Below are 125449 nucleotides of genomic sequence, written 5' to 3'. Positions count from 1 at the left end.
ATAGATTACATAGTAAATCATTAGGAGTGTGTGTCTGTCTGGTAAGTTGAACTCCTGAGAAAGACTGCCTAGTTTAATGTTAAAAAAACGAAATCTGCAACAAGATATATATAACACGTGGCGTTGTTTTGAAGCAAACAGGGTGAGTCTAATTTCCTTTTTTTTGTTCTTTCATTGACGCTGCCTGATATTAATGTGTGTGTTTCTTAAGCCGGAAATATATTAATGCGCTTTTAAGCCGGTATTTATATATATATATATATATTTTGTGTGTACTTAAGCTATATACGCCGAACAATCCAACGGAATCTATTGTTCTGGCTCCAGAATAAGTTGGATGGTATCTGCTTAATTCTGGTAATAGTGTGTTTGTTGAACAGTCTGATGGAATCTATTGTTCTAAGCTCCCAAATAAGTTGGATGTTATCTGCTTAATTGTGGTGATAAAAGTCTGTGGAAGTCCGAAGTATATTCTTTAAGCATTGCGTATTACGACAGGAATTATGGCATTTTTACGTTACAATAGACGATAGTCTTTTAATAGTTTTTGACTTGTTTCCCATTTTGTCCCATAATAGCGTGTGAGTAACTTCGTACGACCATAACCAAATAGTTTTTATGGTATCTGCTATTTTGATTGTTATTATTAACTTGTTTTAATTGTTTGGCATTGTTGGATTGTGTTTTGCTGTTATACGCTAGAATTTACCACACATGTGGTTTCTTTGTTACGGTTCATAAGATCAGCACCTCATGATTTAATCTCATCTGTGAGAGTCCATTAGGCGCGTTCACACCGCAGTACTTTTCCCACAAAGGTTCATGAGAACTCTCTAGTTCTCATAAACTAAGTACAGATCGCGTTCACACCGGAATAAGTCCCTGAGGGAGGATTAGGCAAATGAAGCCGCTGTCGTCACTTCTTCTTCTTCTGCTTTGGGTTTACTGCCAGACCGCAAACAACTTCACGGCGTATACTGCCACCCGAAGTCCCCGGCCGGAAGTCCCCGGAGTTGGGGAAGGCTTCGGTAGAAGCTGCTGGGACTCCCAGCTACTGAAGCCTTCCGAGTAAATCGCCAGAACGCCGACACCTCCTCAACTCCACCGCTCCCATGTTTTATTTTGTGTTGCCATAAGTTAGTCTCTGCGTTTGTGCGCTGGGCTAATGCTAATAATGCTAATGCGAGGATAATAAAATGGCGGCTTCACAAAACTTTTTGGGAGTTTTACGGGGCTTGGTTTGCATTCCGCCCAGCCAATCAGACATAGGAAGCTTTTTCTCCCACGGAAGTACCTGCTCTCTAGCAGGGACTGAAAAGGGGGTAAAAAGGTTCTGATGAACTCATTTTAGTTCCGGCTCTTTTTGGTGTGAACGCGACATTTCGGAACCATATCGGAACTAAAGTGGGAAAAGTACTGCGGTGTGAACGCGGCTATAGTGTTCTTTAAAAGCTCTTTGTTCTTCAGGTCAGAGGTCAAATGAATCAGTATCCATCTTGTTTTGACCCCATGACGAACGAAAACATGTCAGTCGCCATTTTGTGAAAGGCAAATCAAGAGAGGTTTCTCAATACTCAAATTTCCCCTCCTCGACTCCTATCCTCGACTCCTCTCCTCGAGACTTGGTGCCGCCTACAGGAGGTGCGAGCGGAGGACTGAGGAGAGAGGAGTGGAAGCAGCAGGCAGTTAGAGAAATGAGAACTCCTCTCCTCTGAGCGGTCATTTTAAAGAGACGTCCATTAATGATGACAGGAGGCACAGCAGCACTCTGATAGACAGATGTGTTCATGACGACTTATATATATTTACTTTTAATGCATTGACAGTGCGGTATAATGAGACAATAACGGGCTACAGATGCGGACATATACACACACACATATATTTATATAAATATATACAATTTCAGAATCAAACAAGTATGAGAGCACTCATAATAACGTAACACAATCAGAGACTGGATATATTCCCCCCCCCCCCCATCTCTTTGGTTGCTGAAATGGGGAATTGAAATTACGGGCCAAAAGTTGTACAAGTATTAAAAGTAAGCATAGGACACCAAACCAACTGAGACCCGTCTGTCCTCCGCATCTACGCACTGTACAACAACACACACCTACACACTGTACCAGCACACACACCTACTGCTCCTAAAAGCATAATCAGGCTACAGCCGTTGTGTATTTTATTATGTGAAGCACTAAATGGTCTTAGAAAAATATCGACTCTGTTTGTAGATATCTACTAAACTACAGCATACAAATACAGAAATTAATGTAGGCCTGTTATACTGAGTGATATATATTTCACACACTGCTCTGCTTTCTGCACGGACCTCACAGCTGTTCTCACTGTAAACATTGCGTTGCGATGAAAGCAGACAGTTACTAAAATAATATCCAAGGGATGCATGCAGAGCTGTCATTGGCTGAAATAAGTCTGGCCGTGCGTCACGCCTCCACCGTTCCCGGAAATGCATCCGTGGAGGATGCATCAGTGTCTCCTCGGTTAGAGCTCCTCCAGAGAGCTTCCTCGATGCTCGATGCTCGGTCCTCGAAGTGCATTTAGAAAAATGAGATGTCCTTCAAAATGGCGCGCTGAAATTCATTTCCGGTTCACTACCGGAGGACCGAGGAGTCGAGGAGGGGAAATTTGAGTATTGAGAAACCTCTATGGATTCCTTTGTTCTTTGTCATCCATTTAGTTTGACCCCACAAGGTGAAGTCATTCTTTCTGACCACCATCTTGTGAAAGAAAAATCATTGTTCTTTTGTCACATTTTTCATTAGAAAAAAGTTAATTTTGCTAAATCGGTTTATCTATAAATATTGTAGTTGGAGTTTTGTGTATGTTAAGAAGGATTATTGTATTCTTTACTGTGCAGTGTGTTGTCAGATATTGGATCTTAAGCTTTCCAAACTGATTGTTGAAATATTTGTGCTTGCAAATGGGTTTTGGCGTGTTTATGCTTTATTGTTTCCAATTGCTCAAGGGTGTTTAGACGGTTTAATTACTAGGAAAGTTGGATTTAATTATTGTATTTTTCATCCCATTTGAACGTCATTTTTAAGAAACAGAAGCTTATGTTTTTGCTAAATAAGTCAGTTTTACTACAGCTACCTCTGGTGGATAAAAGTGGAAATTACAACAGCGCACTCAGAATTACAATTATATGCTGAAGTTTAATTTCAAGTGTTATAATTAACACACACTTCACCACACACAGATAGAGATTATATGTGGTTTCTAATTTAAAAAAAGGAAACCTTACATAATAGTCTTTCGACCTAGACTGTAGAGTACACAAACACATAGTTTTTTATTTGAAGTATTGAAGTTAATGCATTTTATTACATTTGCATAATTTCATAAACTTGTGTATAACTCTGTACACAGTATATTTGGATTTCCACCATATTCCTATTTTCATATGTTTAAGTCAACACCATACTGTTGAATTTTTATTTTAAAATTTCTGATTTTAAAATTTGCATAATTTTAATTTAGATTTCCAATTTCTGTTTTTTACATTTTAAATATTTAAAAAAATGAAATAAATTACCAGATTTTCTTTGATTTAATGTATTGTAATTAATACATTCTAAAACCTAGAACATTTACATTTTAAATTCATATTTTAAAGTAGCGTACAAAGATATTATTTCACAGACTCTAAAATTACATTTAATTCATTGCTGTTTGAATCTGATGTATTACATTTAAAGTGTGCATTCTAAAAGTTAATAGCACCCACATAACGCTTTTTATATACTTTGGAGGACATGTTTAAGTATTATACATAGGATATTTTTTATAAAGACTACAAAGGTACTATTCAGTGGATTAGTTATTCATCTTTCATAACTTAATAATTCCATCCAAGTATTTAAGAAATATGTCGCCAAAAGAAACCACGTTAAGAACATTCTCAGGGCCAGGCTCAACTGCAGAGATTAAGGAGAGGTTAAACATAATATCAGATGCTGAAACAGAACCCAGAGAAAGGAAGAAGGCCAGGAAACAAATCGAGAAAGCCATACCATACCATAGGAGAAGTATTGGAGTAGACGTGTCAAAGAATTGGAGTATGAGGTAAGAATCTTATCTGGTGAAGTCAACCAGCTGAAGGACGAACTTAACAGAAGAATGGAAGAACTCAGCAGAAGAATGGAAGAAGAACTCAAGAGACGAAGAGAAGAAAGGCGAAGAGAGGAAGAAGCATACAAATTAATTACCGAAGAAAGACGAAGAGAAGAAGAAGCATACAAACATTACAGAAGACAGACGACGAGAAAAAGAAAGACTAAGGAAAGAATGGGAAGAAAAAAGATTAAGAAGGAAACAAGATGAAAAACAATCCCGAACACATCACTCTTCCGAAAAAACAGATTCCACAGAAGAACAAGACATCATGGAAAAGTAAAATGCTACCATTGATAGCAGCTGGAAGAGAAGGATCGATATACCAACCAGGGAATCACAGGGACATGGAATCACTAGTGGCAAAGCCACCCCCACTCTCCGGGGGTGGTCAAAAGTGGGTAAATGACCTGGAGAAGTACACTGCTCAAGACCGCCTATTCTTGGGAGAACTAAGGGCACTGATTGAACGTGTAGAACAGGGAACACCAACTACATTTGTCCAAGGGCCCACATTTATCCAATAGACACTATCGCGGGCCAGCAATTTTTATATAGCCCAAAATTTTGAAGTTGTTGACCGGGGAGGGATTACATTTAGTAAATGTAATCAGTTACTGAATACTGATTATATGCTCTGAAAGTAATCAGAATACAGTTACGTGTCTTAACGTATTCAGATTACTTTTAGAATACTTTTGGCATACTTTCTTTTTCCATAATAGATGGGTATGTTTTGGTGAACAGGAGACACTTATTTTACTGTTTTAATGGGTTATCAAGAACTCAAACACAACATCTTGGTGTCATTCTGGAGAGCTCCCTCTCATCTGCACCCCACATACAAAACATCACCCGTACTGCATTCTTTGTACTGTTTTAAAACCTTTCCTTAGAATATTTTATGAATTGTAAGGTGTCTTTGGGTGCTTTGAAAGGCGCCCCTAAATAGAATGAATTATCATTATTATTTATTATCTTAAACGATGTAATAACTTTTAAAACTGTTTCCAGTCACTTGCCCCATGCATTCAGCAGCAGCAGGCCATTCACTTTGATTTGATCCCGTTATGAAATGTCATCATTTCGACAATAAATAAATGCTACATAAACATTATCTTACACATTTTATATAACCATCTCCGTTTCTAACTTTCAATATATTTTAAAAGAGATCTCTCTCTCTCTCTCTCATCTGCGTGCGGGGGCGGGGCCTGACAGACACGCTGCATCTCTCTCTCGCTCACAGACATGCTGCAGCGCTGTGCAGTGTGTGCACACAGTTCTGCCGGTAATGAATATTACATTTTGTGAGGAAACTTTTCCACCAATAATTCCAATAAGTATTCCAAAATGTATTCGCTTCAGGTTTATGAAAGTAACTGTAATCAGATTACTCGTTTTTCAAATGTAACGCCAGCTGAATACAGTTAGCCTACTTGATTTTTGTATTCTGATTACGTAACGCCGTTACATGTATTACGTTACATGTATTCCGTTACAACCTACAACCCAACCGTGCTTCTAGGCTACTGTCCCGGAGCTCCAGCCTCTCTGTTGGACTCTGTCGCAGCGGGGCTGCTGCTGTGGTGCAGACTTTTCACAACGAAGGATCACTTCTTCTTCAAGGCAGGGAAGGTTTCGCAGTAGTTAGTCTACTGTCCCGCAGCTGCTGTCTCTCTGTTGGACTCCGGTACTGCACCTTACTCACGAGACGTTGTAAAAAATGGGTGGGGGGCGAATGCACTAACCACTCCGCCAACGCCACAGTCACCCCCGTCGTGCGGGCCGGATGAGAATGTCTGGTGGGCCGGATGTGGCCCGCGGGCCGCCAGTTGGTGGTCGCTGGTGTAGAAGGAAGACCAGAGGCCAGACAGATAGATGCCCAGTCCCAATGAGTGACGAACCAGATGACACTCCATTGAACCATTATAGGCCAAAGTAATGGGCGGCCATCCGTCTCACCTACCCGACAAAACCCAGTTTGACTGCCCTCCCCAGCCTGAAGAAAGGAATGGAGGAATGGATGCATGCCTTCTTGAAACGATGTGAAGAAGTATGGATGAACAGCACAGGAGAACGTAATGGTTTTTCTCTAGCTGTTACAATGTTGTGGAGGCATGCAGTCACCAAAGCCCTGCCGACATATGTGCAGGATAGCCTGGAAGACGAAGTGGGATTAGATACCAAACCCACTGAAGAATGGAGAGGATATCTCATGCACCATGATAACGAAAACAAGAAAACTAATATAAAAGAAGGAAAAGCAGTGGAAGCACTAAAACTAAGACTTTTGAAGAAACAGGTAGCTGAGAAAGATACCGAAGCTAAAAAAACAAGAAATCGACAAAGAAGATGGCAGCTAAAATAGAGATGGCCAGAAGGCAGGGCAGACACCTCCAACAGTTCAAACTCAGGTAGTGCCAGAGATTCAGATGCAGAATCAACAAAGAGGTGGAGGAGGTTTCCGAGGAAGACAAAGTGGCAGAGGAAGAGGACATTTCCAAGGGAGTTATCGATCAACAGGAAAAGGTTTCCAAGATGATGGATGCTTCATATGTGGTCAGTTTTCACATTGGTTCAGAGATTGTCCGCAACACAGGATGCTACAAGTACCAGAATATTGTCCCACACAGCAACAAGGACCAAACAACGGCCCTCCACACAGTTACCCCAGGGGATTTCCATGACTACAACAGAGGCAGGGGGTCTCAGGGATGTCAAAGAGGAACAGGATTTCCAAACATGAATCAAATGCCACTGACAGCCTGTTATCATCCATACCAATGAGGAAGCCCAGAAGGGTATTTTGAAATCCAGCTATATTGAGCCCTATATGTCACCACAGGAGGGAGAAGTTGAAGGTTATTAAAACAATTGTGAGTAGCATTGCATTTAAATATAAATCATCCACAGATTAGTAGAAGAAGAGAGGGGGGGGGGGGGGGGGCTGCTAGTGGAGTATGATGCCCTCTTTATCGCGAAGGTCAACGGGGGGGGGGGGGGTAGTTGAGTGCATTGTGACCACAGAGCGTGTGAACGTTGTGATCAGCTGTTATAGCGCAGTGCTGCTGTACAGACCGACGTTAACAGCAGCCCTGTCTGTGCACACGGAAACCGACTCTGTCGTCCGGTGATTTAACCGCCTTCTGGAAAACCTTCACAAGTACGTTGGTACGCAAATGCGCTTTGTGACACAAGTGACGGTACGCATTTCAGATTGTTGCCGCGCATGCGTACCTGCGTACCACTTATGTGCACCCCTGTTTATAGAGCCATGATGAGAAGACTTCTGGACAAACTTGAAGAACTGCCGCCAAAACTGAATATGTGACGTGGATCATAAATATATCAACAATTAAACAACATCTTGCATTTCTTTTCACAAAATACGTCTCCTAAAGGTGTGCAGCTGCTACCGTGAGGAAATATCAGCCTGAAATTACAATGGGCTTTAATGCAGGAATGTTGAATGTTTTTTGTCACTTCATGCCCTCAAGAGGCATTTTGTTTAATTATTTTTTTGCTTAATTATTTGTCATTTTTCAAGCTACAAGATTTTTTCCTACGTTTGTCATGAAAAATTATGTCTCAGGAATGTATTGTTTGGGAATTATGGCAGTAATTAGTAGTAGCAATGCGCTCAAAACCTTTCAGACGAGACACCAGAAGAGACTCCTGTTCGGACAGGTGATTGGGTGAGGGTGAAAGTTCACAAAAGACAATGGGCTGATGCCCGGTGGTCGGAACCGTGAGAGGTTGTAACGAACTTCACACGCGCTCCGGTTTAAAGGTAAAGAAAAAAGGAGCAAATTGACACCACCTCACACATTGTCACCCTTCACTGGTAACTTCCAGAAATGTCTGGGAAGTTAGGACTGATTTGGCAGAGCTGGAACAAAACAATAAATAGAAATAAGATCAAGAGACATTGAGATAGAAACAGCTCAAAAGACGAATTGTCTTTAGATTTGTATAGATTGTACACTAAAGTGAAAACCTATTTTTTGTTTTAAACCTGAAAAAGAGCCCGACGTTTTTTTTCTATTTTTGTATACGTTATTTTTCTACTCATCATTTTAAATTCTGTAACTGACACATCACGGATAAAATAGAGATTATGTCAAGAACAAAGCCAAAGCAATTGTGGGGTCCCCGGGATAAGAGTCAGAATAGCATTGTTGATTGTGTTCATTACATTTGGCACCTTTCTGGTTGGATGGGGAGTACAATATCATGAAAGACATGGTTCCATTCGTTCACTCATAGAAAATGCCCACATCACTAACAAAACACCAGCTGTGTTTCAGAGACTTTCACTTCTCCCCAGAGACAAAAGATCAGCTGAGCAACAAGATGAGGAGTTAGAAATACTCGTTCCCAAAGGTGAAGCGGTTATAATCAAGATGATTCAACCCCCCATATATGCAGATCTTGTACCAAATGATGAGATGGGTTTAAGTGACGGGAATTTACAAATTAGGGGAATCTCCAAATACACTGGATCCATGTTTTAGTCTCTACCAGAAACACCCCCTGTTAAATCTATGGACAACCGACTGGTGACCACAATTATTGAAAAATGATTGCAGTAGAAACAGGGTACTAACCCACGAGGACAACTGTGTATGTACAAACTTTATGAACGAAATTCCCCAACAGATTGTGGCGACATTGCACAGGTGTATCCAGTCACAAAAGTTACTATTGTTCTAAGACATGATTACACAAATGATTTGTTTGCAACTTAGTTTTATTTTTGAAGTTTATTTTATTTTGCTGGACTCAGTTTTTTTCTCTTTTAAACTCATAGTTTTGCTTTATTCTGAGAAAGTGTTGCTTTATCTTTATGATACAAAACTAATTCCATAGAGATGCAGATCGGGTAGTGACTGTCACTACTCTGAACTAGAGAGATGAGTTATTGTTATTACAACATGACTTCACTATTATTTAACAACTGCTTTTATTGGGTCAAGTACATTGTCAGAATAAGGGAGAAATGGATTTAACTTCTGTTAGACAGCTATCATACATACACTGTAAAAAAAAAAAACGTTGTTTTTACGGTAAAAACCTGGCATCTTTGTTGCCAGAATAATGATGTAAAAAATATGGTAAACTGTAAACAACTTTACAGAACAACGTGTATATTTTACAGTTTAAAACAGTTGTAATTTACATTTTAAATCTGTAATTTCAACAGTCCTTTTCTGCTGAATTAGCATGATCACGTTGCTATTAAACTGATTATTTCAGTAAGATTTACATGCAGCTGTTGTCTATTGTACATTGAATCCCATTAAATTTAACAGAAAAATACCAAACAAATAACACTGTTTAACTGTAAAAGCATCAGTGTAATGCTGTAATTTAACTGAATTTTCCTGCAAATTGTAATCAAAAGTTGTGTATAATTTAGTGTATTTTGCCGTAGTAATGACGAGTTTTACGGTGAAAGCAACCTCTAACTACTGCAATTTTAATTTTCTGTAAAATGTATTTATTACAATTAAAATGCAGCAAAAACTGTTTTATGAATAACAATCTCAAATATATAGTATAAAAGCGCCTGTAAGGATTATTGCTCAGTGGAAAAAAAATGTTTTTCCTATACATTAGTCAGATTGAAAGATTTCATTTAAACTACACTGCCTTCGTATATATATGTTTGACTATTACCAGAAATGTGAAGAATGTAATCCAGGGTACACAGATTAAGCATTTAAAATTAAAAATGCAAAGCTAGATAAACCTCAAGAGCCACTGTATTAAAAATTGAAAAAATTCCAACAAGAACTTGCCTTTCCAAGAATTTATTATATATATACAGGACTGTCTCAGAAAATTAGAATATTGTGATAAAGTTCTTTATTTTCTGTAATGCAATTAAAAAAACAAAAATGTCATACATTCTGGATTCATTACAAATCAACTGAAATATTGCAAGCCTTTTATTATTTTAATATTGCTGATTATGGCATACAGCTTAAGAAAACTCAAAAATCCTATCTCAAAAAATTAGAATAGTTCCTCAGACCAAGTAAAAAAAAAAGATTTATAACAGCAAAACATAATCAAACATTTGAAAATGTCCATTAATGCACTCAGTACTTGGTTGGGAATCCTTTTGCACGGATTACTGCATCAATGCGGCGTGGCATGGAGGCAATCAGCCTGTGGCATTGCTGAGGTGTTATGGATGCCCAGGATGCTTCAATAGCGGCCTTTAGCTCATTAGCATTGTTGGGTCTGGTGTCTTTCAGCTTCTTCTTCACAATACCCCACATATTCTCTATGGGGTTCAGGTCAGGGGAATTTGCAGGCCAATCGAGGACAGTAATGCCATGGTCAGTACACCAGTTACTGGTGGTTTTGGCACTGTGGGCAGGTGCCAGATCATGCTGGAAAATGAATTCCTCATCTCCATAGAGCTTTTCAGCAGACGGAAGCATGTAGTGCTCTAAAATCTCTTGGTACACAGCTGCATTTACTCTGGGCTTGATGAAACACAGTGGACCAACACCAGCAGCTGACATGGCTCCCCAAACCATCGCTGACTGTGGGAACTTCACACTGGATTTCAAGCAACTTGGATTTTGCTCCTCTCCAGCCTTTCTCCAGACTCTGGCGCCTTGACTTCCAAATGAAATACAAAACTTGCTTTCGTCTGAAAAGAGGACTTTGGACCACTGTGCAACTGTCCAGTGCTTCTTTTCCTTAGCCCAAGTCAGACGCCTCTTCCGTTGTCTTGAGTTCAGAAGTGGCTTGACCATGGGAATACGGCTATTGTAGCCCATTTCCCGGACACGTCTGTGAACAGTGACTTTTGATACCTGGACTCCAGCTTCAGTCCACTGTCTTTGAAGCTCCCCCAAATTCTGGAAGCGACTCTTCTTCACAATGCTGTTAAGGCTGCGGTCATCTCTCTTGGCTGTGCAGCGTTTCCTGCCACATTTCCCCCTTCCAACAGACTTTTTGTGGATGTGCTTTGAAACTGCACTCTGTGAACAGCTTGCTCTTTGAGAAATTTCTTTTTGTGTCTTACCCTCCTGATGGAGGGTGTCAATGACGGTCCTCTGGACAGCAGTCAGATCAGCAGTCTTCCCCATACTTGTGATTTAGTTTACTGAACCAAGCTGAGTGTTTTTCAAGGCTCAGGAAACCCTTGCAGGTGTTTCGAATTAATTAGACGATTCAAGTGATTCGTTGAACACCCTACTAGTATACTTTTTCATGATATTCTAATATTTAGAGATAGGATATTTGAGTTTTCTTAAGCTGTATGCCATAATCAGCAATATTAAAATAATAAAAGGCTTGCAATATTTCAGTTGATTTGTAATGAATCCAGAATGTATGACATTTTTGTTTTGTTTTTTAATTGCATTACAGAAAATAAAGAACTTTATCACAATATTCTAATTTTCTGAGACAGTCCTGTATATATATATATATATATATATATATATATATATATATATATATATATATATATATATATATATATATATATATATATATATATATATATATATATATATATATATATATATATATATAATAGCAGTGATCAAAAACATCTGTCATTTCTCAACATACATATTGGTAAAACATACAAACTAAGGCTGCACAATAAACAAACTTCAAGCTGAACAAAGTTGAGAGGTTACTTACAAATGATTTATGGGAAATAATGTTTATAAAACAAAAAACAAAACAAAACCACCCACTGGAGTGTAACACGTCAACATTTTTACACTCAACAGTGATGTCCTGAGCTTTTACATCCACATAAACCAACCGAAGATTGTTTAAGCAGCTTCACTTTGTAACAGCAAACCCCAAGAGTGGCTACAATGACCTTAAAATAATAGTTTGACATTTTGAGAGTTACATATTGCATTTGTTTAAATTAATTAAAAGAACAATTTAATTAGAAAAAAGGCACTTCAAATTTTAACTACGATTTAAACAATCAAACAAACTGTAACTTGGGCACATCGCCACATGCCATTGATCTTACTGTCCATATTCAGACATCACGCCACTCATGGTCCGAAAGTTCCTGTATCAAGGTGAGGACTCTCGGGTTCACCTGAAGACGGGATGCGCGTGTCTTCTCCACTTTGGTGCCCTTCTCTGGGTTGATGGAGAAAAAACACCTTAAAATAGAAAAACAAACAAACAGAATTAATAATGAAATAGCTTGCCTAACAACAAAAAAATTCACATCAATCTTATTATTTTGAAGCCAAAATGACAATTATCTTAACCCCCAATTCACTGAAGCAGCTGCTTTAGATTTGTTGCATGTCGATGTTGAAGCAATAATAGCTCCCAAACATCATGGACAGGGCAGAAACCAAGGAGGGGATGTTGTCCTGTACTATGTTTCGATCCACACTCAGCATGTATCGCTTTGAAGAATAGCATGATCGTCCTAAAAAAGAAGAAAAACACAATTCAAACTAAATTAAAACAAGACTTGTCTTCCTGAAACATTTCACAAAACAATTTTAGCACATATGTTATTACATTTTAAGGTCTGTTAAATTGCTCTCACCATCAATACAAACATGTATGTATGTGTATTTGCAGGTTAAGGGGATAAAGGGGATAGTTTAGGGGATAGTTCATATTGTTTGAAGGGGGGTTGTAGGAGCTACAGTTTGGAGAAACAGAGAGGAGAACCAGCAGACAGCTAAGCAATGCACTGCTGTGGACATAGTTAAGCCACCAAAAAAACTAAAACAATATTACTCTTAGTGTATGCTATATTAAAGAATATTTTCAAAGCTCTACCTTGCTGTCAGACAGCTATACAGTCTGTTTCTGATAGGGACTGAAGCAGCAGGGTACATTTGTGACAATATTCTAAATATAGCGTACATGTAAACTGAATTTTTAGGTGGCTAAAATACGTTTCGCTGCTGCACCCATCCACAGCTTTACATACGTACCCGTACTCCTGCCTGTTCCTCCAAAGACATGCAAGTAATACACTGACTATGGATAAGTATCCATACGCATCCAAACTAGCCCTTTACGAGCTTACAGTAACAAAAAACATTGTGCAACATAAACGTCTCAAATTAGACAGAAAAGAGAGAAAGAAGTGGCAGAAAGAACAGAAAAAAGTAGTGAACGTTTTTACTTACCACACACAACAATGGTGGGAGTCAACTGAACTTGGTCCATCTGTACTTCCCCTGCCAGGCATGTGTCCTCCACATAACAGAACATCGTGTCTTCCTTCTCATCAAAGTAGGACAGTAGAAGCAGCACCATGTCTTTGACGTCTTCAGAACAACCACTTAGCTCTCCTCTCATCACTTTGAACTTGGTTAAAGCCTGTAGCAACCTTTTGCTCTTGTACACAGCAACCGTATTCATGTAGTTCAGGAGTCGTTTCCCCTTCAGATCCAAATTCCGTGTGAAAGTTTCTTGAAGCTCACTTCCTGTGAGTTCCTTGAAGTGGACTGCCATGCCAAGGTCGTCGAACCAAAACGGCCACTCTTGCAGGAGGAATTTTATATTTGTCCCCTGGTTGACTTGTTTACGCTGCGTGTAGAACGTTGACTTCATTAGAAGTTTGACCTCCTCTGGATTTACATCAGTTTGCTTAGACATCACCCTCAGTTTTTCCTTTTTCTCCTGCTGGCTCTCTTCGGTCTCTCCAAGGGGCAGGAATTTTAAATCCCATTTAATGCACCCATAAGTGTCCTGGATTGCTGCTCTCTGTTCTGGAGGGACTTCATCTGTGTCTGACTCGTCGGTGCCATTCTTTCGTTTTCTTATTTTTGGGGTCGTGGATCGCTTCACATTCTCTATCCTATTTTGCAATTGCTTGACCAGAGAGTGATACCCTGGCCCGATCACGTCTCCCTCTATTATGTCTTGAAGAGACGTAGGATACTTTGCCACTATCTTTTTTGTAACTTCAATAGTGTGTCTTTTACTTAAGCAAGTACTTTTTTGCTTCATTTCACACACCAGAATCCGTACCATCTCTCTTCTCATTTGTGGACTAGGTCGTTTTCCTCTGTCCAGTGTCTGCATCAGTTCCTCTGGGAACTTATCCCACGGTATCACAAAGCTATCCATCCAGTCTATATCAGGCCTTTTGCAGCTGTCGGAAGAGGTTGAGGATGAACTTCTGGGTGAATAGGACATCAAGGATGCAGAAGGTCCTGGCGAGCCACCAACAGATGAGCTGCTGGATTCAGGAGTCTGGCCTGCAAAACACACACATATTAACAAAAAGAGTTATGAGGAACACAGTTTTAATGTTTCTATATTTCTGATGTATATTTTATGCAGGCCACTTTGGGCACTGGTTGCATCCTGTACTAAAATAGTCACAAGTATACATACATCTCAGCTTCCAAGCAGCAAGGACTTTTCTGGCTTGAATTGGCCTCAAAGCTGACAGCAAATCTGCTTCCTTAACAAACTGGAAATCCTCATAGGTCTCCACCCCAAGGGATTGTAAAGTCTCTTCCAGAATATCTTTTTTCATCTCTGGAAGGTCAGGCAAGACCTCAGTGATGGCACTGCATATAAATGTTTGCTCCATGTCTGTCATCTCTGGAATCATGGAAGAACGACACTTTTCGGTTTTCAAAATTACAAATGAAAGACAAAGATAATTAGACATTTAGTCAAGTAATACTGTACATACATTATATACAGATAAGAGGAACCTCTAATTTGAGTATAGGGTGTGATTGAGGATGTATACTTTTTATTTCTGTACATTGCAGAACAAAAACTGCTGTCACTTTAATATTTTTCAAATAGTATTTTATCATTTTCCCTAAGCATACATGTGCATTGTTAGAATGGTTTCAACACCACAGTAGCCAATATCGTGTTTATTTTGACAACACACTGTGTTTCAGCGGGATGACTTGGTGCCCGTTAACAATGTATGATGGTAACGGATAAAAATCTACCAAGTCGTTAATGTTAACACATTGCAACCTTGCATTCTGTTTTGTCACAGAGTACAGGTGGTATTCAGAATGATAGTCAGTTTTATGTATATCCATCACAAAATACACAGCTGAATCATTTTTGAATTAAAATAATGAGCAGTTCTCCGAACTCCATGGACTCGTCATTTTTGGACACAAGGAAAAGCCCTTTTTTATATGATGTACCTTTATACTGTATGTCTGTGGAAACACTAGTATTGTTTTCTGAAAAGCCAAACTCTCTCACTGCATGTTTGATTGAATCACTGTAAAGACTGGAGTAAAAATTACAACTGTCTTTGACTTGCAGAAGTTGACTGCATCCTGGCCCAGCTGAAAGATATGCTTGAAACATCTGATGTCTTTCGGATAAAGTTAGGCAGATGTTTTTAAAGTTTTTCAAATGCCTGGCACATCTCTTGAAGTAGCTGTGTTTACTTTCAAAACGCATTGTCCATACTCTAATCAAGGGGCCAAATTTCAAGATGAGTGCCGGATAGTGTCTCATGAAATGGTGCTTTGGTTTTAGTGGACTCTCAGGAAAGAAACACTTCCTTGTTTCCAAATATTCTTGGATTGTAATGTCAAGATAGGCTACCTGTGACAACGAAATCTTTTGTGCACAAATCAGATCAACAATATCTTTAAGCTGGAGAGTCAACTGCCACACATCATCTTCTGGATTTTGCACTTTGTCTCCAATTAATACAGGCAGCAATCTTAACAAATTCCAGTTCTGAATGGCTTGACCTGAGAGCTTGAATACGTCAGAGTTGACAGCACAGGGCTTAGTGAGAGCATCAGATCCTTTGTACTTGAACTGTTTTATGTGCCGGTTCAAAAGTGAATATGTAAACCATTTCTTTTTCTTAATAAAATACTTTAAGTACAGTGCAACATCGTAGGATAAGACACCCTCAAATATGTCATGGCCTAAACAAGGTGGGAGACCTGGCTTGCAAACATGAAAAGATGTCAGAGCATTGAAGACAGAGTTTGCCTTTATGCCTTTGATGTGTGAACTGTCTTCAACTTGTAGATCAGCAACAGCAGAATCGTAACCTTCGGGTGTGCGCTGTGGCCCACATACATTTGGATCATCACTCTTAAACTCACTTTGTGTGATTTCACAGTACCTGCAAAAGTACTTTGAACGACTAAAGTTTTCAGTGAACCCACCAATACTGTGTGAACCCAAGTTATCACCCGCAATGCAGTACAGAGCCCCTTTGACCATGTCTCCAACTGTTGTAACTATTCCATTTTCCTCCAAATCTTTTAAATCCACTAACATCTCTGAGAACACCTTAGCAAATCCAAATTGTTTTAGGTCATTCTCTCCACACAATAAAACCAGGGACATGTGATCAGTATTAGAGCGCACATGAGCAGGTAGATTTGCCACAGAAAGATAGACTGCAACAACTTTGTGTTTTTTCCTAGCAGAGCCAAGGGGGTTGACAATTTCAAAAGCATCCTGGTACAGAATTAGCTTCAGGCATCCTGGATTTTCAATGAAGAACTGGTTGGACTTAAAGTTGTGTCCATCACTTATGTCACCAAAAACATCTGAGTCTGTTTCACATGACTGCTGTGACATTGAATTCTTCCAAAATACTGATTCTAATAAGCCACTTACTGTTTGTTTCAGAGGTATGTAGTAAGCAAACCTTTGTGTCATATTTTCATCATTTCCTAATGTTACTTTTTTAGGCTCTATGTATTTGAACATCTTTTTGAATGTCTGAGCTCTTGAATATGTTGTTCTCAGTGGTCCCTGGTGACAGACTGAGAACAGATCGGAATCCTTCACACAATCACAGATTTTAGCAATAGCATCATCAGTTAGAGACATGTCATCTTTTAAAAGTGAACGTAGTTTACTTAAAATGTAATCCTGTCCCAACTCATGCACATTTTGCATCTCTTCGACAATGGTCTGTATTGTTGAAGCTGGAAGAAGGAGCTGCCCTTGCAATTTTAAGTAGAATAAGCATACATTCCTAAGATAGGTCTCATTGAAATGCTGTGTCAAATCAGTGCTTTCATTTGTTGTTGCATCATTTGGGCTCTGGGAAGCATCTTCATGTGCAGAACACGGAGAAATGGCTTCCCTGTACATGTCACTTATGCTATCAACAGAACATGCTCTGTGTTTTCTGGACATATGAGCAGTAAATGACGATTTCACAGTGAAAGTATTTGTACAACCAGTTACTGGACATAACACAGGTCGTCCCTCCACTATAGAGCTCCTGCGGTCACGTGACTTTTGGTTATCAGCCACCATTTTGGCAGTAAACATGACGACCGGCGCCAGCGTTTTCCTACCGTGCGAGTATACATCTCATTTTAATTCAAGTGAAATTCGGCTTTATAGTACAAAATTAGAAAGATTAAATATAAGCGACCCATATAATGCACCCGGTGTGCTTTTCAAGAGCATAACCTCCTGCTCTGAAGACGATGTACCCGACTTGCGCTACGCGGACATCCACAGCTATCTTGTAAGCTTTCCATCAGTGTACTCAGGAGACTCCCTCAGAGCTTACAAAAGCTTGGAGGCTTACAAATGGTGTCAGTCCGGCTTCGTAAACAACATTCAACTGTGGAGTCTTACATCCAAAAACTTCGGCATCATCACTGCAAGGGTAAGTATTAAATTATTCCAGTTTGATAGGCAGTGTCACGTTAGCATTGTTTGTTTATTAGCTTGTCTAGCTACGGCAGTGTCACGTTAGCATGTTTGTTTATTAGCTTGGATAGCTACTGCAGTGCGTCTGAAACTAGTTTGTATTTTTGCTTTTTGAAAACTTTTTGTAGCATTGTACTGTATTCCTTCACCCACCTGATATGAAGTGATCACTGCATAAGCGAAAGCAAACGGCCGGGGGGTCCCATCTTTCAGTCTTGTTCAGACGGCTCCTGGCTCTTTTAATCGCTGCGATCCACTTTTCCCTCCTCTCCGCGTCTTTTGGAATGCGATAATAAGATACACCTTTCTTCTTCCCACGCCTATTTGTGCAACCTGGTGCACAGCAGTTATCCACCATCCTCGACAGTCTGCCAGTGCCTGCCAATGAATTTACTGACGCGATTACTGCCAAAATGGCTGCCCCCTTCGTTTCTCGTCACGTGACCAGCATATGTGACATCATCCGCAGGAGCTCTATATGATCTTTTAAGTGGGATATAAGTTCTTTCACTGTTTGAAATTGGCGCGCACATAACGAAATTGCACATTTCCAATCTGTAACAATGGCTCTAGCAGTGGCTGCAGGCACATTGTGAATCCGATAAAAGTGAGCTTTAAAAGATGCGTAAGTACAAAATGTTCGCTTGCAGTTCGTGCCAACACATTTGAAAAAACACTGGGGTTCGTTCCTATGCACTCTAGAATGCAGCACATAACGCTTCAAAGTCTGTAGCGTTTTGCTGCAAAAACGGCAGGTAATCATTTTATGGGGTTCCTATGCAATGCAGAACATAACCCCTCAACGGTTAGCTTACCAGTGCTACAGATGTGATCCTCCGCTCATGTGCACACAGCTCCACGTGGTCCGTGGCAGGCAGACTTGAGGCCGACTTGGCCGCGTAACCGTTAACCTGCAAATACGGCAGGTAATCATTTTTAGCACGCTAACACGACTGCCCGTTAACTTTGAACCCGCTCAGATGTAGCTTCGAACCCCCCGCTTCACAACAGTATGAATTGAACGAAAATAAAGAGTTCAGCTTTTAGCATGATACTTCAATAACGTTACCAGACTATTTAAATTAACTCCCAGTCAGTAGACGTTATAACTACTATGACTGCAAAATGCAATAAATCACAAACAGAAATTGTCCTGACAACACACCGTGTTATAATTGAAGTTTGAAGAAAATAAACGGTTAGCTTACCAGTGCTACAGATGTGATCCTCCGCTCATGAGCACCTGCACATAGCTCCGTGGTCCGTGGCAGACAGACTTGGCCGCGCACTGAGCCGTTAACCTACAAAAAGTGGCTGCTCCCGCGATAATTAAATAGTCCAATGAAATAACAGAAACAAACTCTACTGCTCAGTAGGCGTGTCTCAGTTCAGCGGCCGTTTCATTCGGAGGCTGCGTTCGTTGACCGCTTGCGTCACTTCCGCCGAGAGGCTGTCCCAATTTAAAAAAAATACAAGACTCAAAAAGTAGATTTACCGCTGTGTGGACGGGCCGTTAGTGGCGCGTTCGATTACTGTTTGGGCTGTCTGCCGTGGGCTGCATTCCACTCCAAATAGCCGGGCGGCCCGAGAATCCAAACGCCAGCTGTTTTATGGATTCTCATTTAATTTCCAAAAATGTCTCAGTACTGGGTTATTTCCAATTTCAAAATAAACATATGTATTAAAAAAATAGAAATAAGAAGTAAGTATATTATAGTATATTCAAGAATGAAAAAATATTAAAAAACATGATTTTAACACTGTCATGTTGTCATTTTAACTGTATTGTATTGTTTTATGTATTACAGTTTTTCTGTGTTCAAACCACAGTAATCTGTAAATTATACAATGAAATATAATTATTTTTAACATATTCTTAATGTGAATTTAACAGTTTTGTTTGGTTCAGTACTTTACGAAATATTACTGTCAATTAAACACTGCTTCATTGTTTCTCTATTTACAGTTTTTTGATGTCGTGATTTTACAGCTTTTCCCTGTTAATTTCACGGACTTTTTTTACAGTGTAGGCCTACTGAAGAAATATTGACTGTGAATGTATGCAATATGTATGGAATTCATAATTTATATCTTATTACATTAACTGTGAATGTCCTTCATTTTATTTCAAATAAAATAACAAAATATTTTTGTATAGATATTTAAGACGTTTATGCCTCGCTTATGCACGATGCAAATCGGACAGCCGTCTAGACGTCAAAGGTCCTATTAGAGTAGCCGTATGGAGTTGTCCAATATGGCGGACCATCTCGCACGTGCGCACTGCAGATAGGGCAGGGATGCAGATCGGGTAATTATACATCCATGCATTAACCGCGCACTGAAGTCATGAATGAATTTGTAGCTCCGCTTACTATTATTTTTACACTAAGGTGTAATCTTACTTTAGGGCAGGCACATATACTGAATAACAGTTAACTGCAGGGACGTGCACAGGTACGGGCTAATGTTGCCCGGGCAACGGCCCGTTTGGCATTTTTGGCTGACCTGCCCCTCTGGAGAGAGCGAGAGTTTGTTTTTCTTTTTTCTGTTGTGGCCGAATCAACATGATAAGCCCACAATTAGTATTGTAACGTCTCGCTGCGGGAAACACGCTTTGTCAGCGCTGTCATCTGCCGGTGCGTTAAGACCACCTCAGTGTCGGATTTTGGATACTTGATTTTGAGTTGTCTCATGGCAGTTAGGGTATAAGCGACAAACCAGGGGACTTTACTTCCTCTTGATACCGTCGGTTATTTACAAAAAAACACCTAAATATAGCCTACTTGCTTGTTATTGTGCTTCCGTCTTTCTGTGTCTTTTCATCTGTAAACTCCCTCAACGGAGCCGCTCGCTCTCTTTTCTTGATTGCCCTCTCACGGGTGAACAGTTCAACGTCCCGCTTCATTGTAGGATTTCTGCCATGTCTCTTCCACTTTAGTTTGACCATCTCTGTTACTAAGTTATGGAATACTAAATAAATAAGTAATTAGATACCTTACCGTTACTGCGCTCATAAAGAATGATAAGAATACAAATAATGTGAATTGAACTGGTTTAATTAATTAGTGAGTTTATTTAAGGTAATTAGTTGTAGGCCCTATTTTATCAGTATGTCCTGCACAGCAGTTACAATGGCCAAACTACATTAGAACATAATTTTTCCCCATGTTGTCTTTAATAGTTACTAACATTAGATATTTTAATGAGATATGGACCGCAAAACATTTTTAAAATCAAGTCACCGAATGCAAGTAGTCGCCTTAGCTTATTTTGTTATGAGATGAATTACTGTTCAATTTAGTTGATGTAAAAATCGTTTGGTTTATTTTACATTAAAAAAGAGTTACAATTTTCAAAAGGTCTTATGTTTTTTTTTCGGGGGGAGGCCCTTTTTCCAGTTTAGAGCAATAACCCCTCCAAATGTCTGTGCACGTCCCTGGTTAACTGGTGTTGTAATGCTCGAACATTATGGTAGGTCTGTGTTCAGTTGTTTTTACCTCTGAACAGTCATCACGCTAACTGTTAGCATCACAACAACAGGTATGGCTAAACATACAGTGCTGTCATCGGGGGCGAAGTTGTGGAGATCTCTGGCCTTTGCAAAGTCAGAGCTGCGTCTGGATCTTACTCTTGCATGCGGACAATCTTTCCGGTAAGTTTTGTCTAGCTCAGATGTAGTCTGTCAGCATCATGATTAACATGAGACTTGCTGGACAGACCTAATACAGTTGAAATCCTCGTGTGTATCTTTGTATTAACTCATTTCTACCCACAGGTGGAGAGAAACTGCAGAAGGCCACTGGACAGGAGTGATAGGAGGAAGGGTTTGGACTCTGACTCAGACAGATGACACTCTTTGGTACCACATTTACCAAAGCCTAGACAGGCAAGAGGAGACAAGTGGCAGGAAGAAGGGAGCTGGTGTTTCTCTTCAGCTGGAAAACAAGTCAGACAACAGATTCAAAGAAGCTGTGAAGAAGGAGGAAGAGGAGCCAGTGGCTGTGACTCCAGTGCATCCAGTGGTTGTGATTCCAGTGCATCAGGACACCAAGGAGGATGAAGAGATGCTGAGGGATTATTTCCAGCTCAATGTGAAGCCGGGGGACCTTTACAAGGAATGGGGAGCAGCAGACCACCACTTTAAGCACATTGCAGGCATCTTCACAGGTTATACTATTATTACACAGAAGGCCTTTACAGAGACAGTATTTGTTTAGTAAAAAAAATAATGTAATAATACAGTTTTGTAAAGCATTCTTAATTCAAGAGATGCAGCACAGCATGTACTACACAAAGAAAAAAAGATATAGAACAAACAAAAAAACTTGGCTAGATTGCAATAATGAATGGAAAGTAATATGGAAATAAAAACACTTGATAATTTTAACACAAATGTAAATAATATTAAAATCAGTACCCGTATTTCGAGCCAAGTTCACCTATAAATATCGAGAAAGCATCACAAGGTCTCTCTTCTCTTCTACTCAGGTCTTTTCTTTTCTCTATCAAGACAAAGACAAAATAAATTATCTTAACACCCATTGTTTTTCTCTCCCCAGGTATAAGGATGCTGCGTCAGGACCCAACAGAATGCCTGTTTTCCTTCATGTGCTCCTCAATCAACCACACCTCTCGTATCCAGGGCATGGAGGAGAGGCTGTGTCAGTCTCTGGGCGCACCGCTGTGCCAACTGGATCAAACCTCTTACCATAACTTTCCTTCCCTGTCTGCGCTCGCAGGTACTCTATTATTATATTTCCCTACAGTCCTATGCCCCTGTGTGATATGATATTCATATAATTTGTCCCTTCAATTTTGTTATATTATTTTTGGTTCAATGGTAGAACATCCAAAGAGGAGGTTTGATTTTTATTCTTGCATTGCCACAATATTTTCAACTTCAGTAATGTTGCAGAATAGACAAACATGTCCTCACAAACAGCATCAATGCAACCCCCACATTTAACATGTTTTTCACTACCAAACAGCCTCTGTTGCATGCATGAAGATGAATAAGATGTACTAAGGTTGATTACTGGGTGGTATATAAATTAGACGCTATGCCAAATGTGTTACTATATTGTTTGTGTTTATTTCTTCCTACTAATGCCTCTATATTCCATGCAGCATTGTCTACATATTGTCACCATACTTGTGTTGTTTTCTGTAATTGGCAGACACCTGCGTAGAGGCACGGCTCAGGGATCTTGGTTTTGGGTACAGGGCTCGGTTCCTTCAGCAGAGCGCTAAGCAGATTTTAGACACTCATGGGATCCAGTGGCTTGAAGGTTTGCGCAGTGCCCCATATCTGCAGGCCCGTGATGCTTTGTGCACCCTTCCTGGTGTCTGCACCAAGGTAGAGTAGCGTACTGCAATACAAATAATCCTTTAGTTCATAGTTTTTGTTATTTCGATACAATTAAGTCAACGTTTCTCCTTCAGGTGGCAGACTGTGTTTGTCTGATGTCCCTGGATAAGGCAGAGGCCGTGCCCATAGATACTCACGTGTGGCAGATTGCTAAACGTGACTACAACAATGGATCTGGCAACGGACAGACAGGTAAACTTCATAGAGCTATTGGTACAGTAAAATAATCATGCACTTCATTAGAACTATATTTGTAGTGTCACACCCATTATTTTATTTATTTTTGCAATTGTATTGTCATTACACAGTACAGGTACTATGTAATGACATGGTTTCTCTGCATTTGACCCATCCTAGTGTTAGGAGCAGAAAAATTATCATCATAGTAATTGTTATTTTTGATTGAAAACACTGTTTAAATGTAATATTTTTGCACAGGGGATTTTTTCAGAAAACTGTGGGGTCCTTATGCTGGTTGGGCACATTCGGTGAGTGTCTCTGTGAATTTCTGTCTTGTATCTTTTCATCCGTTTGATATATCCACTAAGTATTTTATTTGTTTTAGGTGTTGTTCTGCGGTGACCTCAAAAAGTTCAGAAATCTGAAAGAAATGCTACATATGAAGCGGCCGAAGAAAGAGAAACTGACGGTAGCAGGCAAGAAAATAAAAATTAAGAAGGAAAAAATTGATACTGTGAAGTACATAAAAGCTAAGGCAGGTCATCACAAGAAGGCAAAGAAGTCTGCCTAGAATCACACTTGGCGATCAGGTAAACAAGCTTCATACAGCAGGGGGGTATACTACGAAGCAGGATTTTCGCTTAGCCGGCTAACTTCAGGGAAAACTCGGGGTTTCCGGTCCTACGAAGCTGGTTCTCTTTTTAGCGAGCTAGACCTCCATGGTAACTTATGCTGTGCGGCTAACCTGCCCGGAGCAGGTTAGGTTGCAGGCTAAGAGCTCAACTCAGTGAAAGCACTGCCTGCTGACCGATCAGAGCTCAGTGTGCGGAGTTTAAAGCGATCAAGTCATATTACAGGAGAAAGGAAATACAGAAAAGCTGCCGTTGCAGGAAAGACGGCCGGCAAAAATCACCGACTGTGTGAACGTGAAGATTAATAGAATATCACCTCCCATCTTCAGAGCAATCTGACTATTATAACATTAGCGTTAAGAAAGCTTACTTACATATCTGCCACAACATAAGTAACCGGATCAGAGTAACATTACAGTACAGTCCGCGGCATATCACATCATCATAATGTATCATATATTTCCTTATCTGAGTCAGCTGAGCCGTATCTGGCCGTGCAACACTCACAGTGTCACATACTGTATGCAGAAGTATTATTTTAAGCAACACATTAAGTTGACGAAAACCTCGAGTCAAATGTAATTAAAGTCAGATCGTGTCTTAGACGGGGCAGTGATATCATAAACCTGTTAATGTACGCATTCAAACACTTGTTCTTTTCACAGCTGTATTCACCTTGCAGGTGCAGCTATGTGGCTTTTATCCTGGATAAAGTGTTTAAGTCATGGATGTTTAAAGTTTAACTTCTTCATATTTTACTAATATTAAAGTTCACTTTTCATTCAGGAAGTATGACGTTGCACTGTCAGTACGCTTCTCCATGTTTGTGATTGGTCGAATGCTCCAAATACCACCCCTTTCATGTGAACGCGCACCTTACTAAATGGGACACGGCTGGCTTGAGCGATCCACTTGATAACCCACGTAGTAGTACCGTTTAGCGAGAGCGCGTATGTTTTGGATTAGGCCAACCGGCTAACTCAAACATATCCAGGTTAGGTTGAACCAGCTTCGTAGTACAGGCCTCTGGACTCACATCAGATCATCATTAAAAAAAACGATCAGAATGAAATTGACAGACACTTTATATTCATGGTTCATGGTTGTTTACTGCCACCTTTTTTGTCTTCTTTCGTATGCTTTCACTACTACAGTACAATACAGCACGCAGGTGTTTCTATTTTTTAATAAAGAGAATGTAATATCTGCTATTTTTTTGGTGTTTGTATTTTGAGAGAAAAAGGCCTGATTAGCATTTGACCTATCATGCAAAATGCACGTCTTTTATATATGAATATGTGTCCCCGGTGTTCCAGGGAACTCACCAAGTGTCAGAAAACACAACCCTCTCTATTTTCCTCCGTACCCAAATCTCTTAAAAAGGGGCTGCAACGGATCTGATACAGACTGATCCAGATTTGAACACTTCTATGACGTCACAGAAGTGGTGCTACGGCTATTGGGCCAACTCCACCAATCAGGAGGAGACAGCCACGGACATTGCCGTTCGAAAGCGCTGGAGGCGCTGTAGTACATATGCCAGGCTTGTAGATGGTGCTGTTCTCACAGAATCAGCACATGAAAAGACAGTGTTAAATTGAGCAAAATGAGGAATGGCTAAAATGCGTGATCTGTTTGGTATTTTGACAAATAAAAAGTATAAATATGCCTTTATATAGGTATGGTCCTACACTATATTATTCAAATATAGCATGATAGGTCCACTTTAAGGCCACTGAAGTCACCACTCTCATGGTGGCTTACTAAATGTTTCCAGAAGAGGCCACTAGGTGTCAGGATTTATTTGAATGTGTTTTTCTGCAAGATACTATCACTTAGTGGCCAATGCCACCCTTTTTTTTACATGTACATCTATGTGAGCACAACACATTTCACCATGACCCTGGGTGAATTCTTTTTGCCAAGCCCTCCGGTTCCTATTACACTCCGCACCAACACGTCACGGCATCTGTATGCGTGTCTGAAAAGGTCATTGGACACCAAAATGGAGTATTGTGTTTCTTCGTGGCATTTCTGTGCCTTTCCGTCACATCATAAAAAAGGTTCTTGGCTGGATGCTCAAAGTGCCATGGTGTCTGAATGTTTATCTATAGGCATAAGTTGGCTGTGTCAGCTGGTCTTTTAATAGCAGGGATTGCACTTATCTTCCGTCACTACTTGGGGCTTGTGTGATTGTCTCTGAAGATTAACATGTCTTTAGGGGTGTTGATCCATTAATGTCCCTTTTATGGCAGTGACTGAGCAATATTATGTTTGTTTAAAATATATTAAGAGAAGTCATTGTAAAATGTGCCAACAGCGTAGATGCCAAACCTGTTTCCTGCCTTAATTTGAAAGGCAAATATTGTCTGACTGATCTAGCCTTAGTAAGCAGGTGCACCATGCATGTAGTAGTTGCTGCATGTGTGTGTCTGAATGTGCATGGCCTACATCTGTAGACCACGTTTATTTGTGGAAGTTTGTGCAGCCGTGCATGTTAATGAATCTGTGAGTCAGCTTTCATCTCCACTCTCAGTTGAGTCGGACAGAAGCTGGGGCCGGCTCCAGGGCAGAGTCACTGTGAAGAAGAAGAAGAGCAGAGTAAAAATAGAGCGGAGACAACAGGAATATTATTTTTATAAGAAGATCGGGAGAGGTGAAAGTGTGCTGGAGGTGAAGACATGAATTTAAAAGAAAAAGCCATCGTGCGCACAAGTGGACACGCAAAGACTCAAACAACACAACAGTGGCACGCGCATTATGTAAGCACCGGGTCTCAGCTTGTGTCATGCCCTGGGCAATTATTCAGTTGAGAGGACATCTCCCATCAAGTCTACTTAATCTAAGAGGGCTTATTGACTCCCTGCAGGCACCAGGGGGCGCCAGCTCTAGAGCTCTATCAAAATGGAAATGTCTCGTGTCTATTTGCAGATGTGTAGCAGCAAGATGGAATTTGTTTATCTCCCAGTGACAATATGTGACAGGTGGTCTTGTGGTAGTTAAGAGATGTTGTCAAGGTTGTTTGTGTGTATGAGTCAAAATCAAGTGCTCTTGAAGTGGGTAACATTCCCTGATAAAACCTGATTGTTATTAACCCATCAGTCAAATTCACAAGTACATTTTATGGTAAGATAGTTTTACATTGCAGTAGAATGTACAGTGTCCTATTAAATTGGCCCCTTGGGGTTTATATATACACAGTTATTTAAAAGTATGTAATATATATATATATAGGAATGTATAACATTTCAACATCGTACATCTCTGATTTAATTGTTTTCACAGTGTTATCATATTATTTTAAAGTTCACCATATCCGTCCATGGGATATATTTTTGAAAAATGTTATTATATAATTATTTTTATAATTAAAAAATAATTTGATCCTGTTTTTACTATCCAGGCTCTGTGTAGGTTTGAACCCAAAAATGTTCTCTTTGCACACCCACACTCTGCCTACGACTCAACATGATGGATGGTGTTAATCCTGAATGGTAACAGATGATTTATATTACAGTATCTGATACAATACCTAAGATGGATAAAACTTAAAGAGAGTTCTGTTGATTCACCTTAGATGTGGTGAAACCTAATGCAACTGGAGGCAGCCTTGAGGGGAGACGGAGGGACGGGGTGAGGCAGTCCCCACATGGAAGTCTGTCTTTGGGGCCCAGAGTTGGGGAGATTATTCTTCGGTGTCTAGACAACCATAGGGCGAGGGGAAAGTCATGGGGAGAGAGAGGCTGGAAGTACAGAGCTGGGGGAGGTATTTTATCTTAGGCTATTCTGCGTCATACATGTGGATGGACATTAGCATTTGAAGGTCTTGGCTGTTCTCAATGAAAAAAGCTCACTTTGTTCTACCATCTGATAGGATCCCCTTTTGACTGGCTGTGATTAAGGTGCAATGCCTGATAGAGTTGGAGGAAGAAACGCTTCCGTCTGCTCTGGAGTTACATTTCAGAGCCCTTACTAGGATCAATTGAAATGACTAAGTGGAATGTATTCACCACATTCCTGGACAAAGATGGTATAGAAACCCTATCCATAATATGGGTTTGGAATACCATGAGTACCATTTGTAGATTTGGTGTATATCAGTGTCGGTGCTTCTAACTTCTTCCTTTTTAAGAAATTGTTAATTTAGCAAACTTTAAATACTGCTCCCCTTGCACTTTATTTAAAGCCTGAGAAAATTCCCCATAAATCAAGAGCTGTTAGTCAAAGGCAATATGTGTAAGATGAGCTGTTTTGACTTTATACAAGTTGGACATTCCCTTAAAAATGCAGCTATTTGGCCTTGTTTTATCTTAGATATAAGGACAATTATTCAATTCAAAAAGAGAAAACAGATTAATAGTTACAGTAAAAATCTGATTGAGTTTTACCCTTCAGGTCCACGGCTGGGAAAGCTTCTCTGTGTCATAATGTTCAATGACCTATACTATATAATTATAAAAACTGGGACAGGAGGCATTTTTTAAAATAAGTGAAGCAACATGGGACCACCAAAGATCAAATATCTCACTTATCCTCCCCTTGGTTTACACTATAGAAAGAGGGCACCTGTGAAAGTAAACTCATCAGGGTCTTTTTAATGTAGTTGGAGGATATTAGCTTAACCAGATCCCCTCTGGTACACCGGATTACAGTAATGTTATTAACGTAACTGGATAATTATCATTTTCTATGATAAACACTGCACTCAGGAGGTAAGTAGCAGATAGAGGTACACGTTCAAACACACACAGACACACAAAGGCTACATAATGATCATAATCTAAATTGCATTACATTTCTTTCAAAAAACTTGATACAAACATCCATTCCCCTTTATGTTCTTTATAAATATAAGTAGCATGTTACACAAATGATCCAAATATGTTGAACCCTAAGCCCCTGCCTATGGAATATGAGTCATTATCCATGTGCCATAATGTCAACTTGAAGTGTCCTCGCTCTTCGTGTCCCATCTCTTCAGTATCTCCCTCTGGCTCAGTAGTAACGTAATGGCATTAGCACAATCCTCTGAGCTGCACAGGTTATTTTAGGATTGTACTGTGCAGACAATCTAATGAGAGTGACAAGAGAAAAACAATGATACAGAGAGATGGTTGCTGTTGATATGAGAGTAATGTATCGGCCTATAACTGCAGTTTCAACAGCATGTTCAAAAACCTAGAGTGTTGTGTTTGTGTACGACAGAGAGACAATCAGACCAGGGATAAAGGAGAGGCAGGCATAGAGCCAAGGTGCCATGTGGCATGAGAAAACAGTTTGAGTTTGGCCCGGGTTTGCTTACTCCCCCTCCGCAAACGCAGGCTGGAGGGCAGGAGAGGCGAGGGAGTTAGAGTTTCCTGCACAGCTCTGTTCCCAGCTCATTGTCCTTGCTGCTGCACGACTGCCAGAAACGTCAGGTTTCTACTCACCTGTCTTCTTCACATGACACTTTTTCACATCAATGGGAGACTTTTACCATCATTTGAGAAATGGAAACCTAGATAGTATATGTTTTTGATTCCCAATATCACAGATGTGCCTCTGGGTGCATTACAATCTGATTTGGAGAGGGAACATTTTCAAAAACAACATCTTTAAATGGTCCGTCTCACATGATATGTGGAACAGTTGTTCTGTGTGCAGAAGAGACATCATAAAAACGCATTATGCTTAGAGAATCAATATGCCAAAATGATGCACAGATTGTGCAATGAGGATGTCAAGCTTTCAGGCTTCTGCAACAGAGCATGAGCCAAACAAACTCCTATCCACAATATAACCTGGAAAAAAGAACCAAAACTGAAGCACATCATGTGATATGAGAAGGAAATAAACACAGGAGGAGAGAGACGTGATGAGATAGTGGATAGTTGCATTGCATGATATGTGTGATGATGTCAGTATCGTCATATTTCCACTGGGCACTGTCTGAGCAGGCTGCTTTCTAAAAAGGCAGATAAAGGGTGCTTAATGTGAAACTGCGTGCTGGGCTTTAGTTGCATAACAGACCATATGTTGATGGCATAGCATGGTTTATAGGCAAGCCATCGTGTTTATCTGCTTGTAAGTAAAAAACATGAGAGGGAGGGAACGATGTGGAGAGAGATGGTAGCAGGCGGAGGGGGCGTTTATCTTCTCACTAGCTCATGGCCAGAGAGCGCAGTGGCACTGGGCTGCTGAACCTCTCTGTTTTTCGTTAGAGCACCGTCTTTACTATTTCCAGTTCCACCCTGCGGCTATTACGCGCTGAACCTGGACTAACGTTACATGTTTCCTTTTGGCCTACTCGGTATGTATTAGTCCTCATATCCTGCCGCAGAGGACGCCATCGTGTGATGACCCGCACAGACCTGCAGGTAAGCTGTGCTTGTGTGGGTAACATGGAATTTATAACAGCGGTGGAGAGGCTCCTATGCGGCGGTGCTTTGCGCAGTGACCCACGAGTGACGTCTCTACCTGAGCCATGGTACCCGTCTGTTCGGGTTTACAGCGACTAATGTAACACTTCACATTTCACCTGTTCCGTGGTATTGCTTAGATTGTGTGCTTTGTTACTAGAAAGAGCGTTTTATAGCTTCCCTCCTGTCTGTATAAGCTACTGTTGTGGCTTCGTGCTGTTGGGAGGGTAACGTGCGCAGTAACGCCGTTACTGCTCTTCGTGACCAGCAGCGAATAACGTCATCCTATCCTATGATTGTAAAACTAACCCTCTATCTAAGTGAATATGTATTAAATACAGACACATGTAGAACTCTATATGTTAGCTTACTTCTACCAACGTTACCTTTCGACTAAACTTAATTATTAACTTAAATGAATTAAGATACAACACTCGTTACGTTAACTTGGTAGGCTAGTTAACTACGGATAGCTCACTTAAAAATCACTTGTATCCGGGTGTAATGTAGCCAATAGGATATATAATGGAAAAGGCTATGACTGCGCATTTGACGCTGAAATTGAACATTTTATTCAGTTCCATGGGGATTATAGTAATATATTTAAAATGCCTAGTTTGCGTGACACATGATGCACATCGGCCATGCGATTAAACCAGTCCCCTAAGGCGTTTCATTAACCTGCATGTCAAAACTGAATGCAAATATCCCAGGAAATGGAAAAGGCGTGTCCCTCCCGAAAGTGGGGAAAACTTTGGTGAAATGGCAACAAGTGGGGCTCTATTTCGGCTGGCAGGTGCGCAGCTTTGTGTGTGTGTGTGTGTGTGTGTGTGTGTGTGTGTGTGTGTGTGTGTGTGTGTGTGTGTGTGTGTGTGTGTGTGTGTGTGTGTGTGTGTGTGTGTGTGTGTGTGTGTGTGTGTGTGTGTGTGTGTGTGCGCGCACTGGTCCTATTTAACAGGGGTAGTTCAACACACCTCAACATGAAGGTAGGGCTAGAAGATCTGGATTCACCTGTTCCTCATCAGGGGTTGAACCCAATGGTTGAACCTGACTCATTGAGAGCTGCTCCAAAGTGTTTCTGGATGTAATGCAGAGTCCTGCCATAAGATCCCAATTTAAAAGAAGAACAGCATACCCTAAATCACTGACAGGAGAAAAAAGGCCCTATCTAATGTAAAGCAGCTCAAGAGAGATTTATTGGCTGCTTTGATAGTGTGTTCCCAGGGAAGATGGCTTTTGAAAGGTTAAAAGGGTGTAACAGTACACAGGATGATCCAGAACTGCATTATGGTATTACGTAGCCTATAAATGTCCTACTTTTGAAGACTTATCCTGTTAAAAAAGTGATAATTCATTCATATGTTGGGCAAGATACTATTTAACTGGCAGTATAGTAAGAAAAAATACCTCCTAATTTTAACAGCAGACATAACACACTTCCAAGAACAGACAGTCCAGTACTCCCAGAGAAGTGGAAAATAAACCATAAATCAAGACAAAGGTGAAGGACTAAACCACTGAGCACTAGACCTGATCTGTCCCTAAGCTCTTTTATGGCACCAGATCTTTTTGGCTGGGTATACCAGGTATTCATAATTACATTTTTATGAAGTTGTAAATATGCACCAAGGACTTGTGGATTTATGTACAATAACATCATTTATTGTTTATATAAATATCATCCACTACCTAACAGTATACATTATTGATTGTTGTTATAGAGTTGTACATTTGCAACAAGGACATTGATGTACGAGATACTAATTTGTTTTTATATACAATCCACCACTTAACACAGCAGTGGTTTTATTGCATCCAGCTGTGATGAAGTGAGAGTCTCTGGTTGAAGTGGACCTGTGGTTTACTCCCCCAATCTGGTTATGCCTGTAATCTCTTTCCTGAAAGTGTTTTGTGGCTCAACACGGTTTAGCAGGTGTTTCATTCAGTCACCAGACCTTTATATCTGTCAGGGTGTGTTTCTTGGAATGTGTGAGGACTAATTTGAAGTTCTGAAAACACTTATTCATATACTATATGTGTAGACATGTTTGAGAAGGTACACTCTATTTACATGGTCATGGTCCTATCATATGCCAGTATTTGTAGCCTGTGTTTTACCCCCTTGAGTGCATCGGGCTGTGTCTGTCAAGACCTGTGTGTGTGTGTGTGTGGAGTCCCAGTGCCGTTAAAGTGCCTCACCCTTAAAGGCTGACCTTCAGCCTTTGATCTGTGGCTTGCATGAAAGCGGAACATCAGTCAAAGATGTTGCGGGGCTCAGCACTTTTAAGCTGGACATCCTCTTCGACTGGGGATCAAAAGCATCCTCGATTGGTTCTGGAGCCTCCTCTCTTCCGTAAGCATGACCCCGCTGTGTGGTCCGATACTCCAATGGAGTTTTGACACCCCCCGAGGCAGTGAAGCGCCACGAGAGAGGAACCTATAACAGTCGTTGGTTTGTGCTAAGAGCTAAATGGACAGCTTTAGTGTAAGGCAGATGTCTTGAAGTTGGATGACCGCCTGGAAAACTTCCTGCTGAATCTATAATGCATGTCGAGAGCTCGTATATCTCCTCATATATAAATCAACTTCATTTAAAGTAGTATTAATATATTTTAATGTATTAGCCGTATTTAAAATAAGCAAGAAAATATGTTGGGAGCAGTCCATATGTTTTTTCAAGGTGTGGAATTTTGTAACGGTCAATCCTGCGACCTCCCCCACTACCAGCATACCACCATAACCGCACATACTCCCTCACCCATTTCCCCTCACTGTTTTTCTCTCTCTATCTCACGTACACACAAATTCACATACATACACTGCTTTTACAGTCTCACCTCTCTCTACGTAGCACAGTACAAACAAGTTACACATCTGTATGGCAAGTAATACTTAACTGCTCTGTCAGACTGAGAAGCCGTTGCTGTGCAGAGGTCCACAGTGACGAACAGCTCTACTGGTTTAGTCCAGTCTCCTTTTTCTTTCTGTCCAATTTTACTATGAAGAAACCCCGATGCAGCAACCCTCTGACCCTGTAATCTGAATCTAAATATCAAATTATTGGTCTTATTGTTGTTGAGAGACTTGTATCTTTTCTTATTTTCCTCTGCACTTCTCATTTTCTTCCCCATCGTCATCGCAAGCTTTCCTTCTTAGCTGAGGGCCTCTCAAATCATACCTGACTTTGATTGTTAAATCCTGCTCATCAGAGAGCAACCTTGACATTGGATACCATGAGCCAACTCAGGTATTGGACACTCTGACACACAGCAGCATGTTTCCTCACATATACTGATGGAGACCATGGCTGCTAGCATCGATGGCAATGATGGTCAGTAGGTAGACTTCCTCGGTCCAGACTGAAATATCTCAAGAATTACTGAATCGATTGTCATTAAATGCAGGACAGACATCTGTTGTTCCTGAAGCATGAATCGTACTGACTCTTGTCATCGCCTGAACATTTGTGGCAGTTTTTTTTTAGTGAAGTGTCTCATCAACTGTAAGAAGTCGTTTCTTTTCATGAGATTTCATGTTAATTTCCATGTAAATCTGTAACAAGTCTGTTGACCACTCGACCTTCTATGTAGTGCCATCATCAGGTATACTTATATTTTGTCCAATGCTTTTGTTTTTCGATGATAAACCTGAAAAACTAAAAACGTTCTCAGCCTCCGCTGTACTTTTTTGTCTGCTGCTAAGTATCAAATGTTCAAAGCCTAGCACTCTAAACTAATATTGTGAACATGGTAAACACTCCCTGCTAAATGTAAGTGTTAGCAATTTCATTGTGGGCATGTAACCAAGCCAATGTTAGCATTTAGCTCAAAGCCCTGCTGTGCCTATCCTCACAGGGCTGCTGGCATGCCTGGGTAGACCTGAGTTTCTCTAGAGGAGGAAAAAACATGTTTTTCTACAAAACCCTACAAAAGTTATAATATAAGTAATAATAAGTAAACATGATTCAAAATATCACCAGACATTCAAATGCTATCTTTCAGCAAATGACAGTTTTCCATACTATGTGCTTTTAGACATGTGCATATTAGACCAGTCATTTTTTGAATGGACACAGATCTTTCTGTATACAAGCAGACTTCTGTTTGCTCATGGAAATATTCACTCACATGGCTGAAAATATTGCACTCCCCGGATGTCTAAAATCTGGCATACAGAAGAGAGAGAGAGAGAGAGAGAAAAACATTTGCAAGAAAGATTCTCCAAAAACCTTGCTCCCTCTGCCTGGTTTCTTTGTAATGTACATTAGCTGGACGTAACACCAGCATAGAAATGACATCAGTACCGCAACAATTAGTAACAGCTGCTCTTGTACTGACTCATGTAATGATATAACCAGCAGGTCTAAACTGAATTTATAATCATCTTCAGGTTGATTCTGGCTTCTGTAGTATTGGATATTTTGCATGGGCATTTCCTGTTCTGGACAAAGAACATATTGTGTTAGAGAGAGTGACGACATCTGCACAACATGTGCATCCCAGTAAAAATGTAATACAGAGTGAGTTGTCCCTCTGCCCCGAGGAGTTGAAAATGATAAAATTATCCCATCTCCTCCCGGATAGACACAGAGGAACATGCTGTTGTATTTTGAGAGTGTGCGTATGTATTTTACTCCCTGTGCCTTGTGGGATCTGCTACGATGTACTGAAAGCATTCAGACTTATATTCAAAACCAGCTGATTAAACTAATCTTGTCTTTGTAGTGTTGGGTAGGAATTAGATACAACAACAAATAATGGTGAGATGTTCCTGGCCTGTAATTCAGTCTGCTTAGAGAAGCTGCCAATCAGCCTGAATGTAATCCTTTTGTATTACTTCCAATGGAAACTTGTAGTCAAACCGTCTAAATCCAGTCAAGAAAAACATTTTTGCTGCTGTGTGTGGGTTTATGGAGATAAGATTAATCCTGAGAGTCATGAATCTCTACCACCTCCCTTCAAACACATACACATAAAATGACACATGCTGGATTATGTTTTATCAATATGTTTACTACAAGGCATTTCTCAATAGACAGCTTGTTAATCCCTGGCTGCCGTAGACTACGCACCTGCCAGTTAACCTCAGAGGAAAGGTGAAGCAGGCTTAGATTCTCCGCATGCCTTCCTGGACATACTGCCATATCTTCGTTTAGACCAAAACAACCCTGTTAAACCGGCAACATAGTTTTCCTCGTGACTCCTATTTTTCCTCAAACATTTAGCTTCTGTCAGTTTATATAAACTAGCTTTCTCCAGATGTACAGCCCTCACCACTTCTCTGAGTCTTGATTTTCTCAGAGAGTCCCTTAACTCTCATCTCTGTAACCTCCTCTGTCGGCTAAATTACCAATCCTCCATCTTCTCGGCCCCTTCCATTCCTGTCTTTCCCCTATCCTTTCTGTGAGCGCACTCATTTTTCTAATCTCCTTATCTTACATCCACCTTATCTGCCTATCTTCCGGGCCCTCTTTCAACTCTTACACAGGAGCATGATGTAGAGCTGTGTGGAAACAACTCCAGTTAAATGGGGGGACAAGAAGAAAAGAAAGAAAAAGGAAAAACGGTGATTAATCAGCGGTTGAATTGGCCCGCAGCCGACTAGACTGAGCATAGAAGAGGCGGTTTAGACAGGAAGGAAAATAAACAGTGAGGCTACTGTGAGTGGGTGGAGATTGAGATATACTACCACTTATATTACTGTACTCAGGACCAGTTTTTCTATTACACCTAGTAAATAAATAAAAATAAAACAATGATTGCAAGCTAAAACAAAGCTGAGATTGTGTTGCAATCATCTCACATACCTACAATATGCTCTGTGACTTCCTGCTTGGTACACACATACACACACACAAACACCTACTTAAACACGTTTTTTTTCCATACACTCACACATATTACTCACATCTTACAAGAGTATGAAATGCACATGCCCACCGTGTGCGCAGCTGCAGTCATTTCCCACTACACACTGCAGCTGTGAATAGACCCTAGGTGAGTCATACGCAGCAGCAGAATACATTCTTCCATAGGCACTGATTTCTATCTTCTGTACCTTTCCTACTAATGTTTCAGATGGAGTCTCAGTAGTTTCCTTACTGCTCCCATGGTAAACTCCCACTGTGAGTCATAGACAGATACTGGTGTGAACAAGGGAGGTTTATGTAAGACAGAGGGCCAAATAGTAAAAGAAAAGGGGAGTTTTTTTTGATAAGAGGTGCATGTTGAGGCAATGCGCCTGGCAGCTGTTTATCTAGATGACTCGTTGGATTGTGTAATCCTCAAGGGCCTCGGGGGTCTCTCCGTGTCGCTGGGTCCTCTGAGCTTCACCACAGTCGCTGCTACAGCTGTCAACTCCTGGCATCTATGACTCAAACAGAACTGAAAAACTCCAATACTGAACACTTGGGAGGAGAAGGAAACTGATAATCATCCAAAGAACATTTCATGGCGGAGATAGTGCGGAAAAAAGTGAATGTGTCCATCTGCGCCTGAACGAAACCATCTGTGACTCCTTTTAGTTTCTTCTTTTTCTTGGCTTGTTCATTCTGATGGTGCACTGTGTTATATAAGTTTAAAGGTGACTCTTGCCTGTGTTTGTGTGTGACCGTCTGGATATGGGCCATGAAACCATACACCTTACCACGCCCTATAGGTCCGCCGGCGTCATGAAGCTAAAACCTTGTGGGAGTTTTGCTGACCTGCCCTCTACAACAAGCACTCCTCAGATTACACAAGTTAAGATACCAACAGTGTGTGTATGAGCAGTTTGTTTTATCTAATGTGTTTCCTCTGTCAACAGCATCACAGTGTAAGGATGGTGTGACACTCAGACAGACGGAACAGTCACCGCTCTCCACTCACAGGCAGACCATGGCTCCCAAGTGTCTCCTTTTCCTGGCCTTCCTCCTCTCCTCCCTCCATCCTTCAGTTGCCCAGACCATCATTGGCTCCTCTTCTTCATTCTCTGCTCCGGACCTGCCTAATAACTCCTCACCTCACCCTACAAAGCAGACTGCTGGATTCTGGCCTTCTTTTCCTCCCAGAGGGCGCACTGATGTGCCTATCAGAGCTACAGTCCAGGATAGACAGAAAAATACTAATGCAATGCAACAGGGGCGAACAAGCCGTCCGATCCCACAGTTCACTCCTCCATTAGTATCTGCTTTATCCACGCAGAACCTCAGCAGTGGGCTAATTTTAACTCAACCCACTGCCTCCAGGCCCAGAACTGATACAGCTGGTTTAGCATTGAACGGGGCTTTTGTAAAGGAAGATACTACTACAAAAGGCTCAATTCCACCTTTGCCAACTTTCCCCTCTGCTGCTTTCACTGAGTCTACAGGTGATAAGCCAGTGACATCAGGACATTCAGAGGAGGGGTCACCCAAAGAGACGGAGGATGAGGATTTACACGGGCTGGGATCAGGTCATATTCCAACGGTAACGCCTGTGAAGGAGGAATCATCTGTTCCTCAGGCAACGGTTGAGGATGAAATGGCGCAGTATCAGCCACAGGCACAGACGGCAAACGCTTTTGATGTAGAAACACCACCAGAGGGAAGTCAGGCTATGAACCCTTACCTGCCTGTGCTTACAACAGCCGGTAAAATCTCTACAACGCCACAGACTGAGACAAGAGCCACCCCCTCCCCTGTGGTTACCCAGGCAACTGTAGTATTAACAGGTGAGATATCAAATATATATATTGCTGTTGAGGTACAATTATTTACACCTTACCACAATTGTGTCTTATCCACCCTTTTGTAGGTAAACTGACAGAGAACACTCCTTCCACTGTGAGAGCTACTCCAAAGCAGGCTGCTGTGACACTGCCCCAACCCACAACTACCACCACTGGCTCTAAACAGTCACGGGCTGAAGAACAACAAACCACAACACAGCAAGTAACAACCACATCTACAAAAAGTGTGCTTACTACAACACAGGAGGCAGTGAGAAAACTCACCAAAACAACACCTCAACCCAACGAAATGGAACATCTGGGAAGAAGTACATCTAGCCCAACTATACAGTCTTCAAGTACAGGTAAGATATTTATATATATTTTACTACTATACTTCCCTCCTTTATCCTTGATGATTTAAAATGGAATTATTTATGCAGCTGGAACTTTTTTACTGGAAGACCCTGGAAAAGGCTTCAAAGGAGGGAACATTCAGAGGCACTTTTCCATGGAAAGTGGGGTGGTAGTTGTGTGGGATAGACACAGCGAGGGAAGAAAGTATGAGTAGGAGGTGAGAGGGAGGGTAGAGGAGGGGGGCAGTCATGCAAAGAGATAGACAGGGGGAAAGTAAGGATCTGAGAAAGAGGCAGTTGGGAATACAGATGAGAGTAGATGGGGTGGTTGAAAGTGTGATGGAAGAAAGGCATAGCAATTCAGGGAGTGGGGATGGAAATGAAAACCAGATGCACAGAGAAAGGGATGAAGTGAGTGGGGTTTAAAACAGAGATGGAAAATAAAAAAAGTATGACACACGGAGGGCATAAGCCAGTCTCTTAGATACCATAAAAACAGCGTAATAATGACTTTTAAACAACTCTTCACATAGATCATTTAAATGATGAATATCCTGCATCCATGGCAATACCCGTTTGTATTGAATGCAAATATCTGTCCACATTTATATCAGGGTCACAAACATATAGCTGGGTGTCTATGGAGAATAATATATTTGTATTTCAACATGTGGACATTTAAAGCAGCGTAAGCAGTGTGTTGAAGAAAAGAAAAACTCAAGGGTAGCAGTAAGTGTATCCAGCTGTGAAATGTGATCAGCACATCTGGAATGTGTCTGGATCTTTCTCCTGTAAGAGGAAAAACAAAACGGGGTTTGAGGGAAGGAAGTAAAACCTACCTTTTTATATAAATAAAGAAGTGTGTCTGTGATCTGTATGCAGTGCTCGCCTATGTGAAAGTGAAACGTGTGTGTGTGTGTGTGTGTGTGATTGGAGGGATGGAGCTAGGGGGAGAGCCAGGAAGTGAAACACATGTTGGAGTGAGTCATTATTCAGTGTGTCAGCTTTATGGGTGCCATCTACACGGAGAGGACGTGCTTAACGTCCTCCAAGCGGCTGACTGCTTAAGTCATTTGCCACACATCATCGTGTTCCACCATCCATCAAGTTTTAAGGTTAAATATTACTTTAGACATAATTCCCGATAGATACCCTTTAGCTACGACTGTTTCTTAGGTCTGCATCATCAACGTTATAGTCATTATCTTATATGTCCTTGCTGTCTTCCTGTAATGTAGTAGTTGTTTTATTTCCATTATATTAATTTAGTGTTCTATAGGTTTTTGTAATATGTAAATGGTCTGCAAAAGCTACAATCCCAAAGTTCCCTGCAGAGGGAGTTTCTCTCCCACACACTCCCTGCCTGAAACACATCCATTGGACTCCTTTGTTTACTTCTATAACATGGTGACATCACAATGTAACAACACCCTTATATTAAATAGTGCTCCAAAACATTGTATGTGATAGGCAGAGGGGCGGGGCATCTCTAAGCCATTGACCAATCACAACAGAGCCGTCCAGCTAACCATTAGAGCAGACTGGGCTCTGGTTTCAGACAGAGGGTGAAAAGAGGTGCTGCAGCACAGGCAGTATGAGAAAGACCTTTTTAAACATTACAAACACAAAATATGTCACAGTAGAGGCACAAAGTAGAAATATGTTAAATTAATAAAAATAAAACTTTAAAGTATTGCAGTATACAATATTGCACTGTTATTATCCACATGAGTTTGTGTCGGTCAATATGTTTTTTTTGCTTTTTTTTATCTTTACATATGAGTATTTCACAAAGGGCTCAGTGATGAATGATGATTATAATGCTGTGGGTGTTTCCAGAGTTTTACAGGAGGATTAGGTGGAGTGCCTTGAACAAACAGAAGTATGCGTGTGCATGCACAAAATGAAAGAGAGACATGAAGACATAATCAGACGTCAAGGTGTTTGACGTAGTCATGCATTGAGAAAGAATTCTTTAGGAGAGTTTCCGTGACTGCTTTGTGGCACTGATGTGTCTTTTGTTGTTGCGTAATGTAGATCCTCCTCGTTAATTATATAATCTCATCCAATTTAACCACACAATTACTTTTCACTAATCCTGAGGAGTTTAGCTCAACATAATGTATTATAAATTCAATGTGGTGGCATAGTGTACAAATCATACTGAGATTTAAGACAGCTTCTACAGGATCTTCCCCAGCTAATTTTATTTGTTCAATACCCTAATGTAAATGACATAAGACTGTATTTGTTAACAGTGTTCTTATATTTCATGCTACTAATATTTGATGTTAGTCCTCAATTGTTTTTATTACCTGTGAAGTTTTATGTGACATATTTATCTATCATTTAATCCTTCTCCATCAATTCTGCTCACAGAAAGAGGCACTGTTTTTGGTTTAGGTCTGCTATTTCAAAGCCATGTTTTTGGATACAATGATACAGCTGATGAGTAACTTTACAAAGATCTGATACCTAAAACAAAAATGAAAAGGAAGAAATTTACATTTTAAAAGATTTCTTAAATAAAAATGATTGAGTGTGCAGGTCTGATACTGGGCTTATTTTATTAGACTGTGTCTTCATACTTATAAATAGATCTGGGACAATGTGTCTGTGCAAACCCATTAAGTTACATTGAGAACTGCAAGATGGTCCTATCTCATGACTTGTGATGGTGAGCTACACCCCTCTAGTGGTTCTGAATAGTACTTTATGTACTGTTATACTATTGCACTGCTTTTCAGATAAATGGCATTTTAAAAGGTTTTCTTGAAAATCCAACCTCTCTTTCTCTTTTTGTAGGGACCTCCACTGGTGTCATGCGAACAAGACTAAGCCCCACATTTCAGGCTGATGTTGTTAAGAGGAACCGCTCCGTTCTCCTTGGACATCCAGCTCCACACACTACCTCTAACCCAGCCCCGTCCCCCAGCCAGAGCCCCTCCTCTAACGGCACACTTCTCTACTGGGGTGATCTGAGCCGGACGCTGGCATTCGCCTGGGAGCTGCATGTCTACGGCTCCGTGAGCCTCTTCCTCCTCCTGTTTGCTGGAGCGGCTCTCGGCCTCACCCTGTCCCCCGGCGCAAACTGTCCTCATCGGGGGGCTCTTGCACTGGCCAATGCACTTTTGTTTCTCGCTGGAGGCCTCAGGGCGGCTCTCTTTCTGATGGACCCCTATGGCACCAGGAAGTTCCTGCCTCGCCCCGCGGTTACTGCCCTCTACAACCTGCCTCTCCACCTGCTGGTGTGGGCACAGGCTGCCCTGGCACTGCTGGCTTTGAGGGTAGCAGGAGTGAGTGTGTTACCTTCCTCTTTGGAGCGTCCCCCTCTGGTGGCAGTGCTGGCTGTGTTGCAGTGCACCCTGCTGCTGGCCGCTGATCTGCTGTCCCCAGCCCTGTCCCCTGTGGTGCCCGTCACCCTGCAGGTCATGGCCCTGTGCTGGGGCCTAGCTCTCTGTCTGGGCTTCCTATGCTATGTGTTTCCCCGTTTACGCTGCCCTACCATACCCCACCATGGAGTTCCTGAAGAGGCCAGGAGGAAGGCTTGGACAGGAAGCAGGAGGACAGGGGTGATCCTGGGGAGGGTGCTGGCAGTGTGTGCAGTCCTGGGGGCCCTGTGCTGTGGGCTACATGTCCATGCCACCTTATGGCTCTATGGACTGCTAGGGGACTGGACGCGCTTCAACTGGGGTTGGTGGCTGGTGCACTTCTGGGCCCGGCTCCTTGAGCTGGCCTGGGGATTCTCCCTCCTCCTCCTGGGCTCCTGGGTGTTCTGGAGGCCGCAAGGTTGTCATGGAAGAGAGGAGGGGGGACCGGATGGCAGGGCAGCAGGAGACTTGCCATCCCCTGGCCAATCTACAGGCTCCTCTCAAAGACACACCTGCTGGTCCAAGATAGTCCAGAGCCTGAGGGGGAAGCCCTGTAAAAAGTCTGACAGTAATGGGGTGGGAGGAGGAGGAAGTGGAGGTGGAGGAGGAGGAGGGGGACCAGGGGAGGTGCCTAACAACTGGGCTGGTCAGGAGCGTCCTGGAGCTGACATCAGCAAGAATCTGATCAGGAACCAGAACCACGAGCAGGCCACGGCCCAGCCACGCTGCGTCAAAGACAGCAACAGGGGACGCAACAATAGGGGCCACTCTGCTGAGCGGGTCCTCTCTGACGGCTCCACAGGTTCCCTGCTCAGACTTCAGGCACTGGGCCGGCCCCCTCAGCGCTCTGTGAGCGGCAGTCTGGATCTGGAGGGGGACACTACACTGTCTCTTTACGAGTTCGACCTGCGGCCCCCATCACCTATTGACCTGACCCGCAGCATTGACGAGGCGCTGCACAGGGAGTACCTGCTCGGAGGAGGAAGCTTGTTTCACCCTTTTGCCCAAGCCTCACAGTGCCCCTCCCCGGGGTCAGGGGTCAGTCAGGGTCCCTGGCTCCGCAGGAACAGTGATCCTCAGATGCTTTCTGATAGCAGCGAGGCAACAGAGTCTTCGATGCCACTAGGGGGCAGCGTGCTCAGCAGTGTCCCCAGCAGGCAGGTGACTGCTCCCCCCACGCCCTCCCACCAGGGTAACAGGTGGCCTGGGAACGCGATGGGAAGCGTCCCTTCATCAGTGTCCTGCCCTGTGTCACTTCGTCCCTCCAGAACGTCAACAGGAGATCTGGGGGAGGACGGAGTGGACGACACGCGTCCGTTCATCACCCCAGACTCAGAGAGGGTGCGGGGGAGGGCTGGGAGGCCGGCGGGGTCGCGGAGTTACCTGGAGGTCAGCCGACATGACGACTCTGCCAGTGTCAGCAGTGAAATCATTGATCTATGAACCAAACTTTGGACATGAGGACCAATTACCACACATTAAACACCCATTTAACAAAAACTTTTCCTGATCAAGACTTCATACAAATTGGGAACATTTGATCATTGCCTAAGAATGAATCATTTTTAGAAAAGGGAAACTATTCAAAAGTGTCTCTTGGTGATGACCTTAAAGGATATCACCTAGTCGCCTTTTATCTTGTTAAAGGATTTAACATCTGTGTTTGGGAAAAAATATATGTTATACCTTTACTCTGGGAGTAAAATTGGAAATATAGCACAGACAAACGTCACGGCACACTCATCTTTCTTTCTCTCTCACACTCACACGCACGCACACATACACACACACAACCACACAAAAACATATCTCCTTTATTTTTATGTTATTCCCTCGGACACGCCTGCAAAGCACTGGTGTCGTCTCAAGTAAACCGAGAACAGACGCGCATTACAACAATTCCGTGATAGGATTTTTGCAGATCCCTACACGTAATGCGTGTGAAACGCGTAGTAAATGTATTCTTCCCATGTCCGGGAACAGCACTGAGAGGTTCAATACATTTCAAGAGTAGGAAACAAAGGCTCCAAGCATCTATAAGTCCCATTCCTATTGTTTTCGTGAAAAAATGTCTGCATATCAACAATTATGGATTTCATTGCCCTCATAGTTTATTTGCGGTCTCCCTTATTTGAAGTTGCTTTGTAATGTAAAGATGTGCCATACATAACCTTGGATGGTTCTGTGTTATTTTTATGGATCTATAAACCCATTATTTGGGTTAACTCTCACGAGCGTCTTGCCAGTATCATAGTGACTCAGCAACAGATCACTAAGCTCCTAATGTGCTGCTGTGTTCATCCAGTCTTCCTTCAATGCTTTTAAGCTGGTTACATTAAGAGGTACGTAGTTAAACATGACAACAAACATGCAGATGCATGCTTGTTTGTGAAACTGTTGCTGAAGCTTTTAGCTGTAGCTCAACTGCACAATGAACATCAAGCATTGACCTGTGAGGTTAATGCATTTTATCTTGTCATTTTGCTGTAGGACCAAGCTTTTGCCAACAGTAGTTATTTACAATGAAAGCCTCTGACTGCATTTTTACGGGATTTGAAGAAAAATATTAAACATAATCACAATCCTACCAATTTTAATTAAATTATTCAGACTGGTTGATATGTTAAAGAAGCAGTGTGTAGGAGTTATGGGGGATCTATTGGCAAACATATAATGAGCCTTTCATACCTACAAAAGGAGTGGATCCTCTTCCGTGGAGTCCGCCATGTTGCAGAGCTATGTTTCTGCCAAAAATAAACAAATACAGGCTATAGAGAAGGATTTAGCTTTTCTATGTTACCCAAAGACCATTATAGGTGCTTATACACACAAAGTAACAGTGAGCAGAGGGGTATTCCTTTGGTTTGCTATATGCCACGGGACCCTACACACTGCTCCTAAACGCCACACAGCTTTGCAGGGCTGCACCACATGAGTCTGGCTTGGCATGAATCTCAGATCTCGTATAATAGACCTGACTCAATAACAGAGCACTTAACTGTAAGCCTGAGCACTAGACTAAAGTATTTTACTACTCGAGAAAAGATATCTTTCAAATATATCATGTATAAGCAACAATGTAAATATTGTTATTTTTGATGTCATGAATAAAGGTGTATTTGAAACATAGTTGTAGTTGCTACTGTGAAAGACAATCTAAAGTGGTATTGCTTATGTGTCCAAGCTGTGCAGACAGTTATGCTATTGCAACATCAGATTTCGACCTGTTCGGTTAATACTTACCTTCAGAGGTCGTGTTCATGACTTTCTGAGTTTTGCTCAGATTATATTGACGCTGGTCTTGCTAAATGAATAACGGATGGCCGAGATCTGCAGGATTTTTAATTGTTCTATTTCTGTTGAATTACGACGTTACAGAAAAAAGGAAAAACAGAGAGCACTTCAAATGGAACCATATTTAATGATTTACCTCAAACCTGTTTGGTGATCTTTAATATAGCCCCTTGGTTTCATCCTCAGTCTTGTATTTGAAAAGTTTTGTTCCAACATGAGATATGACGTATTTTGTTTTTAAAATGAGCCTCACAAAATCATTATGTGAATGTTTTCTTGGGTTACTGTCATGAATATTGAAACATTTCAAGAAGTGACATTTTTCCAAAGTGGATAAGTGTCATTTTGGAATAAAACTTAAATCATGCCTCTGTTTCTGATGAATCCTATTCCATAACTTGTTTTTCCGGTTACCTCAGGGTGACTTTCAGTACCTCCCAGTGATACTTGACTTGTTTAGTATTTACATTACAATGGCCTTGTGTTTTTTGTCTACATTCCAATGAACCCATAAGATCAGTAGTATCAGTACTCGCTGTTACCGCTCTATGAACAGGGCGGTACCTCCAGCAGTGTTGTTTCCTCACCAAAGCAGTACGTGCCATAGAAAATACATTCAATGTGCCCCCTCCAGTCTGTGGTCACAGTGCAGAAGTAAAGTGTTAGATTCATGTTTACTTTGCTAATTGAACTCTTGTTCTTGTATTTCTTGCTGCATTTCATGTCTGCATTCAAATAAAAACGAGTAAACATGTTGTTATTGCTGTTTATTTTGTATGAACTTCAGATATTGCATAATGGTAACAACGAGAGGATTCACAAACGTTCTAAATGGATCAAATACATACTGCACACGTTAATGTCCAACATTAATCAGGCTTTCTCCTCTTTTTGCTGTAATCAGTAACAATTATAAGAAAACCTTTCTCACACAACATATTCAACAATACCCTTGTTTATAAAATGCAGTAAAATGGAAAATAATCACAGTTCAGGACATTTTAAACAGCCAGGCCTGTCTCTAAACAAGGTGGGTATGAAGGCTTAGCCGTCTACATGTTTGGTCCCTTATCCATTGCACACCAATTCCCCCTAGAAGTAGCCTTATAAACAGGCCAATTCTACAATATTATATGTTCAGCAAATAGGTGCATAAAACTGCTGTTGTTAACATAAAAACGTCTTCTGTGGTGCTTAAAACAAGCAGAACAATTTATCAAATGTTAGCCTTCCATATCCCCATCCACACTTGCTGCCTCTGCATCTTAACGAAACTGCAGTGTAGGATTCTTCAGTTTCTGCTTGTAGTCCTCATCAAACTTTTCATTCTGGGACACAGTGAAGAGGTTCTTCCAGTCACCAACTTTCCCTAGAGAAACAGAATCGTTCATGTGCTTGGTAAATAAAATTGGTGTTAAATTAGCAAATTTTGTGGCAAACAGTAGACTTTTTAACAAGGAGCTTCTTTCCCAAAAAACTTTTCCCACTGTACCTTTTCTCATGAAAGGAGAAACGGTTTGATCCATATGGTGGATTGTGGAAAAGTTGGACATCTTGTTCGTTTTCATATTGTCAAATTTCACTCTGGTAAGGACATTTTCCTTCTCCTCAGCTGAAAGAGATATATGAAGTGCTTTATAAATTAAAGCCATTATTATTATTATTATTATTATAACCCAAGGAAGGAACAGAGTTGGTCCATCTCTCGTCCCGTGTCCTGCAGAAAATGAAAGAATATCAGCCTTGACACATAAATATGCATTGTAATAATTTTTTGGACCAACAACCAGTCTAAAAACTGCTATCATTTTCCGAAACATCTCGATGCATATTGCATAACAGAAAACTTTTTAACCCACACCATGATCTTTTCCTTAAACCAATAAAGCAGTTTGGTTTAAATTCACGCTACGTGTTTAAAACTGCGACAATTTCACGACATGTATGTATTCACAGTACATTGTCTTACTTGTTCAAGAACATTTTAAAGATGAACAGTTCTGTTGAAAATGTCCCAAATACAACCCACTGCAGCTCACCTCAGACAGATCTTCGTAGAACATGTAGTGAAGTTTCGAATAACTCTGTTTCTTCTCCCACCAGCCGCTCACATGGTCATACCAGGAGCCGTACGATACTAGAGCCACATAATAACAAATGGTAAATGGACTGCATTTAGTATTTGTTCTAGTCTTAGTGACCACAATTTTTCACACAAGTTTGCTGTCACACTGGTTGCAGAGGCTATAAGGTACCACTTGCTCATTAAGATTGATAAACATTGATGGATTGGTAGACGGCCACTCAACAAGCTGCATGAGAAATGACATGATATTAAGCCTCCTTAACACTAAAGCTAGTTTAAACTCACCCTTTCCCTCCTCGAAATTCTGTAGAAATGTGCTCCAATCAGCTGGTTCTGGCATGCAATGATTCATGCGGCAAAAATGGTAATACGAAACAGCAGTGTCCTTTGCATTGCGAGCCACATAGACTATCTACAGAAAGAAATGTTTTTTAAATTATAATCTATCATGATCATATTTAAATGTGCTTGGTAACTCATATGTTCTGCAGGCTACATACTGTTTGTGTAAAGCTCTTACCGTGCTGTTCTGCTCCCAGAAGGACTTGGGTAGAAACTGGACTGGCAGGTGAGTTTTAATCAGACGAGGAGTAGTTGTGAAGCTGGTCTAACAAGCCTGTGCCTTTCTGTACATATTCTGCTCCGGGCCAAAAGCAGACACAAAAAGTTAGCAAACATCTGGGAAACATTGACACTTTCATCACCTCCTCAGCATGTATGCAAACAAAACTGATCTGAGGTGATATAGTTATAGGACTTTGTACATTATACTGTGTTAAACAAAAAAAAATGTCACCTGCTGTGATAAAATGTGCAAAACCTGATGTAGGGGAAGTTCTGCTGATCTCCGGAAACGGCACTCTCTCATGAAGAGGGATTGACGTCAGGCGCTCTGGACATGTCTTCCCAAAAAACAGTAGGTCCATGATGTAACAGACCCATGTTGTTCCTGAGATTAAAACACATCGACAACACATCTGCTCAGCGGCCTAAACATAGAAAACCCATCAATCCAGAGCATTCATCAACATAAAATGTATTCATAGTGTAGCTTTGATAGAAACCAACCTGATTTAGGATAACTAACTATAACAATATCATCTGGTCTCGCTTTGAAGTTCTGTACCTCCTCCCAGCTTTCAGTGAATTGTTTGATCATGGAGACTCCGTGGAAGTCAAACAGTGTTGGCCGATCCATCTGAGAATAATTCATTTTGATTTGAAAAAGCCAGTATGACCTTTTCAATAGCATCCATGCTTTCAGGATTGATATACATACTGAAACACTTACATCCAGTCTAGATAATAAAGTACCAAATTGGAACTAGTATTTCCAATAACAATGAGCAGCCAGTGCAATGCCATTTATCATAAGATAAGTAATATAAATGCTCCTTTACAGGGCTCAACATTAAACAAACAATGCACCTATAATACATATTCATAAGATATAAGACTAAAACGGTTACAACTTAAAGTGACATAAAGGAATTGAAGAATAAAGTTTTTTTTGGGTGTAAGGGGCTGAGAGGCAGGGTAGTGGGGGGCATCTACATTCCCAACAGGTGGCTCCACCCTCTTCCAATAAGCTGTATTGGGAGCAGGTGTGGAGACCTCACACCTGATGCTAATCACTCCCTCAAGGGAGACAAAGCACACAGAGTTGCTCAGTTGGAAGGAAGGTGGGGTTTAAAAGAAGGGAGGAAAATGTCATTTCTCGGATGAGAATAGGTCACACAGGTCTCAATCATACATTAAGGGTAATAGGAAAGCATCCAACCGGAAAGTGTACACACTGTAGCCAGCCAGAAACGGTTGAACATGTTTTGCTGCATCGCAGGAAATATAGTATTCAGAGAAATGTGCTTTTCCAAACACTGAAGAAAGCAAAATACATTGACTTTTCGCTATCAGGGCTGTTAGGGAAAACATCAGGCAATATATATTGTGAGCTTATTACGTTTTTTAGAGAAATTGATCAATTTAAAATAATCTAGAGTTTTGGTTTTATTTATTTTGTTGTTTTTTGTTTGTTTTATTTTGTTTATTGTTTTCTGCATAGTCTCTTGTCCATACTCCAGTCCAGTTGGTGGCGGGAATGCACCTAAAATTTGGTTTGCCAACCGCCAATAAACACTAAAGAAGAAGAAGAAGAAGAAGAAGAAGAAGAAGAAGAAGAAGAAGAAGAAGAAGAAGAAGAGTTGCTCAGTTGTTGCACATGGAGGGAGCAGGAGGCTCCCAGTGTAAGGAAACGTTTTTTGTAAGCTGGTAAGTCGGTTAGCGGCCCGGCTACGTTAGCCTTTGTTTAATGGAAGGTATTTTTGGATTTGAACACTGCCTCTGTCGTGATTGCTGCACTACCACTTTCCTCTTTATCTGCCCAGTCCTGTTACACTGGAGGAGAATGCGGGCATAAGGACTCTAGTGGTGGTGTTGCAGTCAAAAAGTTGCATTTTTAAGATGGAGGATGTACTAAGAGAGTTGGTGCACATTTCTGCTGAGCAGCAGACTCTGCAACGGGAGATGATACAGGAGCAGCGGAAACAGAATGCGCTTCTCCATGTGGAGGTCCAAAAAAGCCTAACAGCAGCCTCTCCTATCCAGAGGGGAGCAACCGTGCAGCCTAACCCAGGTCGATTCATCCCCAAAATGAGAGTGATGAGATAGAGGCCTACTTAACAGCCTTTGAGCGCACAGCTGAAAGAGAGGGCTGGCCAAGGGACTCCTGGGCTGATCTGGTTGGACCGTTCCTCCTGGGCCCGGCACAGCAAGCTTACTTCAACCTCCCTCCTGACCAAGCAAAGGATCACGTTGTCTTGAAGAGGGAAATCCTGGTGAGGTATGGCTACAGCTTAGCAACAAGAGCCCAGCGGTTCCATGACTGGAAATACAAGCCAGAGCTGTCAGCCCAGATGTATGACCTAGCCCGGGTAACCAGAGCCTGGCTGACATGCAACCCTGAAAAGTTAAGTGTTTTAGAGAGGATAATGATGGACAAATACATTCGGTCTCTGCCGTATGAGATCAAGAAAATGACAAGCCAGCAGAATCCAGCCAGTCTGGATGAGTTGGTTAACCTAGTGGAGAGCCACGTGGCCACAGCGGACCTGCTTAAGTCCACACGAACAGACACCGAGTGGGGCCGGAAAGTCAGTGGGGAAGCATCAAGGACTAGACGGGCACGAGAACCGCCACGGGAACCAGAAGAGGTAAGGCGACGACAGTCCTACCTGCCAGAGGGCCAACCGCGTTGCTACCAGTGTGGGGAGACAGGCCACATTTCCTGGGACTGCCCAGGGAAGGATGAGCTAATGCCGACCGCCCACTCATCTGGTGCAAGGCCCTGCCACCTTCTTGACTCTTGCTGGGTACAGGAAAGCTCCCTGGCTCAAATGATACCAGTCAAAGTAAATGGAAAAGATGCAGAGGCGCTAGTGGACTCGGGAAGTGTGGTGTCCCTCATTCAGCCCCACCTCCTCGACCATTTGCCATCCGAAGAGACTGCCTGTGTCCATGGGGACACTAAATTATACCCCACATGCTTCATCCACCTTACCATGGTAAAAGGCTCTGTAAGCTGAAAGTGGGGGTGGTTCCTTCCCTACCAGTCCCAGTCTTGGTGGGGCGAGACTGCCCACTATACAAGACGGGCGGCCATTGAGCAAGAAGTGCAGAAAATGCTGGCTATGGGGGTGATTAAAGAATCTCACAGTGAGTGGACCAGCCCTGTCGTTCTGGTTCCTAAGCCAGACGAAACCAACAGGTTCTTTAATGATTTCAGAAAATTGAATGAAATCTCCAAGTTTGATGCGTATCCTATGCCCAGGATAGATGAGCCGATTGATCGGCTTGGGGAAGCCAGGTATATCAGCACTCTGGACTTGACGAAAGGGTATTAGCAGGTCCCACTTGAAGCAGCCTAAAGAGAGAAGACAGCCTTCGCCACCCCCACAGGGCTGTACCAGTACACTGTGCTTCCCTTCGGGCTTCATGGAGCACCAGCCACGTTCCAGAGACTGATGGACAAGGTCCTGAGGCCACATCGTGAGTATGCAGCTGCATATTTAGATGACGTTGTTACCCACAGTGACTCATGGGATAGCCATCTCATAAGGCTTGTAGCAGTGCTGGAATCTCTCCGCAGGGCGGGCTTGAGAGCCAATCCAAGAAAATGCAACCTTGGACTGGAAGAAGCTGAATACCTGGGCTTCACCATTGGGCGCGGCAACGTTAGACCACAAGGAAGAAAGGGAGGTTCAGGCGATCCAGGATTGGCCACGGCCATCAACAAAGAAACAGGTGAAAACATTCTTGGGTCTGACGGGTACTATTGCGGTTTCATCCCAAACTTCTCCACAGTAGCCTCTCCCATTAGGCATAGGAGCAGTACTATCCCAGGAGGTCCACGGTGAGGAACATCGCGTCATGTACAACAGCCGGAAGCTGAACACAAGGGAACAAGGGTATGCTACTGTGAAGAAAGAAGGCCTAGCAATAAAATGGGCGCTTGAGCGCCTCCGGTATTACCTCTTGGGACGTCACTTCACTCTGGTAACTGATCCTGCCCCACTGATCTGGATGGCAAATAAAAAAGACACAAACGCTAAAGTAGGAAGGTGGTTTGTCTCACTACAGGAGTTTAACTTTTCTATCGTACACAGAGCCGGAGCCAAGCATGGGAATGCAGATGCCCTGTCCCGTAGAGATGCCCTGTGGACCAAGGTCGCCTCTCTTAGGCCAGAACTGAAGGGGGGGGGGGGTGTAAGGGGCTGAGAGGCAGGGTAGTGGGAGGCACCTACATTCCCAACAGGTTGCTCCACCCTCTTCCAATTAGCAGTATTGGGAGCAGGTGTGGAGACCTCACACCTGGTGCTAATCACTCCCTCAAGGGAGACAAAGCATACAGAGTTGCTCAGTTGTGTGTGGCACATGGAGGGAGCAGGAGGCTCCAAGTGTAAGGAAACGTTTTTGTAAGCTGATAAGTCGTTTAGCGGCCCGGCTACGTTAGCCTTTGTTTAATGGAAGGTATTTTTGGAGTTTGATAGCAATAAAGCCTTTTTTGGATTTGAACACTGCCTCTGTCGTGATTGCTGCACCCATCACTTTCCTCTTTATCTGCCCAGTCCTGTTACACTGGTTATTGTATTTAATTGTAAGCAGAAAGAAACGCAGTGGTAAAAGAAGATATTCTATTTAAGTAAAACTAGTGCAATCATACTGTTAAAAGTGAGAAATTGAAAATGTTATATGGTAAAAGTACAACAGTCTTAGCATCAAAATGTACTTAAACTACAAAAGGCAGAAGCGTTCATTATGCAGAATGAAAAAATATACAATAATGTACATTATATAATTGAATCATAGTTGGCGAAGAATTAACGTGTAAGCCTCACTTTCAGTAAAGAAGTGGCTTATTTCAGTTGATTTATGGGTTGCTTAATTAACATTAGTCAAATAAAGAAAAAGCGTAGTACTTACAGGAACAGCGATTGAGTAAATGTAGATGCCACTAAAAAAAAAAAAACATGGACTGCAGAAATGCGCATTTGTGACTTACAGCATTGTTTTTTTCCTCACTCTTGTCAAATAAATCTCTAGATTGCTGGTGAAATTTCTATCATTTTAATCGAATAATATAATGAACCCAGTCACAAACAACAATGACATTGCTGGTAAAATACTGATAATCGCTGATAATCATTACTCAAACTAAAATTAAAACCCTTTTTTCCGAGTTCTCCATTTTAAAAGAGTGTAGGCTACTCACCCTGCTGAGAATGTGTCAATAACGAATTGTTAGGTATGCAATAATCACCTGGGAAGATGTATATCACACCACACCCACCTCCTTCCGCAGTGTGAGGCCCCAAGCAATTTGCATGATCTGGTCACACCGGTATTAAAGGTCCCATTTAATGGCCATTTCCACTGATCATAATTCCATTGTTGAGGTCTACTAGAATAGATTTATATTGTGAAATTTTCCAAAATCACTTTGGTTTCTCATACAGCATCTCTGTAAACTACGTGTATTCACTGAATTTCACTCTCTGCCTTTAACGGCTCGTTGTAGCTCCAATAGCTCCAGCGAAACACAGCCAAACTCACCCTGAGCACACACAAAGTCACAGCCGAAGTAAAAACAATAAGTGTGGCTTGATATTGAGTAAGAAAAAGGTTGATAAACGCTGTGAGAATGGGTCTGCAGAGAGAATTTCGCCGCGATCCCAACTATCAGCCTGCAGCCAGGAGGAGAGATCAGCAGAGCTGCATGCACTGAGTGTGTGTGTGAGGAAGTCCGTGGATTGGTCAATTTGGACCAACCAGCGGGAGCTAAACGTAACGGCTCCACGGACGTAACGTAACGGCTCTACGGATTGGTCCAGTTCGTTCCGGATACGGTTGACATCATGCGTACCCGGAAAAATCAAATGGACAGTGACGTATCTCCAACGAGGCGTTTTGGGGAGGTATTTTCTGTGTTAGAGTTTTACTCGCTACAGGGTGTACTTTGAGGGTTTTGACTCTGCAGACCGTTTACATGCATAAAAACCTTCATAACACACAAGGGGACGGGTAATAACCAGAAAAGCATGACATGGGACCTTTAATGTATTGTGTTTTTATCACTTCTTCATTCGTTTAATGCTTTGTCAAGCACTTTGTGACAATGGATCATACAGGCTACTACAGTGGACAGCTTTTCAAAAGGTGTTTTCTTGTATATGCATGGGTTTTGATGGCACGGTTGCACCATAAGCCACTACATAGGACCCTATTGCCTCACGCCATACACTGCTACTCAGTGGAAAGTCAGTGTAAGTGCATGATACATTTCTCAAAACCAAGATGGACGACAGAAAGCCAGATGGCCCCAGAGCCCTATAATAGAATATAGAATAGAAATAGAATTGCTATCTACGGCGCTGGATGGACCAAATCACTCGTCGATATCTTGCCAATCCTTTTATGGAAAGCGCCCCCTACAGGTATTACAATGTTGGTGATATCAAGTAACTAAGGAATCATATCATTCATAAATTGTCAAAGTATTGATTTTGTGTTTGCAGGAAATTCTGATTAATCACCTGTCCACTAAAGTGGACGTCATGCATCACTGGCTATATTTAGACAATCAGTACTGTTACTGCTACTGTTGTTCTTGAAAATACTTCATTTGCAATATCTTTTTGGGCCATAAATCAATATACTTATGTTATTATAATGTAATTTTAAGTTTGTCTTTAATTCAACGCATACTGTGTATCACTTCATTTCAATTACTCATTCTTACTCTTAAAATCCATTATTAACTGGAGATAGCTGCTTGTCATGCGTTCAACTTGAAAATAAGGGACCATGTTGTATTGTCAATGCACGTCACATAAATGTTCAAATAATAACAAAATAAATCTAGAATTATCTGAAGAAAACTGTCACATTTAACAATCACAATTTTCATAATCAATGTATAATAAATGTCAATCAGTCAAACAGCAGCCGTTGGAGCACAATGACTAAACAAAAACAACAAGATCAGAATATTATTTGTCGTATCATTGATCATTTTCAGTTATTCAACGTCTCGGAAGAAGACGAAAACTAAATGAACCACATGAATGAGCTGCTGTTTCATTACAAATATACACATATCTTATACAAAGCAATACAGTTATCCCACTTCTGTAGAAAGGACAGATGGCCGATGAGAACAATAACTTCCATACTAGGTTGAGTATTACTTTCTTTAACATGTGCAATAATATTGTATGTGAGGCTAAACCTGGATATTTGTAAAGCCTCATGTATAGTAATCATTGATTCTACGGTTCTACTATACGAGTAGATATATTTTGATTGTCTCACAGAGAAGACACATGTCCATTCAGTCATTGATCCCCAAAAATACACAGCCCGTCCAGTTCTGTTCAAACTTTAGTGCGGAACTGAAGTGTTGCATCCTTCATCTTTTTCTTGTAGTCTTCATCAAATTGTTCACTCTGGGCCACAGTGAAATGGTTCTTCCAGTCACCAACTTTCCCTGCAGAACCACGGAGAATAAATCAGGTGTTTTAGCTCAAAGTGGAAATGTGTGATTAGCTTTTTCTCATCTCATACGTGTTGGTATTTATTCATCAATTCACCTTTTCTCATGAAAGGAGAAATCTTGAAATCCATAACTGGGTTCGTAGAATAGTTTGCCATGTCGTCCTTTTTCATATTGTCAAACTGCACCCCCCCTTTAACCTTCATCTTGTCCTCTGCAGAAGGAGACAAACCAAGAAAGCTGCAGAGTTTGTCTATTTCCCGTCCAGTATCCTGTAAACACAGTGGTCAGTTCACCGTCTCATTGTTATGCTCGAGAAGAAAGGTAGCCTGAATAGCAACACCTAATAACTACATTACCTCAATCATGTCTTCATAGAACATGTAATGGATTTTTGGATAACTCTCTTTCTTTTTCCACCAGTCGTTCACATGGTCGTACCACGATCCAAACACCACTGATCCCACAGAAGGGCACATACAAATATGTCAGTATTTTTCAGTAGAAATCTTTGCATTTGATCCAAGCCTATTATTATTATTGTATTTCATACATACTCTTTCCCTCCATGAATCTCTGGAAGAAGTTGCTCCAATCTCCAGGCTCTGGCTGAGCTAGGTTCATGCAGTCAAAGTGAAAATAAGACACCATGTTGTCTTTGGCATTGCGGGCAACGTAGACCATCTGAAGAATCATGAAAAATGTAAAGATCATAAGACCGATAATAGATGAGGCATAATATAGTTTTAGATGTCTGTTGTTGTTCTACTGCTTCTCTTTGTTGCAAAAAAATACACAAACTACTAACCCTGCAGTTTTGTTCCCAAAAGGATTTAGGCACAAACTGGACCGGAAAGTGAGTTTTGATGAGTCGAGGAGATGTGGGGAGGTTGTCTGCCTGATCTTTTCCTGTATGAAGAAAGATGAAGTGAACCCAGCCCTGATGCTGTAAACTTCTGTTAAGTAATGAATGGTTACTCGATTGCTACAGTGAGGTACATTCTGTGTCTTGTGACACTAACAAAAAGCATTTGAACCTTGCACATACAATGTTAATGTTTAAAAAGTCAAAAAAGGAGTTCAAGAACACAGAAAATATAACTTTTCTTCTGAATCTCTTAGGGCTGGTAAATAAAGCATTGGCTTTTTATAATTTTCATGTGTGGCGTCAGCCTATAGTCAGTGAAGGGATGTTGAGTTGTTTGCAAGCTGCAATTTCCCCGCTAAATTTCACTAAATGGAATATAACTTTAAATAAGAGTTTTTTATGTTTGTGATGCATGTATGTGAACAACTGATCATCTGTTGAACCTGAATGATGAGGCGGGAAGAAAGCCTCCAAGAAAGGCACCCTGTCATAGATTGGGACGGATGTCTGGCGCTCTTGCTGACCAAAATACAGCAGGTCCAGAATGTAGGAGGCCCAGGTCGTTCCTGACATACACACAGAGAGACAGAGTAAACTAAACAATCTCCACTCATTACCTTTATACACACATGTTATGAGGCCTTTAATCTGGCTGTTGACCTGCTTTGGGGTATGTTGCAATAAGTATATCATCGGGCCTGGCCTGAAAGTTTTGGATGTTCTCCCAGTTGTCTGTGAAGAAGTGGGACATTGGAACTCCATGGAAATCAAACAGTTCAGGTCGAGGGGATTCCTCCATGTGTAAAAAAAGAAAGAAAAATAATCAAAACATACAATTAATTTGGTCATTTTTATAATAGTAATTAAACAGTAGAGAAATAAATAGAGAAACGTACAATTACAAAAGTGTGCTGACAGATTCTGATAGAAATGCTGCTGATTACTCTGCTGCATATCTGACATTGTTTTCTTCTACTTACTTTTCTCTTTCTGACTTTGCTTCCTCTCTCTTCTCGTTACATTACACTTCCTCGATTGTTATTGGAGCCTTTGTCCCGGATCTGAAATCGCTTTGCAGCCCTTCCGTCCAGTTTTTCTCAATCACTTTTGATAATTTCTTGAAACAGTCTTAACATTTCCTATTTCACAAGTGGCATTTTCTCAATTGCTTGAACTTTAAAACATTACCACTAAAAGGTGCTCACGCAAAATATGTGATGCTTTAAAAACTAGTTTTTGAAAATAAAAAAACCCCACCAGTGCGGTTGAACCATGGGTTGAAAACAGAAAGTCGTGCTAAAAAGTGAATGAATCCATGAAACCTTTGCATGCATTTGTCATTCTTCCCACCATTACATGTCAATCGAGAAAATGAACCTTACTTAAAAGTAAACCACAATATAGCTCTTAGAAAAATTACTTGAGATGAATTTCAAGAAATACCTTGACCTGATGAAATGACATGGTGAATGCTGCTCGTTACTCCGCTCTATATCTTAAACTTTTCTCTTCTCCTGCTGAAGCCTTTCCCTTTTTGCATTCCTGTCTCTTCTCACACTACACAGCATTACATTGGAGGCAGAGTCCCAGATATGATTTGGTCTTCTGGCCACTCCCCTTTCCCCTAAAAAGATAAAAGTCAACCTTTTAAATCCTTTACGGATTGTACTTCCACACCCTGATTAATGGACTTGTTTAACAATGCAACATGAATATACTGTATTTCAAATAAAGCAATGTTTATTGTGTTTACAATTTGTTTAGTTCTTTCCTTAAAAATACAAATAAAGAACCGATAAAAATACCGTTAAAGTACTGGATCGATAAGCAGTGTTGGGGCCAAGTAGCACGGTTAAAATCTTAACCATACCCATTTCTAGGTAAAATACTGTAAAACAAAATCTGGATTAATCAGGCTGTAACGCAAGGTACAAAAGTGAAAGACTTTGAGAGCATTAAGAAATAGTGCAGTGGAAACACATTATAAAAAGGCAATTAAAAAGCAAAAATAATAATATTAACATAACATATTGTGATGGAAATTATGGTACTAAAGCTTAATACAGTGTAATAATGAAATGTAAACTGCTGTATTCTGCAAATGTCATGTCAACGGTTTGACTGATTAGGTCAAATCCCTGGAGTGACCTTTGAATGTGTGTGAGTGATCAACAGAGGTTTTTGAAAGGGGGTTTTATGACACTACAGGAGGGATGAGGGGACGGAAGTTAGGATAAGGTGTTATCTGTATCCCTTTTGCTCTGTATTGAGTGAAGGTTTTGCATACTGTGCCAGAGGGGGTATCAGCTGGCCTCCCTGAATGTTGTTGTAATGTAAATCTGCTTTGATGTCCTCCTATAAAGAGAGCCTGTTTCACTCTGAACAGTACGTGCTCTTTGGAGGAGACGTCATACTTGCAAGTATAAAAGATCCTTATTGCTTTTAATACGAATATTGTGTTGCTGCACGTTTGTTACCTTACTCATCATTCTCTCTAGACCACAGCTGATTTTAAAGCTGCTACGACAATATGAATAAAAGTTACAGTGTAGTACAACATTAACATGATTCAGATGTTTTTTCTTTGTTTGTTTTTTGCTATTTTCTTTTACTTCGTTTTTTCAGAACGATAAAACATACATACATGCCAACACAGCCTGCTAAATGTATCACATATCAAGATATCAAAGTACCACAGTACAAGAACAGAAAAGACGGACAAAGGGAACATCACAGAGGTAGAGCATCATCCATGGTAGACACGATATACATGATACGCGGTATGCAGACCATCCAGCACATACTGAAATACAACACATTATACATATCACATACGTAGTACATCACATTGTAACTTTATTTTCATGTTTTCAATTATTTGAAATGGGGGAGTTCTCCAGCACTTCAAGTCACCGCCACAAAGGCCATATTTTCATTTAGATATCTATTCTATCCATCATATTATAACATAATCTTTCATAGGAGGAGACTTTGGCTATTTCCTCCATCCATTCCTTAAAGGATATATCCCCTTTAGTTTTCCAATGTCGCAACACTATCCTACATCCAGTAATAAGTGCTATTCTGATCTGCACCATGAGATCTGCGGGCATTCAAACCACTTTCCTTTGGTACCATACCTATGCAAATCATTGGTCCCTGTACCAGAGAGGAAGCCATTACTGTATCAATGAAGGTAATAATCTTCGACCATTAGATATCTATTATGGGGCATGAATACAACATGTGCAGTAGAGTGCCACATGTAGTATCACATCTCCAACACAAGTCGGAGCCTCTGAGTCCTAGCCTTGCCATTTTATTTGGGGTCCAATATGTTCTATTGATGATTTTATAATTAATCAGACGTTTCTGTATTTCCCTTGAAACTTTAAACCATGACCCAATAATTTCCCCCCATGTTTCACCAGTTTTCTCTTCCCCTATGTCCTTCTCTCAGCATCTCTTAAGGCCTACACATTTGGGTGGATGAGACTCCCTCAGAAGGTTATAAAAACATGACGTTTTAGTTTTTAATTAAGTGCCAGTCTCTTTCTTGCTTGTCCTGTATCTCTGTTTTTTATTATTTATTTAACATCTCGAAAGAAGACGAAAACTGAATGAACCACAAGAATGAGCTGTTGTTTAATTACAAATATACAAATATCTTATACAAAACAATACAGTTATCCCAATTCTGCACAAAGCACAGCTGGACGATGAGAACAATAACTTCCATACTAGGTTGAATATGACTTTCTTTAACATGTGCTATAGTACTGTTTTTTTTTTAAATGTTCTTTTATGGTAGGGCTTTGGGATTAATAATGATAAATGTGAGGCTCTTTATCATGCAATAATAATCCTGGAAATGTGTAAAGCCTCATGTATAATAATCATTGATTCTACGGTTCTACTATAAGAGTACATATATTTTGATTGTCTCACGGAGAAGACACATGTCCATTCAGTCATTGATCCCCAAAAATACACAGCCCGTCCAGTTCTGTTCAAACTTTAGTGCGGAACTGAAGTGTTGCATCCTTCATCTTTTTCTTGTAGTCTTCATCAAATTGTTCACTCTGGGCCACAGTGAAATGGTTCTTCCAGTCACCAACTTTCCCTGCAGAACCACGGAGAATAAATCAGGTGTTTTAGCTCAAAGTGGAGATGTGTGATTAGTTTTTTCTCATCACATACGTGTCGGTATTTATTCATCAATTCACCTTTTCTCATGAAAGGAGAAATCTTGAAATCCATAACTGGGTTCGTAGAATAGTTTGCCATGTCGTCCTTTTTCATATTGTCAAACTGCACCCCCCCTGTAACCTTCATCTTGTCCTCTGCAGAAGGAGACAAACCAAGAAAGCTGCAGAGTTGGTCTATTTCCCGTCCAGTATCCTGTAAACACAGTGGTCAGTTCACCGTCTCATTGTTATGCTCGAGAAGAAAGGTAGCCTGAATAGCAACACCTAATAACTACATTTACCTCAATCATGTCTTCATAGAACATGTAATGGATTTTTGGATAACTCTCTTTCTTTTTCCACCAGTCGTTCACATGGTCGTACCACGATCCAAACACCACTGATCCCACAGAAGGGCACATACAAATATGTCAGTATTTTTCAGTAGAAATCTTTGCATTTGATCCAAGCCTATTATTATTATTGTATTTCATACATACTCTTTCCCTCCATGAATCTCTGGAAGAAGTTGCTCCAATCTCCAGGCTCTGGCTGAGCTAGGTTCATGCGGTCAAAGTGAAAATAAGACACCATGTTGTCCTTGGCATTGCGGGCAACGTAGACCATCTGAAGAATCATGAAAAACGTAAAGATCATAAGACCAACAATAGTAGAGACATAATATACTTTTACATTTCTGTTGTTGTTTGTTCTACTGCTGCTTCTCTTTGTTACCATTTAGCCTTTACATTAAATATGAGTCACTTTCCTCTCAATTTCAGCCTTTTGTGATCATGCACACATGATTCGATGCAAAAAATACACAAACTGACCCTGCAGTTTTGTTCCCAAAAGGATTTAGGCACAAACTGGACTGGAAAGTGAGTTTTGATGAGTCGAGGAGATGTGGGGAGGTTGTCTGCGCGATCTTTTCCTATATGAAGAAAGACAAAGTAAACCCAGCCCTGATGCATGTAAACTTCGTTAAATCACGGTTACTCGATTGCTACAGTGAGGTCAACCTTGTACACACAATGATAACGTTTAAAAAGTCAACAAAGGAACAAAGGATGTCAAAAATACACAACATGTAACCTTACTTTTTAATCTCTTAGAGCTGTTCTATATATTGCTGAACTTCATAATCTTCATGTTGGGCGTTGGCCTATAGTCAGTGAAGGGATGTTGAGTTGTTTGCGAGCTGCAATTTCCCCGCTAAATTTCACTAAATGGAATATAACTTTAAATAAGAGTTTTTTATGTTTGTGATGCATGTATGTGAACAACTGATCATCTGTTGAACCTGAATGATGAGGCGGGAAGAAAGCCTCCAAGAAAGGCACCCTGTCATAGATTGGGACGGATGTCTGGCGCTCTTGCTGACCAAAATACAGCAGGTCCAGAATGTAGGAGGCCCAGGTGGTTCCTGACATACACACAGAGAGACAGAGTAAACTAAACAATCTCCACTCATTACCTTTATACACACATGTTATGAGGCCTTTAATCTAGCTGTTCAAGCACTGACCTGCTTTGGGGTATGTTGCAATAAGTATATCATCGGGCCTGGCCTGAAAGTTTTGGATGTTCTCCCAGTTGTCTGTGAAAAAGTTGACCATTGGAACTCCATGGAAATCAAACAGTTCTGGTCGGGGGGATTCCTCCATGTGTGAAAAAAGAAAGAAAAATAATCAAAATATACAATTAATTTGGTCATTTTTATAATAGTAATTAAACAGTAGAGAAGGAAATAGAGAAACGTAAAATTACAAAAGTGTGCTGACAGATTCTGATATAAATGCTGCTGATTACTCTGCTGCATATCTGAGGTTTTTTTCTTCTACTTCTTTTTTCCATTCTGACTTTGCTTCCTCTCTCTTCTCGTTACATAACTTTCTCAACTGTTATTGGAGCCTTCTCCCGGATATGAAATCGCTTTGCAGCCCTTCTGTCCAGTTTTTCTCTATCACTTTTGATAATTTCTTGAAAAAGTCTTAACATTTCACAAGTGGCATTTTCTCAATTGCTTGAACTTTAAAACATTACTACTAAAAGGTAGTTACTCACGCAAAATATGTGATTCTTTAAAACCTAGTTTTTGAAAATAAAAAAAACCCACAAGTGCGGTTGAACCATGGGTTGAAAACAGAAAGTCGTGCTAAAAAGTGAATGAATCCATGAAACCTTTGCATGCATTTGTCATTCTTCCCACCATTTATGTCAATCGAGAAAATGAACCTTACTTAAAAGTAAACCACAATATAGCTCTTAGAAAAATTACTTGAGATGAATTTGAAGAAAAACCTTGACCTGATGAAATGACATGGTGAATGCTGCTGGTTACTCCGCTCTATATCTTAAACTTTTCTCTTCTCCTGCTGAAGCCTTTCCTTCTTTATATTCCTGTCTCTTCTCACACTACACAGCATAGATCTGATATGGTCTTCTAGCCACTCCCCTTTCCCCGAGATCAGCGGTTGGCAACCCGCGGCCCACGGGCCGCATGCGGCCCTTTAAGCCCTCTGCTCTGGCTCCCTTGAGCTTAGACAAAAATAAGAAGGAAATAAAATAAAAGTATTTGTAGGACTATTTATATTTTGTTCCATGGTTGACATTTTTTCGTATCTTGTATTTTGAGGTGATACTGTGACACATAAATAAAAAACAAAACGGTTTTAATTAGGTCAACAAAAATATGCGTCACATCCTGCTACGGTCCCGCGCCAGCGCCTTTTCCTGTGGGTGAATAACCTGACCCACGGCTCGATGAGCGAACTATGGATAAATCAAAGAAAAGTACCGGAAGAACACAGGATTTAATTCTGTGTGAACAGAGTTATATGCTTTCACAGCAAACGATGCTGGTTTACTGGTATGTTTAATATATAGAGAGAAGTTGTCAACGGTGCTGCAGCCTTTACGTATCGAGGAACAACAAGGGGGAGGAAGACAGCTGACAATCTTCAGACAATAAATACATACACAAATTAATCTCTGGAAGCCGTAGCGCTGTAAAAAGCACGACCAATCATTTTAGCCGGCCCGGCTAAAATAACTGGATGGCCTACCTGCCTGTCAGCCTTCCATCTGATGCGCGTTCGTGTGTGTTGGAGGAGGGGCTCTGTAAGGAAGTCTGAAGGAAGAGGCATTTTTTTCCGGTTGTGTATTTTCAAATTCTAGCGCACTCGAGCTGGTTTCTCCATTCTTACCTACCCTACCGTTAACTCTATTTAGGGTGCAGCTATATGTTTTTATTTATTTCAAAGTGGGCACATTTTAATTATATATTTTTTTCCTTCAAATGTGCAGAGGACTCCCCAAGTGCTGTGTTTAATTTATTTTAAAGTAGGCCTGTGTAGTATTTTTAATTCTCCTTTATAGGAGTTCTTTGTTTCTTATTAGAGGTTAACAGTTTTATATAACCTAATAAATAGCCTAATAAATGCAAAAAAACTGTAGTTTTTGTCTGATATAACAATAAATACAACTTTATTAGCTATCAAGCTATGAAATATGTTTTGCGGCTCCAGACAAAAAAAATTTGGGAAAAAGGAGCAAAATAGCTCTTTTGTTCAAAAAGGTTGCAGACCCCTGCCCGAGATAAAAGTCAACCTTTTAAATCCTTTACGGATTTTACTTCCACACCCTGATTAATGGACTTGTTTAACAATGCAACATGAATATACTGTATATCAAATAAAGCAATGTTTATTGTGTTTACAATTTGTTTAGTTCTTTCCTTAAAAATACAAAAAAAGAACCGATAAAAATACCATTAAAGTACTGGATCGATAAGCAGTGTTGGGGCCAAGTAGCACGGTTAAAATCTTAACCATGCCCATAGGTAAAATACTGTAAAACAAAATCTGGATAAATCAGGCTGCAAGGCAAGGTACAAAAGTGAAAGATTTTGAGAGCATTAAGAAATACTGCAGTGGAAACACATTATAAAAAGGCAATTAAAAAGCAAAAATAATCATATTAACATAACATATTGTGATGGAAATTATGGTACTAAAGCTTAATACAGTGTAAACCTAATGAAATGTAAACTGCTGTATTCTGCAAATGTCATGTCAACGGTTTGACTGATTAGGTCAAATCCCTGGAGTGACCTTTGAATGTGTGTGAGTGATCAACAGATGTTTTTGCAAGGGGGTTTTATGACACTACAGGAGGGATGAGGGGAAGGAAGTTAGGATAAGGTGTTATCTGTATCCCTTTTGCTCTGTATTGAGTGAAGGTTTTGCATACTGTGCCAGAGGGGGTATCAGCTGGCCTCCCTGAATGTTGTTGTAATGTAAATCTGCTTTGATGTCCTCCTATAAAGAGAGCCTGTTTCACTCTGAACAGTACGTGCTCTTTGGAGGAGACGTCATACTTGCAAATATAAAAGATCCTTATTGCTTTTAATACGAATATTGTGTTGCTGCACGTTTGTTACCTTACTGATTATTCTCTCTAGACCACAGCTGATTTTAAAGCTGCTACGACAATATGAATAAAAGTTACAGTGTAGTACAACATTAACATGATTCAGATGTTTTTTCTTTGTTTGTTTTTTGCTATTTTCTTTTTCTTTTACTTCGTTTTTTCAGAACGATAAAACATACATACATGCCAACACAGCCTGCTAAATGTATCACATATCAATATATCAAAGTACCACAGTACAAGAACAGAAAAGACGGACAAAGGGAACCTCACAGAGGTAGAGCATCATCCATGGTAGACACGATATACATGATACGCGGTATGCAGACCATCCTGCTCATACTGAAATACAACACATTATACATATCAAATACGTAGTACATCACATTGTAACTTTATTTTCATGTTTTCAATTATTTGAAATGGGGGAGTTCTCCAGCACTTCAAGTCACCGCCACAAAAGCCATATTTTCATTTAGATATCTATTCTATCCATCATATTATAACATAATCTTTCATAGGAGGAGATTTTGGCTATTTCCTCCATCCATTCCTTAAAGGATATATCCCCTTTAGTTTTCCAATGTCGCAACACTATCCTACATCCAGTAATAAGTGCTATTCTGATCTGCACCATGAGATCTGCGGGCATTCAAACCACTTTCCTTTGGTACCATACCTATGCAAATCATTGGTCCCTGTACCAGAGAGGAAGCCATTACTGTATCAATGAAGGTAATAATCTTCGACCATAAGATATCTATTATGGGGCATGAATACAACATGTGCAGTAGAGTGCCACATGTAGTATCACATCTCCAACACAAGTCGGAGCCTCTGAGTCCTAGCCTTGCCATTTTATTTGGGGTCCAATATGTTCTATTGATGATTTTATAATTAATCAGACGTGTGTTTATTTCCCTTGAAACTTTAAACCATGACCCAATAATTTCCCCCTATGTTTCACCAGTTTTCTCTTCCCCTATGTCCTTCTCTCAGCATCTCTTAAAGAGCCTGTGACACGATTTCCCTCCATCATCCAAACCCATCAATTTGAGTAAATATTGTCCCCTTGAAAACCGTTACTGAACTGATTTTGGATATTTGTACTTTGATAACCATTAATCTGCCCTTAAATGTTGACCATTTCCTGGATCTTCTTGGGGATTCTTCAAGTCCCGCCAAATTATGGGTGACGTCATTGCGGGCACAGTGCTCCAGCTGCACCCTTCAGGATCCCAGCATCTGCATGTAAACGCACGATGGCGCACACAGCAGCAAGCTCAGACAGCGATGACAGTTTAATTTTGAACGTGTCTGAGAGCTCATATGAGGCTGAAGGATCGGTTTATTTTGTATCTGTTAGAAGTTTAGGAATTAGGTGCGTCAATATGGGCGGTCATACGTTCATGTAGCCAGTGGTGGACAGGGACTAAAAACCTGCCCGGGACTCTCGATCGGCCCACTTCGGTACAACTAGTAATTTGTCAACGGGGGGAGTGGGGGATGTGCTAGTGACTTATCCGACCGGCCCACTTCGGTACCGGCCCATCGGGATTCCTCCCGATGTCCAGTCCGCCACTGCACCCAGCCCAGCCCACGTAAACTGTCAACGGGGGGAGCCTCGCTGCGGGGAAACGGTGGACCTAGTGTCCCGATCGGAGTGGGAATAATAATAATAATAATAATAATAATAATAATAATAATAATCCGTGCATTTTATCCATTAATTTCCCAACATTGTGGTAAAAAAAAAACACAAGTTTAATCCATGTTGGTGTACTACTACAACCAGTGGTGTAGTGGGGATGTTTTTACTGGGTGGACGGGGTGGTGGGTGGACGGGAGACACTATGGACGCGCTCGTGAACTGTCAACGGGGGGGGGGGGGCTTGGGGACCTCTGTGTCTCCTGTCAGCGCAACTTACATGATGCCGTTTAGACAATATAATAATAAAGGGCGGTGCCGGCTGTCAGCGAACCGATCCGGCCTTTCTGCGCGACTATCACTCAAATGCGGGACATAGTCTCAATGTGTGGGACGCGGGACAAATAATAAAAATGCTGTGTGTGCAGTCCCGCACAGTGCGGGACACCTGGTCACCCTACACACACAGTTCTGCCCCTCACACACACACGCTTCAAATCAAGTTGCATAAATGCTTGAGCTACGTTTTTATTATAATTACTGTGAAATCTGCCTATTATGTTTTCGTCATTATTACAACAAACACACACTTGCAACTGATAACACTGGCAATGATTTTAGATGTATTAGACTATTAAAAAAAGAAATCATGCTTCAAATAAGTGGGGGTACGGCGTACCCCCGCGTCCAACGCCCACTACACCACTGACTGCAACTACAAAAAGCTAAGGTTTGTTTTCTCATCAGGAAATGCAGACCGGCTCAAACAAAAGATTTTTAAATCATCATCCTCACGATCATTTAATGTATCATATGTTAACCGAATTGACATGAAAGCACTAATAAATGTAGTTTCATACACTTGAGTTTACAAAAATAATCGATTTGTTTTTATATCACATCCGACGGGAGGAAATTCAGCAGCTCTCACTACCGATTTTTAATCCTAATTTAATCATCATCTTCACCACGAGCATTTATGTTTATGTTCGCCGAATTGACATGAAAGCACTGACAAATATGAATATACTGTAGTCAACTTCATTAAAACCTTATTAACGTGCCTAAACTCAGTCATTCACAATTTCTACGCATGACAACACACTTTGTCCGTGTTTGGCTCTCTCGCCGCACAGTGAAGCGTTCCCGCATTGACGTCACTTCCGGCTTCTCCCAAAACCTCAAAATGAGTCGAAGGAATTTTCCCGCGATGTTCGAAATTATTGATATTTATCGGAACGGTATCGCCTTTTCTTTTTTAAACTGACGGTTCGAGATTACTAGTAGCCCACTATTTCATTGCACAACAGTTGTTGGGTTTGTGTCACAGGCTCTTTAAGGCCTACACATTTGGGTGGATGAGACTCCCTCAGAAGGTTATAAAAGCATAACGTTTTAGTTTTTAATTAAGTGCCAGTCTCTTTCTTGCTTGTCCTGTATCTCTGTTTTTTATTATTTATTTAACGTCTCGGAAGAAGACGAAAACTGAATGAACCACATGAATGAGCTGTTGTTTAATTACAAATATACAAATATCTTATACAAAACAATACAGTTATCCCAATTATGCACAAAGCACAGCTGGACGATGAGAACAATAAATTCCATACTAGGTTGAATATGACTTTCTTTAACATGTGCTATAGTATTGTTTTTTTTTTTAAATGTTCTTTTATGGTAGTTCTGTTAAGGCTTTGGGATTAATAATGATAAATGTGAGGCTCTTTATCATGCAATAATAATCCTGGAAATGTGTAAAGCCTCATGTATAATAAACATAGATTGTACGGTTCTACTATAAGAGTACATATATTTTGATTGTCTTACGGAGAAGACACATGTCCATTCAGTCATTGATCCCCAAAAATACACAGCCCGTCCAGTTCTGTTCAAACTTTAGTGCGGAACTGAAGTGTTGCATCCTTCATCTTTTTCTTGTAGTCTTCATCAAATTGTTCACTCTGGGCCACAGTGAAATGGTTCTTCCAGTCACCAACTTTCCCTGCAGAACCACGGAGAATAAATCAGATGTTTTAGCTCAAAGTGGAGATGTGATTAGCTTTTTCTCATCACATACTTGTCGGTATTTATTCATCAATTCACCTTTTCTCATGAAAGGAGAAATCTTGAAATCCATAACTGGGTTCGTAGAATAGTTTGCCATGTCGTCCTTTTTCATATTGTCAAACTGCACCCCCCCTGTAACCTTCATCTTGTCCTCTGCAGAAGGAGACAAACCAAGAAAGCTGCAGAGTTTGTCTATTTCCCGTCCAGTATCCTGTAAACACAGTGGTCAGTTCATCGTCTCATTGTTATGCTCGAGAAGAAAGGTAGCCTGAATAGCAACACCTAATAACTACATTACCTCAATCATGTCTTCATAGAACATGTAATGGATTTTTGGATAACTCTCTTTCTTTTTCCACCAGTCGTTCACATGGTCGTACCACGATCCAAACACCACTGATCCCACAGAAGGGCACATACAAATATGTCAGTATTTTTCAGTAGTAATCTTTGCATTTGATCCAAGCCTATTATTATTATTGTATTTCATACATACTCTTTCCCTCCATGAATCTCTGGAAGAAGTTGCTCCAATCTCCAGGCTCTGGCTGAGCTAGGTTCATGCGGTCAAAGTGAAAATAAGACACCATGTTGTCTTTGGCATTGCGGGCAACGTAGACCATCTGAAGAATCATGAAAAATGTAAAGATCATAAGACCGATAATAGATGAGGCATAATATAGTTTTAGATGTCTGTTGTTGTTCTACTGCTTCTCTTTGTTGCAAAAAAAATACACAAACTACTGACCCTGCAGTTTTGTTCCCAAAAGGATTTAGGCACAAACTGGACCGGAAGGTGAGTTTTGATGAGTCGAGGAGATGTGGGGAGGTTGTCCGCCAGATCTTTTCCTGTATGAAGAAAGATGAAGTGAACCCAGCCCTGATGCTGTAAACTTCTGTTAAGTAATTAATGGTTACTCGATTGCTACAGTGAGGTACATTCTGTGTCTTGTGACTAACAAAAAGCATTTGAACCTTGCACATACAATGATAATGTTTAAAAAGTCAACAAAGGAGTTCAAGAACACACACACAATATGTTACGGTGGGTGAAGCAAGCAGGACCCAAATGCAGATTACACTGATATTGCCTCTATTTCAAGGATAAAATAACAACTTGGACAAAACAGAACACTCACCGGTGAACTCAGGCACAAACAAAAGACGAACAGACACTGAACACAGGAAGAGACAAGACTAACTACAGGGAGGGGTAATCACAAGACGAGAAACAGCCGGGCAGGGGAGGAGAAATACATGGGCCACAGGTGAACACAATCAGACAACTAGACACACCAGGGAAACTAACGACAAGAGGAAAAACACAGGGAAAAGGACCAGACAATATACCAAGAGGAAAACATGACAGGGAGAACAGCAAAACACCCAAAACAAGACATACAAAATGTGACATAACACAATAATCATAACAGAACCCCCCCCCTCAAGGGACGGATTCCAGACGTCCCTAAAAAAAAAAGACCCACAAAAGTCCAAAACCTCAAGCAGGGTGGGTGGAGGGGGTCCGGAGGAAGGACGCATCACTAGGCCACCGGGGTGGGTGGAGGGGGTCAGGAGGACGGGATTTTGGGCTGACAGACCAGGAGCACAGCGGAGGACCCGGAAGGGATCTCGGGCGGACGGCCCGGGGGCAAGGCAGAAACCGATAAGGGGGACTCGTGCGGACGGCCCGGGGGCAAGGCAGAGTCCAAGGTAGGGGACTCGGGCGGACGGCCCGAGGGCAAGGCAGAGTCCAAGGTGGGGGTCTCGGGCGGACAGCCCGGGGGCAAGGCAGAGTCCATGGTGGGGCGAAGGCCACAGCAGGCGAACTCAGGGGGCCGAGCATGAGGGCGAAGGCAGCGGCAGGAAGAGTCAGGGGGCCGGGCCCGAGGGCGAAGACCAGACAGCTCCGGAGGCCGGGCAGGACCCGGTGTCGGCCGAACAGGAACCGGAGCCGGTGGGACAGGCTTCGGCAGGATCCTCCACGGAAGAGGACCAGGAGTTGGCAGGACCCCCAGCGAGACAGGTGATGGTGGGGCCTCCAACGGAACAGGACAAGGGGTTGGCAGGACCCCCGGCAGAAGAGTAGTCGGCCGGACCCCCAACGGGACAGGACATAGGATTGGCAGGTCCCCCGGCAGGAGAGTAGTCGGCGGGACCTCCAACGGGACTGGACATGGAGCTGGCAGGACCCCCAGCGGAACCTCCAATGGAACAGGACATAGGATTGGCAGGACCCTCGGCAGAAGAGTAGTCGACGGGACCCCCAACAGGACATGGAGTTGGCAGGACCCCCGGCAGGAGAGTAGTCGGCGGGACCCCCAACAGGACAGGATATAGGGTTGGCAGGACCCCCGGCAGGAGAGTAGTCGGCGGGACCCTCAACTGGACAGGACATAGGGTTGGCAGGACCCCCGGCAGAAGAGTAGTCGGCGGGACCCCCAACGTGACAGGACATGGGATTGGCAGGACCCCCGGCAGGAGAGTAGTCGGCCGGACCCCCAACGGGACAGGACATAGGATTGACAGGACCCCCGGCAGGAGAGTAGTCGGCGGGACTTCCAACGGGACTGGACATGGAGCTGGCAGGACCCCCAGCGGAACCTCCAATGGAACAGGACATAGGATTGGCAGGACCCTCGGCAGGAGAGTAGTCGGTGGGACCCCCAACTGGACAGGACATAGGGTTGGCAGGACCCCCGGCAGGAGAGTAGTTGGCGGGACCCCCAACGGGAGAGGACACAGGATTGGCAGGACCTCCAACGGCACGGGACATAGGGTTGGCAGGACCCCCGGCAGAAGAGTAGTCGGCGGGGCCTCCAATGGCAAAGGACACAGAGTTGGCAGGACCCCTGGCAGAAGAGCAGTCGGCGAGACCCCCAACGGGACAGGACATAGGGTTGGCAGGACCCCCGGCAGAAGGGTAGTCGGCGGGACCCCCAACGGGACAGGACATGGAGTTGGCAGGACCCCCAGCGGAACCTCCAACGGCACTTCAGTAGGGACTTGAGTTGGGACTTGAGTAGGAACTCCAGGTAGGGACTGGAGAGGGGACTGGAGAGGGGACTGGAGAGGGCTTGAGAGAGGACTCGAGAGAGGACTCGAGAGGTGACTTGAGAGGGGACTCGAGAGGGGACTCGAGAGGGAACTCGAGAGGGAACTCGAGAGGTGACTCGAGAGGAAACTCGAGAGGGAACTCGAGAGGGAACTCGAGAGGGAACTCGAGAGGGAACTCGAGAAGAAACTGGAGAGGGGACTCGAGCTGTGACTAGAGAAGGGACTAGGGGAGGGACTAAGGGAGGGACTTGAGTAGGGACAAGAGAAGGGACTTGAGATGGGACTAGAGTTGGTACTTGAGAAGTTACTAGAGAAGTGACTAGAGGTGGGACTGGAGAAGGGACTAGAGAAGGGACTAGAAACGGGGCTAGGGAAGTGACCTGAGGAGGAACTAGGGAAGTGACCTGAGGAGGGACTAGAGGAGGGACTTGGGAACGGACTAGAGGAGGGACTAGAGAGGTGACTCGAGAAGAGACTAGAGAGGGGACCAGAGAAGGGACTAGAGAAGGGACTTGAGTTAGGACTCGAGAAGAGAAGGGACCAGAAATGGGACTAGAGATGGGACTATGGCAGCTGGGGCCAGAGCTGGGTCTGGAACCATGGCCGCTGGGGCCGGAACTGGGGCCGGGACCATGGCTGCCGGGGCCAGAACTAGGTCTGGAACCATGGCTGCTGGGGCCAGAACTGGGGCCGGAACCATGGCTGCTGGGGCCGGAACCATGGCTGCTGGGGCCGGAACCATGGCTGCTGGGGCCGGAACCATGGCTGCTGGGGCCGGAACCGGGGCCGGAACCATGGCCGCTTGGGCCAGAACTGGTTCTGGAACCATGGTTGCTGGGGCCAGAACTTGGGCCGGAAACATGGCTCTTGGGGCTCGGGCTGCTTGCCTGGCCTTGCGACTTCTTCTTTTAGGAGCCGTTTGGAGGCTTCGTGGACCTCCAAAAGCCAGACGAGTTCCAGAGAACGGCTCCTGGACAGGAGCAGGAGCTGGGGCAGAAGCAAGGGTTGACTCCAAACGGACCACACCGATGCATGTGGTGTCATAAAGGGAATTTGGAGGCAGAGAGCTAGCATGCCTGAGGCTAGCAGGCAGGGGATAACACACCGAGAGGAACTCCAAAATCCAGCCAGGTAAGAATCTCACCAAGCCTGGTTTCTCCATAGTTATCTGGTGCGCCTTTGCCAGAGCAGCCTCTCGCTGCTGAACCCCGGACGCTCCCATCCATCGATCAGAGCAGGTAGCCAAAGAAAAGGTAAAATCCAACAATTCCTGCTCAAAAGGATCTGCTGGGCCCATATTTGGTTGGTTCGAACTGTTACGGTGGGTGAAGCAAGCAGGACCCAAATGTAGATTACACTGATATTGCCTTTATTTCAAGGATAAAATAATAACTTGGACAAAACAGAACACTCACCGGTGAACTCAGTCACAAACAAAAGACGAACCAACACTTAACACAGGAAGAGACAAGACTAAATACAGGGGGAGGTAATCACAAGACGAGAAACAGCCGGGCAGGGGAGGAGAAACACAAGGGCCAGAGGTGAACACAATCAGACAATTAGACACACCAGGGAAACTAACGACAGGAGGAAAAACACAGGGAAAAGGACCAGACAATATACGAAGAGGAAAACATGAGAGGGAGAACAGCAAAACACCCAAAACAAGACATACAAAACGTGACATAACACAATAATCGTAACAAAATATAACTTTTCTTCTGAATCTCTTAGGGCTGGTCGATAAAGCATTGGCTTTTTATAATCTTCATGTGTGGCGTCAGCCTATAGTCAGTGAAGGGATGTTGAGTTTTTTGCAAGCTGCAATTTCACCGCTAAATGCCACTAAATACAATACAACTTTAAATTAGAGTTTTTTATGTTCGTTAATAATGTTAAGTATATTTGATTGTCTGTTGAACCTGAAAGATGAGGCGGGAAGAATATCTCCAAGAAAGGCACCCTGTCATAGATTGGGACGGATGTCTGGCGCTCTTGCTGACCAAAATACAGCAGGTCCAGAATGTAGGAGGCCCAGGTGGTTCCTGACATACACACAGAGAGACAGAGTAAACTAAACAATCTCCACTCATTATCTTTATACACACATGTTATGAGGCCTTTAATCTAGCTGTTCAAGCACTGACCTGCTTTGGGGTATGTTGCAATAAGTATATCATCGGGCCTGGCCTGAAAGTTTTGGATGTTCTCCCAGTTGTCTGTGAAAAAGTTGATCATTGGAACTCCATGGAAATCAAACAGTTCTGGTCGGGGGGGTGCCTCCATGTGTAAAAAAGAAATACAAATAATCAAAACATACAGTTCATTTGGTCATTTTTATAATAGTAATTAAACAGTAGAGAAAGAAATAGAGAAATGTAAAATTACAAAAGTGTGCTGACAGATTCTGATATAAATGCTGCTGGTTACTCTGCTGCATATCTGACATTTTTTTCTTCTACTTATTTTTTTTCCTTCTTACTTTGCTTCCTCTCTCTTCTCGTTACATAACTTTCTCAACTGTTATTGGAACCTTTGTCCCGGATATGAAATCGGCTTGCAGCCCCTCCACCCAGTTTTTCTCAATCACTTTTGATCATTTTTTTAAACAGTCTTAACATTTCCTATATTATGAGTGGCATTTTCTCAATTGCTTGGACTTTAAAACATTACTACTAAAAAGGTAGTTACTCACGCAAAATATGTGAGGCTTTAAAACCTAGTTTTTGAAAAGAAAAACCCCACCAGTGCTGTTAAACACAGAAATTCGTGTTAAAAAGTGAATGAATGCGTGAAACCTTTGCATGCATTTGTCATTCTTCCCACCATTACATGTCAAACAAGAAAATGAACCTTATTTAAATGTAAAACCACAATATAGCTCTTAGAAAAATGACTTTAGATGAATTTGAAGAAATACCTTGTACTGATCTAATGACATGGTGAATGCTGCTGGTTACTCCGCTATATATCTGAAACGTTTCTGTTCTCCTGCTGAAGCCTTTCCCTTTTTGCATTCCTGTCTCTTCTCACACTACACAGCATTACATTGGAGGCAGAGTCCCAGATATGATTTGGTCTTCTGGCCACTCCCCTTTCCCCTATATAAAAGCCAACGTTTTAAATCCTTCAAGGATTTTACTTCCACGCCCTGATTCAGGGGTGTGTTTAAACTCTCAAACACAAATACAAGGTTTCCCATTCAAAGCACAACAAAGACTGTCAATGTTGGAAATATAAACACATTACCAGGGGGGTCAAAGTGTTTAACATTCCCCCTGCCTTGCCCCTCAATAAGTTCCCACCTATAGGTCCATGACTCTTAATGTTTTTACCATGTGTCAAATGTTTTATTTTTTTCCAAAAGCGTTGGGCTTGAAACTACTTCATCTACATTTAAAACATTTCAGCCCCTTGGGAATTGTTGTGTTTATGGGTTCAACTCAAAACATATGGCATTCCTTTGACAAGAACAATAGACTTTCTTTCTTTTAGTCACATTCTTCTTACATCGCATATAGCGCTGTCTGGCAAATGAAAAACACATATCCTAGAGAGAATGGATGTCTTATGCACCGAATCACAACAAACAAGAAGTTGAGGAAGTGTTTGAGGGGAAGGAAGGAAACGGTTGCACTGCTTTTGCCATTAAATTAATATTTTTTTTTTGCGGATAAGCACATTATGTTTTGAATTCAAATACATCATTTACAATTTTCAGTTGAATGCAGAATTCCCTTTCTCATGTTTGAAAAGGGATAGAAAAAGTGAAATGTGACCAACAGTGGATAAGTTGGCCCAATAGTCAAGTTTGTACATGTTTTGACATACAGTAATGCTGCCCTGAAGCTGCAGTGGTTATCAGGGTTTGCCATTTTAAATCTTCTCACTGTATTGACTTAAACTGCATTGCAGAACACCCAGCACTGCAGGCTATAGCCCACTTACTATAATGCATCATAAAAGGTGGAGAAAGTCTCCTGAAAAAGCTTGTAAGTTGACCTTTAGTTGCTATTGAGTTGTCAACTACTATTTCCCTATTTAAAAACAGACTCCCTATCAAAGAAATATGAATGCAAAAAAGTTGTGTATGCGTAGCATTTCTGGCATTTCAACAAATTAAAAACGATATATATAATATATGTTAAAGGTAAATAGAAAGACTAAACCATTTAAAAGACAAGAGAGAAAAAAACGAAATAAGCCTTTACCTATTCCTGGTGGGAAACACATATTAAGTTCAGTCTTTGCTTTAAAGTTTTTTTACATGATTGTTTCTCTCTTTTATTTCTGACTTGTTTTGATTTTTCTCTGTCTTGATTTTCAGCATTTATTGGCAGCCTACTCCTATTCTTCATTACTTTTGTTCTAGAAAGCTCCCCACCATAATTGGTTGAACTACAACTTTCCTGTTTTGATTATATTCTGTAAGAAAATTGCTGAATAAAAAAATACTAAACAATGTTTAGCAGGACGTGACGTAATCAGAAGTGAGGTCACAGGAACTGAAAAACATATACAACAAAGATGGCGGCCACCAGTGAGGTAGTGGTGAATCCAGCACACGTGGACAAAACGAAGAAGGTAACTGCGAATAAGTTGTTTGTGACATAGTTAAACTTTGAATAACGTCATCTGAGAAAGACCTTGACGTTTTAAAACAAAACTAACACACTCAATGTAGTGATAGTTTTTCTAACACTACGCAATTAATGCAAGCAGCGTGTGTGTGAGTTTGCGGGTTTTTTCGTGAGGCGAGATTACCCTTTTTTATATTTTCACAGATAAATAAACCCACATCGGAACCATGTATACTGGACTTGCATTCGGATAGTTCGTTATAAATGTTCTGAAAAAAGCGTGCACAATACGTGTACACTTTGAGGTTAATTTGCACAGGAGAACATAGGACTGTTCACACTTTTTGGGTGTAATGCTACAAGTGCTGCAGTTTGGACCTGCGACACGCTTAATATTAGTAATAATGAAGAATAATAATAAGGCAAGTGCTGCTTCCGCTTTGCAGAAGCTTGGCATAGTTCCTGCACTAGTTGTCCCGAACATATTGTAAGCATATATGTACATGTCAGAATCAGAAATCCTTTATTAGTCCCACAGCGGGGAAATGTACAGTATTACAGCAAAAAGTGGCATAGCACGAGAAAAAGGCATGCATTTATAAAGATACGCTAACTTATTAAACATAGAGAAGAAAACAACACATTATTAAAAATAGAGCTATTTAGTACACATCAATGGCTTAAAACGAGGAGCAGCAACTTAAAATAGTTGGTGACTTCGATATAATTATGTGTTGAGACATTATTAAAAAAAATGTTGGGACCTTTATAACAATAAAGGTGATCATTGCACAGTATTGAAAGAAAAGTGACTATATTGCACATTGCAGGTTTAAAGCACTAGTCAATATCGTGTGGTGGTCTACAAAGGGAGACATGAACTGTAGACAGTAAGCATGTATATTTTGCGGGGGCACCTAAAACCGTAGCAGTATCTGAAAAAGGGTCCCTACCTCTTCTAACAAAGTGACTCCAATGTACACTAAACTCTCTGTCTTGTTGTTAACATCGCTTTTGCAAACCTGTTTCCGCTTTGCTCCTCTTAAACAGCCCCCTGCTCGATACTGGGATGAGCCGCAGGAGGGGAAGGATGAAAACAAAGTTGGAAAAGATGGAGAACAGACTGGAGAGACTCTGCCACAGAAACACGTCGAGAAAGCAAAGAAAAGAAAGAACGATGAGGATCGAGGAGATGCAAAGAAGTTCATCTCAGGGGTAAGTCAATACAAGTAATAATAAAGCTTTTTGTATATATCACATTTGCTACAGGAGATGCAGTTAAAAGTGATATTCAAAAAAAGGAAGAAACAAAGTGCAAATACTATTTGACAAAGCAATGCCGTTAAATGATAAATACATTTGACGTTTTAGTTAAAAGGCAAGCTAGCAGAGATCGATGGATTGTTTTGGAAGATCTCCTGATATAAACACAAATAATTGTCGTGTCACTCCGAGAAGTGGGAAATATATCCACGGATTATCACAGGAATGTACATTCTGAATCGTAAATTAAAATACAAACTATTCATCCCTAGAGAAATTGTTTATCAGCAGTTGCAATACAAAGTCGGGGGGGGAGGGAGGGGAAGCAGGTTTAAAAAGAAAAAAGTTGTAATTTGAAAATACATACGATGTGCATAATGTTGGGTCAGTTCAAAGGGATTGCTTATAGATGTGTATTTACAGTAGCACATATATACTAAAGGTAAGTTGGAATTTGTTTACTTATTTTTTAATAACAGGGCAAAACAACATGCTTAAATATATATTTCCAATATAGCATATCATTGATCTGAATGAAAGTAGAAGTACTTTTGTAACTGGGGTCTATTTCTGATTCTATATCAATATATCTCCCAGCTCTAAAAGACGTTCCCTTCATTTGTATGCTTTTTCCTACTCTCTCAGAAACCTGACCCTTTCCCTGGGCCTGCACACATTTCTAAAGACAGGATGCAGAAGTTCAAGAGGAGAGATAAAACTAAGAAGGTAAGGTAATCTTTTTGACACGTTGGTAAATAAAAGGAGTTATCCGTTGCTACTAGCTATTCAAGGATCCTCTATTGTTCTCGCTCTAGATTCCCCGGCAGCATTACAAGCTGAAAGACATGATGGCTCGCTCTGATGAAGTTTCGGAAATGGCCCAGAAGCAAGCTGCTCGGATTGACCTCCTACTCCCAGAGGATGCTGGGTAATTTCCTCTAAATGTTGACTGGCTGCTCTGGCTTCAGTATATAATGTGACAGAGATGCAATTTGATAAATGTCACTTCAAGCCTTTGTTTAAAATCATGATTGTGACATTTTCCTTTCAATCTCAGGTTTCTAGAAGGAGATGAAGATGAGGACACGTGCACAATCTCTCAGGAAGATATTTCAGATGCTGTTGATATAACCTCTGCGTCAAAGGTGGGACATTAACTGGACACTCCTGACATTTAAGTGATGGGGCCTTTTGTGATAACACAAGCAGCCTCTCTATACCTTGTTCAGGCCACATGTTACTGTTTTTATTTTATCTTTTTAAATATAGCTATTTTTTAACTGATCTTACTGGGATACAATAAGCTGCAAATAGTAAAGGTCATCCCCAACTTATTGTATTAATATGGATAATGTGTTAGGCATTACAACCCTTGTTAACTTCAGCACTATTTCATTAACAAGAATAAAATAAACAAAAAATACTGTATGTTCAGGAGGTTACAAGATTGTGTTAATTATTTGTATATTTAGTTTCAAAAACAATTTAATGAAGATATGTGCAGGTTAGATGTTGTTCCCCTGGATGAGACCTTCCATTGATTTGTGTTTCCTCTCTCACTTTTTTCTCAGTATTTTGATCTGAAACTGTCTCAGTTTGGACCATATCGACTGGATTACAGCAGGACTGGACGGTCAGTATCTCACTCTCTATGCCTGTTCAAACCATGTTTAAAGTGTCTGTCTAAGGGCTGCTGCGAATGAGGCGAGTCCGTCAGCTCAGCAATAGGAGAAGATAAACTCCAAATGTTTTTCTATCTAAACCCACATTATCTGATTTTTTGCCTCTTTGGATTAGAAGCCATTAACTGAACATATGTTCAACTAATAATGCATATTTGCTCATTTTGTGTCCATCTGACGAATATTTGCTCTCATTATTAGTTCTGTTTTGTAAATATCTGGCTCCCTACCTGCTAACTGCTCGGCTGTGTTTACCTGATAGTGTTAACATTGTCTGACATGCTGGGCAGGAAATGTACAGTGAGTTTCTCAGAGCTTTTTCACTGAAAACAACTACCAGTTTTGCCTAAAAACTCCTTATGAGAGTGTTGAGACTCGACCAAGACAATCCTGATTCGGTTTGTAAAACTAAAATGATAAAAATACATCTATTTAAAAAAATGTTTTGGCGGGAGATTACTTGTACCCATACTGAGTTTGTTGTATTCTGCATAAACTGTAAAGCCGCTTCATGCAAACCTGTGACTTGGGCTATATAAACGCAATGAAATATTTAAAAACATTCTGTAGAGCTGAGGAAACTGCAGACTTGAACTTTCTGTAGCTTTATCATTCAAGGCGAGTCCTTCCAATTTATAACGAAATATTGATTGAATGTTTGTGCATTTTGTTCACAGTGTGTTTTCTTTGTTTCAGACATCTGCTGCTCGGTGGAAGGAGAGGCCATATTGCTTGTATAGACTGGCAGACCAAACGGCTAATGTGTGAGATAAACGTGATGGAGTCCATCAATGATGTAAAGTAAGTCATACGCCTCACATTGTGCTGAGCTACACAGCGCACTTTGTACAACGCAATAATAGTTGACTTAACTGTAAAACATCTTTCCTCTAAACACAAACATTTCTGCTTTTATCAAGGTGGCTCCACAGTGAGGCCATGTATGCGGTGGCTCAGAAGAAGTGGCTCTATATCTACGACTCCAATGGCATCGAGCTCCACTGCATCCGCAAATTTAACGACGTCCTTCGAATGCAGTTCCTCCCATACCACTTTTTGCTAGCAACAGTGGTGAGTTGATTCAACCTGTTCGTCCAGGTCATTTACACAAGCTATTGCATTTTACTTTGGAAGTATTACCACAATTACAAAAGCTTGCCAACCTGTTTGTCATGTATCATCGTTCAATAGATTTTTTATATTTCTTCTTTATTCAACCAGGTTAAATACTCAATAAGACTCAAATCTATTTTTCAAGAGAGACCTGGCCATGAAGACAAGTTATCAGACGCTATAAAAGAGTTCAATCAATATCAAGTAGTTTCCAAACTATGTAGAGCAGGCGTTTTTACACTTTGAGGCCCCCTATCGATAAGCAGTCGGATTGTTTAAGCCATCTATTGGTTAAATTTGACCAAATCGTTAACAGTATGACATCTTGTACTCGATTACTTTGATAATGAAAGAAAACATAGCAAAATAATAATGATTCGTAGACAAATTTCTTATGATTTCTATGCAGTTTTGTGGATGTTTCTTTGGAAATAATTGTATCGCTGCGAAGTTTAGACACTAGGTGTTTTAAAGTTCCTTACTGAGCTAAGTGTGTTTATAAGCAGGGTATATTACAATAAGTTACTCGGTATCCACCGGCCCCTTTCATCTGTTTTTTTGCCTCACATATCTCTCTCAAACATTTGTGTAAAGTAAAATATGAAATGTAAAAGCAATCCCCTACTTGTAACCCTAACCCTAATTCACTCAAATCAATCTGCTCTCACAAACCTTCCTGTTCTCGCCCTCAGAGTGCCACAAGCTTCCTGCAGTACCTGGATGTGTCTGTTGGAAAGGAAGTGGCAGCCATCAACACCAAGACTGGCCGGCTGGACGTGATGTGCCAGAACCCTCAAAATGCCATCGTCCACCTCGGCCACTCCAACGGCACAGTCACCCTGTGGTCGCCCAATCAGAAAGAAGCTCTCGTCAAGATGCTCTGTCACCAGGGGGCCGTGCGCTCTGTGGCTGTAGACAAGACGGGCACGTGAGTCTAAACATGACACTTTAATGTCAAATATGGATTTTCTTTAGAGGAAGATTTGGATAAGTGATTATATTTTGTAGAGGTTGTTCGCAGTCAATTGCAGTAGAAACATCATCATGAAAGGTTTTGGGGGTTGTTGGAGAAGCGTAATGCCCAGCCTCCACTCAACCATCGCCCTGTTTAAATCCATGTGCATCCCCACTAGGGCTGTCCCGAATACCATTTTTCAGGCTCTGGGGGGGGGGGCGTAGTAATCAGCAGCGAACCACTTCAACACGTGTATTTCGGTGTATTCACGGCATTCATTTTGTTATTCTACAGTATTGTTGTTTTATAGTTATTTGTTAATGTAACCCAATTTGTGTTCTTTGAAATTGAAAAGGATATCGCATTGTGTTTGTTACTTTCGTTGCAGTTGTATATGTCTTAAGTGTAACTTGGCTTGGCTTCCTATTTATGGACATGCTTTTATTTTTGAAGGAGAGTTAGCGTAGTTGACAGGAAGTTGTTGTTGCATTGGAAACAACGTGACGGAGATTAAGGGAGAAAAGTAATATCTACATATAAAGACGGAGAAAGTAAACGATAACGTGTATGGGGGAAAAAAACAAAAAACGAATTTCCGAATAACGAAATTGAAACGCGAATAGTACTCCAACGAACGAATATTCGGATATTCGGGCACAGCCCTAATCCCCACATCATAAATATGCTCTGTATTTCATTTCGAGCCCGTTAAATGTTTCAACTTCCATCTTTTGAAAATGTAAAATGTCTTTGTTATCATTGACAATATATTTTTCGTTTTTTTCAACCCACCACCTGGAGACACACTTATTTTTAAGGATTCAGTTTTATACTTGGCTTTGCATCGTGCCACAATCAATATTTTTATGATGTAGCTTGCGTTTTCACCCACTAACCATAATTACAGTGATCTAAACAGACACCAGTTTGCAGGTAAATTAATGCATCTTTCAGATTCTGAGTATAATATTTTACGTTTTTATTAGGGCTCTCAAACGATTAAAAATTATAATCAGATTAATCACAGCTTAAAAATGTATTAATCATGATTTAATCACCATTCGAACTATGTCCAAAATATGCCATTTCTTTATGTATATTGTTGTGGGAATGGAAAGATAAATGAAAGAAGGCGGATATATCCATTTAACATACAATATGTATGTTTATTATAACATTGTTCTGTGTGTCAAAATGAAATACAGCCCACACACCTATCAATCATCAAACCGTGGGGTCTTATTTCATTACGTGTTGATTTCTATCAACACGTAATGTTGTATCGAAAAAAGTAAAAAAAAAAGTATTCTCCGTCGGGACTTCCTGCAACAACACCACACCGTTATCTTGATTCTGATTGGCCAGAAGACATTATCAAAGATGTTCTATTGAGAAGACGATCATTACGTGACAAGTTTTCAAAGCCGTTTCTAGTCTTCGGTATTTCCAGACAAGTGACTACTGAAATCAATCTTACTCACTGCTGTCTGTGCAATTTTATTCGGCGCGAGTTGGCGGACTTTATTTAGCTTACTTTAACATCATTTTTCATGGTGGGGCTAAGCCATTTGTTGGTATGCTGTAGCCTACCCCAGTGCTGCCACTGGTGGGATGTATGGGGCGGGCCATTCTGCTCATGCGTTAAATGCGTTAAATATTTTAACGCAATTAATTCAAACATTTTATTATCGCCGTTAACGACAGCATTAGTTTTTATTAAAGTACTTAGAATAGTACATGGTTTGTGTTAAGCTAATGTTATGATTGGAACTTCAGACGACTACAAAAACAAATAGATGATCATTTAATCTATCGATACACACAGTGAATAGCATGTTCTTTTTAATGCATCTTTCCGTTATAATAATCTTTGAATTGTGCATAGTGCTGGTGCTCCCAGGCAGAACTGTGGGTGTTTTGAAGTGAACAATTTGTAGAAGAAAGCCATACATGCTGAAATACTTTACAGTCAGGTTGAATAACTAATACATGTTTTGTTGTGAGCTGCAGTTTTCTGAATGTCCACCAGAGAGCAATCTTTCGTTGTGCTCTCCTCTTGGCAGATACATGGTGACATCTGGTATGGATAAAAAGCTGAAGGTATACGACATTAGAGCCTTCAAGCCCCTCAAGTCCTACTTCCTTCCTGCTGGAGCATCCTGTTTGTCCCTGAGCCAGAGGGGGCTGCTGTCGGCTGCCACTGGGGACATTGTTCAGGTCATTATCTGCACCATACTGCACAGATCCAGAGCTCTCATCGGAACATGATCAGGCCTTCACACAGGAAGTGATGCATTTGGTGTGGGTTATCATAAGTGAAAACGTCTGGTTATGATCAGCAGAAACATTTGTTCAGAGGCAAATGTTGTAATCACAGACATTCTAATTCACGGGAAACCTCACCCGGCCCCGGACACGGAAAGGATTGATAGATTGATAGCTCTTTTCACCAAATGAATGACATTGCTGGATGGCGACATGTTGTTGTACTTACTTAACCAAAATGTCCTTACAAAGTACGTTTCCTGTGAAGAGCAGTGCAATCTGGAGCTAATTTAAGACACAGTTCTGAGTCACATGTTGCATTCAATTAAAAGGAGATGTCAGCATGAATTTTGTTGAAAGAAAATACTGATTCCTTTTTATCTATAATTGGAAACTGTATATACATGTCACATGTTGTACTGCTTAGCTGACCTGTTCTGCAGCTGAACTCTGACTGACTGATTTCCTAAATTCTTAATTAATACCATTAATAAGGAACATTGTCCATTGAAGGAATCTAAAGTTTCCTTTTTGCTCTGTTCTAAGAGATTGTTCGGAAACTAGGGGACGTTTTGGGATAGGTAATCTAATCTAAGGGAAGTGTGTGTTCAAACAACACGAGACCTTTTTTTTTCTCCAAACTAGAAATGTTTCTGTCACATCAGCAAAACTCAGTTAAAAATAAACACGTGGAATGTTCCTGCTATGACAAGCCAAAAGGTCTGCTATGAACAAGGTCTGCTATGAACAAGGTCTGCAGTGACTTCTTCTGACCAAAGATAGAATTAAAAAAAAACTGCTGACATTTTGCACCTTGTGGCTATACATTACCTCTGACATTGCACAAAGTCATTTTGATAAAACATGCATAAGAGTGCAACTTTTGACCCTCCTATCACCTAATCTGTGTCTGAAACTCTCCCTGCAGGTGTACAGAGACGTGTGGAGCACTCCAGTCACTAAACCCTACATGGCTCACAGAGTTCAAAGAACAGTTTGGGGGATGCACTTCTGTCCTTTTGAGGATGTCCTCGGGGTGGGGCACGGAGAGGGTTTCACCAGCATGCTCATACCAGGTAAGACTGGATTTCGAATTATTCCTTATTTCAAATAAGCCTCAAAATGAGGATAGAGTGTGATGTAGGAAAATACACTGAACAAAAATATAAATGCAACACTTTTGTAGTGAGCACTTCTCCTTTGCCGAGATAATCCATCCCACCTCACAGGTGTGGCATATCAAGATGCTGATTAGACAGCATGATTATTGCACAGGTGTGCCTTAGGCTGGCCACAATAAGAGGCCACTCTGAAATGTGCAGTTTTGCTTTATTGGGGGGGGTCTGGGGGGTTCCGAAAACCAGTCAGTATCTGGTGTGACCACCATTTGCCTCACGCAGTGCAACACATCTCCTTCGCATAGAGTGGATCAGGTTGTAGATTGTGGCCTGTGGAATGTCGGTCCACTCCTCTTCAATGGCTGTGCGAAGTTGCTGGATATTGGCAGGAACTGGAACACGCTGTCGTATACGCCGATCCAGAGCGTCCCAAACATGCTCAATGGGTGACATGTTAGGGTTAGGGTTTAACCCTAGGGTTTTCGGATCCCCCCAGACCCCCCCAATAAAGCAAAACTGCACGTTTCAGAGTGGCCTTTAATTGTGGCCAGCCTAAGGCACACCTGTGCAATAATCATGCTGTCTAATCAGCATCTTGATATACCTGTGAGGTGGGATGGATTATCTCGGCAAAGGAGAAGTGCTCACTATCACAGATTTTTTCAGATTTGTGAACAATATTTGAGAGAAATTGTTATTTTGTGTATATAGAAAATGTTTTAGATCTTTGAGTATATTTCATGAAAAATGGGAGCAAAAAAAAAAGTGTTGCATTTATATTTTTGTTCAGTGTATTTGTTATGCTCAATGTGGCCCTGATGGGTTGAACCAATCGTATCAGCTGCCATTAATGAACTTTTTATCTATATTTACAGGTGCGGGAGAGCCCAACTTCGACGGTCTGGATTCAAATCCATATCGCAGTGCTAAGCAGAGGCAGGAATGGGAGGTTAAGGCCCTGCTGGAGAAGATCCACCCAGAGCTCATCACCCTCGACCCCACTGAGCTGGGACACGTGGACCAAGCCACCTTCCAGCAGAAGCACCAAGACAGGGTCCAAGCTCTGGTCAGTGTCTGGAACTATCCTATTAGCACACATTTGATTTTAGATCTGTTCATTTTATATACTGAGTCATAGTATGTATCCACCCTTCTAAAAGTCTGTTTTGTCTTCCTAGGGCTTTGATCCACTTGCCAAAGAAAAGTTTGTTCCCAGGTATAAGAAGAAGGGTCGTAGTTCTGCCGGCAGTATTGAAAGGCGCAAGAGACAAGTGGCTAATGAGGACCTGAGGGTAAGTAATCAGAGATATACGTTTGAGTGTGATCTTTCTGCTATATCTGCACTGTTTGGCTCATTTTTTGTTTCTTTTGACTTGATTACCCCTCAGGAGACAGTACAGCAATCTTCAGAGGACAAAATGAAGATTGAAAAAGAGAGAAAGGAGAGGGAGAAGAAGGAGGTGTCTTTATCGAGCAAGAAATCTGCTCTGGACAGATTCAAAAAATAAAAAGGCGGATCCTTTGTGCAACCCAAAACCCAGTGACATTCTGTGGGCGTGACCTTTGAACTTTACATAAAGGACAAATTGTATTGTACACATTACTCCACCGTGGGAACAGATCACGAGCTGTAGAAATTCTGGAGGCAGTCAGCTTAATAAAAACAAATTCTGTTGAATGGCACATCATCAGTAATCAATGTTGAGCACAGTGAAAGGGTAGTTCTATTTAGTGTCTGTAGCCTGAAGCACTTCCTGTCTACATGGCTGGATAATGTGAGTTGCCATGACTAGCATGGGTGTCAGCAAGAATTTGTGTCAAGTTGTATACTTCTCCTGATTAACACATTTTTCACAAATGTTTGACCTTCATTGCTTTGAAGGCTGAACTGTATGAGCGTTTGTCAAATGTTTTATATAAATATGTTCTAAAAAATAAACAACATGATGCCAAGCCTCTAAATTCAGTGTCGCTGGAGATTATGTCCGACTTTAAAATGTGCCATTCTGCTTAACATGTTTTCGGAATGCATTCTTCTTTATTCATATTGAGTCCCTCCCAAATTCTTCTGCAGCTGTATTTAGGCAAAGTCTGACCTACAGTCACTATTGGCAGCAAAAGCAACATACAAAAGAAATCTTGGTAAAGGACAAGAATGCATGAAATTTCATTTAAGGTTGTTGGAGTACACATGTGGACCTTGGGTATACAGTAATTGCTCAAGCAAAGTATTGTGATAACCAACCTTCTCTGTTAAACAATCAGTTGTGAATTAAAATGATATCTGAGTAGGCTAGCTTTTTAGAGTTTTTCATTCTCTGAACAAGGAGAATTTCTCAGTAACTTGCTCTGAATTACTTGTAATGTGGTCGGTAAAAGTGACTAACAATCCCTCTTCCTCTGTGGGACATCATTGTTCCCCCTAATAGTCAGTGAGAAGTTGATGACAACTGATGTCTATCGTGTTGGATTTACAGCAGGGGTGTCAGAACTCAATTTTTTTACATTTTGTATCAAAGTCTGAAGTGAAAGAAAAAGAAAAGGAAGTGACATTTTGAAAAGAAAGGAACATTTTGAAGAAATTCAAATTCTGAAAAAAAAACGTGCTTCTGTAAATCAACATGTAACCGTATAATAACCCGCATGGGTTGTGGTATGTATTTGAATGGCTAAAAATGAACGTGCACTTCAAAGATAGTAATTTAATCTATTTAAGACTAATAAAAGAAGGGTTGAAAGAAAATAAATGCCATATATTTATATACAACTCCCTTACTCCTATTTAAAACACTTTTCCTCCCTTAGAAAGTGAGGCGCTGCACCCTGCTTCTCTGGGTGTCTCGCATAGACTATATACAAGGTGTTGGAAATAAAGTCCTTAGCGGTCCCCAGCGATGTCCAAAACGACAATACCGTTTCCCAGGTGGATAAGTAGGCCTAATTGAACCCAGTAAATCTTGCATAAGTGATCTTGATTTCAATTAGACTTAGACCATTTGTTTCCTAAAAAGGTGGCATCTGAATAGCAGTTTGTGCAATCACTAGCATTGATGACTGATTAAGAAAGAACAAGCCTTGACTCTAAAATAATACAAAATCAAAGTAATAAAGAATATGGATGGCATAACGTAATGTCAGGAGTCGGTGAGGACTCAATCACATCGTAGTGGTCTGTCAACCTCGAAATGATTGCTGGTTTGGGTTCACTAACATTGGTTTCGTTTGTAGTTTTAAAACGTTTGTGGATTTCTCTTCTAAAATAAAAACACATCAGGCCATCATAAGATACAATGTGGGTGGAACATTCTAGGCTTTATCCAAACACAGTGCTGCCAACACTCACGCATTGAGCGTGAGAGTCACGCAATTAACCCATATCTCACGCACTCACGCCACACTTGCCTTTCCTCACGCTAAGTTTTCGTCCAAAATAAATGTATATAAAAATAAAAATAAAGTTAAGGAATAGCAAACCGAGCGGTCTACGAAATGAGACGGTCTTATGGCTTAGTTCAGTAAAGTTGGAACGATATTGGGAGATTCTGATTTCGCGGATCAATAACTCATGAACAAAACGTTATTCAGACACAAATGACGTCTCCTAAGTAACGTAGTAAGGTTGACAAAGAACTACAGTCACATTTTGATTAAAAAAAAAAGCCAATATGCGCCGTCCTCCGAGCTGGACACGTTACATTGGTCTCTATCTGCAGCCGGAGAAGAGTGCTCAGGGACCGTCTGCAAAGTGCAACTCCGAAAAAAGAGAATACAATAATATTCAATCACTATTATACAGCTTATTACTACCAAACTCACTACACACATCAATAGTCTCCTGTGTGTCATACTACAGCAAGGAGTTTGGAAGAATATGCTTGAGAATAATTTGGGGGAATATTTATAATGTAAATCTTCAATAACTATGGCATCATCTTAAATAACTTTACTATTATACAGTATATTTCTACCAAACTCACTATTTGCATTGTTGTTAGCATCTGGTTAGCTTAACGGATATTAAAAGCTGTTTCTAAAACAAGGAAAGGGAGAGCTCTCTCCTGTCAGACTGAGAGATAACTACAGCTCAGTGAGGTAAGAGACTCTCTGTTTAGATAGTTCACTTTAGTCTAGTTATCTCAGTGGGTCTCAAACGTTTTAGTCACCATTTATGAGAATAAATGAAAAACAGTGATGAAATACTATATGACAGTAAAACAAGAATACAGTTTAAAAGGGATTTGTAAAATATCCATAAAGTAAAAGAAAATCTGTTTACAGTTATGTTTCATATGGGTGCTGAGAGATGTATCCTTAAATTCATTTTGCTCTCAAAATGCACCAGGTTGATGCATTTAACTTCAATATTTAAAAAAAGAAATCTTCCCGGGGGAGCATGCCCCCGGACCCCCCTAGAAGAGGTGAGGACCCCCTCCCCCACTTGTAAAATAGCATTTTACCTCTGCTTACATATATATGCCATTTTATATGCTGTGAGCTGATTATCAAGCCTTCATTGTATACAGAGACGCGGGTACACTGTGTATGTGCGTGTTCCACTGTAGCGCCTGGTACATTAATTGGAAACCAGTTTACATGTTCAATACATTTGTAACACTGTGCACAAGCTGAGCTCAAATGTAGTCAGCCCTGTCCAAACACATTGTGAAATGTTTGTTTTACTCCGACTAAATTAATTCCAAACGCTTCTTCACATTACAATGTTTAATCTCACTATTACAAACAAAGGTAATACAGCTTAACATTATCTGGAATACAGCTGTGTATCACATCAGTCAGTTTAATGTTATATTCTTAGATTTTAATAAATGAGGTGGCTGAATAACTGAGCTTTCACACACAGAAGTTCAATTGTAGCCTATCTGTTATCAGTCCGAATACACCCTATTTTCCATCGTGCAAATAATGGCAGATTGCACTACATCTAAGTTGTGACTTATTAATGTGTTGTAGGCCTACTTCTAATGTGTTTTGCAAGGTTCATGGAGCCTTAGTTTGATATCTATTGTAGGCTACTCTTGTTTAAAGCATCGTGCATTTAGGCATCATATTAAACTAATATCAAAAGTAGGCCTGATAAACTACACGGGTTGTATGAGGTAGCAGCATAGATGTCAGTTGAGTTCTGAGATCAGTTAAGCGGATGTATTTCCTGAATCAGCATGCTATGGTGTTGTTTGTTTTACGTTTAAAAAACGTGTGTAAAAACGAAAGTAATGTGTAACAGTCTACTGTGACATAGCCTACCACGAGCTGCGTTGTCCTCTTTTCTGCAAAAAAACCAAATAATTAAATAGGCCTAATTGTGTTTAAAAAAATAAAGCTATAAAAATACAGACATTTTACAGCCTGAAGAGCACGTGTGCTGTTCACAGTATTGAGGCACAGCCCCAATAAGTCCAGTTTTACTTTCTTCCTTTCCTTCTTATCCACCCTCACAAGCCCTGCTCCAGCCCCAGGGCGGTCCCCAGCATCGCCCTGACCTTGCAGAGCCCCAGAGAAGCCCGGATACCCAGCCAGGAGCAGGGCCGAGATATGTGGACATCAGCCCAGTAGTGCAGCATCTCCCTGGGTGGGACATGGTGGATGGACACCATGGCCTGATAGCAGCAGCGCCCGTACGGCACCCCTGGGCCCCCGGAGAAGAGTGGGCAGTGTGAGGGCAACACTCCAGCTGTCCGGGCACACAAACCAACAAACACGTCCTCAGGGGGCAGAGGTGTGGAAAGAGGTGACGCAGAGGCCGCCAGGGAAATCTTGAGCAGTGCGGAGCGGGACAGAACATAGGCTGTGCCACTGCAATAGTCCGGAAACACAGAAGGAGGGTAGGCCCCTGAAGGGAGGTAATGCTTGCCATCTGGGTCACGGTCCGGGGCCACGTGGAGATGCACCCTGCCAAGGTATAAGTCTCCTTGTTCGTAGGGGTTACGACTCCTGTTCAGGAAGTGCAGGAGGGCACTGGGATTGAACAGAACGTCATCATCCACTTTGGCCATGAAGTGGGCCTGGGGGCAGAACCTGCGGGCCCACCCCAGCAGGGACAGGGTTTTCAGGGTAAGGTTGGAGTAGGTGTCCAGAAAACGCCCCTGAATCAGGTCTCCTCGCTCCCTGGCCTCCTCGATCAGCAGCTTGGCCAGTCCGGGGTCAGAAGCTACCCCCACCATGAAGAGGGTCATGACGCGCAAGCCCCTCACCTCCACCTCCCCTCCCCAGGTGTCCCGGATGGCCTGGCGGGCCCTCTGGTTGGCAGGAGCCGAGGTAACCATGGTGATGAGGTAAGGCTTGGCACGCTGGCACATTAACGGGCTGGGCATGAGCAGAAACTCCTCGGGGCGGGTGGGGGGGACGCTCTGCGCGGGGATGATGGCTGCGTGCGGCTCCACCAACGTGTTCATGTTCATGGAGGTGACCCATGATTCGATGCAGTCCACAAAGAGCAGAGCCAGTAAGGTTAAGCTTGCTATCGCCGCGCACAGATAAGGCAAAACACCAAACCTGCCCCGCTTTCCAAACCGGGGCTTACATATCCACAGCCCCCGTCCGACCATGGCCAACCCCCACTACCGTTACAGGCAGCTCTGAGTCTGTAGAGCGCTCTGTCGCAGCTTGCCCCTCACTCACCGGTCCTCCTTTTCTTGTCTCCACGATTAAAATCCCTTTTTGGTCATTGGGTGTCCATCTCTCTTGGTCTTCTCGTTGCTCTGAGGTTTAGTGACGCGTAGCAGCGACTGGAGGAGGCTGCAGTGAGAGGAGCTGGTACCCTCGTGTTGATGCTGCAGCCCGGTCGGTCTTTACTAAAGCGGGGTTGCAGCTGCGCACATGAAACGGTCGATTCGGCAGCAGCCCGGAGCTGTTTCTGCCCTGCTTCTTTACAACCAAGTAGCTACAACTACTCTGAGGTCGATCATGACAAAAGGGAAAGTGTGTTAGATGATCATATGCCCTATGGTTAAAATCCTTCTTGTGTTTTTTTTTAGATGCCTCTGCTCTTGACAAATATATTAAGAGTTCCTGTCATCGGTAAACACAGTGCGACTTTACAACAGACGCAGGCTAATGTAACTGTCTTGTGGGCAAACCAGAAAGACACATTCCACGGGACATCTATTGTTCAAACGGTATTGATCATTTTTACCCCTTGCAGGAAGACTTCATTAGTACAAATATGTTTTCGTAAGATGGCACTGTTTGCGATCACCATGGCTATAGGCCTAGTTAAACTGTGGATAAACTGTAAACTGGGTGACTAACACACTATCAAGCCTACTATAGCTTAAGATTCCGATTAAAGCTGCAAGTATTGGCGTCGCATTTAGGCCTATACATTGATGGAGATCCAAAACAGGTGAGATCAATCAACTATAGCCAATGTTCCATCGGAGACGGTAAATATTATACAAAAGAAAATTATAAATATTCAACCCAAAGAAATATACATTTTATTGTAAGGATTACATTCATAACGGTCATTAGGTCCATTCTGAATCTCTGCTGCCGTGCTCCTATTGTTCTCCTGCACATTCAGTCGTATAGGGCCTACGAGGCTACCACACCTGGTGGTGCAGGGCGACATCTGGTGGTTATTCAGAGGTACCTTTTTTTCTGAGGCTGGACCATAACGTTCTAATTGTTTCCATAACATGGAGGGAGATGGTCATGTAAATGCAGGCAAATGGATAATGCAAATATGAATTGATTCTCGACTGCGGCTACGTGAGTGCACAACCTGAAATATTAGACGCAGACAGTTTAGGTAGACCTATTTTTATCAGGCCATATTTTACAAAAATGTACATGATAGGGAAAGTGCAGCAAACAAAGCCGCAATACCTTTCTTTTGTTTTAAACAAATGCTATTACAAATCACATGGTTGTTTTGGTTCGAGACTCCGTCAGAAAAAAGCACATCAAGATTAAAATAGTTGCATGTGACTTTGTGAGATTTTTGTGACTATAGGTGACATTTATTTTTCTTTATGTGAAGATAAACATATTATGTCGTACAAAGATTTGTGTCTAAAATCGACATTAACTCCTTTTCCTAATACCAATAAATAAACCTACACCTTTATTTTCATTTCAAACTTGAACTAATCACAATGTTTCCTTTCCTCAAAAGTCTATTGTTCTGGAAGGCTTAAAGTTTCCACATTTTTGTAAGAAGATTTACATTTGTTTGGCATTTACATGGCTGAATAAAAGCATTGGCTATTTGTCTCACTTTTTGTATTGTAAGGCTAAGCCTTCCTTGCTTACATTTTAACTTTTTAATTACAGCCCTGTAACAAAAACCATCTGTTTGAAAACAGCTTGTATTATTAAAGATAGCTATATATAGGCCTATGTCTATCTATACATATATAAACATATTTATTTAAAAATCACCCATAAAATCACATTTGAACAACAAATTCATTATTTAATTTCAAGGGTTTTTCACAAAATAAATCAATTACTTTTCAAAATAGGACATGGTTTGGGAATATACCATTGGAGCAAGGAATACTTAACAGACAAAAAAAATACTTGAGTCTGTCTCTTATTCGTCTGATAGTAGCTTACACTTTATTTTATTATGTTAATTATATAACATACAAGAAAAGTCATTCAGACACGATGACGTCAGTCCTGTCTGGCTCGCGCCAAGGGTGGGTGGGGGGTGTTGGAGGCGCGCGGGGACGCGACGGAGGAAGGAGGAAAAAAAAAACAACCTCAACCATCATCAACGCTGGCTGTGCGGGGTCACGAACTATGACCTTTAACAGAAGAAAACCAAAAACAAATATTTTATAAATTATCAAAGAGACCGAAATCTGTGAGCAGCGTTCCCCAGAGGTAAGTCTCAGTGACGGATTGAAAACCGTAGAAAGCTCGACTGAGATACCGGAAGATAAAATAGCGCAGCTAATCTCAGCTAGCATGTTAGCTAGCCGCTGCGGAGCTCCCTTCCTGCCCGACTCTGGCAGCTCGGGACCGGGCAGGGAGCGCAGGGCGGAGTCTGGCTCCGCTGACATGCTTATAATTTCACTAATTATATGTGACACTACCGTCGACTTATCCTGGACCGATCCATGCATGATACAATGACATATCCAGGGGAGAGGGCTGCAGACCGCTGCTAGTGTTGGGTTTGCTAGTGACTGCTAACATAGGAGAGCTGCTGCAGATGAACTCGACCCTTTTACCTTTGCCATCTCAGGGACATACGTGCTTTATAAAGACTAATACTTTATTTAACAAAGATGTATTTCTATACATGTACTACCAGCACAAAATCAGCCGGCTGCTCTATTGTCTGGAAATATAAGTATTGTAATATATTTATCACAAGGATGTGTTATTGGCTGACTGCCAGTTTGTCCATTTTGTTCTGTTGTGATGCGTTTGAGGACGGAGGAATTGATGGGCTCTCTGTTAGACCAATCAGTGAACAGTATAGAGCAGCTGGCATCCTCCCTTTGGTCAGTGAACATATAATGGAGCCACTGCAGGCCCTTTATACATCAATGTACTGCAGGCAATTAGATAGATAGATGATTTTTTTTGTGGGATTTATTAATCCCAAAATTGGGAAATTATTTGGTTTCAGCAGCAGTTTCAAGCATGACACGAGTTAAACATGTTTAAAAGATACAATAGGATACACATATAATACACAATCAAATTAACATTAGCTGCAAGAATATATAGTAAGAATAAAAATGAAAAATAAAAATAATCCGTTTGGTTTTGGTAAGTATTTATAAGGAAAAACCCCTTGAGATATACTCTCGTTCCCAAGGGGGTCAAGTACACAAAATATATATTTTAAAATAAAAAGATAATAAGGCGATATTGAATAATAAAAAAAAGATAAATAATAAGAGATACAAAAATCACAAGATCAAGCAGCGCAGGAAAACAAAGATATGTTTCATTTCTATTTTATAATATCACATTATTTTTTAAACAAATAGAAAGATGAGACGGTCAAATATCAAGTTATTATTTTTGCTTTTTACAAAACTATCTCATAAAAAGCAATACATTTGACAAAAGTTCAAACACATTGATTTCAGATTCTCCTGATAACTATTGCATAATGATTATTTTGGAGTAAAACCTTTTTTCTGTCAGTTTATCTTTCTGTGACTGATCAGAATTAAGTCGCATCTAAAAGGACACGGCAGGTTTTCTACCTAACAATAACAATGCAACCAAAGACAGAAAGAAAAGCAGGGCTGATCTACGTACTGTATGTCCATATTAAAGATGGTATATTTGTATGTAGGAACATCTGCTCTCCCCTTTGTTACAGTGCCATATTGGGTCATGTGGGTTCCCAGCAGACTGTAGTGTAATCTGGTTATCAACGGTCTCTCAAATCTCATGTCTAGGTCGCACTCAGAGGTCATTGACTCATCTTGCACATCACTGCAGTCATGCAAACGCTGGACTTTTCTGACAAAATATTTACCTGAGGTGTCTGCACAGAACAAATATCAAAGTATGTGAGATGTTTTGTAACACCGACAACCTAATGTTAATGCTGACATGTAAACATGAATAGATGTTATAACTATTTTGTATACTTTTATTTCTCTTATCATAAATAAATGATTGTATGTGTGAATGTATGATTTGATCCATCACTGATTATTCCACTTACTGGTCAAATGTAGAGACATGTGTTTTTCGCCCATCATGCCATTGAAAAGAAAAGTTATTTTATAGTGGCTGTAATTTTCCCTCATAAATGTCTCCTTAACAAGAGCTCGACAGACATCATAAAGATATATATATATATAGACATAAGCGTCTTTGGGTTCAAGAAAAGCGCTATAGAAATACAATTTATTATTAGTATTATTATCATTCCTTTTGGATTGTGATTTTCAGTGGTTGATTTTCTTCATATTTCCAAACAGACTTCACTGATGACCCTTCATCATCATGACCACCGGCCTGAATCTGCTCTCTCAGCAGAAAGTGGACTCTGAGCACGAAGCCGAGGTGAGAGGGAGATTTTCATGACGTGCTGGCAGTCTGAAGGTTTTTTAAAGTTAAAAATACTCTGGTGCTACTATCTTTGTCTGCGTGATTGGCGGATGTTACATTTGTTGTTGGTGTTTCCATAGGGACATACCTTCTGTAGACACTCCGACTTCTTTTCATACAAAACGATCTACGATTCACATGTGTATGCTGTAAATGGACTCAAGTAAGACACATTTGATGCAGACTTATAGATTATTTGTGTTGAAGCATGTCGAAATGTATTTTAAATTGTAGGTGTCATCCTCTCCTTCAGACTCAGTGATGGGTGAGTCTCCACAGCGCTTTCAGGTCCTCTCCACTGAACCTGCCACAGCGCTACAGCGAATACAGGTAACTCTCAAATTCTTCAGATGTGATCCTGCTGCTACCTGTTGAACTCTTTAGCAGCATCAAACTAGGCTATGTGACTCATCTCTCCCACCTTCAATGTCATTCTGCTCTTTTATTTTTTACTTCAACCCCATTGGACCATGTTCATTTCCACCTCCCTCTCTTTCTGTCTCCCTCTTACATCTCTTAACACTCTCAGATTGTAACTGACCAGCATACAGGTCAGAAGATCCAGATAGTGACAGCGATGAAGCCGTCCTCTGCTCCCGAACAGCAGTTCATTCTGACAACAGCTGACAGCTCAGGGGCCGGCAAGGTTATCCTGGCCTCTCCAGACGGCCACAGCACGAAGCAGCTCATCTTCACCGCTGCCGACAGCCTGATGCCAGGAAGGATACAGGTACAGTCCTCTCCTTCAGTCTGCACTCATATACTATGGTGATATGCATTCAGGGCTCTTTAGTCGTAGGGACCTGATCAGGGCTACAATGTATATCTCGTCTTACTTTGAATTTTTTTATCATGTGTTTTGTTTTTGAGATTCTTTTTATTCTGTTAAGGATTTGTTCTGTTGTTTATTATAAAGAACTTGGTAAATATGTTTTGAAAGGTACTGTGTATATTTATTTCACTGATTTCATTGATTGATTTCTTTATTTTCTTGTCATTCACACACATTGACACTCATGAGTTTACAAGACACTCAACAATAGAGTTCAGGAGGTCACATTCTTATTACAAAATCACTGTTTTGCAGTTATTTGTCATACTTTTCAGATAGCCATGATTATGACATTGTGTTAAGGTGAAACACAAGATAAATGGCCTGTGTTTGACTTTGCTGTTCAGATCGTCACAGATCCAGTGTCGATGGAGCGGTTGTTAGGGCAGTCCGGGGACCTGAGCCGACCGCAGCCTGTGGAGTACTGTCTGGTGTGTGGAGACAAGGCTTCAGGTACTGAGGCTTATAGTCAGGTGCATTACCCTGTGAGGACAAGGTCATGTGTCCTGACGCTAAATCTGAAAGTATGTTTGCTGCATATTGTCTGCAATCAAAGGTGGGCCAGTGACTCGCACACTCTGACCAGTTTCTCCTGTGATCAGGCCGTCACTACGGAGCAGTCAGTTGTGAGGGATGTAAAGGCTTTTTCAAGCGGAGCGTGAGGAAGAGCCTGACCTACAGCTGCCGCAGTAAACAGGACTGCGTCATCAACAAACACCACCGCAACCGCTGCCAGTTCTGTCGGTTGAAGAAATGCCTTGACATGGGGATGAAGACTGACTGTGAGTCTGAAGGCAAATCCAAGACACTATAGTAGAAAAACATGTCGACAAAAACACTCAGGTATCATCAGGGTGTCTGCAGGTTTGGAGAAGTATTAAAAAACAACATACATTTCACTAAAGAATCCTTAAAACCTAGTCTTACATTTTATACACAAAGTCTGGATGGGTCTATACTGCTTCTTTCGAGGTTTTTGAATGAAACATTGAAAGGTCTGAATGTCTGTCTTCTTATTATGCAACAACTGAATCCACAGTTTGTTGTTTGAACTAGCGTAGTGCCCATTCTGGCTGGCTTGTGCCATTGCTTCATGGTTCAATGCACCGTTTACACTAATCTAAGCTTAACGAGGGCAAAAGCTGGAGTAGTAAAAACGTTGTTTTAGGAAGGCTTAACGCCAACAATTGTGAATTAAACATTTTTGTTGGTTAAAATCATATACATTTTGATTACATCCAGAGACATATCAGAGATTTTGACTTTTTCACTTTTCAATGTTCTAAATATGTTCTAAATGTATTAGTATTCTATTAGTATTTTTGGATCACACAAAACCAAAAACAATCCTACACAGTCACAGTCTTATTTTACAAACTGTAAAGTTATAATGTAACTCAATATTGATCTGGAACGGAGTTTACATATTTTGTTTAATCATATTGGATTTAAAGAGACTGAATAGGCGTGCAAAAACTAAAACTTTCTCTTTTGGTTCATCCTCAGCTGTCCAGAGTGAGAGAAAGCCCATCGACGTGGTGCCCAGAGAGAAGCATGCAAACTGTGCCGCCTCCACCCAGAAGATTTACATTCGCAAGGACTTAAACAGTCCGCTCATCGCCACGCCAACCTTTATCTCCGATACAGAGACGGATGGCTCGAGGTCAGTGGGAATCAGACCTTTAGAGAAACCTCACACTCTGTTATTCTATCACTCACCTTGTACTGTGATGTAAACTGGATTCTGACGACGTTCTGTGTCTCCTGCAGATCCAGCCTGTTGGAGCAGGGCATGCTGGTGAACATCCAGCAGCCGCTCATCCAGAGTGATGGGACTCTGCTGCTGGCCTCTGACTCAAAGGTACAGCTGCTGCAGCACTTACTGTAATGATAATATATACCATTTGATATATATAGATCTGCCTGTCTGCCCTGCTGCCGCCTCCTCCTGCTAATAGAAGTATGATCCCTCAGGTGGAGATGTTGGACGATTTTGTTCCTTGTGACACTGTTACATTTTGTCTTAGCATAATGAGGGTCTAAAAAATAAGACTCTGAGCATTAAAACCTGTAAAGCTGTTTTTATTTCTCTTGTAATGTGTGTCACCTCACAGTGCATGTTTCAATCTGCTTTGCTTGTCAAAACATAATATTCAATGTTCATACTGAATGTAAGCAAGAAAACCAAGTTCCGTTTGTTCATTGAAAGTTCAAATAAAGTGTATTCAAACAAAATAACTGTGTCCTTAATGTTGACAAAAGGAGAGAAAGGCTGCCTTATTTACAATTCTACTATGAACAGAAAGTAGGAAGAACAAAATAAAAAATAAGGAGCTACAGTGGCTCAGATTAAGATTCAGATTGGTATCACATAAATCTAAATGCATACTACATTTTTAGGCCACAATATGTTAAATACTACCCCAATAACATTTAATCAACTCACTTCAGATCATTTGTATGCTTTGCTCCAGTGTAGGACCCCCTATTTCTATAGTGGATCCTGGTTCAGCTGACCTATTTGATGGAAATGATTCTACATTATTCTACTATTAATCTAGGGCGGTGGTGGCGAAGTCCATATCTTAGCTTGGCAACTGGAAGGTCACCAGTCCCGGAAAGACCAACTGCTACCGAGGTGTCCCTGAGCAAGGCACCATTCCCCACACTGCTCCCCGGGTGCCGTACCTAATGGCAGCCCACTGCTCCTATCACTAGGATGGGTCAAATGCAGAGAAACTGTTTCGTTACTAGTACCTGTACTACGTAATGACAAGTTCAATCTTCTTCTTCAATGTTTTCATTTGTCTTCAGATGGATCATGCGCACGGAGACTTGGGGACACTAGCCAATGTGGTCACGTCATTGGCTAGCCTGAGCGACTCACTCAGAGAGAATCTGAACAACGGTGATTCTTCAGACACCCAACATGAGGAGGAGTCTGCCAGCGAGATAACACGGTCAGTCAGTTTGTTTTGAGAGGTGTCTTCAATGTTGAAACAAACAAACAGGCAATTCAAATTCAAACATGGCTGCAGATCATTTTCTAGAATAATCTATTAATTGTTTACTGGTTTCATTTATTGTCATTAAATTATATGACAACACTGAGAAAACAGGAAAGCTTGAAAGCACTTTGTGCCATTGTTTTGCATAACCTCAATTCAATCAGGAGAGACAGTTTTGATTTAAGAATACATATTTATTGCCAGGAATACACAAATGAATGTGATGGAGTTTTGGCGATTAGGCCCACGTTGTGCAGGAGTATCATTCGGGAGGGGAGGAGCGATCCGATGAAATCCCCCGGGGTCTAGACACTGGTGGTGGTGAATGGATAGTTGGGTTCGATCTGAAGGGGAGTGGCTTAGCTTGACCCTGGATTCAGAGGGACGGGAGGTGAGAAGGGGTGGTGGAGGGTGGTGTGAAGTCACCTGGAATGACAGCTGTCAGAGGGGAGAGCAGATTTAAAAGGTTGAGTGGAGCGCTATGATAGGCTTGTGAGAATAGAGTGAAGTGATTGGTTAAGCTGGGGAGTGACGCCCCCGATCACTTATTGAGAGGAGAGAGAGTAGTAACATGGAAATAGTAAATGAATGAGTAAAGAAGGTCTTCCTGGTTGAACGTCATTGCAGCTCTATCTGGCTCCATATGTCAAGCTCGGATATCTAAAATTCAGTATTCTTGTCTACAGAGGCAAAAAAGATAAAACAAATGAGGAGACAAAGTTCTATTTCTGTTGCTGAGAGTCTTCTGTCAGATCTGTTAATGTGGTGTTTGTTTGTTGTGCACAGTGCCTTCGACACCCTGGCCAAAGTTTTCAACCCCTCTGAGGTCAGCATTAGACAGGGTCTGGAGGAGAAGCGGCAGTGTTTCAGTGGAACAACCATCCAGCTGATTGGTCGAGACCAGGAGACCCCCATCATTGAGGTGGAAGGACCCCTGCTCACAGACAGCCATGTCGGCTTTACGGTGGGTGGATGCAACTCAATGGCCCAAATAACACATCTGATATCAATTATTATTCATGATTTGTTATTTGTTATATACCAGGGGTGTCCGAACTATGGCCCGGGGGCCAAGTGCGCCCACGGACCATTTTGAATCGGCCCTCAGCAAATTAAAAAAGTATAATGGAATATGGCCCATAAATGAAACTTCTGCTTGTGTCGTCATTTGTTTTATCTGCTTGTCTTATATTGGAATTCTTAAATATATATGTTCAAATATATTACACAGTATTCATGTGTTAATAAGCCCAAGTTTCAAATATATTCAGTCAATTAAAGTTGGAAACATTTTCTAACAAATCTAAGTTGATAAGAAAAAAGCCCAATAATAAATGTACATAACAACCTTGAGATATACCCTTCATATACTTCCAATCTGAAGCTTCTGTTTTAAGGAATGAGCTGCCAACACAATAAATGAAACCTTATTGAAGTAGGCTGTTTTTTTCTTAACCCTTGTGTTGTGTTCGAAAGCTGTTACCGTTCATGGTGTTCGCGGGTCAATTTTGACCCATGATTTATCTCAGTCCAAAACACTCAAAAATAATGGCTATCATCCAATATTGTTTTAACTACATCATAACTAACTTATTATGCATTCATAACCGTACAATACTGTTGTAACTATATGTGATGCCCCCAACAAACATTACACCACATATTTAAGTAAAACCTGTGATTCAATTCACTCATTATATTTCCTATAGTGAAGACAGTGGATCATTACGTTATCTGACTATAATAGACTAATATTAGAATACAATTTCCCCCAAAATTTTTTTAATTATTGTTACAGTGGATGAAGGGGTGGGGGTGGGGTATCTAAAGTCAAAGATGAATCTTGATTGGGCCAAATTTGACCCCGAGTAACCCACAGCAATTGTGCCAGGTCTTCCCCGAACACCAAATTATACACTTTTTTAGAGACCTTCAGACTTGGCTAAAATTGTCAAAATCAGTTTTGTAGTGTTCATATAGCTGTTGCGGAGGATACCATGAAGCCTTGTTCCGATCAACAAAACATCAAGAATCATTTCCCTTCATTGGATTGATTTTTCCAGCTTCTAACTGAACTTCTGAGGCAATATACCTCACCTCTAGGAAGTGGCCCAGCCCTTCCAATCATTTTCTGTATGTGGCCCTCGTGAAAAAAGTTTGGACACCCCTGATTTATACAATGGTTTATTTACTTACAATTTTGAATTGTGTATAAGCTAAAGCCGTAGTCTGCAAATTATATTTCCCTCTCCTATGATCTTTCCTTCTTTGTCCAGCTGACCATGCCCAGCCCCATGCCTGAGTATCTGAACGTGCACTACATCTGTGAGTCAGCCTCCAGACTCCTCTTCCTCTCCATGCACTGGGCACGTTCCATCCCTGCCTTCTCAGCTCTTGGGTGAGAATGCATTTGAGACAGGAAGACTTAACTTAAACAGTTATTCTCCTTTTAGGAATGCAATTCATTGTTATTTGATTTTACCAGGAGAACCCCAATTTAGTTTTAGAATTCCTTTTATAAGAGATTTCTGGCCAAGGCAACACGTACAACGTTTACCATAAAAGGAACAAGCAACAAACTACATTAATAATGACATTAAATTATGAATGCACTTATAAGCAACACAACCTTCGTATTCACTGGTCAAATCAATTTGGTTTTTAAATGTTCAACGCTGAGAGAAATATTGAGTAAGGTGAGTCCCTGTAGCTCACACAACGATGAGGGTGCAACATGTTCAAAAGCACATTCACTAAAGACAATGTCTGTTTGAGAATGTTTCCAAAGGTTCCATTATTGCCTGTCTTCCTGCTCACACTTATGTATCTTCTGTCTCCGTCCTCCTCAGTCAGGAGGCGAACACCAGCCTGGTGCGGGCCTGCTGGAACGAGCTGTTCACTCTGGGTCTGGCTCAGTGCGCTCACGAGATGAACCTGTCCACAATCCTCGCCGCCATCATCAGCCACCTTCAGAGCAGCATCCAGGACGGTATGGACCTCAGACCTCGTCATCACTTCTCAGTAGGACACACACACATATATTCAGGAGTCAAGAAGTGGGATTTGATTCATATTTGAAGTTGGTTTCACTGCAGCATTATAAAACACACACACACTGTTACCTGTGAGACCTAGATGTGGCTATTTTTTTATTTAGCAGTTTGAATTTAGATGTGAGCGAGGGTTTCTCCTCCTTTGGCACCGTTTACACTCCTTCACTGCACCAACACAACCACTAAGCCTTATGGAAATGAATGCTTCTCCAATATGCAAATCCTAATTCTTTAGGTATTAGAAAGTGTCATTAACATGTACTTTATAAAGATGAATTACATTCAAAATGTGTCTACTGCCACTTCACAGAAGGTAGGAGGTTAAAGGTCCTCTGTTATCCAGTTGTTCAGGTTTAGTTAGGTAATTTTGGATACTACTAGAATACGTTTACATGCTCTTTTTCCGCTCATGATGCCTGCCTGCATATAGCTATATCAGAATCAGAATCAGAATACTTTTATTAGTCCCACGGAGGGGAAATGTGCGTTGTTACAGCAGGAAAACGAGCCACAGACAGCTTATTAGTTATGATAAAATATATAATAAAAAATTACAGTTACGTAATTTAAAAAAGTACACATCCTGTAACAGTTCTACGGATTTAGCAGCCAGGTATATATTACACAGTTATTAACGGCATCTGTATATATTGCACATAGGTGGTTGGTATTTAACAGCAGCAAGTTACACAATTTACAAAATACAAAATACACACCTTGTAACAGTTCTAAGGATTTAGCAGCCAGGTATATATTACACAGTTATGAACGGCATTTATATATTGCACATAGTTTGTTGGTATTTAGCAGCAAGGGGTGATATAGTCTGTGTTGTGGTGTGTGTGTGTGTGTGTGTGTGGGGGGGGGGGGTCAACTAGGGGCTGTGCTGGTTTGTATAGTCTGACCGTCCTGTCAATCACTCTGCAATCAAGCCCTAAATATTATGCTTGGCTGTAAGCTGAACTCTGGGCCAAACTGCTTTATGTTTTGCAACTGCCACCTCAGATTATCACCGATTTTAACAAAACATCAGTCAACATTCTTTGATATTGATATTTATTTTTGGTTGACGTGACACTCCAGGCAAGATTCATCTTAAAGTAAATAATGAAGCCTTCTTTATAAATCATTTTCGTTTTTCCAGAAAAGCTTTCGGGGGAGAGGGTGAAGCAGGTGATGGAGCACATCTGGAAGTTCCAGGAGTTTTGTAACAGCATGACGAAGCTGGAGACGGACAGCTACGAGTACGCCTACCTGAAAGCTATAGTGCTGTTCAGCCCTGGTGAGTGTCTGCTTTCCTGGTTAATGATAGGGATCATTCAAATCTAAAGATTTCCATGAAGGAGGGAGAGCGCTTTGAATAAATGACTTGTATTTGCATTTCGAAAATCAACAGTTGTTCTGTTTGATGATCAGATCACCCAGGTGTGGACAGCAGTGGTCAGATTGAGAAGTTCCAGGAGAAAGCCCTGATGGAGCTGCAGGACTACGTGCAGAAAACATACCCAGAGGAAACCTACAGGTACATTCTTACTTCCTGTCTGGACTGCAAGCATGTCAGTTTGTATGTCATCTGATACACTCTCATTTAAGTGAATGCAGCTTCGTAACCATAAGTGTTTATTTATGCACCAGCGCCAGACACTAGAAATCCAAAATACTGCAGAATACAGGGAGATTTTCCTCGTGACGATATCTTTATCAGCATTGTGTGAGCTTCTTTGGATCGAAATTAAATAGATGTTTATTTATATATAGAAAGTAAGGCACTCTAGCTTTGATCTGGTTTAATATCCTCCAGTTTAGAAATCCATTAAAATGAATAAATGTGGGGTTGCGGGTGGTGTTGAGTGGTACTTGAACGTATCGGTTTAATACATTTAATAATAATAATAATAATACATTTAATTTATATAGCGCTTCTCATCTGCCAAGACAAATCTCGAAGCGCTTTGTTTGAGCTCTGGAAGTAAAACAAAAGAGGTTGGTGTGGGGGAAACTTCTGAAGCAATTGGAAACAGGACTCAGAGAGACACGAGGAGAGCTGGAGCTTTGATGGCAAACACTGATGGTTTATTTATCATGTCACGGGCCACGGTTTGACCACACGATTGAGATGCCACAATCAATTCTGAAGAACTCTTCTGTAGCTTTGAGGTTTTAACCAGTTCGTAATAATCAACATTCTTTATCAGTGAGACTAAACAAACATGGACCCTGAATCTAACTAGAGCTGTCGTCCATAGAAAAGAATGTGCGCCAGGGAACCTCCCTTCCTAAAAAGAAGGGCTTCTAGATGTCCCTGAACAATCAACTATCTCATGTCAGCTTGTGTGCTCGGTCATAAGCTGGCAACAACAACGCGCCCAAGCTGCCCCTCCTTAAGAGAGATAGCAGCAATACCCAAGGCCGTAGACCTATGCCATCGGAAAGGAGACAGTGAGAAGAGGAAAGGATGAACTGTGTCAAAGGTTGAATACCTAAGCAAAGGATTCCCCAACAGTTGGTATTCACTTGTATAGAGGATTTAGTGATTTAGGATCTAGATCTAGTGTATAGGAAATGTAGTGTCTCTCTGGCTAACGCTGGAATGCTGGAATGCTATGGAACATATAAGAGCACCGCCTTTGCCAAACAGTGAACCCATGAGTTTAGATGAGTTTTCATGTCTCCCAGGTTGACCCGTATCCTGACTCGTCTCCCGGCGCTGCGCCTCATGAACTCGGGCATCACAGAGGAGCTCTTCTTCACTGGCTTGATAGGTAACGTCTCCATTGACAGCATCATTCCCTACATCCTCAAGATGGAGACGGCTGAGTATAACAGCCAGGACTCTGACCCCACAGACTGACAGCCAATCGCTCACGCACCAGGAACTTTTAGGATCCACTTCAGGTACTCTTATTTTTCTCTGGTGGGGTTTAACGTTGAACCCCACTCTAAAGCCCTGCAGCAGCCCCTTGTTTTATAACGATGCATGGTGCAAAGTCATTCAGGAATCCTCGATATATTAACATAATCTGGGATTGGAAAACCAGGATGACGCTTGGAATGTTCTCTGGAGCTAACGCGGTGCGGTAATCTTGAATTTCTGCCTCAGTCGCTCTGAACTGAATGGAAAAGGAATCCCTCTGCAGCTTCAACTGTGCTCCTCTCCTTTAATGACTTCATAGCACTTCAAGCTAAAGACACATGAGCTTTAACTTCTAAGCCTTTCCTATTGTTTCTGTTTTATCTAAGCCTTACCATGCTCTCATGTTGACCACATACGTAACTTACCATTAGCATGCAGATAACAGACTCTATCAATAAGCTGAAACAGAAATCCTGCTCTTGTGGAAGTGGAATCTCAGCTATTTCAAAGTCTAAAGACTAAAGTGATTTCCAGTACTCACTTTAAAAGTGTACTTTGAGCTATAAAGTGTTTGTTTATGTTGGTATTTGGTAACATTGGTGCAGTAAAACTAATATTTAAATGACCGTACTGTTGAATTGAGAATTCAGCCTTTTACAAAGATAACGTATGACTTCTCTGAATGTCATACAGTTCAGTGAGGAATCGATACACGCTTTGTAATAATTCCATCTTTTTTCTATTTTTAAACTGACAACATTGCCTCAAAGGTGTAATACATTCATGAGAATCTCTTTAAATACATAAAGAAAAGTTGGAATGAAACTCCAATCAGGTATGAAACTAACTCAAGCCTCAATTAATTCATACTCAAAGTTCTGTATTTATATGAGCTGGCGTCAACAGCATTTACCGACCATTCAGTGCATTACAACAAGACCAATGTCTGGTTGATTTTATTTTTACTTTTAACTTAAATGCACCTTCAGATTGGCCAAATTAGCAAGTTTCATCGAACCTTTTCTTGTTTTATTCTAAAAGACTTATCAGAGATGTACACTAATGTATGTCTTATCATGAATATGTTGCTAATGACCAGTGCAATCACCTGATCACTTTCCCTTTACGACAATCTATAACATGGTATTTCTGTCCCATCAGTGTCATGGCACTTCTTCTCAATCTGCTTGTATGTGTATTTATCATTGGCAGTTATTTCTTTTAAGGAATTATATTATGTTACATATTTTTGAGTTCAGAAATGTTACTTATGTGTAGCAATGCTACTGTTTTTGTACTTGTGTTTGCATTTGTTCTTTGCTTTGTGCACATCAATCAGCTTGTGTGGCGTTCCACTGTTTTCATGTTGACTAAACCTTTGTGTTTTATATGTTTTCTAAAAACTTTATTTTGTTGTAAACAAATGTGCTTGTTGCATACTAAGTGTACTTAAAGTACTTTTGGGCAGGTTTCCCTGATTTGAAAAAAAACCAAGATTTTTTGGGAAGCCATTTTCGAGTACGTTTTTTTATTTTAAAGACCTGCATTTTCTTTAAAGACTAAGAGTTGCATTGACTAACCCAATCCTCAATGGTTCAGAATCCACAGCGACATGAATGATAACAGGAATGTAAAGAGGTCAAAAAGGATTATGTCTTGAAAAGTAAATGTCAATTGTAATATTTTGGGTTTAAAACCCATACAAACTGTTTGTAAAGGCACTGTTGTGAAATGACCTTTGTACATGTAGTTTCATTAAAATGAGTGCATGTTGTTTGTAAGCCAGGTTTTATAATCTTGTCGCTGTCTGCCCTCATAAGGAGCATTGTTATACATTTTATAGTGCATTGCCGTGCATGAAGAAGTTGCTTAAGTGCATTTTATTAAATGCTTTATGAAAAATGTGTATTTAAATGTTGTGGCTTTAAAATATTAACCATAAGCAGCTCTTACATTACAGGATATTACATCAGATTTCTATTCTTGAGCTTTGTGGCTTGAGTATCCTATGTTAACATTTTATACCATGTTAATGTTCTTGGTTTTTTATGCTTATGTGAAATGCATTTCTTCAAACATTAAGATTTAGAAACCACATAAATGTTTTGCTCAAGTTTGTCACAACCCCACATTTCTACCTCACACCAATGAAGATGTAAAACATGCATAATCGACTGAGCTCCTGTATCAGCATTCCAGTCTCTGAGGCTTGCTTCTCTGAAGCCACATGCTATAAAAAGAAATAAACAATTCATTATGAAATATGACATGACTGAGTTTATTATTGCTGAAAACGTAAGTATGACGCTTGCCAACACCTGGATATTACAGAGTTTTCTCTCATGTACTGTAACTAAAGCTTGGTCAAGGACAACACAAAAACACAACTCAAACTATCATTTAGAGAAACCTGTCAGTAAACGCATAATGGATGTTGATCTCATATTCTGCTGCTCTCTGGAAAAAAAAGTAAAGCTATATCATTCATTTAATATTTATCTGACTGTGGGGTTTAAACATTGTGACATTACAGTCACCGATAAACATGTTTTTGAGTGGCAAGTCATTCCCATTTTAATGGTTTTTGCAATGAATTTCTATTATTCGTATTCTCTGAAATATATTATTAAAGACTACTACTACCAAGTGTAGGCTTGTACAAAATGATAAAGCCTGAATGTAAACTTGTTTTCTTATGATCTACATTTCATCTACTTGTATTTTATTTTTTATTTTTAATATATAATTCCGTATTTATTACGAGCATCGTTTTCTAAAGAGCCTACTACTGAAGTTTTTCTTCTCCATAAAAGAAAACACGTGACAACGACTCAAGACGTCATCAAAAGGCGCCTGTCCGTGTGCTTTGCTTGTGCGACTCAGGCATAGGCTGCTTTATATGATATTTTGTGGACAAAAAAGAGTTTAAAATGCCTATGAAAGGACGGTTTCCGATCAGGAGGACTCTGGAGTATCTGCAGAAGGGAGACATCGTGTTTAAAAACAGAGTGAAGATCATGACGGTGAACTACAACACACATGGAGAGCTGAGCGAGGGAGCAAGGTCAGAGACATCAGACCACTTCACTGTAAAACAAACAACACTGCAGATATGTCTCGTCCTGTGAGCTAAAAGCAGACTGCTCCTCATAATGGTATTTTATAAAAAGCGTGTGTTATTAAAGTGGTATGCACTCAACCCTAAATATCATTTGTGTGACGATGGGGCGGTGCATAATGATACATTCCAGTATCTATAATTGTACGCTCATTATTTGTCTTGATTAGACAATTGTTGGTCCATAACATCTCAGGAAATGTCAGCTAAAATTGGTTTAGTGGGTTTTATCATCACATAAAATGTTCTACCTATTTATCAAGGTAACTTCTAGTGTCTTGCAGTAAAACAAAACAACATACTGTAGTATTACATGATTCAAATGAATCAAACCCAGGCATAACAAACCTCAGACGTGAATATAGTGCCTGCATGTTTAAATAAGTAGCAGCATTAAAGTTTTTACAGTAGACAAATGAATTTGATTGTGATTTAATGTTTTATTTTTGTTCAATTAGACAGAATAACTCGCTTAAGTTAGCCTCACTAATAGATTTGGTATTTATTTTAACAACCCGTTTTTATAACTTTGGATATTTGACTGTGCTTTTATTGTTTCCCTTTCACCTGCCTTAAAAGAAGACCTTTTCTCTTGTGTTGAAGTTGTTTCTCTAAACTGTATTTAGAAAGTCATGCTGCCTGTCCAGTTATGCGTTTCTTAAAATGTGAACTTTCTCCCTCTTTTGCAGAAAATTTGTGTTCTTCAACATTCCTCAGATTCAGTATAAAAACCAGTGGGTGCAAGTCATGATGTTCAAAAATATGACCCCGTCGCCGTTCTTGAAGTTCTACCTGGGTGTGTAGCCTTGCACTGTTTGACCTGTAATAGTCTTAATAATATCAGTATCATTACTATTAGGTATCCTGCCAAGCTTGGGCTAATGTCCTTTCTCTCTTCTGCAGACGATGGAGAGCAAGTGCTGGTGGACGTTGAAGGAAAGGACCACAAACATATTTCCGACCATGTGAGGAAGATTTTGGGCAAAACAGAGTGAGTAATTCAGAGTCTTTGTTTAAGTGTGTGCTGTGTTTCACTAAACCTGCATTATAAGAGCTTGTGATTATAGTTATTGGGGATATATAAATCAAATATTTAGATACGTTCATCAGACATTATCAAATAAAGGATGAAACTGGATCATTTAACTATAGTTCAGCATGTAGGACTCATCACAACAAAACACATCAACTGTAATGTATTTATATAATACCAAATCATAACAGAAGTTATCTCGTGATTTTTTTTTATTTTTAAGAACTGGTTTAAACCTGTTTATTTGTTATACTAATGGATGATATAAGATCACTGCCTGTAAATAACTATGAATGTAAAGATATTTTGAGTTGTTTAAGAAGGAAAGTATTAATGTTACCGATAAATAATGGCTCAGTTTAATTTGAGTGTCATGGCAGTTATGCACAGAACAGCTAAATCAAATCAGGCAACCACTATTTTAATTTACCTCTGTGCTTTTCCTAAAATGGCATCTCAATTGTACTCATTTGTAAATTGTATTGTGGAAACGGCCTATTACTTCGGTTGCCAGATATTCTTTAAACATATTGATTTATCCCCCCTTTCTGTTTACAGAGAAGTGTTACAAGCTGAGGCTCAGGCCAAGATGCAGGAATCCAACCCGGCAAACTTTGGTCCCAGGAAGTACTGCCTGCGGGAGTGTATCTGCGAGGTGGACGGCCAGGTGCCGTGTCCCGGGACCACCGCTCTGCCAAAAGAGATGACAGGCAAATACCGCACCAAGATGGCAGCAGCTCAGGAGTGAGCAGCTGAAGAGAGCCGAGTACTGTAAATGGACAATTTTATGGTTTTGTGTTGTGTATGATTTTGTACGAATACACAAGAGGACTCCTGCATTGCATACTTTGCTGTAAATATGAGTAATTAAAGGGGTCCCACTATGCTGTGCATTGTGAGAACGTTACTGGACTGAGACTCTTGAGTCCACCATGAGCAGCAGGAACCTTCAAACACACGATGGAAACTGGTCGAGGTTTGGGTCACTTGATATCCGTTTATACGTGAGGTGTCTGGATTGACAAATCAACACATCCGGATGCAATTTACATCCAGCCCAGTGTCAACACTGCAATGTAAACATTAAAATAAAAATGATTTGCTTACGTGGCTGTAGCTGTCGCTCTGTTTGAACCTTAGGAAAATCTAAGTCCTGAGCGAGCGTAACCACAGCGTTTTCATGTGAGACAGGATTAAATTGAGAAGCAAAACTTCCACCAGATTTATGACAAGAACGAGGAACATTTTACAGAGACAACGTTTTTATTGGTGCTGAGATGGAATTGTAATAAATTGATGTCTGTGTGATTTAAAATCTTTTACCAAATTAGCTAAACTGCTTATACACCATGAAGCTCCTGGAGTTATTCACACTGTCACAAAACATTTACCGTGTCACATGTTTTACTTAACGTCTGACAGCACAGATAAGCAAAGTCAGTTTAGCAGACGACAAAAAAACGGAAGTCTAATGTTGATAAACGTGGACATTCTGACTGACAGGAAAGACACGTTAATGTTAGGATGTAGCAGCACAGAGTGATAATACTTGCTGGCATGTAGTGTACATTTATCTGACAAACAAAAACTGTCTAATGTTGCTGTTGGGCATTAAGTCAGTCTTTACAAATGCTGATTCCTATCTGTAAACTATGATTCCAGTGAATTCTGGTGCTTAATTAGTTGCCTATGATGTGCTTCGGTTGATGGTGCCGTTTGGATGAACTCTTAATGGACTTGTTAGATGACTACCACACAGATAACATGCTTCACATACAGACCTCGGCCAACAGCACATTACAGGAGCTATGTGTTTTGAGATTTTATCAGAATGTGTACAAAAAATGAATATTGCAATACGAGAAACTGGGCCACTTGCTCTTTTAGAAAGTCCAGCATCAAACTGCACCTACACAGACATACGCCCTGCTCATTTGGATCAGAAGTGGAACTGTTAGCATTAACATTTTAATGGTCGAACAGTAAAACATTGTAATTGCTCCGTTTACTTGGCTCGATGTGGTGTTTGAGATGCTTAAAACAACATTACCCTTTCATAGCAAGGCCAACATGACAGACTAGATGCACAAGATCAACACTTACGTCCATGCGAACAGAAACAGGTCAACATGTTCATTAAGGATTTACAGAGAAAACTACTTTCACTGACACAGAAATGAATAGCTGTTATAACAAATACACACTCAACTCTTGGACAGTGTATTGCAGATGCACATGTGGCTGTTATTTAAAGTATGATGATTAAAAGCTTTAACCTCTGTTAATGTAATCATAGTCAGTGTGACATTTACATAACAGGATCAGCTATAATGGCCTGAAATTAGCCTTTAATTTCCGTTATAAAGCGGCAACAATTGTGACTGAACAGGTCATTTAAGCCTGGGATTACATTTGAATATATAACATTGTATTTAATCATCACTTTGGGCTGCCCGACTGCTGTCATATAAGGCTAATTTCATGTTTAATTATTATCAGATGGTTGTTTGGTGATAGTTATAATGTTGCTCATGGACCAGCTGGAACAGTAAAGCATGGTTGGGTGCTTTGGTTAAAAAAAAACAGCAGGAACTTCAATTACCACAAATAAACTCATGTGCGGGTACACCAAGATGGCACTAATGAAATTAAAGGGCAACTGATTTTACACATCGAAGTCTGTTTCACTGGAATACAGGAAGTACTTTCACAAAAAAAGGAAAGACAGTCGTTCCCTAACAGATGTTGAAACATGCATTAATCATTTCCGTTTGTTCACCCTTGGCCGAAATTACATTTTGACTTTGTTCATAGCTTCAGCCGTCTTGACTGTCCGATTAAACAAATGTTTAAAGTAGCATTCTTCTGTCTTCCATTGTTCATGTTGTCCCTGAAACTACAGGGTTAATATCTTCAGAACATGCCTGTACAAATAGATGTTTAGTTGCAGTGCTTACAAACGGTGCATGCTGGGATAGGCTCCAGCCCCCTGTGACCCTGTACAGGATAAGTGGTTAAGAAAGATGTTGGAAATTAAGGAAATCACTCCAGACTACCACGCTGTAGTACACATTTCATTTAGTGACTCATCTTTTTGTGGTTCAGCAGACCTCACCCAGACTCAAATCAGTGGGCTCATTAGTCATCATGTAAAGTGAGCTAGCCTTGCAGGACTTGGTAAGTAGCAGGTGGGTAATCTTATTTTTTTTTTTGTTCAAGGTATCAGTGCTTCTTTTTTTTTTGTTCTGTAAGGGTGTGCTGTAGCTCTCTGAGGTTCTCTGACAGGAGCTCCACTTCATCGAGACGCCCGCTGAGCTTGGCGTCAAAAATGTAGGCCCTGATGTTGTCAATCTGCTGCAGGAGCAACTCTTCCTCTATCATGTCCACGTCGGGCAAAGCCTCGTCATCGTCCCCTTCGAAGGGGTTGGTGGGGTTGGTGGAGACCTCTGGAGAGCTCCCGGACGCCTCCAGGAAAGGGTTGCCTGTGTCTGTAGTGCCGTCCTCCTCGAAGGGGTTGCCTGGTGCCGACTCGGCCTGTTGGTCTTCCTCCACCTCTTCATCTTCATCGAACGGGTTGTATTCTTTCTTCCCGTTGCTCACCTCTTTGTGTTCTCTCTTTATTTCTTCGAAGAAGGGGTTGGATGGATCCTCCTCAGTGGGGGTAGACTCTTCATCGAAAGGGTTGAGGGGGGTGTTGTTCTGTCCTTCACCACCCGGGGGGGTCACATGCCCCCCTAAGCTTCTCAACCGGGGGGGTGACTCCTCCTGGCTCGTGAGAGCAGGGAACGCTTTGACAGAGGACGGACTCTCAGCTTTGGGAGTCAGCTCCTCTGTCTCAGGGTTTCCTTGGAAGCCCTGTGGCGTACTGATATCCAGAGACCTCTCCCAAGTGAAGGAGGGCTGGGTGGGGCCCACCGTGGGGCCCCGGTGCTCCCTCTCGTCCCTTTCCCACGCTTCCAGGCGGTCCAGCTCCCCCTGCTGCAAGCTCTCCTCCTCGGCCATCTTCTGGGAGAGTGCGATGGCCAGGCTGGTCTGCTGCTGGTCGTATTCGTCCTGCAGCTGACGGAGGTTCTCCTCCAACATGGCCACCTCGTCTGTTCTGTTGGCCTCCCGCGCCTGGCGAATGAACGACCGTATGTTTTCAATCTGCTGCAGCAGGGGGTCCTCCAGCTCACTGCGGGTATGGACGGAGTCTGCGGAGGGCAACCAGCCGCCAGCTTTGGTCATGCGTGGAGCTCTGGGGGCTTGCGGCTGCTCTCCGTTGGTACTGGGGGTTGGACGGTTCTTCTCAGACTCCTGCCTCTTCTTCAGGGTCTCCTGGCTGACCTGTTGAGCGGGGACATATAGGGTTACACATTTGTTATGAAGGAAGATGAAGAATGAGTGGGAGGAGAACACAGTCTCACCAGTCTCTCTTGTTGGAGTCTCTTCTCTTGCTCCTGTTTCCTCTTTTCTTTCAGCTCTTCATATTTTGCCTTAGTGGGTAAAGACATGAGACCTAACAGCTTCTCCTAAAACAAGGAGGACAAGAAGAAGGGCAGAATTAGGGAAAGGAGAGGTCAAATTGGAAAGACGTATATGTAGCAGGAGTACTGTATTAATGTAGTGAGTGATTAACGGGAAACCCCAGTACAACCCAACTTAGGGATGTAGCCTGAATATTACCTGAACAAATAGTGTTGCTGTGTATCGGATCATCTTCTGCAGCTGGAGGGACTTTGGACGCGGTGGTGGATCATCTTTTGCTCCTAGTGTTAAAATCTTCTTACTGAGAAGAAAACAAAGAACTCCATATTTAACAATACGAATGAAGAAGACTTTTGTTCAGTTTTGTTATTCGATAGATTGACAGCTACCTTAGGGCATCGATTAGTTCGTAGTATTTCTGCACTTCCAGTCTCAGTCCACCAGCCGTGTCAAGATTATATGTAGTTTCTCCGGCACTGTGAAAGCAAACAGCCATGACAGTAAGCAAGAAGTCTCCAGTATCAAAGATTATTTCTCACCTGCTAACTAAATGACTTTTTAACTGGAGCTTACTTGAGCGACTCTGCCATTCTTATGTATTCTGGAGCCTTTTCATCCACTTTCTCCATGCACATCCTCAGCCTCTGACAGGAAGACAAGTAGAGAGCAAGTGAACAACAGGAAACCCCAAAAGACAAACACTGAATGACGGGAAGGATACAGCAGTGTAAACTCAAGACAGCGTGAAAAGTAAACAGACTTGTGGGGACAGAAAAATAGACATATTTAGAGTTTGTTCTTATTTTAACTGTAATATTGTTTGATGTGCCAAACCTCATAAAGTTTCACAACATCCGGCACGTGGTCCCTCTCTTCCAGCTTCTGCTGTCTCTTCAGCAGCGTGTCCATGCAGTGGTGACAGCAGCGGATCTTCTCGTCGTCCTTCTCCTCCAGCATGGAGGTGACGCTGCTCAGGCTGCTGATGCTGCCTCTCCTGGAGCCCATCCCACTGTTCCCCCCCCCTACTTGGGGAGAATGGGAATGAACGGGGCTTCCTAGTACACCGAGGTTAACTCGAGTCCCGCTGATCAGCTTTTCTGTGCACAGATGAAAGGCGAACTTGTCACAGCACGGAGACACACATGGTGTAACCTTACTTTAATATTAATTTTTTTGCAGAGATTTGCTCATACGTACGAGCCATAGGTAAAAGGATGAAGTCCATGCACTTCCTGCACATGATGGACCCACAGAGACGGCAGTGGTGCCGCCTGTTCCGGATGTTGAACTTGTTTCCACAGTCAGGACAGAACGGGACATCCGAGTCATTCACCCATGACACCACTGACTTCTCAATAGCTGTAAAGCAGGATGAACAATTAATCATTTATAATATTAAATCATTTATATCAACAAACTCATAGGATTCATAGTTGTAATAGAAACATGTGAACAAACCTCTGATTTTGGCGACATCCGAGTTCATCCTGTCAAACGATGTCAACTGAAACAACAATATATTTATTTATTGCAAATTAGTTTTCACAGTAACACCTTGAGTTAGGGCAGCTCAATTCATCGTATTTTAATCGCAATTACGATTATGGCTTGGAACGATTACGAAAACAACGTAATCGAAATAAAACGATAATTGTTTTATTATTATTAAAAAAAGTTTGTATTGGTTTTTCAGTTTAATTACACTTAAAGTTCAGGGTAATCAACTGTTAAAAACATACTGTTCAAATGTTTTTCTCCAATAAATTGACGTTTTCAAAGTAAATGGATAATCGTTTTTAATAATTGTGATATAAATTATTGATCCAAATAATCGAGATCATAATTTTTGCCATAATCGAGCAGCCCTACCTGTAATATATATATTGAGAAAATATTTATGGTGTGAATGAGTTCCGATGCTTTGTAAACATACCTTTTCCAGTCTAATGATGAGCTTGTTGACCTCAATGACATAGTGATCTATCCTGGCTGCCCGGTGTTTTTTAAAGAAGTCAAGGTGACTTCTGCTCGCTCCTACAAAACAAAGAGAAAGGAAACCGTAAGAGTTCAGGAAGTGGTTGCAGCTTTCAGGTGTTTATTAATCATTCTTTTGTTATTTTCAAATGGTATGAAAAAAAGGAACATTTAAAAAGGAGTGGGGATTTTCATTCGCCCAGTTTTATATTCTCACCCAGTTCCTGAGGCTCCCACATGTAGGGGTCCACTCCTCCATAGTAGAATGACTCATAACTGCCTGTATCCGCTCTTTCATCTCCATCCCGTTTCAACAGCTTGTCTTTGGCCTTTTTTGCCTTCTGAACCAAACCTGTGCACAAATAAAAATAATTCCACTGTTACACCAAATATCCATATATATTGGTTTAACTTCATCCAAATAGCTGCTATAAATCAGAGAACTAAACTCTGAGCATGCCTCTGTTTCCAACTGAGATTCTTCCTCTCTAGATTTCACAATTTTTCCGCTTTAATCTACTATCCCTCCCTGCAGCAGGATATGTTGCCAATTCATCCTGGCAACAATCTCCCCCAGTCAAACACTGCAGTGCCTTTTATCAAATTCAAACCATACTCCTTATGCTGCTTTTTAAGAAGGCAGTACTGTCTTTTCGCTTAACTATTCAGCACTAAGTATTTGACTGTTTCTTAAGACCCTGTTTTGCACAACTTGATAAGACTCAAATGGCTTCGTGGCAGTGAGCAGAATCTCCAATAACAATCCATGGGACTCACTTTTGATCTGTCCCCTCACATCGCGGTCATCCCCAGAGTGCTCCTCTTCAAAGTGGGCTTGGAGTTGGTAGAATGACTGAAGGTCCTTCAGGCAAAGTGGGCAGAGAAAGCCCTCCTTCACTTCACCTGTTCCTTCAAAGGGGGGTGGATAACTGGAGGCCATGACAGCGGCAGGATGTGTTTTGGGAAAAGAGATGCAGGTTGGGAGATTCTTGCTTTGGTCCACATTTCACGGGGTGTGCAATCCACCCCATAATGACTCCATCACGCCAGAGAAAATCTTGGGACACTGAGAATGGGGCATATCAGATTAAGGCTATTAATATTTAACAAAATCCAAATATGATATTCCAGATACTTGGGGGAACAAAGTATTTACTAAACATGCCCAAAAAATCTAACACAGATTTGAAAACATGTATTATGGTTAACATGTACATTTCAACCACTAACCTGGTCATTTATGCAAACTTTATAATGTGACTTACGTGATGAAACATGAGATGCAAGTGTGTCAATAAACAGCCATATCTAGAAGACACACTTTATTACAGGGTATTTGAAGCAGATCTGTATTACGTCGTACTCTTTTAAAAATGCAATCAAATTGCGGTTGTTATACCTGTAGAAATGGAGGTTAGTTATCATGTAATATAGTTCTCATGAGTAACAGACGTTTACATGTTCAGCCCGCTCTGGTCGTCTACAGAAAGCTATGCTAACAAGCTAACGTTACTGCTGACAGTTTTATAAGTTGCACAAATCTAAAACATCTTACATTTTACAACCATTACAATGACTTAACGTTACAGATATTTGACTTAAATGCAATGTTAACGCTTTATCTTTTATTATGAACGTGTAATATTAGCCAGTTTAAATACCTGACCCACCCATTGAAAGACTAACCTAGATAACTTAGACAATAAGTCACGTTATTTGCTTTTCTGACAGTAAGCGAGCACTATTTTATCCAGCATGTGAAATGTACATATTAACTGTATAAAGGCTTAAGGTGTAGCCCATAGTTTAATATATTTGTAACACCATACTGACCACTGATTGTAACGTTAGCTACAATATGCTAACAGCAGCTCTCGCTTTCTTTAGCCATTATTTATTTGATCTCATTGTTCATAACACGGACATAAATAACTTACAACTTAGAAAAAACAAATAATCGAAGAATATTTGTAACACGGTGGATCAGTTATACTTACAAATGAATCCAATAAGTGTGTGTTTGACAGTTTCTCTGTGACAGCTCGACAACACCAGCTGCAGCAGCAGCAGCCCTGCCTGGTCATGTGATTAGCGTTCAGCGGGTAAGGCAAACGAAGAGGGACAAACTTGACAATAGACACAAAACAATGTATTTACATAATGCAGATTTAAGGACAGTCTTCAGAATAATTTTAGAGAAGTGTTGTGGAAGTTACTTGAAAAAGTATGGATTTGCAAGCTTCCAATAACTTCACACTGGAAGAATTAACACTAAAGCTACTCTAGGGATAATCTATGGTTGGTTTACTTTGAATAACTTTTAAATGGTTTCTATTCTATTTCTTTATATTTTTTGTGCATGCACTTTTATTTTATCTCAGTGTTTTATTTTTTGTCTCCATCTTAACTTTTGCTTTATCAATTAAAAAGTCAGGTATTCTGATTCCGATAAAGCTACATAAAAATTGTAGTTAATTACTAGATCAATGCGAATATGTGCGAATTTATAACACATTATTATATAACAACACATAATAAGTCACATGTCAGCAAAAAACTCAATGATTTCAATAATTGCCTTCTTGTTTACATTGCTTTGCAAAAACAAAACAAAATCTGCCCCCCCTTCCTTCAGACTTCCTTACAGAGCCCCTACTCCAACACACAGGGCCGTATCCAGGATTTCCTAAATACCGAGGTACAAATATGTTAGGGTGGTTCGGGGGACACCCCCCGAGGTTTTTGGGATTTTCATGATCTAGTTAGTTGCTTTTTAAGTCCTGTGGGGGGTCACAAATGGGATAATATATTGATTTCAAACCATGTCGGTGGGCTGCAGCATCAATTATTTTTGAAAGTGTAATGCATAAGAATCAGTTGATTGTTACTATTAATGATCAGGACATGCAGAAGAGGCTAAAATGATCACAACACATTGTCAACATTCATTTTCCATGTCTCTCTCCTTTCCATAACCTGCACCATCTCTTCCATCTTATTGAGTCTCTCTGTCTTCTTCCTGTTCATTACTCTCTCCTCTACTCTTTCTCTTTGTTCAATCTCTCCGTCATTGTTCACTTTTTGCTCCTCCTCACTTGTCGCTCCTGCCAGTGAATCAAAAGCAATTCAGCAATTTAGTTCGTTTGTTTGCATTCTTTTTGTCATTTAAATCCGTTTTGTTTGATTATCAAAAGAGAACAAAGATGTAAGCAAATTGTGTTTTATACAATTGTATGTTATTATGACATCATAACTGCAATAGATGTAGGCCTATGTTGTTTTACAATTATGCCTATTGTAAATTAAGACTATTGTTATAGATATATAGATATATGGGGTTATTAAGCCTACATTATTTTGTGTGACTATACCTGCAGTTCCTCCCTGACTTCCATCACTTTCTCTCTCTCTCTCTCTCTCTCTTTCTCTCTGCCTGTCCTGTCTCTTCCTTATCAAAGCTGAGCTTCGACTGACGTAGTCTTTTCATTATATCTGAGTCAGTGTAAAAATAAAACAATACAATGTTATATCTCCATTGTTTTACTCAAATTGAAATGAAAGAAAAACATTACAACGTTTGTTAAAAGGTAATCCTTCTGACATTGGATGAATGTAATTCACTTTAGCTCTCTAGCTAGTTTATTCACGCAATTTAAACCAAAGTATAGCTGCAAATTGCAATATAAGTTAGTGTGCATGTTGTCGGACGTCCACTGACTAACGTAGAGCGTTCACACAGGATCTGCTGGTCATATGATGTCCTGATGAACAGAAACACAAGCGGTCCGCTGGACTCAGATCTCTAGATACTTCATCACTCCTTCGCTGCTCCGGTAGAAGTCCGGGCTGCTCGGCTGCGGTGGTTTGTTGTTGACACATGTCGTCTTCTTCTGTTTGCTTTAATCGAGGCTACGCAGTTATGCAGCGCCCCCATCGGCAGTAAATGGAAGTACTACAAATAACCCCATTCAGTGCAATTATTTCACAAGTTTTGTATACACAGCTCGAAAAATATTACCGAGGTCCGGACCTCGGTGATCTCAATGGTAGATACGGCCATGCCAACACACACATGACCAATGAGGGCACGAGATAAGTTTGTGCACGAAATGGAAGGCTGACAGGCAGGTAGGCCATCCAATTATCTGCCGCGGGCCGGGGCAGATAATTGAACATGCTTTTTACAGCGCCACGGATTCCACAGATGAAATATGTGCAGGGCCGCCCCTCCCTACACGCAGATCACGCAGACTGCGTGGGGCCTCACCTCGCGGAGGGGACCTCCCCCCCCTCCCCCGTCGACGCTCGCGACACAGAGGGCCTCATCATATAACTTTCAATGGCATATATCAAAAAGTGTTTCTGAAGTGAATTACCTACCCTACCTTTGAGTTCATTGTGTTGGTGTGCAATGGGTCGCATGGAAACGGTGTCAGTTGAGTTGGATTTTATTAATTTATAAGTTGTTCAGGAATTTGCATTAAAATTAACTGAAGTAATGAGCATTTATATTGAATATTGCATTATAACCTACCCTGCGGCATTGTGCAACATTTGGACCTTAAACTAGCTAATTCACCTTCAATTTATAGTTTTATAAACTTTGTATTGTTTTAGCCTTCGGCTCAATTTGCGATAAAACAAAATGCCATGTTCATGAAGTCAAAGCTCAATTATTCTCTGAGGCCTCTAATTAGTCAAATAGGCTTTAATTGGTTGGGCTGATTCAGCCGTTCTCAATCTTTGGGATCAGGAACAAAAATCTAATGATGATTGAATGTATAATGAAAAAGTATTTCTGTTAGGCCTACGTAAAATAATGTTTAAGATGTTATCCTGATTTTTGATTTTGTATTGTAAAGTCCTGGGTAATTTTACCTTCATGACTACACAACTTCAAATTACTTCTTCAAACTTATATGACCCCAATTTAAAAGGAAATATCACATCTACATTAAAAATAACCTGTGATGAGCTGTCACAAATGGACTTTGCCTATTTTTTAAGGCTCGAAAAACCCAAATTGTAAACAAAAACGCTAAACTAAAGACAGAGTAATAAAAGTGTGTGTGTGTGTGAATATCACTTCCACATTCACAGATAAGATATTAACCTTTTAGAGAGTTTACATATGACCTTAACATAAAATAAATGCCAAAGCTACAAAGGACCTAACTGAATAATATGTTAGTATTATTTGCCCATTGCATCCTGTCCTTGAGGCATTTCATGTTGACTAAAAAATAATTACTTATATATATATATATATATATATATATATATATATATATATATATATATATATATATATATATATATATATATATATATATATATATATAAGACAGTTTCATATACTACAATTTGGTGAGGGTTTGATTGAATAGTGGTTAGTGGTGCCCAACCATAAGAGCTTTAGAGGTCACCACATTGTGTTTATCTGGTTGCTTTATAACAGAGTCAAAACCATTTGCTCCCACTTATTGTAAAACTTCTTAGATCTGCCTGTGATACATTCAGCTGCATTGCATCGTAAAAATAAAGTGCTTTATGTGTGCTCAGAAGAACCAGATGGATTCAGCTCTCCCTCCTGAGTTTATTATGCTGAAATTATTTGTGTGCATCTTTTAATGGTTTATCATTCCACTGAAACGTTACTGCTGGATTTGAATGTTGTGTGTGCCATTTAGTGGAGCTCCTCTCCCATAAAGTGTCCATGCATGTAATTGAGGAAACAATTTGCATATTGATCAGGCCTGTGTAGGCAGCTGCTGTGATGGAATGAGCCCAATTAAAGTGAGAAGAGGATATCTGCCACAGTGTGTGTGCAGTTGAATTGCATGAACCATTAGATCAAGCTAAGGGACAGTGTCTGCCTTGTTGGACACACTTAGACCTGTTGGGTTGAAACATTTAAAATACTTTGATAGTGCACTTGAGGCATGAATTACTGCAACTTCAGCCATACATTTTTACCAATGCGTTTTATTGTCCAACAAAAACATTGGTGGTTTGACTTCAAGGCAAAGGTATAACTTTGAATTTACAACAATAGGTTAAATAAACTTAATCCATGCAATTTATATGTAGAAAAATAATCAGTGAAACTTTATAGTTGCGGTGGTATTCATTATATTATACAGAAGTATAAAATAAATAAACATAAATCAACCAATCAAGGGATGTCCTCTGCAAAGTCGTAAACACACTTCCATAGATCATATTTCAGGATGCACTGACAAGCGTGTGTTTCCTCACAGAGGCAACATCGCCAAAGCCAGGAGACTGAAGGTGTCATTCTTCTTTTACCCTAATTGACTAATTAATAAAATAAAGAGTTAATATTTCTAATAATAATAATTCCTTAATAAAGTTTAAGATATGACACGTACTCTAATGAAGACCATAATCAGCGATATTTAGATATATAAAGACAATTTCGCCAGCCCAAAAAAAACAGCAGAGATGTTTTGCCAAGAGGAGCAGACATGTATGCTGTCGCCCAAAGAAAAACGGTAGCACAAAATATTTTTTCATTTTTCATAATTATTTATGGTCACTTCATTTACACATGTATTTGTTTACAATAAAACAGTGCACGCGCACCAGACCGTTTAACCTACTCTGCTTCCACTAAATCTTCCTCGGGTGCAAACCTTTTGCCCGGGTGTTGTCTCTTCTCCTCGACATGGCTCTTGTTGATGTTGTCTAAAAGGTCGAGCAGCAGATTGGTCTTGCTGCAGCTCGTAGGGTCCAATACATCACAGGGACTGTTCGTGCCTAAATCCGGACTGGAGTTATCCAAAAACCGTTTCCCTGGGTGCTGACGCTTTTCTAACTCGGCGAACTCTTCGTAACCATCTGAATCCGCGTCCCAGTCGCCGTCGTCCTCCTCATCCTCGAAGTTGCGCTTACCTGGGTGCTGGCGTTTGCTGTGCAGTACCAGGTAGCGCTTCCCCGGGTGTTGCCGTTTTGAAAGTTCACTCAGGAGCACAATGGGGTTTTCAGAAACGTGTTCCATCGTGACGCGCTTCCCCGGGTGCTGCCTTTTCTGGAGCTCCATGAAAGAGTGCATTTCATCTTCGCGTTTGCCCGGATGCTGTCTCTTTTGAACATCCACGTACTGTTCATCCTCATCTTCTTCTCTCCTCCCCGGATGCTGCCGCTTCTCCAAATCCTCGATGTACCTCTTACCGGGATGTTGTCGTTTTGTCACCCATTCTGTCTGAGAAGAAGACCCTTCTGGAAAAGGGAAAACATTTAGATTAATTAAAGGAGATCAAAGTCTAATTTAAGTTTCTCTAACTGCTAAAAAGTGTTTCTCCAGCTTTTATAGACCGTGCGTAAATTACGCACCAATGAGTCTAGCCTTGGTCCACATTCCTTGCAAACTAATACATTGAAACTAGATTCTTAACCAATTTTAACAATTTAAAACACATGAACAAACATTCTTTCTTCACGATGATAAAATTGAATCTAAATTAAAAACGAAAAGTACGTAAAACTGCTTATAAGATGTTGCCATCAGTTAGAGCCTTCCGATTTAAACATATGTCAAATAGCCCAGATTTCAATGCCATAGTATTGGTACATTGAATTTAACAACGTTTTAAAATTGGAATATCCAACATTTTAGATCCTTCTTGGCACTCTTTTACACCAAATATATCTATGCCTGGAACATTGATCCGACACAAATCCATGATACGCACCGTTTCTGCCGTATTCATCCTGCATCTTCCTGAGAATGGACCGTAACAGGAGACTCTCTGCTCTCTGTAGTATGATGTCGTCTATGGTCCTGCCGTCTGTCTCCTCCTCAGTGGGGAAGCCCTGTCCTCCACACACAGTCATGTTGCAGACCACGAGAGAAGCCAAGAGGAGCAGACATGTCGACTTCATGGTAATGTGGGTGGTCTTCTGATGAAGAAATAGATTATGATCTATGGGAAATGGTATGGTACAAGAGATCAAATTAATGTGGGAACAATGAGAACTCTCTTAACATATGTCTACACTGTATGTTTAAGAAGATTTAATATCGAAACCGCGAGTCTTATTTTCGATTGTTACTCGCCTTTCAGACGAGGAGGATATCATTGTTTCATTGCAAACGGTTTCAGTTTGTTAACAGCAAATTCAGTAAGTTGGCTATTGTTTTCCGAACTGTTAAAAGTTCTAATAAAATCAAGGCAATAGTAAAAAAAACGAATCGGCATGAAAAACAAATGAAAACTGCAGCCGAATTTTAAACTTGTTTTCCGGACAGAAACAATTGAAAATGATGGAAACGCTGCCTAAAAACCTCCAAGGTGAATTTTTAAAAACGCAAAAATAAATTGCACCTACACAAATATATAAGACGGAGCCATTAATACATAAAACGGACACATTTGCGTTGTATGTTTATTCTAAAGTGGGCCAAACTCACCTGGGAAGTGTCCAAAGTGTCTCCTCTGTTGAGCTCGCGTTGATGCTCGTTGCTCTCAGCCTCTCGCAGCGGTTGGTGACCTGGGCCGGGTCGGGAGGTATGAGTGGATAACTTCGCGTCTCAGCATTTATACTTACCGGTCACTGTCGTCATACCCACATCGGAGTCATTTCTCAGGATCCCTCACCCCTGATGTCACCAAGTCGTGCGCAACAATTTGCTGAATGATCCTCCAATTGGGACCACTGCCCAGTCTGTCAATTGATCAAAAATAAACGCAAGAATGAGAGACAGCAGGCACTATTACACACGATTGTATAAGTTAAGGGCATGCGTCAAAAATGTGCGTTTTAGACCAGACTTGTAATTTAATCATACCGAGTTTCCAAATCAAATTTCTCTTCAAGTATGACATGGATGCATTTTATTTCATTTATTCAGATGTTTTTTATACAAAGTATGAATCTGGCTTATATTGTATTGTATTACTGTTGGCCTTTCAGACAACATACAAAACAATGGGGCGCCAGTAAGGGCTATGGATAGATGCTTTCATATGTTCGATATATACCCTAAAGTCACAGGACTCAGGAGGGAGAGCTGAATCCATCTGGTTTTTCGAGCACACATAAAGCGCTTTCTTGTCACGATGCAACCCAGCTGAATGTATCAAAGACTGATCTAACAAGTTTTACAATGAGTGGGAGCAAAGGGTTTTACTCTCTGTTATAAAGCAACCAGATTAACACAATGTGGTGACCTCTAAAGCAGTTTTGACAGTCCATGGTTTTGATCCTTATAAATGTAATTTGTCATTCAGTGATTAAAAAGTATCAGCACATTTTCAGTACTTGAGTTTTGCATAATAACAAATCTCTTTTTTATTTTCAGAAGAAGATGTGTCAGTATCACCTTGAGAGCTCCACAGAAACACACATGGATCACATGGAGGTGGATGCAAACACACAGCCTTCCTCTCAGCTGGACGTCAGGTCGGTGCTCGGCAAGTTTTCCAAGTTTAGTCATAAAAAACTGGATTTGCATCTATACGATTTTTAATGAGATTCGGGAAGCATTTTAGTATTTAAAATCTTTATGGTTGGGCACAACTGAACTCTTCTCAATCTAAATCTTACCAAATCTTCC

The 125449-nt window shown here is 41.0% G+C and overlaps 12 protein-coding genes and 1 pseudogene across 22 annotated transcripts; 5 read left to right on the top strand and 8 right to left on the bottom strand.

Moving 5' to 3' along the window:
* Positions 1 to 12440: 12440 nt before the first annotated feature.
* Positions 12441 to 18765, bottom strand: LOC307034714 (uncharacterized protein; the record flags this gene model as incomplete). The annotated part of the gene is made up of 4 exons (XM_079673592.1): positions 18630 to 18765; positions 14518 to 14752; positions 13302 to 14378; positions 12441 to 12583 (listed from the first exon to the last, which is right to left on the bottom strand). The coding sequence occupies exons 2-4, from the start codon at positions 14738 to 14740 to the stop codon at positions 12441 to 12443; spliced, it is 1443 nt and encodes a 480-aa protein (XP_079529718.1). The 5' UTR covers positions 14741 to 14752; positions 18630 to 18765.
* A 1082-nt stretch (positions 18766 to 19847) lies between these two features.
* LOC307036172 (N-glycosylase/DNA lyase-like) lies at positions 19848 to 25860 on the top strand. The gene is made up of 8 exons (XM_079676250.1): positions 19848 to 20125; positions 21358 to 21469; positions 21593 to 21984; positions 22377 to 22556; positions 22995 to 23173; positions 23260 to 23377; positions 23624 to 23673; positions 23751 to 25860. The coding sequence occupies exons 2-8, from the start codon at positions 21360 to 21362 to the stop codon at positions 23934 to 23936; spliced, it is 1215 nt and encodes a 404-aa protein (XP_079532376.1). The 5' UTR covers positions 19848 to 20125; positions 21358 to 21359; the 3' UTR covers positions 23937 to 25860.
* Positions 25861 to 29981: 4121 nt separating this feature from the next.
* Positions 29982 to 45857, top strand: LOC307035697 (uncharacterized protein). Its single transcript, XM_079675320.1, has 4 exons — positions 29982 to 30353; positions 37200 to 38084; positions 38168 to 38446; positions 41243 to 45857. The coding sequence occupies exons 2-4, from the start codon at positions 37271 to 37273 to the stop codon at positions 43249 to 43251; spliced, it is 3102 nt and encodes a 1033-aa protein (XP_079531446.1). The 5' UTR covers positions 29982 to 30353; positions 37200 to 37270; the 3' UTR covers positions 43252 to 45857.
* A 162-nt stretch (positions 45858 to 46019) lies between these two features.
* Positions 46020 to 48386, bottom strand: LOC307034713 (cytosolic sulfotransferase 1-like; annotated as a pseudogene). The gene is made up of 7 exons (XR_013810638.1): positions 48257 to 48386; positions 47709 to 47825; positions 47474 to 47600; positions 47142 to 47239; positions 46777 to 46819; positions 46595 to 46726; positions 46020 to 46471 (listed from the first exon to the last, which is right to left on the bottom strand). The product of XR_013810638.1 is annotated as a cytosolic sulfotransferase 1-like (transcript).
* A 6029-nt stretch (positions 48387 to 54415) lies between these two features.
* On the bottom strand, positions 54416 to 57646 carry LOC307035699 (cytosolic sulfotransferase 3-like). The gene is made up of 8 exons (XM_079675326.1): positions 57547 to 57646; positions 56764 to 56896; positions 56547 to 56669; positions 56044 to 56144; positions 55793 to 55919; positions 55595 to 55692; positions 55333 to 55507; positions 54416 to 55229 (listed from the first exon to the last, which is right to left on the bottom strand). Exons 1-8 carry the CDS (start codon positions 57565 to 57567, stop codon positions 55117 to 55119), a joined length of 891 nt encoding a protein of 296 aa, XP_079531452.1. The 5' UTR covers positions 57568 to 57646; the 3' UTR covers positions 54416 to 55116.
* Positions 57647 to 59729: 2083 nt separating this feature from the next.
* On the bottom strand, positions 59730 to 62748 carry LOC307035698 (cytosolic sulfotransferase 3-like). Of its 5 annotated transcripts, none has more exons than XM_079675321.1 (8): positions 62595 to 62748; positions 61819 to 61951; positions 61594 to 61716; positions 61124 to 61224; positions 60791 to 60917; positions 60593 to 60690; positions 60330 to 60504; positions 59730 to 60226 (listed from the first exon to the last, which is right to left on the bottom strand). In XM_079675321.1, exons 1-8 carry the CDS (start codon positions 62613 to 62615, stop codon positions 60114 to 60116), a joined length of 891 nt encoding a protein of 296 aa, XP_079531447.1. In that variant the 5' UTR covers positions 62616 to 62748; the 3' UTR covers positions 59730 to 60113. The 5 variants fall into 5 exon arrangements, with proteins under 5 accessions (XP_079531447.1, XP_079531449.1, XP_079531450.1 ...); XM_079675323.1 differs by having other exon boundaries at positions 62358 to 62745; XM_079675324.1 differs by having other exon boundaries at positions 62534 to 62745.
* A 5123-nt stretch (positions 62749 to 67871) lies between these two features.
* On the bottom strand, positions 67872 to 74576 carry LOC307035332 (cytosolic sulfotransferase 3-like). 2 transcript variants are annotated; one of them, XM_079674504.1, is made up of 8 exons: positions 74420 to 74576; positions 73647 to 73779; positions 73422 to 73544; positions 69188 to 69288; positions 68936 to 69062; positions 68738 to 68835; positions 68476 to 68650; positions 67872 to 68374 (listed from the first exon to the last, which is right to left on the bottom strand). In XM_079674504.1, the coding sequence occupies exons 1-8, from the start codon at positions 74438 to 74440 to the stop codon at positions 68262 to 68264; spliced, it is 891 nt and encodes a 296-aa protein (XP_079530630.1). In that variant the 5' UTR covers positions 74441 to 74576; the 3' UTR covers positions 67872 to 68261. The 2 variants fall into 2 exon arrangements, 1 of the variants encoding a protein (XP_079530630.1); XR_013807067.1 differs by lacking the exons at positions 67872 to 68374; positions 68476 to 68650; positions 68738 to 68835; ... (2 more) ...; positions 73647 to 73779; positions 74420 to 74576 and adding an exon at positions 69579 to 71497.
* A 1370-nt stretch (positions 74577 to 75946) lies between these two features.
* Positions 75947 to 86437, top strand: wdr46 (WD repeat domain 46). The gene is made up of 14 exons (XM_079674503.1): positions 75947 to 76083; positions 77130 to 77294; positions 77988 to 78068; positions 78158 to 78270; positions 78400 to 78487; positions 78914 to 78975; positions 79721 to 79825; positions 79945 to 80095; positions 80830 to 81065; positions 83156 to 83309; positions 84286 to 84433; positions 85351 to 85541; positions 85654 to 85767; positions 85864 to 86437. Exons 1-14 carry the CDS (start codon positions 76027 to 76029, stop codon positions 85981 to 85983), a joined length of 1785 nt encoding a protein of 594 aa, XP_079530629.1. The 5' UTR covers positions 75947 to 76026; the 3' UTR covers positions 85984 to 86437.
* A 2576-nt stretch (positions 86438 to 89013) lies between these two features.
* b3galt4 (UDP-Gal:betaGlcNAc beta 1,3-galactosyltransferase, polypeptide 4) lies at positions 89014 to 91411 on the bottom strand. Its single transcript, XM_079677406.1, has one exon. It carries the CDS (start codon positions 91039 to 91041, stop codon positions 89929 to 89931), a length of 1113 nt encoding a protein of 370 aa, XP_079533532.1. The 5' UTR covers positions 91042 to 91411; the 3' UTR covers positions 89014 to 89928.
* A 1759-nt stretch (positions 91412 to 93170) lies between these two features.
* Positions 93171 to 107544, top strand: nr2c2 (nuclear receptor subfamily 2, group C, member 2). 4 transcript variants are annotated; one of them, XM_079674532.1, is made up of 15 exons: positions 93171 to 93328; positions 95401 to 95485; positions 95765 to 95860; positions 96060 to 96260; positions 96710 to 96815; positions 96965 to 97144; positions 97869 to 98025; positions 98133 to 98223; positions 99177 to 99322; positions 100157 to 100334; positions 101647 to 101768; positions 102220 to 102359; positions 103568 to 103705; positions 103840 to 103945; positions 105100 to 107544. In XM_079674532.1, the coding sequence occupies exons 2-15, from the start codon at positions 95426 to 95428 to the stop codon at positions 105272 to 105274; spliced, it is 1896 nt and encodes a 631-aa protein (XP_079530658.1). In that variant the 5' UTR covers positions 93171 to 93328; positions 95401 to 95425; the 3' UTR covers positions 105275 to 107544. The 4 variants fall into 4 exon arrangements, 3 of the variants coding, with proteins under 3 accessions (XP_079530658.1, XP_079530656.1, XP_079530657.1); XM_079674530.1 differs by lacking the exon at positions 93171 to 93328 and adding an exon at positions 95611 to 95693 and having other exon boundaries at positions 95425 to 95485; positions 95784 to 95860; XM_079674531.1 differs by lacking the exon at positions 93171 to 93328 and adding an exon at positions 95611 to 95693 and having other exon boundaries at positions 95450 to 95485.
* A 571-nt stretch (positions 107545 to 108115) lies between these two features.
* Positions 108116 to 110312, top strand: mrps25 (mitochondrial ribosomal protein S25). The gene is made up of 4 exons (XM_079677204.1): positions 108116 to 108341; positions 109085 to 109191; positions 109299 to 109386; positions 109987 to 110312. The coding sequence occupies exons 1-4, from the start codon at positions 108208 to 108210 to the stop codon at positions 110174 to 110176; spliced, it is 519 nt and encodes a 172-aa protein (XP_079533330.1). The 5' UTR covers positions 108116 to 108207; the 3' UTR covers positions 110177 to 110312.
* Positions 110313 to 112593: 2281 nt separating this feature from the next.
* rbsn (rabenosyn, RAB effector) lies at positions 112594 to 118206 on the bottom strand. The gene is made up of 12 exons (XM_079677203.1): positions 117867 to 118206; positions 116647 to 116935; positions 116087 to 116221; positions 115829 to 115929; positions 115354 to 115399; positions 115093 to 115254; positions 114730 to 114992; positions 114469 to 114539; positions 114285 to 114371; positions 114094 to 114196; positions 113835 to 113939; positions 112594 to 113754 (listed from the first exon to the last, which is right to left on the bottom strand). The coding sequence occupies exons 2-12, from the start codon at positions 116807 to 116809 to the stop codon at positions 112651 to 112653; spliced, it is 2340 nt and encodes a 779-aa protein (XP_079533329.1). The 5' UTR covers positions 116810 to 116935; positions 117867 to 118206; the 3' UTR covers positions 112594 to 112650.
* Positions 118207 to 121882: 3676 nt separating this feature from the next.
* On the bottom strand, positions 121883 to 124389 carry trh (thyrotropin-releasing hormone). 2 transcript variants are annotated; one of them, XM_079678765.1, is made up of 3 exons: positions 124304 to 124389; positions 123585 to 123815; positions 121883 to 123111 (listed from the first exon to the last, which is right to left on the bottom strand). In XM_079678765.1, exons 2-3 carry the CDS (start codon positions 123772 to 123774, stop codon positions 122489 to 122491), a joined length of 813 nt encoding a protein of 270 aa, XP_079534891.1. In that variant the 5' UTR covers positions 123775 to 123815; positions 124304 to 124389; the 3' UTR covers positions 121883 to 122488. The 2 variants fall into 2 exon arrangements, with proteins under 2 accessions (XP_079534891.1, XP_079534892.1); XM_079678766.1 differs by having other exon boundaries at positions 123585 to 123789; positions 124304 to 124378.
* Between the last annotated feature and the right edge of the window lie 1060 nt (positions 124390 to 125449).

The sequence above is a fragment of the Notothenia rossii genome (genome assembly GCF_949606895.1).
Source record: "Notothenia rossii genome assembly, chromosome: 4".
NCBI lineage: Eukaryota > Metazoa > Chordata > Actinopteri > Perciformes > Nototheniidae > Notothenia > Notothenia rossii.
This window is presented reverse-complemented; position numbering and strand designations above follow the sequence as displayed.

Coding starts and splice junctions, on each gene's coding strand:
- LOC307036172 (XM_079676250.1), top strand. CDS start 21,360: ATGGCTAAACATACAGTGCTGTCATCGGGGGCGAAGTTGTGGAGATCT. Junction 21,985..22,376: donor CATTGCAGGCATCTTCACAG/GTTATACTATTA, acceptor TTCTCTCCCCAG/GTATAAGGATGCTGCGTCAG. Junction 23,174..23,259: donor TTCCTGGTGTCTGCACCAAG/GTAGAGTAGCGT, acceptor TTTCTCCTTCAG/GTGGCAGACTGTGTTTGTCT.
- LOC307035697 (XM_079675320.1), top strand. CDS start 37,271: ATGGCTCCCAAGTGTCTCCTTTTCCTGGCCTTCCTCCTCTCCTCCCTC. Junction 38,085..38,167: donor GGCAACTGTAGTATTAACAG/GTGAGATATCAA, acceptor ACCCTTTTGTAG/GTAAACTGACAGAGAACACT. Junction 38,447..41,242: donor TATACAGTCTTCAAGTACAG/GTAAGATATTTA, acceptor CTCTTTTTGTAG/GGACCTCCACTGGTGTCATG.
- LOC307035699 (XM_079675326.1), bottom strand. CDS start 57,567: ATGTCATTTCATCAGGTCAAG. Junction 56,670..56,763: donor TGCAACATACCCCAAAGCAG/GTCAACAGCCAG, acceptor TGTGTATGTCAG/GAACGACCTGGGCCTCCTAC. Junction 55,920..56,043: donor TTTGGGAACAAAACTGCAGG/GTTAGTAGTTTG, acceptor ATGATTCTTCAG/ATGGTCTACGTTGCCCGCAA.
- LOC307035698 (XM_079675321.1), bottom strand. CDS start 62,615: ATGTCATTTCATCAGGTCAAG. Junction 60,691..60,790: donor GAGATTCATGGAGGGAAAGA/GTATGTATGAAA, acceptor CTGTGGGATCAG/TGGTGTTTGGATCGTGGTAC. Junction 60,227..60,329: donor TTCTCCTTTCATGAGAAAAG/GTGAATTGATGA, acceptor GTGGTTCTGCAG/GGAAAGTTGGTGACTGGAAG.
- LOC307035332 (XM_079674504.1), bottom strand. CDS start 74,440: ATGTCATTAGATCAGTACAAG. Junction 73,780..74,419: donor TGTCATTAGATCAGTACAAG/GTATTTCTTCAA, acceptor TTACACATGGAG/GCACCCCCCCGACCAGAACT. Junction 73,545..73,646: donor TGCAACATACCCCAAAGCAG/GTCAGTGCTTGA, acceptor TGTGTATGTCAG/GAACCACCTGGGCCTCCTAC.
- wdr46 (XM_079674503.1), top strand. CDS start 76,027: ATGGCGGCCACCAGTGAGGTAGTGGTGAATCCAGCACACGTGGACAAA. Junction 78,488..78,913: donor ATATAACCTCTGCGTCAAAG/GTGGGACATTAA, acceptor CTTTTTTCTCAG/TATTTTGATCTGAAACTGTC. Junction 79,826..79,944: donor GAGTCCATCAATGATGTAAA/GTAAGTCATACG, acceptor GCTTTTATCAAG/GTGGCTCCACAGTGAGGCCA.
- b3galt4 (XM_079677406.1), bottom strand. CDS start 91,041: ATGGTCGGACGGGGGCTGTGGATATGTAAGCCCCGGTTTGGAAAGCGG.
- nr2c2 (XM_079674532.1), top strand. CDS start 95,426: ATGACCACCGGCCTGAATCTGCTCTCTCAGCAGAAAGTGGACTCTGAG. Junction 96,816..96,964: donor GTGTGGAGACAAGGCTTCAG/GTACTGAGGCTT, acceptor TCCTGTGATCAG/GCCGTCACTACGGAGCAGTC. Junction 100,335..101,646: donor ACAGCCATGTCGGCTTTACG/GTGGGTGGATGC, acceptor TTCTTTGTCCAG/CTGACCATGCCCAGCCCCAT.
- mrps25 (XM_079677204.1), top strand. CDS start 108,208: ATGCCTATGAAAGGACGGTTTCCGATCAGGAGGACTCTGGAGTATCTG. Junction 108,342..109,084: donor GAGCTGAGCGAGGGAGCAAG/GTCAGAGACATC, acceptor CCTCTTTTGCAG/AAAATTTGTGTTCTTCAACA. Junction 109,387..109,986: donor AAGATTTTGGGCAAAACAGA/GTGAGTAATTCA, acceptor TTCTGTTTACAG/AGAAGTGTTACAAGCTGAGG.
- rbsn (XM_079677203.1), bottom strand. CDS start 116,809: ATGGCCTCCAGTTATCCACCCCCCTTTGAAGGAACAGGTGAAGTGAAG. Junction 115,930..116,086: donor GTGGGAGCCTCAGGAACTGG/GTGAGAATATAA, acceptor TTTGTTTTGTAG/GAGCGAGCAGAAGTCACCTT. Junction 115,400..115,828: donor TCATCATTAGACTGGAAAAG/GTATGTTTACAA, acceptor TTGTTGTTTCAG/TTGACATCGTTTGACAGGAT.
- trh (XM_079678765.1), bottom strand. CDS start 123,774: ATGAAGTCGACATGTCTGCTCCTCTTGGCTTCTCTCGTGGTCTGCAAC. Junction 123,112..123,584: donor GGATGAATACGGCAGAAACG/GTGCGTATCATG, acceptor TCCCTTTTCCAG/AAGGGTCTTCTTCTCAGACA.